We start from the raw sequence: 128,873 nt of genomic DNA, 5'->3' as shown, positions 1-128,873 counted from the left end.
GTAAATAGCCTTTTATGCGCCCGGTGCGAGCTTCTACAACTGCGCCCTTGAAAAAAAAATTGTTTAAGACGGTGTTTATACATACGTAGCGTCGAACCATTCGAAGTCGCACCATTACTAATCCTTTGGCTCGACGCGTTTTCGAAACGGGTTTAAAAGGTCGAACTTTAACCGACGGGAAATCGGGGCGATCTTTTTTTAGGGTTTTAGATTATCTTTGGTTTTTGGTATTTTTAGGAGGACTTTCCAGAGTGGAAATGGACGCGAATCAAATTGGTCAAAGCTTATTTCAGTTGTTTAATATTTTTTGGTTTGTGACATATATACAACGAAACTATTTGAGAAAAATTATTTTACACTCGCGTCTGGTGTTAATAGAAATACTTCAAAATCAATTGCAAACTAGAAGTCGTATCTTTTACAACAAGTTAATCGTTGAAAATTGTAACATCGCATACCAACCCAGTAAGTGACAGAAATAATAACTCACGAATAGACCCATGTTGAAAGTTGGGGGCCCGAAAATTAACATTTTTACCTGGCAACTCAGCATTTGGACGGAACATCCGTTTCCTTACTTCCGCCTGTATATTTCAATGGCGGTCACGTGGTTCAAAACGTCACAAACAGGATGTTCCGTCCACAGGTCTCACTTAAGCTTCGTCTGCGGCCCCTCTTTTGTTATGGGTCTATTAAAAGTACCAAACAGTAATTTATTGATCGTTCATGTCTACTTCGAATATTCAACAATACTGCCCATAAATTGAAAGGCCATGATATTTATACAGAAAATCAGAATATAAAAAAAAGTTTAGATAACAATCATCTTACTCTGCGATTAAAAAACCCATTACAAGTAATTAAAACGTGTAGTTGCGAACATCCCGGTGTTCTTAAAATCTCATTTTAATTATTCAGATTACATTATTCCATTGGTAGTAAGCATAATTTATTGATGGGTCACTGCAGCACACGGTCAGCTGTCTTGACGGTGACCACTTTTACACAACCGTCTGCGCCAGGATGTATCTCCGGTATTCTGCCCAGCTTCCATTTGGTCGGAGGAAAATCTTTGTTCTTAAGTAGGACGAGATCGTTGACATGTAAGCTTCGTTTGACTGAAAGCCATTTAGGGCGTTGTTGTAATCGGGTGAGGTATTCATTGTTCCATCTACGCCAAAAGCGCTGAAGGAGTTGTTGTCCCAACTGCCATCGTGTGAGATGGTTTATTTAGGTAGTCGTTAGGTCAGGTTCTGGAATTGCAGTCAAGGCGTCACCAATCAGGAAATGTCCGGGTGTTAAAGCCACAAGGCTATCGGGATCAGTTGATAATGCTACAATTCAGGCACGCTTCGACTTGGCCTAGTAAGGTATTCATCTTTTCGAACGTCAAAGCATTCAGTCCCACGATTCGCCTTAGATCAGACCTCCAAAGGTTGGCGCGCTGGGTGGATTAAAATGCCAGCGAATACCTTCATTCGATGTCAACCGTGAAATTGCACCGCGACTACTCCGTGTTGTCGTGAACTTCAGAAAAACCTTAAGTTAGCGATTTGTGCCGTGGAAGTTGGACCCACAGTCGCTATAAATGTCGGAGCTCTATCCTCTTCGACCTGTGAATCGTCTCAAGGCAGCTAGGAAGGCATCTCTGATCTCCATCTTGAAGTAATTGATCTGGATCAAGAAATGCATTTAATGACAGTAATTTACTTTTTGACGGAATTGGTGAAGATGTCTTTAGACATTTCTTCACTGAAATTTTGTTGTTGAACAGTCTTTACTCAATATTTGAGTTCGGAGTCGATTTCGGTTGCAGATAACGGACCAGTTGTCCTGTTAGGTTTGGACGTTCGAGTGTTTTTCAGGAATCGATGGATGTACGCCGTAACTCGAAGTAACACGGACAATGATGAGTAATTATCAAGTAAGGACGCATCTACCTTACCCAGCGTAGAAAGTGCAAGAATAGGTCGAGCATCGAGTAGGCACTCTTCAGTTTCGTCTGGAATGACTTGATGGTGGGATTCCGTAGCCTGATTGACCATAATGAATAATTGTGGAGTTCAATGGCGGACATACCCCTAGAGGTGCAATCAGCTGGGTTGTGTTCACCTTTGACATGATGCCATTGTACTAATGTTAATCGGAAAATTGGGTAGATCGTTAGTAACAGTTCTCATAACCAATGCGTCAACCTGGATTGGGCCATCTCCATCGTTTAGTTTGATGGTAAACTGGACGCTTCCTCGTGAAGTGCAAACGTCGCCGGCTCCAACTCCTGATATGGCGACCGTGAGACGTTTTCGTTTAAGTTGTAGTTTCTTGCAGCATTGTTCAGAGATAAAACTGGCTTGTGAGCCTGAATGCTCGTATTGATCGTAGTTGCCCGTTTGAGAGTTCAACCTCGATCACTGCCGTGGCTAAGACAACCTGGGATGATGTCCAAAATTATCTTGATACTAAGCAATTGACTCCATTAGAATTCATTGATGACTCTTCAGACTGGCTGGGTTTGTTGCGCTGTTGCGGCTGTTCGCTGAGCAAAAGGATCGTTAAAGAATATGCTAAGTGTCTCTGCCCTTCCGATCAGTTCGTTGAACTCAGTTTCATTTGTGTCGAAATCTATGGCAGTACTGGCTAATATAATAGACGTTTGAAGCATTTCCAACTCATGTACAACTCTCTCCGCTTTGCATTGGTATAGTTTTACTGTGGTGTCCGTGAGTGGTTAAGTTGCATGACTGGTGACGATTCCTTCAAGTCTTGTTAACTATCCCTTGATGTCACATCGTTTGTTGATCAGATTATCCATACTTCGTTGAATTAGATGACTATCACGAACCGAACTGACCCACACGCCAGGATTAGAAGACCAGATCCCTCAGTTTGAGTTGTAGCGGCTCACTGATGTAACGAGGATCCGGCTCGACGGACCATAGCTAGAAGAAAGTGCCACACTTATTTATTAACTCTGACCATACACGGTTTCGATAAGAAAGTGCCACACTTATTTTTTCTTCTGACCATACATGGTTTCGATAAGAAAGTACCACACTTATTTATTACTTCTAACCATACACGGTTTCGATAAGAAAGTGTCACACTTATTTTTTACTTCTGACCATACACGGTTTCGATAAGAAAGCGCCACACTTATTTTTTACTTCTGACCATACACGGTTTCGATAAGAAAGTGCCACACTTATTTTTTACTTCTGACCATACACGGTTTCGATAAGAAAGCGCCACACTTATTTATTTCTTCGTGCCACACTTATTTTTTACTTCTGCCCATACACGGTTTCGATAAGAAAGTGCCACACTTATTTATTACTTCTGACCATACACGGTACCATACACGGTTTCGATAAGAAAGCGCCACACTTATTTTTTACTTCTGACCATACACGGTTTCGATAAAAAAGCGCCACACTTATTTATTACTTCTGACCATACACGGTACCATACACGGTTTCGATAAGAAAGCGCCACACTTATTTTTTACTTCTGACCATACACGGTTTCGATAAAAAAGCGCCACACTTATTTATTACTTCTGACCATACACTGTTTCGAAAAGAAAGTGCCACACTTATTTTTTACTTCTGCCCATACACGGTTTCGATAAGAAAGTGCTAACGAAAACCTTTTTTTACCTTAATTAATTATTATTACTTAATTAGATATTACTAGGGTGTATATAAACCTTGCTATCAACAACACTTAATTCACGAAGTGCGTAGTATGTTATATTCTCAGGTTACGGAATGAAATTAACCATTTTGTTTATTTGAAGAGTGATTTATCTAAACTTTAAAAATCAACTGGTGGCGAAAACCTTTTTTAACCTTAATTAATTATTAATAATTAATTATATATTATTAGGGTGTATATAAACCTCGCTATCAACAACACTTAATTCATGAAGTTCGTAGTATGTTATATTCTCAGGTGACGGAATGAAATTTTTACATAATACTTACGCAAACCTAGAAGAATTCCAATTCATAGTCACAATGATACCCGCTATGTTGTATCAGTGAAAAGAATCACCACAATTGCCAGGCAATCAAAACGCACATAAGACGGACAGAAAAATTTAAAATACAAAACCAGAACAAACACAAAATTAAATAAAAAAAATTATATAGAATATATGAAAACAAATAAAAAAAAGTATATACACGCGAAATTATGTAAGACAAAAAATTAAGAAATACTAAGTAAAACGCAGAGAGCAAACATTTGATAAAAGCTCTCGAAGTCCCGCTAGCGTAACTGGTGACCACCACAACTGAATAGTTTTCTATGGTTATATCTCTACAAGTGACATGTAATTATTATGAAAATTTTGTGAAGGACCAAGTCTTTGCTGGTGAACCAATCTAAATAATAAAACTCTAAGCCCCTTTCGTCGCGTTTCTTTCTGACTGCCTTTCTTTCTGACTGTTAATCGCGACTCTAACGTGGCATCGCCGTGGGTACCCGGAGGTACACGCCGAAGGTATCCCTAAAGCTTCGCCTTAATACTAGGTTATTGAGTATATTTCAGAAATCGGGTCTAACGTGACATCGCCGAAGGTAATTTCTCTGTGTTTCACCCGCGGTCGTTGCGCTTCGCCTTAATACTAGGTCAAATCTATTTTGGTCATTAAGTTTGTTTTTGAATTTTCAGATCGGATTTCGCACTGGCTCAAATTTCGCACTGTAAATCGGGACTCAAGGACGACCGTATTTTTATTTGTTCGTCTTGAGAGTAAATCAGCCATTCGGTACATGGGGTTTAAAGGAGTCGTTTGAGACGCCTGCGAGATTTGGAGTTATTTTAGCGGGGAAAACGGTACCACGAAAATTCTCGCATGGGAAAAGGTATTTTAGCGGGGAAAACGGTACCACGGAAATTCTCGCATGGGAAAAGGGGGGAGGGGGTACCACGGTATTTATAACATGGGGAAAAGGGTGTAGGGGATACCACGGTAGTTATCACATGGGAAAAGGGGGAGAGGGTACCACGGTTATTATCACATGGGAAAAGGGGGAGGGAGTACCAAGGTAATTATCACATGGGACAAGGGGGGAGGGGTCCCACGGTAGTCATCACATGGTAAACGGGGGAGGGGGTACTACGGTAATTATCCCTTGGAAAAAGGGAGAGGAGGCCTTACTGGGGGGTGGTTCTACTATGGGGAAAAGAGTACCATGTAAATTATCCCCTGGGAGGGGAAAGGGTGAAGGGGATACCACGGTAGTTATCACATGGGAAAAGGGGGAGGGAGTACCAAGGTAATTATCACATTTGAACAGGGGGGAGGGGGTACCACGGTAATTATCACATGGGAAAAGGGGGAGGAAGGGCTGTACTGGGGTGGTTCTACTATGGGGATAAGAGTACCATGGAAATTATCCCCTGGGAAAAAGGGGGAGCAGGCTTTACTGGGGGGGGGTTCTACTATGGGGAAAAGAGTACCATGGAAATTATCCCCTGGGGAAAAGGGGGAGGAGGCTTTACTGGGGGGTTCTACTATGGGGGAAAGAGTACCATGGAAATTATCCCCTGGGAAAAAGGGGGAGCAGGCTTTACTGGGGGGTTCTACTATGGGGGAAAGAGTACCATGGAAATTATCCCCTGGGAGGGGAAAGGGTGAAGGCGATACCACGGTAGTTATCACATGGGAAAAGGGGGAGGGAGTACCAAGGTAATTATCACATTTGAACAGGGGGGAGGGAGTACCACGGTAATTATCACATGGGAAAAGGGGGAGGAAGGGCTGTACTGGGGGTTTCTACTATGGGGGAAAGAGTACCATGGAAATTATCCCCTGGGAAAAAGGGGGAGGAGGCCTTACTGGGGGGGTTCGACTATGGGGTAAAGAGTGCCTCGAAACACACCACTAGCTGAGGGCCCGCCTGTAAGGCGGGCTTCTCAGCTATTACATTCATAAAAACTTTATACTCTTCCTAGAAAGAAGGCATAATCGAATAATCTCTAGAAATGTAAGTTACTAAAAAGGCTTAAGTTTAGGAACCAATTTCATTTAATATATCGTAACTAACCAATTTCATATTTATTTGTTCTTATCTAGCTGCCTTTTCCCCCCACTAATTCACGTTTTGATTGGAGTATTATTATACTAGATGGTAAATTTAGCGTTGGAATCCAGTCAGTATCCTAGGCTACCAAAGAGGGAACCCTGACTTAGAGAGCTGCAGAGCAGCGAAAATACCATACCGTTTCCGCTCCGTTTTGTTTCCCGTTATGGTACATATATCCGTTTCCGGTCCGCTTTGTTTCTCGTCCGTTGTTTCCGTCCGTTTCCGGTCCGTTTAGTTTCTCGCCTATTATTTCCGTCCGTTTCTGGTCCGTTTAGTTTCTCGCCTATTATTTCCGTCCGTTTTGTTTCTCGTCCGTTATTTCCCTCCGTTTCCGGTCCGCTTTGTTTCTCGTCCGTTATTTCCGTCCGTTTCAGCTCCGCTTTATTTCTAGCCCATTATTTCCGTCCGTTTCCGCTCCGTTTCATTTATCGTCAATTTTTTCCGTCCGTTTCCGCTCCGTGTGTTTCTCCGATATTATTTCCGTTCGTGTTCCGCTCAGTTTCATTAATCGTCTATATTCCTTAATATTTATGCTCAGTTTCCGCTCCCGTTTTATATTTTGCCTTCCCTCAGTATACACTCTTTTTAGAAACGCAGAAATTTCATCCCCCCAAAACCGGTTTTCTCATCACCCTCCCCGTAGACTGTAAGGTAATGGCGGTCGATTGGGAAGGCGCGTTTAAGAAAAATGAGAAAAAATTATTTAATTTTCCTGAATACAGAAATTTACAGAAACAATTATTATTTCTATTGAATTGAATGTAAAACTAAAACTTTATCGCAAGCCGGGTCACCCCGCCAAATTAATCCCAATTTTCGCTAAACGGCCTTTGTACCTTTTGCGATTCTGCGCATTGATGTACGCAACATAGTCGTAAAGAAAATGGCTTCAGTTGCAGTTATTTTTCCTACGAGCCGGTGAAGAAGGGGGATTATGATCTCACTGTCTGGAAAAGTGGGAGACCCAATCAGCAGCCCAAGAGAGAAATGAAAACAGTGTCCATGCAACGTTTTTTTTCGGAAATTTGCCCAGATTCCGTTCCGTTACAACGATTTTTCGGAAATTTGCTCCGATTCCGTTCCGTTACAACGATTTTTCGGAAATTTGCTCCGATTCCGTTCCGTTACAACGATTTTTCGGAAATTTGCTCCGATTCCGTTCCGTTACAACGATTTTTCGGAAATCTACTCCGAACTCCGATTAGAGAGCTGCAGAGCAGCGAAAATACCTTACCGTTTCCGCTCCGTTTTGTTTCCCGGTATGGTACATATATCCGTTTCCGGTCCGCTTTGTTTCTCGTCCGTGGTTTCCGTCCGTTTCCGGTCCGTTTAGTTTCTCGCCTATTATTTCCGTCCGTTTCCGGTCCGCTTTGTTTCTCGTCCGTTATTTCTGTCCGTTTCCGCTCCGGTTTATTTCTAGCCCATTATTTCCGTCCGTTTCCGCTCTGGTTTATTTCTAGCCCATTATTTTCGTCCGTTTCCGCTCCGTTTCATATATCGTCAATATTTTCCGTCCGTTTCTTTCTCCGATATTATTTCCGTTCGTGTTCCGCTCAGTTTCATTAATTGTCTATATTACTTAATATTTATGCTCAGTTTCCTCTCCCGTTTTATATTTTGCTCTCCCTCAGTATACACTCTTTTTAGAAACGTTTACTGGGCGCCGCCATTATCGTACAAACAACCAACGAGCCAGCCCTTTACCGTAGAAAATTCACCCCCCCAAATCCGGTTTTCTCATCACCCTCCCCGTAGACTGTAAGGTAATGGCGGTCGATTGGGAAGGCGCGTTTAAGAGTCTATAGTCTTGAAAAATGAGGAAAAATTATTTTATTTTCCTGAATACAGAAATTTACAGAACCAATTATTATTTATATTGAATTTAATGTAAAACCAAAGCTTTACCGCAAGCCGGGTCACCCCGCCAATTTATTCGACCTTTTCGCTATACGGCCTTTGTACCTTTTGCGATTCTGCGCATTGATGTATGCAACGTAGTCGTAGAGAAAAAGGCTTCAGTTGCAGTTATGTTTCCCACGAGCCGGTGAAGAAGGGGGATTATGATCTCACTGTCTGGAAAAGTGGGAGACCCAATCAGCAGCCAAGAGAGAAATGAAAACAGTGTCCATGCTTCAATATACGACGTTTTTTTTTTCGGAAATTTGCTACGATCCCGTTCCATTACAAAGGTTTTGGAACATTTTACTCCGATCCCGTTCCATTACAACGATTTTTCGGAAATTTGCTCCGATCCCGTTCCGTTACAACGATGTTTCGGAATTTCGCTCCGATTCCGTTCCGTTACAACAAATTTTCGGAAATTTGCTCCGATTCCATTCCGTTCCTCTACTTTCTTATAAATTAGCTCCGATTCTGATCCAGCGCCGCGGAACGGAACGGAGTCCGCGGAAACGGAATAATTTCCGCTCCGTTGCAGCTCTCTAACTCCGATGCCGTTCCGTTACAGAGATTTTTTTGGAAATTTGCTCCGATCCCGTTCCGTTACAACAAATTTTCGGAAATTTGCTCCGATTCCATTCCGTTCCACTACTTTCTTACAAATTAGCTCCGATTCCGTTCCAGCGCCGCGGAACGGAACGGAGTCCGCGGAAACGGAATAATTTCCGCTCCGTTGCAGCTCTCTACCCTGACTGAAAATGTCTGCTACAAACCCGCAAACTCGGCGTTGGGCTCCAATTTTTTCTGTGATTTATTCTTGCCCAAGGCGAGTATAATTCCTTGAGCTCCATAAATATTTTTACAACTAAAGATGCTGCACCAAACCATATTTAATTTAATAATTTGTGTTTCAAAGATACCTCTGAATTTTTCCCATACAAAATAGCTGGCGCGATTTCAAATATGGCGTCTAAAAGAAACAAGAATGTGTTTGGCGCATGCTCACGTCCCATCCCCTTTCCCGCCAAAAAGGAGTATTCACTGGGTTGGGGGGAGGCGAAGTTTGAGGTTCACTTGACCTTAAACGCCGTAAATATACGTAAAATAAGACGTAACAAGTCGGCCCAGGCCGTAATATTAGTTCCACATCAGTGTATTCGAATGGGCAAAGCCATACACCCTTAGTAGACACAGGTAGGCAAACTAATACAAAGCTTTTGAGGCTTTGTGATTTCTTATCGTTGGATATATAAATTGCCACCCTAAGTGAAAGGGTGGATGCCGCCCACCATCAGGAGACCCGGGTGGGCAAACTAATATAAAAACTGCTGAGCCCATGTGATTTCCTATAGTTAGATATACTATTTACCATCCTATGTTAAAGAGAGGCCACCGCCCACCCTCAGGATACATGGGTGGGCAAACCAATTCATAAGCTGTTGAGGTCATTTATTGACTTAACTTGAAAGGTAATTTGACAAAAAGCTATATTTTAAATTTCGATCTATTTGTGGTAGAGCTATAAACGGGTAGTCTTTACGTGAACTTGTAAGTTAATATACCTAAGTTTTGCGAATGGTATACGGCAAAGATTATCGTAATAAAAATTTACCTTCATAGATATAAAACTACATATGCCCGAATGCCCCTAGTTTTTGGATGAGTATGGGAGTCCAATAATTAATAATGGCGGTACGTAAGTGTGTGAAGGGAAATAGAGTCTTCAATGCTTTAACTTTTTAAGCGTACGCGTGTTCTTAATAATATAATACCTTCTCCCGATAGTGACTTCAATTTATAATTGTTTCTCTATGGTTCTATTGCTTTTATTACCCAAAAGGAAGCTCGTCAGTGTGTATTGAACTCGTAGTTTGTCTTGAACCTTTTGTTTGGTGTAACGAGTGATGAAGTTTTTTAATGTCTCTTGTTGATTTATTTAAATAAGAAAATAAGTATCTCATTGGGGGGCTTTTAGAGCATTTATAAGTGCATATGGGCATTTAAAATTTTCGAGCTCGTTTATTCGAGTACTCACTTTCGAGCGAGGCATCTTAAGCGAGTGTGCCCACCTACCACTGCTCACCACCCGAACATTTAAAATTTTCGAGCTCGTTTATTCGAGTACTCACTTTCGAGCGAGGCATCTTAAGCGAGTGTGCCCACCTACCACTGCTCACCACCCGAACATTTAAAATTTTCGAGCTCGTTTATTCGAGTACTCACTTTCGAGCGAGGCATCTTAAGCGAGTGTGCCCACCACCCACCACCCGACGCGAAGTTTGAGGTTCACTTGACCTTAAATTTCGGAAAATATACGTAAAATAAGGCATAAAAACGGACGAGAATTTCGACAACTTAACTAGCCAACTCCCCCCGCGCCGCTAAAACTGACGAGAATACAGTAGAAGTTCCGAACATATTTTGGGAAGCTTCCAGTGGCCGAGAGCGTCAAGGCGTCATTGTTCGGAGTTTTTGACTGTGAGTTCGAGTACCGGTTTCGCCAAAACTTCAAATTATTTTCGCAGCGCCATCTGCCGTGTCGTTGCTTTCCACACCAAACAAACAAACAAACAAGCAAACACACAAACAAACACACAACACTTTACGACAATCCGTCCATAGCAATAGTCCCACTTCGATATATATATATCTCGATGTGGAACTAAAAAGGAACGACAATTGCGACAACGTAACTAGCCAAATCCCCCCGCGGCGCCAAAAACCACTAGAAGTTCTGAGTGCCATTTAAAGAGACCACCATGGCGCGCTTGTTAAAGGCGTCAGTTTGCAGATTACGCGGCCAGTAGATCTGTGGGTTCGTATCGCAGCCAGGCCGATAATTCCATTTATAAAAATTTATTTTTCGCAACGCCATCTACCATGTTGTTGCTTCTCCACGACAAACCCTTAACGACATTCCGTCCATAGCAATAGTCCCACTTCGATATATATATCGATGTGGAACTAAAAACCCTTACAATTTTAGAAAGAATTGATGAAGTAGCTCCAATATATCTAAACGCATACGAGGAAGCGGGCAATGTTGGAAATGTTGGTGTTCCAAATTCTTGAGGTTCTATTCCCTTTAAAGCGATTTACGACTCGCAATGTTCAGGTAACACAGCAAATACAGCTCGTCATTAGACATAATTAAGCCCTTGATTATTTCCTTCGATTCAATTAAACTTCTCTTGATCGTCGTATTTTTATCGTTTTGTTAACTACCGGTGCCCGGGTATCCAATTGGTTTATTTGTTATGACAGGACCTATAGGCAGTGGTGTAGCGACGGTACAGCAATCCCTTGAAGTTAGGGGGCCCTTATCATTTCACGTGTATTAAAAGTGAGGAGAGAGTGCTCAAAAACTGGAGGACCCGATTTCATAACTAAATCTTCGAAATTCAATTTTCAATCTTAGATTTTTCCGATGCAAAAAATTTCAATGAATTTTAGGCATACTAAATTAACGGAACTCACGGTGGCTATTAAAGTATAACGCTGTCGTTTGATTGTAAGAGGTTTCCCGAGATGCGGGTCACTTTGATGCATGATAATAATCATGATTTAAAATTTAATAATGTATTATTAATTTTCATTTTTTTTGTACAGCTAAAGCTAAAGATTTTTTTAAACTATATTTAATCATGATTTAGTCATGTGAGGGTGTCCTAATAATCATGGAAGTGATCTGCTCCCCGGGTTACCCTTTGGAAAGAGTTCTGAAAAAGTACGAAAATACTCGAGAGGAGTTACTGAATTTTTACTTGAAAATCAATTATGAATATTATTTAACATAATAAACTTCAAATATTTATTAAATTCAGTAAATATCCAAAAAGGGCAATGATATTAGTAAATGGAAATATTATCCTCTATAATTTGAATTTATAGACGCCAAATAATGACCTGGAGCTCGGTTAAAAATTACATAACAATTTAAAATGTGTATGAATAGAACAACCATTATTCTCACCGTCGAACATCACGCCCACAAACTTGTAACGAGAAAAACTAGTTACGGCACTGCTAGCTATAGAGGGGAAAGAGGCTGTTATTGATAGCGGTGGTGGTGATGCAAGTGGTGAATACACCGCAGCGCTGACTCCAAATGGGACGACGTATTACTTCAGCTCGATAGAACTTTAACAGAGAAACACGGAATTTTTTATTCCTGTTATAACACTTGCGGAGCTTTGTACTCCCTCTCGTTAGAATTTCCAACAATTATAAAAAAAGACATATTTACGGCCCCACCAACCTCTCCACATCTAAAAATTGTTTCCCGGGAAAAGTGGCGATGCTAAAATTATGGCCTGGGCTATCTTGTTTTTAAAGTGTCAAACTGTCGTTTAGCCATTGAAAAGGGAACGACTCATAATTTCAAAAATCACAACTCCGAATACAAAATTCCCATAAATTCCCATATCTCCGAATTCCCATTTCTCCGTATTCCCATAGACGGTAAAATAAATGAGGGTGGAATTTTAAACCGTCATTTCCACTTAAAAACTGGACACTAGCCAGGGAGGGAACACCGGATTGGTTGGTATTGGAGTATGCGCAGAGACCAATTTTTAACTGTCGCTGAGTAGGGAACGACTCATAATTTCGAAAATCACAACTCCGAATACAAAATTCCCATAAATTCCCATATCACCGAATTCCCATAACTTCGAATTCCCATTACGTAGAATTCTCATATCTTCGAACCAAAACCCCGACTACAAAATTCCCATAACTTCGCATTCCCATAACTTCGCATTCCCATAACTTCGAATTCCCATAACTTCGAATTCCCATAACTTTGAATTCCCATAACTTCGAATTCCCATAACTTTGAATTCCCATAACATCGGATTCCCATAACTTCGAAATCCCATAACTTCGAAATCCCATAACTTCGAATAGTAGTTTTTTGGGTACGGAAATGCTAATTATTATTCTCAACTCAATGGTGAAGTTTGTTTTCGTTGTAAAGCTCTCTTGCGGAAGTGAATAGGAGAAAGCGTGTTGATTTCAAATAAATGATGAAAAAAGGACTATAATTAACGGAAATAATGGAAAGATTCAATAGGCCATATCATAAGTAACATAATAACAGTAAGTATGACAATTAACGAGATTTACAACGGAACTGATCTTCATAGCTATTGCGCAATCCAGATGTTTTATCAGCACAGAGCCCCCTAGTGTCTAAAACATCCGAGACTTCCGCCTAAGCCAAAATATCTGGTTTCCGATAGATCGGCGGAATATTACACTTGATTGATAAAATAAAAAATAAAATTCGGCGGCACGAGCCCAAATATGTTTTTTAGCACGCGTGATTCGCACGCGGGCTTCAAAACAAAGGCAAAGTTCCTCACGACTCCAGAACGGGCTCTCCGATATTAGGATTATATTCTTAAAGAAAATTATCCACCAAGGACGGTAACTTCAAGAGAGTATCTTTGTCGCAAAAAGGTTCTGTAAGGAAATTAGAATTAAAGCAATAGAAAGTGTCCTACTTATTGTAGTTATGGCACCTATGGCTATATCTAGTTATATATTTGAAACTCAGGTATTATAAATATCATACGTCTATAATATTTTTCAATAAGTATGTCACTTTGGAAAATATTTTACTAACGTCTCGTAAGAGCTAATCACAGAGTGACGTCATCATGGTACGAAAATCGCCCCGCTAGACACGATAACGAGCAGACGCAAAACGTCACCGAAGTCCATTATAAAGTCTCTCGTATCTAGCTCTCAGTAAAAATTTTGCATATAAAACATAGGAAGTGACAGACTTATGTAAAATATTATAAACTTATGTAAATATGTACTGGTGAAATAACATCACCCGAGTTCAACTGATAAATTACCTATACTTGAAAATTATCATTAATGATTATTTGTAATTTAAGATTAAATCTTGTCACATCAGGGCCGTGCCGAGCTTTCGTGGGGCTTCGATTTGCCCCCCCCCCCTTGAACTTTTCCCGTGGGCACCTTCAGCTTACGGGCCCCCTAACAGTCCCTCGTGGGCCCTTTTCAACGGGACAATGCGGATTCCCCCCCTCCCACTTCCCCCCCGTCTGCATGGCCCTGTGTCCCATATCAATTTATTTGTTGAGAATTTGGAAGACGTTTTATGAACGATATTTTCTTTGTGTGGTCAGGCAATAGACTAAATTTAGACGCTTTTAAAATTATATTTTTATTGTAGTATTTATTCCATTTGGTATCTGTTTTGTTTCACGTTCTTTCTTCTTTTTTTTTGAAATCAGAAAAAACACCTCGGGTACTCTCCTTGTTAGTATCCGTACCATGGTTTATGAAAATTAAATCTGGGGATCTAAATGGCGGAACTAACTTTCGTAAGTTATTATATTGTTTTCAAGAAATTGCAGTCCATTTTCACTTGAAATGGGGGTGTTAGTAGTTTAGATTATTATTACCGTGTTAAAGTATTTCAAGCAGAAATACAGAAAATGGGAAATAGAGTAGTATCAGTGTGACGTCTCCCATACTTTTCACACGTTCCTAAAATTCTATAACATTCTGAGATTATGTACGTTAGGTTAGGTAGAATCGGGCTCCTTGAAAATAAGAGCTGGCCTGTAGTCGTTTATTCACTTCATTGCATCGAGTCTTAATTTTTTTAAACATTTCTGCTCATTTTGTTCTTTGAAATCGAATTTGGAATTTTTTGGATACAATTTAGCTTTACCGAAGCACGTCAACAAAAAATAAAATCAGACGAAGAATCGGAACTTTTTGCAGGTAAGCTAGACGGCGAAATTAAATGCGCCCAACGGGGCCAAACCCGAGGCCAAACCGAGGGGCAGTTCACTCCTTCGTAGAGTGCAGAAGTAATCAAGGTTAAAAATTTAATTGGATTAAATTTAATACAGCCAAAGCTACAGACATTAAATTTAATCGGATTAAATTCAATTCAGCCAAAGCTACAGACATCAAATTTAATCAGATTTAATCAATCAAAGAGTGAAGATTTAATCATGGGAGTGAACTGCCCCTCGGGCCAAACCTAAAAGCTACGAATTTTCAACGGAGCCTTTTTTCTAAATTATGACAAATTTTGGGGCTTTCCTAATCGAAGAGCGATGCTATTCATTTTACAGAAAGATAACAATTGTAAAATACGCTAAAATCCCCTGATACTACATAAACACTCTTTGCTTTAAGGGCGTACCAAAATATTTTTATTATTAAAAATAAAATATACCATTTAATATATAATATCATAACTAACATAATAACCATTATTATGAAACTGAAAGACGTCGGTTAATGATATTAATGATGGTCTGTCGTGGGAGGATTACTAACCGGAAATTCGTCTAAAGATTATTTTTACGGCTGTATATACGAGCCAAAGCACGTTTGGGCAAGGTTTGGGTCTCAAATTCGAACAAAACTACCTTCAGAAACAAAAATAAAGTTTAAAATGTGTTCCGATTTAACTCGCAGAGAGTTGTCAGTCCTTAGGATGTAAGTGACCTTCTTGGTTTCTTACACGAGACTCTTCCACCGCACGATGTTTTCTTCTTAATGGGAGATTTTAACCTACATGTTGACTGGTCGAATCCGTCCCTTCGTACAGCCCAGGAGCAAATTTTTTGCGAAACTGTGTTTGGCCTTGGACTTCAACAGACGGTATAACAAATCCCACACGCGGAAATAACTTCCTTGACTTGGTTTTCATAAATGACGAACGTTTCCTCACTGAGATTCACACTAGAGACAGCCTACCAGGTTGTTATCGCTTTGCGGTTGCAGGAAGCCTGAACTTACCTCGGTATTTTGTTCACAGAATTCATCGAACTATTCTCAATTACAAAGATCGGTCTAAAAATGATCTTGCAGGCACTTTGTACTACGCTCCTTGGGACATTGTTTTTTCTTCAAGTGATATTGATGTGACTTGGGAACTTTGGCTTGATCTCTTTTGGGCATGAGTTAGGGACAATGTTCCGAGTATAACCATTCATGGAAAGAAGCGTCCGCCCTGGATTACGGCTGGTCTTGTTCACGCGAGCCACGTGAAGAATTCTCTTTTTAGGAAGGCCAAATGATTGGGAAGAGATTTTGATTGGAAGAAGTATCGGGATTTTAACAACACTTTGAGAACTAAGACTAGAGGTGCATATGATATATTTGTGTCAAATTTGCATGATACCATTGCTACTTATCCTACGCGGTTTTCGAGTTTCGTCCGCTCAAAGTCCCAACTCCCTCCACCGTCTTCTTGTAAAGTAAAGAATGGGCAAATATCATGTCCTTTGGCCATAGCTAAGGCCTTTGGTGAATTCTTCTACCGAAGCTTTAGCACGTCAGACACTGCCTTAACTCTACCATCCGTTTCGACACCAGCAAAAACACCTTGAAACGTTTGAAGAATGGATCGGCCTGTGGGCCGAATGGTATTACATCCTAGGCTTCTTAAATTGATGTCTCCTGCCATAATTGACCCGATGGTGAAAATGTTTAAGTTATAACTATCGATGTCTTCTCTGCCTTCTGGTTGGAAGCTTGATAATGTTGTGTCGGTCTTCAAAGGGTCGGGCAAGCGCAACGATTTTTCAAATTATCGACCTATATCACTCACGTCTGTCGTTGGAAAATTACTGGAATCGATTGATTACGAGAAGCCGAATAAATTCTTGGAAGACAGTTCCTTAATACCTACCTCGCAGTATGGATTTCGAAGGGTCGCTCTTGCACGCACCAGCTTCTGAAGTCTTTCCACGAGTGGTCTTCCTTTCTCGATGAGCGTAACCCAACTGACATTCACGTGGTGTCGTTTGACTGGTCAAAAGCGTTGGTTCCGTTTGCCACAAGCGGCTTATTTTTAAACTTTAAAGAATCGGGATCACTGGTGAGGTATTGCTTTGAACCACTGGTTTTACGCCTGCATCTACCACATTCTTTCGTTCGATGTGCTTGCCAGTGCTGGACTATGCGTCTCCAGTTTGGAATCCTTAACTCAATAAGGATATTGCAGCACTGGAACGCGTACAGCGTAATTTCCCGAGTTACTACCTTAAGTAGCCTCGGTCTTATTTGCCTGGTCATATTCCTTATAGCCAATGCTTACGAAATCTTCACCTTTGGCCACTCTCCGTTCGTAGAAGTGTTTCGGATATGGTCACACTCTTGAAAATTGTCAAGTCACCGACCTTTAATACAGATGACAAAATGACATTATGCACCTGGAAGACCTGCCCTACGTATAATCTCAAGTTTGCTATCGATGCTTGGCTTTAGAAAATTCCTTCTTCTTCAGATTTGGAATCTTTTGCCAGCTGACATCCGGTAGAATGCCACTTCTCTTTCAATTCAACTCGGTCTTTGGTCTTGGAGTTCTTCTTTTCGGATTGGCTTCTTCAAAATTCTTAATTTATTTATTTATAATTTAATTTATATCTGGTATAATTTATATTGTGTATTTGTTTTTAAAGGGAATATAACCTCAGGTATTTGGTGTGGAACACCAACGCTTGCAGCTCTGGCCGCTCTTGGCTTCGGCTTTAAAAATGTTTGGCGCCACTGTACAGGGACATTTGAAAAATTGAAGGGGTCTTCCGTAAAGATTGCTTTGCAGGTTATATTCCCTTTAAATTATTTATTTTAATTGTTTGTACTGTTTTGGTAACCACCCTGTATAGGCTTTGCCTCTGTGGTTACCTGCAAACTTTGTGTTGCGAAATAAATATTATTATTATTATTATTATTAATGATTTATATGGTCATTGCCGAGACAGACTATCATTAAGAAATTTATCATTAGGAGAATAGGAAGTGTCATACTTACAGTATTATGTTACTTATGGTATTACTCAGTATGTAAATATGTAGCTTTTTTATAACTTTGGTCGTCATTTTCCAAAATGGCGAATTTTTTACTCTTCTTTAAACGTGTGATAGAAGAGCGCTTCGTACTATTAGTAATAGATTTATTCACTACATAGAATGTTTATGGTGAACCAAAATAAAATAAAAGAAATTAGCACAAGGTTGCCAGGTAATCGGCAAGCGAAGCACCAGGGGGGAACGAGTTAAGAACTGATGCTGCGTTCCCTCTTTGAACCGCAATAGCAATTCTTTGCGTGAGAAATTCCACTGATCGCGGCTCGCCGGTAACCTCACGAATTCGACGCCCGATTTAAACATCGCAATTTTACAAAATCTTTAATTGTAATATGTGGAAACAATATCGATTTACCCGGTTTCAATGCATGTTTGACAGCTTCCGGTTTGCTGTATTACGCAAAGACGCAAAGGGGTGGACTTAAGAGTTCCTGGATCAGGGGGCCCCGAAATATCCCACGTCAATACGCTAGTTCAAAAAAACATTAAGCTTATTTAAATTGAATAACAGTTTTACCCCATGCTTTTTCAAAATGAAAACCACCAATAACTTTGAAACTATATTGATTCTATTTTTCATATTTTTAGTATAAACGAAATATGAAATACTCTTTCGAAAAACACTAAAAAACGAATTCGAGTAAGTCGAAATACGGTACCGCGTAGCCTCTATTTCGTTTTACGGTGATCTATAGAGGTAAAACCGTACCAAAACGACTACCTTGTAACCTTACATAACCAATCTCTTATCCACTCTGTGACTACGTGTCAGGCCGCTCAGCAGAGAGGTAGTAGCCCCACCCTTTTCCCAGCATTAAACAAATTTGAATAGTGAACTATAATTTGGATAATCATGGTCCAGTTGTGTTTTCCTTTAAGTCGGTGCTATGGCATTTTTTTTTTTTGGTTTTAGCATGAATATATCTAGCTATGAATATACAATAGCAATAGCCTCTCTAACCTCCCACTAAAATTTAGGTGGGGCTTATCTAGTCACGTGATCAATCACATCTGCTCCAACCGAGTGAGGAGCATGCCGTCATTTCCTTCAGTCTCCTGATTGGCTGAAAACGCTTCACTGGTCTCGAAAGTTGCCACCCAAATCAAATCGACATGATAGAAGGGCTATATCGTAGGGTTGGATATTCATAGCTAGATATATTCATGGTTTTAGTTATGTTGCGACTTGTCACGTATGGAAATCAGGAACGTATGTAATTAAGTGCTTCGTCTTAGACGAGGGGTAAGACACTCTGTGAACTCGGTGTACACTGCCAGTAGAAGGAAAGTGAGGGCGAGACGCCACTCCCGGGTTCGGGTTTGGGTTCGGGATCGAAATCCGGGATTTAAGGGGTGAAATGGGGGTAAAATCGTCGAAAAGTCAATGTATTTAGGGTATTTCTCGCGACGATTTGTTTTTTCGTATATCAACATATTGTGTCCAGGCCAACTTGTTCATTTATCTACGCTTATCTCTAAAGATACTTGAACGTATATCTTATCAAGCTTTATCGTACGGAATAAGTTGAAATGATGTAAAAATTGATAACCTAGGCGGCGCGTGCGCAGATTACCCCGGGGGACGCGGTTAATTTGAATTGAAGTGTTTTGACGTCATGGAATATTCGTTGTTAAAGTAGAATGGAAATATTTTTAAACTTCATTTTAATATCATTGTAGTACGCTTGACACTTGAACCAATCTCACGAGTATTTCTTAAAACGAATATCTCGATCGCGTTTTATCGTACGAAATAAGTGGAAATTATGTAAGTTGTATGATTGATAACCTAGGCAGGAAGATAGCGCGCGCGTGCGCGGATTACCTGGGAGGCGCGGATTGCCCGGGCGCGCGGTTAATTTGAATTTAAAACATGGATTCCCTCTCCGAAATAATTCATGTACCCAAAATTGGACCGCAAGTTTTTTTCTTTTTAGGGGAATCTCTATGGGAGTTTAACATTACAATAAAGCAAATAGGTCCAGTTTGGGGTACTTTTGGTCCGAAATGGGGTACATAGGGCCGAAAATGGTGACTTTGGTCGTTTTTAGGGTACTTTTGGTCTAATTTGGTCCATTTTTGGGTACATCAGAAAAGCAGTTGGAAAAACGAAGAGCCTTTTTTTTCTTCCACCCATCTCCAAACCCCAAAAATTTATTGCTTTAATTTATTTATCGCTTCCGTAGGTATAAAATAAGATAAAAACCACTTACCTATATTTTAATTACGGTAAATTAAAAATACTTAATTAGTGTACTAAGTTACGTTTAAAAGAACCTTTTGTAACAATTCCAATATGTAAATATAGGTAAGAGACAAGGCTACCATCTATAGAAGCGTTTTACAGTTCATTTAAAAATCTATTTTTTTTTAAATCATCATCTCGTTCGTAATTGCCTTTCTATCTCTTCAATTTTAAAAGTATCCTAATTAATTCTATATTTTTAACATTAACAAGTCTCCAAATTATACCAACTGTTAACCAATTTTCCCCAATTATACTAATTTTTAACAGAATTTCCTAAATTATTCTAATTTTACCATAAGCCAACTTAATTTCAAAACTATTGTCTATTTATGAAAATTGAGTTTTGTACGTATTTTGAATCGTTTCATTTTTATCCCTAAAATGGGTGATTTGTAGGAAATTTATATTATTTTTATTGGCTTTACGATATTTCAAGTTAATTTATAAAATTTATAAATGAGTTTAATTAAATTAATAATTAAGTTTCGTTCGTATATTGAATCGGTATTTATTTATAATAATTTTTTCACCTAGATTAATTTTTTATCCCCCACACTCTCGATCTAGCTCCCTACTATACGTGTCCATTTATAATATCAAAATTGAACCGTCATGAATAATCCATATAAACGTAAAAGACGCGGGCGTCTTGAAGTCCAAGTTTCGTTTCCACTGAAATAGAAACAACAAGAGGAAAGGGTCTTTCTGGTGACCTAACATTTAACATTGCTGGACGTTTTATATTTATTGTGTTCTGTTACTTATAGTCATATGGATTTCCATTCATTCGAGGAAGTTAGTGAAATAGTGGAAGAGTATAATAGGACGTGGTTAGATATGCAAGAAATAAAAGAACATTTGGACGAAATGGAAAAGCATTTAAAAAAGTGGGAATTGAAGTTAGAAGAAGCTTGTCAAAGGGAAATTGTACTGAGAAATAAAGTTAAAGATATAAAAACAAATACAATTGGATTGAAAATATTGCAAGATAGTTGGAAGGGAGCAGAGAAGTAAAGGGATAATATTGTATGTCATTGATTGGCTTAAGAACTGTTAAATAAAATATAAAATAAAATATGAAATAAAATAAAATATAAAATAAAATATGAAATAAAATAAAATATGAAATAAAATAAAATGTAAGTAGGAATACTCGGTGATAATTCTTAACGAAAAATCAAAAAAATTACTTACTTCAACCTTTCTCCCAGTTATTAGTTTCGTTTTAAACTTGGTTTACGTTTTAGTTTTACTTTGCTATTCTAGAAAATTCCAAAATTCCTTTAGAGTTTATCAGTAAAACCACTTACTTTAAGTATTTTTTTAATTAGTTCGGTCTAATAGTAGATTACGCACCTATAATCCATGATGTTTTCATTTAAATTCAAATTATAACGAATTGAAAGTTTGAAGAAAATATTAATTTAGTTTGTAAATGAAATCCTTTTATAGTACTCTGAAGGGCTCTTAATACGTTTTGAACTTCCAAAATAAATTAATGTACTAAGTTACGTTTAAAAGAACCTTTTGTAACAATTCCAATATATATATATATATATAAAAAACCGTGATAAATAGTAAAACCCACTTATTTTTCAATTAATACATTTCAGATACACAAATTAATTAAATAAAAGTATTTAAATAAGAATTGCTTCACTAAATTATGCATTTGCACTTTAAATAATACCTGATTTTGAAATTATATTAGAATAATTATATTGTTAAACTTCTTTCATTTTTAAAAATGTAGTAGAAAATGAAAGATATTTTAATTAAAACATTTCTTAATTTCTTTATTACCTAAAAATATTTACAATATTTAAAAAATTTTATATTGTTTAACTTCTTTCATTTTTAAAAATGTAATTGCTTGACTTAAATAAAGCGTGAAAATTATTAGTTTCAAATGATATTTACAAATCTTATCAACTCTAAAGTCCATTTTTCAGGTATTAGTAAGTATTTCATACAAACTAACTTCTAAAATATGGATTTAGTTCGTAAACAAAATTCTTTTAAATTACTTTGAAGCACTCTTTATACGTTTTGAACTTGAATAATATTTAAAACAATAATCTAAGATACCCTTTAAAGTTAAATTCCTTTAGTTTATCAGTAAAACCACTTACTTTAAGTATTTTTTTAATCCGTTCGGTCTAATAGTAGATTACGCACCTATAATCCATGATGTTTTCATTTACCTTTTATAGTACTCTGAAGGGCTCTTGATACGTTTTGAACTTCCAAAATAAATTAATGTACTAAGTTACGTTTAAAAGAACCTTTTGTAACAATTCCAATATATATATATATATATATATATATATATATATATATATATATATATATATATATATATATATATATATATATATATATATATATATATAAAACCGTGATAAATAGTAAAACCCACTTATTTTTCAATAAATACATTTCAGATACACAAATTAATTAAATAAATACTTAATTAGTGTACTAAGTTACGTTTAAAAGAACCTTTTGTAACAATTCCAATATGTAACTATAGGTATAAGGATTGAAAAAATACTTAAAGTGGTTTTACTGATAAACTCTAAAGGAATTTAACTTTAAAGGGTATCTTAGATTATTGTTTTTAATTTTATTCAAGTTGAAAACGTATTAAGAGTCCTTCAAAGTACTATAAAAGGATTTTATTTACGAACTTAATTCATATTTTCTTCAAACTTTCAATTCGCTTTTATTACTATTTAAATACGGTAAATATAATTCTTATACACAAATATAGTCAGAAAGATACTATAAAACACTAAAATTAAAATTAAATTAAATTTGTGTGGATAAGATTTGTAAATATCATTTTGAAACTAATAACTTTCACGCTTTATTTAAGTCAAGCCAATAAAAACAATTACCTATATTTTAAATACGGTAAAACATAAATACATTTCCGATATGTAAATAGGTAGAATAACACTATGAAAAGTTCATTTTTCTTCTTTTAATACGACAACACACAACTCTGATACGCAAATATATAAAGAAAATATTAAAAAAATTTTACTCTACGTTCGATACGTTAAAATACATTTCCGATACACAAATATAGATAAAGAAATACTATAAAATGTAAAAAGGTAGAAAAATACTACACATTAACCATTATGAATTTAAGCTTACAACATCCTTCACGTATAGAGCATAACATATATGTTCAGAGTTAACTTGTTTCCTCGTTATCTTTATCGCATGTGTTTTAAATAGCGTATGGAATAAGTTAAGAATGTACTGAAATGGTGTATGTTTAAACCTCGTAGAATAAAGAGTAAAACATATGTTCAGAGTCGGCTTGATTACTAAAGCGAATAACACAGAGACGTTTCCGGTGTAGTCACGTAGGAAGAAAAATACTACAACACTCTCTATACTCTACATTCAACACGTTAAAATATACTTCCGAAATGCCAATATAGGTAGTAAAATACTACAAAATCTCTATACTTTACCTTCAATACGTTAAATTACATTCCAATATGTAAATATAGGAGGAAAAATACTACAAAAGCCTCTTTTCTTGGCGTTCAATATGTTAAAATAGATTTCTGAAATGCAAATATAGGTAGTAAATACTACAAAAGCCTCTTTTCTTGGCGTTCAATATGTTAAAATAGATTTCTGAAATGCAAATATAGGTAGTAATTACTACAAAAGCCTCTTACTCTACGTTCAATACGTTAAATTAATGATATGCCTCCGATCGAATCGTTAATTTTTTCCTATTTAAATATACGCATTTAAATTAGAATTGCTTCTAGTGTTCGGCAGTCGATTAATTTTTATCCACAAATTTTCCGATTTATTTAAAAAACGTTGGTAAAAAGAATATCATTTTAACTTATTTAATTGTGTTTTTTACCCAACCAAGCATTTATTTGAATAAAAGTGGTATTTATTTAAATAACCAATAGTTAAATAAAAATTGTTAAATGTTTAAATAATCGAAAGTGAACAAGCCTATTTTTTAAATAAAACAAACAGACTTTAGAGTTGATAAGATTTGTAAATATCATTTGAAACTAATAATTTTCACGCTTTATTTAAGTCAAGCAATTACATTTTTAAAAATGAAAGAAGTTAAACAATATAAAAATTTGTAAATATTGTAAATATTTTTAGGTAATAAAGAAATTAAGAAATGTTTTAATTAAAATATCTTTCATTTTCGATTATTTAAACATTTAACAATTTTTATTTAACTATTGGTTATTTAAATAAATACCACTTTTATTCAAATAAATGCTTGGTTGGGTAAAAAACACAATTAAATAAGTTAAAATGATATTCTTTTTACCAACGTTTTTTAAATAAATCGGAAAATTTGTGGATAAAAATTAATCGACTGCCGAACACTAGAAGCAATTCTAATTTAAATGCGTATATTTAAATAGGAAAAAATGAACGATTCGATCGGAGGCATATCATTAATTTAACGTATTGAACGTAGAGTAAGAGGCTTTTGTAGTAATTACTACCTATATTTGCATTTCAGAAATCTATTTTAACATATTGAACGCCAAGAAAAGAGGCTTTTGTAGTATTTACTACCTATATTTGCATTTCAGAAATCTATTTTAACATATTGAGCGCCAAGAAAAGAGGCTTTTGTAGTATTTACTACCTATATTTACATATTGGAATGTAATTTAACGTATTGAAGGTAGAGTATAGAGATTTTGTAGTATTTACTACCTATATTTGCATTTCAGAAATCTATTTTAACATATTGAACGCCAAGAAAAGAGGCTTTTGTAGTATTTTTCCTCCTATATTTACATATTGGAATGTAATTTAACGTATTGAAGGTAAAGTATAGAGATTTTGTAGTATTTTACTACCTATATTGGCATTTCGGAAGTATATTTTAACGTGTTGAATGTAGAGTATAGAGAGTGTTGTAGTATTTTTCTTCCTACGTGACTACACCGGAAACGTCTCTGTGTTATTCGCTTTAGTAATCAAGCCGACTCTGAACATATGTTTTACTCTTTATTCTACGAGGTTTAAACATACACCATTTCAGTACATTCTTAACTTATTCCATACGCTATTTAAAACACATGCGATAAAGATAACGAGGAAACAAGTTAACTCTGAACATATATGTTATGCTCTATACGTGAAGGATGTTGTAAGCTTAAATTCATAATGGTTAATGTGTAGTATTTTTCTACCTTTTTACATTTTATAGTATTTCTTTATCTATATTTGTGTATCGGAAATGTATTTTAACGTATCGAACGTAGAGTAAAATTTTTTTTTTATATTTTCTTTATATATTTGCGTATCAGAGTTGTGTGTTGTCGTATTAAAAGAAGAAAAATGAACTTTTCATAGTGTTATTCTACCTATTTACATATCGGAAATGTATTTATGTTTTACCGTATTTAAAATATAGGTAATTGTTTTTATTGGCTTGACTTAAATAAAGCGTGAAAGTTATTAGTTTCAAAATGATATTTACAAATCTTATCCACACAAATTTAATTTAATTTTAATTTTAGTGTTTTATAGTATCTTTCTGACTATATTTGTGTATAAGAATTATATTTACCGTATTTAAATAGTAATAAAAGCGAATTGAAAGTTTGAAGAAAATATGAATTAAGTTCGTAAATAAAATCCTTTTATAGTACTTTGAAGGACTCTTAATACGTTTTCAACTTGAATAAAATTAAAAACAATAATCTAAGATACCCTTTAAAGTTAAATTCCTTTAGAGTTTATCAGTAAAACCACTTTAAGTATTTTTTCAATCCTTATACCTATAGTTACATATTGGAATTGTTACAAAAGGTTCTTTTAAACGTAACTTAGTACACTAATTAAGTATTTATTTAATTAATTTGTGTATCTGAAATGTATTTATTGAAAAATAAGTGGGTTTTACTATTTATCACGGTTTTATTGTTACAAAAGGTTCTTTTAAACGTAACTTAGTACATTAATTTATTTTGGAAGTTCAAAACGTATCAAGAGCCCTTCAGAGTACTATAAAAGGTAAATGAAAACATCATGGATTATAGGTGCGTAATCTACTATTAGACCGAACGGATTAAAAAAATACTTAAAGTAAGTGGTTTTACTGATAAACTAAAGGAATTTAACTTTAAAGGGTATCTTAGATTATTGTTTTTAATATTATTCAAGTTCAAAACGTATAAAGAGTGCTTCAAAGTAATTTAAAAGAATTTTGTTTACGAACTAAATCCATATTTTAGAAGTTAGTTTGAATGAAATACTTACTAATACCTGAAAAATGGACTTTAGAGTTGATAAGATTTGTAAATATCATTTGAAACTAATAATTTTCACGCTTTATTTAAGTCAAGCAATTACATTTTTAAAAATGAAAGAAGTTAAACAATATAAAAATTTGTAAATATTGTAAATATTTTTAGGTAATAAAGAAATTAAGAAATGTTTTAATTAAAATATCTTTCATTTTCTACTACATTTTTAAAAATGAAAGAAGTTTAACAATATAATTATTCTAATATAATTTCAAAATCAGGTATTATTTAAAGTGCAAATGCATAATTTAGTGAAGCAATTCTTATTTAAATACTTTTATTTAATTAATTTGTGTATCTGAAATGTATTAATTGAAAAATAAGTGGGTTTTACTATTTATCACGGTTTTATATATATATATATATATTGGAATTGTTACAAAAGGTTCTTTTAAACGTAACTTAGAACATTAATTTATTTTGGAAGTTCAAAACGTATTAAGAGCCCTTCAGAGTACTATAAAAGGATTTCATTTACAAACTAAATTAATATTTTCTTCAAACTTTCAATTCGTTATAATTTGAATTTAAATGAAAACATCATGGATTATAGGTGCGTAATCTACTATTAGACCGAACTAATTAAAAAAATACCTAAAGTAAGTGGTTTTACTGATAAACTCTAAAGGAATTTTGGAATTTTCTAGAATAGCAAAGTAAAACTAAAACGTAAACCAAGTTTAAAACGAAACTAATAACTGGGAGAAAGGTTGAAGTAAGTAATTTTTTTGATTTTTCGTTAAGAATTATCACCGAGTATTCCTACTTACATTTTATTTTATTTCATATTTTATTTTATTTCATATTTTATTTTATATTTTATTTTATTTCATATTTTATTTTATATTTTATTTAACAGTTCTTAAGCCAATCAATGACATACAATATTATCCCTTTACTTCTCTGCTCCCTTCCAACTATCTTGCAATATTTTCAATCCAATTGTATTTGTTTTTATATCTTTAACTTTATTTCTCAGTACAATTTCCCTTTGACAAGCTTCTTCTAACTTCAATTCCCACTTTTTTAAATGCTTTTCCATTTCGTCCAAATGTTCTTTTATTTCTTGCATATCTAACCACGTCCTATTATACTCTTCCACTATTTCACTAACTTCCTCGAATGAATGGAAATCCATATGACTATAAGTAACAGAACACAATAAATATAAAACGTCCAGCAATGTTAAATGTTAGGTCACCAGAAAGACCCTTTCCTCTTGTTGTTTCTATTTCAGTGGAAACGAAACTTGGACTTCAAGACGCCCGCGTCTTTTACGTTTATATGGATTATTCATGACGGTTCAATTTTGATATTATAAATGGACACGTATAGTAGGGAGCTAGATCGAGAGTGTGGGGGATAAAAAATTAATCTAGGTGAAAAAATTATTATAAATAAATACCGATTCAATATACGAACGAAACTTAATTATTAATTTAATTAAACTCATTTATAAATTTTATAAATTAACTTGAAATATCGTAAAGCCAATAAAAATAATATAAATTTCCTACAAATCACCCATTTTAGGGATAAAAATGAAACGATTCAAAATACGTACAAAACTCAATTTTCATAAATAGACAATAGTTTTGAAATTAAGTTGGCTTATGGTAAAATAAGAATAATTTAGGAAATTCTGTTAAAAATTAGTATAATTTGGGAAAATTGGTTAAAAGTTGGTATAATTTGGAGACTTGTTAATGTTAAAAATATAGAATTAATTAGGATACTTTTAAAATTGAAGAGATAGAAAGGCAATTACGAACGAGATGATGATTTAAAAAAAAATAGATTTTTAAATGAACTGTAAAACGCTTCTATAGATGGTAGCCTTGTCTCTTACCTATATTTACATATTGGAATTGTTACAAAAGGTTCTTTTAAACGTAACTTAGTACACTAATTAAGTATTTTTAATTTACCGTAATTAAAATATAGGTAAGTGGTTTTTATCTTATTTTATACCTACGGAAGCGATAAATAAATTAAAGCAATAAATTTTTGGGGTTTGGAGATGGGTGGAAGAAAAAAAAGGCTCTTCGTTTTTCCAACTGCTTTTCTGATGTACCCAAAAATGGACCAAATTAGACCAAAAGTACCCTAAAAACGACCAAAGTCACCATTTTCGGCCCTATGTACCCCATTTCGGACCAAAAGTACCCCAAACTGGACCTATTAGCTTTATTGTAATGTTAAACTCCCATAGAGATTCCCCTAAAAAGAAAAAAACTTGCGGTCCAATTTTGGGTACATGAATTATTTCGGAGAGGGAATCCATGTTTTAAATTCAAATTAACCGCGCGCCCGGGCAATCCGCGCCTCCCAGGTAATCCGCGCACGCGCGCGCTATCTTCCTGCCTAGGTTATCAATCATACAACTTACATAATTTCCACTTATTTCGTACGATAAAACGCGATCGAGATATTCGTTTTAATAAATACTCGTGAGATTGGTTCAAGTGTCAAGCGTACTACAATGATATTAAAATATTAATATTAAAAATATTTCCATTCTACTTTAACAACGAATATTCCATGACGTCAAAACACTTCAATTCAAATTAACCGCGTCCCCCGGGGTAATCTGCGCACGTGCCGCCTAGGTTATCAATTTTTACATCATTTCAACTTATTCCGTACGATAAAGCTTGATAAGATATACGTTCAAGTATCTTTCGAGATAAGCGTAGATAAATGAACAAGTTGGCCTGGACACAATATGTTGATATACGAAAAAACAAATCGTCGCGAGAAATACCTTAAATACATTGACTTTTCGACGATTTTACCCCCATTTCACCCCTTAAATCCCGGATTTCGATCCCGAACCCAAACCCGAACCCGGGAGTGGCGTCTCGCCCTCACTTTCCTTCTACTACTGCCGTACCTTTGACAGTGCTAAATGGAACTCGCGAACTCTTGAAAATATGTACCTTTAACAGTGCTAAATGCACGAACTCGGTGTACAGATTATATGAGACTGTCTTACCCCTCGGTCTTAGAGGGGTAGGGTGAAAAGTTAGGTTTTTGCCTAGTCAAATAGAACTAGTTGGCAAGCCAAAATATACCTCTCCTCGGAAGAATGGTCCCTAGTGGTATTAATTTCTCGACACGACCCCCAAAGATATCTCCGCAATTCAGAGTTATTTACGAAAAACGTATTCTCGGTTCAAACCCTGCCCGGTATAAAATTTTAATTTACATAATTGAGACGAAACAATCGAGTTTAATTAATCAGAATATTATAAATTAAGTAGTTACAACAGCGAGTTAGACTTACTAAAACAATGCACAATTGAATTTAACCCTTTTTGCAGTACATGTTTGGGTCATTCCATGACAAAACGACCTAGTTTTTTTTAATTTTAACACCCGACCCCTTTCGATTTCGCCAAAATTTTGTATACAAGGTTTTTTGGGCCTAGGAAAACGATTTTGACAGTTTCATAACGATCGGTTCAGCCGTTTACGAGATACAGCATACGCGTTTTTTTAAAAGTTCGCCTTGACCCCCTAAATGTTTTCTAGTATATCTTATGACATAATTATCGCAAAATCACATGTAATACCTCATTTTAAAGACAATGCGCACCCTAATATGAATATTTAATCAGAGTTGTCATTTGACGTAAATGTCATTAAAATCTGGGCCTTTAAATAATTTGACCTTTGACCTTGCCCAGACACCTCAGTCGTAGGTCAACGATTTTAGCATTTTTAAAATTCCCACTATCGAATACATAATAATCACTCAAAATCTCAAAGTAATATTTGTAGTTTTCGAGATATTAATTTTTGAAATTTACCCCACCACACACAAAATGAAATACCAAAACCATTTATTTTTATAGTTTACACACCAATTAATTTTTTATTTACACAAAACAGCTTAAACTTCTTTATACATGGAAAAGGCTTTGGTAATTTTATTTTTATCGTGTTCTTTGATTTGATAGCCTTTCGAATTTGGTAAACCTACAAGAATTTCAATTGCACATAGAACATTTTCACTTGACACCCAACTGCTATCGATCCTTCTGGGCCATGTGTATTTGTCCGAAATACCAGGGGGACGCAAAAAGTTTACAAAGAAGTCTCCAAACTCTTCTGATACTTCCTCAATTAATCCAACGTAAAGTTGGCCTTTGTAGACGCTGGCTACCAAATTTCCCACTTTAAAGTTTTCAGCCTCTTGATTTCGAGTATCTGACAATTCTAAAGTCGAAACCTTAACTGTGGTTAGCGAATCGTCATTAGATAACGGAGAAACCATGATTTCATTTAACGATTTCGGAACGAATTTATGAAACCCTCGAGTTCCTTTTACTGTTATGGCTTTAGAAAACCTTTCTTTTAAAAGTTCCTTTTGTCGCTCAATTTCTTCGTTTTTAACATAGATGAACTTGATATTTTCGAAGTTTGATAGGCAGAAATTAAACATATCTGTTGGAGTCAAATTCTGTCCAGTCACTGGTCGCTGAAGACTGACTCTTGCTGTTTTACGCTTCACTGTTCCGCCAATTCCGTCACAAGGTCCCTTGCCATGAGATGTGGCAAAAAAATGCCATTCAGCGTCCAAACCAAAATCTTGTTTGTGGCAACAGAGATTAGAAAAGTTGTATTTGTTTTTATACTGTCCAGCACATCCATCCGTAAAATAAATTAGCTTTCTAACATTAGGAACATGTGTTTTTATATTTGGAATTAGATAAGTTAAAAAACTGTGAACAGTATTGGTTGTATGTGTTCTGGTATCACTGATAATACAAAAATTTAAGTGGTTAAGTTCTCCGTTTTCGACTACCCTGAAGTAGATTACGAAGGGATGCACTGTCGCTTGAGAATTGTCCCAATGGAACCCTTGTGCTTCGTCTTGAATTACGAAGGAATAGTTCTCCGCAAAATCACCGAGAACAATTACGTCACCAGGTTTTAGAGTTTTTTTGAGGTTTTTAAGATAATTAGATTGCGACTTAGATGTGTAATGATGACGCGTTAGTTCAAGTAGTTTAATGGCCAAAGAGTCGAAAAAGTTTTCAACACTCTCGCTCAAGGTCATGAGCTTTGTGCTGTCAGTTGTCACCCATTGCATGAACTTTATATTTTCAAAATCTTCTAAAAGGTTCGTTAAATATTCATTTTCAAGTAGACCATTTTTCCCAGGACAGTCCTTGCACACCCTCATCATACAATTCCTGTTTTGAGTGTCACACACGGTGAGCGCCATGAAATCGATATCACATTTTAAAGGACAAGGAGACGGTAGAGCTGATATCATTAGCTTGACATTTTGGTGATAGGTGCAGACACACACTGAATGTGTACCTGACGAACCTGCTAATACACACCAAGGTGGTCGTAGATAACAAAATGACGAAAATCCTAACGTCAAATCATGCTCTTCCTTGAATTTGTTATAGAGCTCTCTCAGGTTCAGCAGTACAAGCCTCTTTTGATGATGTTCTTTTTGACCTGTCTCGTGGTTTCTAACTGACACAAACTCCTTTTGTCCAGGTGTCATACGACTGTTATCGTCATTTTCGTAAAATTCAACGACCTTTGATTTAACGTCTTCGGTCAATATTAATCCCTTCGATTGTTTCTCTGGTAGCGAAAGAATTCCTTGACTAGATTTAAGATTCCTGCTTCGTTTGACCATGTATTCTGGTGCTCCAAATTCCTCCATTGTGCGTTGTATTCCAAATGGTGACAAGGTCAGGATCTGAAGCTTTTCGCCGTATGATGTCTTGGAGTTATTGAATTTCTCTCTCAGTTCGTTCAAAATATTCTCATATAATCGATGTTCTTCGAGCTTTCTAAAAACATCGTCCGTAACCATATTATCGTCTGTTTCATCAAGAGAAATTTCCATTGACTCTTCTAATTTGCGTTTCAATGAATTGTTCACAGCGTTTAACTTAGTCCTGCTTAGAATTGTTTTTTGGCGAGATGACAAACCTTCTGTACAAAAGTTAAAAAATATATGTATTTATATATGTATACATATATAAATTCTTTCAAATTGAATATATTTCTTACTTCTTTTAACAGGAGATTCTCCCAAGTTTATTAGAGTTTCGTTAACTGCCACTAAAGCTATAGCTTTGTCGTCTTGCGTCGCATCTCCCGATGAACAAGGTTGACTAAATGAAAAAGAATCGCTTTCTTGTGATTCTTGTGCAGTGTGAACTTCTGAAACGTCCAACTGTATTTGGAGTTCATCCTTTACTTTTTTTCCAGCAGACATAAAACACTGGATGCACAACTTATTTCCAGCGACAACTTCAATTTCTCGTAACTTTAATTTTTTGAACAAATCCAATGAAATAGTTTTTAGTCCACTCTTTCTTTCAGCGTCGTGAGTCCCAAAAGGATTCATACACTTCTTTTGACTCGTTGAATACCTTTTCATAAAAAGTTCTTCATGGTGACGACATATGTTTCTTATTTTGGACATAGGTATAGCTGTTCGGCTGCTAAGAACTAATTTGTCATCCTCGGACAGATGGTTGTTGATACCAACTGTTTTCGAAAGTGTTTGCAAATGACATTTACTACTGTCTCTCCAAAACGAACAATTTCGATCCATTTCAGGGCTTTGTTCGAGAATATACAGTTAAATAAATTCTATTTCGCTACTCAATTATCGCTGTTAATATATTTAACTACTCAATTATAACTATTATATATTAAAAAGATATTAAAACATTTTTACGTTATTAAAAACGTAATCGATATGACTAAGAGCAATATTGGGTTTTCTTGAGATATCTAGCACATTTCCATTTTAGGGTGCAGTAAGATACGCTACAATAATATTGAACGCCAGACTATACTAAGGACAAGCAATTTAGTGATGTCTTCTGTCTACAGATAACATGCAAAACTAAAAATAATATGTAAATAACTCAACTTAATTTAAGAATTAGTGTATTTGATATTCTAAACTCAAAATTACCAAAATAATAATATTTTTAATTTATTTAGTAGGTCAACTAGTTTCGTGTATAAAATAGCATTTTCATTAATTTGAGGGGTAAATTTCAAAAATTAATATCTCGAAAACTACAAATATTACTTTGAGATTTTGAGTGATTATTATGTATTCGATAGTGGGAATTTTAAAAATGCTAAAATCGTTGACCTACGACTGAGGTGTCTGGGCAAGGTCAAAGGTCAAATTATTTAAAGGCCCAGATTTTAATGACATTTACGTCAAATGACAACTCTGATTAAATATTCATATTAGGGTGCGCATTGTCTTTAAAATGAGGTATTACATGTGATTTTGCGATAATTATGTCTTAAGATATAGTAGAAAACATTTAGGGGGTCAAGGCGTACTTTTGAAAAAACGCGTATGCTGTATCTCGTAAACGGCTGAACCGATCGTTATGAAACTGTCAAAATCGTTTTCCTAGGCCCAAAAAACCCTGTATACAAAATTTGGGCAAAATCGAAAGGGGTCGGGTGTTCTGTGGCAGGCGTTTTGTCATGGAATGACCCGTCTATCAGTTGAATATAATACTAAGCAAATTTTAATGAAAGAAATATCTACAGATGGTATTTGTATTTTTCTCGCTTACGAAATACTTGCCGCATCTTTAACGCTCATTTTATTTCAACGCTCGTAGACTTCCAGTTGACGTTATGACACATACCGCATGAAAAAGACCAATGCCGTCCAATTTCCAATATCATATAATGACTCGCACACCCAGGAAATCATTGACTGCGTTAGAAATCGTAGATATCCAAATATCCACACCAAATATATTTACAAGAAGCAAAAACAAAATCAACAAAGCACAGAGAGCCACTTGACTAACCGCCAGCTCTTAAAGCAATTAACGTTAAATTATCTCCTTTGAATTAACACAACTATATATAGGTCGTTAATAATACCCGTAAATAAATAACAAAAAAACTAACAAAGTGGACCACCCACAGGGTCTACCCTTTACCTATTATGCTTACGATGCGTGTCTTAATTTCAGTGAACCTAAGGCGCTATCGGTGGTTCTGTGGTAGAGCGCTCGACTGCCAATCCGAATGGTCTGGGTTCGAAACCTGGGTGGCGCATTTGTTTTTAATCAATAGAGAAACGCTAAATTAGAATTTCTTCGATGCAATAATTTCAATTTCAATTCTATTTCAATTAAACCAAAATTTCGTACTCTATTAAATACGCTTCCGATAAAGCTGAAGGTCTAATTTTCAATAACGCGTAACAAGTGTCGGTGGTTCTGTGGTAGAACGTCCGCCTGTCAAGCAGGAGGTCTCGGGTTCAATTCCCGCCCGATGCGATCGCAAATTGATACTAAGACGAATACCGTGTACAACTGGTGGAAACCCTGCCATTGGTGTTGAGAGGTAGCATTACACTCAGCACTCGGTCCGTCCCAAAGTCATTAAGAAGAAGTTGGAGATAAAACGCCGATATAAACACAACAGACTCAACATGCACATACATCAGAACACAAACACAACAAATTAACACTCACAACCTACGCATAAACATTACAAAAACGTAAAACACCAAACCGTCACGACGGTGAGCGAAAAAACACCATCCAAACCAAACCGCAAATGAATCCGTTAACGCTCACCGTCACACGGTGGTTTTGCCAACCCTTCGAGAAACTGCGAACGCAGAGATCTCGAGAAACTGCGTACGCAGTGATTACACTTTGCACCGAAAATGCGAACGCGTTCGCTGGCCTGACAGACAGACCCACAGACCCACAGACAGACACGGTGGTTATATAACCCCTCCTAGGGGACTTTGTCCCCTCGGAGAGGTAAAAAGGTTGGTTTTTGGGCTCAAACAGAGTTCAAATAGAGAGGAGCATGCATTGGTATAGCCAGATGGGTGGGCCTAGGGGCAAGTCCACCTCCCCCGAAACGTATGGCTTTTTTTTGTTTCCCATTGTGTGCTCCCTCCGAAATCAAATCCTGGTTACGGTGCTGGGCTGGAATCAGGGAGAATGTCACTCAGAATTCAATTCCGCTATTTCGTTCTTGAGTATCGGAATTCTTTTTTGGCATTTGGCTATCCGCAAAATTCTTAATTTCTTATGTTAAATTTAATTTTTTTTATAATTTTGTTTTAACTATTTAAATCTTTTTGGAGAGCTTTCAAATCTTTAATCTAATTTTTAATGGAATCTAACCACCACGAATAGGCCTCTGTGGTTGCCTGCAGAGTTTTTATCTTTGGGGGTCGTGTCGAGAAATTAATACCACTAGGGACCATTCTTCCGAGGAGAGGTATATTTTGGCTTGCCAACTAGTTCTATTTGACTAGGCAAAAACCTAACTTTTCACCCTACCCCTCTAAGACCGAGGGGTAAGACAGTCTCATATAATCTGTACACCGAGTTCGTGCATTTAGCACTGTTAAAGGTACATATTTTCAAGAGTTCGCGAGTTCCATTTAGCACTGTCAAAGGTACGGCAGTGTACACCGAGTTCACAGAGTGTCTTACCCCTCGTCTAAGACGAAGCACTTAATTACATACGTTCCTGATTTCCATACGTGACAAGTCGCAACATAACTAAAACCAAAAAAAAAAAATGTCATAGCACCGACTTAAAGGAAAACACAACTGGACCATGATTATCCAAATTATAGTTCACTATTCAAATTTGTTTAATGCTGGGAAAAGGGTGGGGCTACTACCTCTCTGCTGAGCGGCCTGACACGTAGTCACAGAGTGGATAAGAGATTGGTTATGTAAGGTTACAAGGTAGTCGTTTTGGTACGGTTTTACCTCTATAGATCACCGTAAAACGAAATAGAGGCTACGCGGTACCGTATTTCGACTTACTCGAATTCGTTTTTTAGTGTTTTTCGAAAGAGTATTTCATATTTCGTTTATACTAAAAATATGAAAAATAGAATCAATATAGTTTCAAAGTTATTGGTGGTTTTCATTTTGAAAAAGCATGGGGTAAAACTGTTATTCAATTTAAATAAGCTTAATGTTTTTTTGAACTAGCGTATTGACGTGGGATATTTCGGGGCCCCCTGATCCAGGAACTCTTAAGTCCACCCCTTTGCGTCTTTGCGTAATACAGCAAACCGGAAGCTGTCAAACATGCATTGAAACCGGGTAAATCGATATTGTTTCCACATATTACAATTAAAGATTTTGTAAAATTGCGATGTTTAAATGGGGCGTCGAATTCGTGAGGTTACCGGCGAGCCGCGATCAGTGGAATTTCTCACGCAAAGAATTGCTATTGCGGTTCAAAGAGGGAACGCAGCATCAGTTCTTAACTCGTTCCCCCCTGGTGCTTCGCTTGCCGATTACCTGGCAACCTTGTGCTAATTTCTTTTATTTTATTTTGGTTCACCATAAACATTCTATGTAGTGAATAAATCTATTACTAATAGTACGAAGCGCTCTTCTATCACACGTTTAAAGAAGAGTAAAAAATTCGCCATTTTGGAAAATGACGACCAAAGTTATAAAAAAGCTACATATTTACATACTGAGTAATACCATAAGTAACATAATACTGTAAGTATGACACTTCCTATTCTCCTAATGATAAATTTCTTAATGATAGTCTGTCTCGGCAATGACCATATAAATCATTAATAATAATAATAATAATAATATTTATTTCGCAACACAAAGTTTGCAGGTAACCACAGAGGCAAAGCCTATACAGGGTGGTTACCAAAACAGTACAAACAATTAAAATAAATAATTTAAAGGGAATATAACCTGCAAAGCAATCTTTACGGAAGACCCCTTCAATTTTTCAAATGTCCCTGTACAGTGGCGCCAAACATTTTTAAAGCCGAAGCCAAGAGCGGCCAGAGCTGCAAGCGTTGGTGTTCCACACCAAATACCTGAGGTTATATTCCCTTTAAAAACAAATACACAATATAAATTATACCAGATATAAATTGAATTATAAATAAATAAATTAAGAATTTTGAAGAAGCCAATCCGAAAAGAAGAACTCCAAGACCAAAGACCGAGTTGAATTGAAAGAGAAGTGGCATTCTACCGGATGTCAGCTGGCAAAAGATTCCAAATCTGAAGAAGAAGGAATTTTCTAAAGCCAAGCATCGATAGCAAACTTGAGATTATACGTAGGGCAGGTCTTCCAGGTGCATAATGTCATTTTGTCATCTGTATTAAAGGTCGGTGACTTGACAATTTTCAAGAGTGTGACCATATCCGAAACACTTCTACGAACGGAGAGTGGCCAAAGGTGAAGATTTCGTAAGCATTGGCTATAAGGAATATGACCAGGCAAATAAGACCGAGGCTACTTAAGGTAGTAACTCGGGAAATTACGCTGTACGCGTTCCAGTGCTGCAATATCCTTATTGAGTTAAGGATTCCAAACTGGAGACGCATAGTCCAGCACTGGCAAGCACATCGAACGAAAGAATGTGGTAGATGCAGGCGTAAAACCAGTGGTTCAAAGCAATACCTCACCAGTGATCCCGATTCTTTAAAGTTTAAAAATAAGCCGCTTGTGGCAAACGGAACCAACGCTTTTGACCAGTCAAACGACACCACGTGAATGTCAGTTGGGTTACGCTCATCGAGAAAGGAAGACCACTCGTGGAAAGACTTCAGAAGCTGGTGCGTGCAAGAGCGACCCTTCGAAATCCATACTGCGAGGTAGGTATTAAGGAACTGTCTTCCAAGAATTTATTCGGCTTCTCGTAATCAATCGATTCCAGTAATTTTCCAACGACAGACGTGAGTGATATAGGTCGATAATTTGAAAAATCGTTGCGCTTGCCCGACCCTTTGAAGACCGACACAACATTATCAAGCTTCCAACCAGAAGGCAGAGAAGACATCGATAGTTATAACTTAAACATTTTCACCATCGGGTCAATTATGGCAGGAGACATCAATTTAAGAAGCCTAGGATGTAATACCATTCGGCCCACAGGCCGATCCATTCTTCAAACGTTTCAAGGTGTTTTTGCTGGTGTCGAAACGGATGGTAGAGTTAAGGCAGTGTCTGACGTGCTAAAGCTTCGGTAGAAGAATTCACCAAAGGCCTTAGCTATGGCCAAAGGACATGATATTTGCCCATTCTTTACTTTACAAGAAGACGGTGGAGGGAGTTGGGACTTTGAGCGGACGAAACTCGAAAACCGCGTAGGATAAGTAGCAATGGTATCATGCAAATTTGACACAAATATATCATATGCACCTCTAGTCTTAGTTCTCAAAGTGTTGTTAAAATCCTGATACTTCTTCCAATCAAAATCTCTTCCCAACCATTTGGCCTTCCTAAAAAGAGAATTCTTCACGTGGCTCGCGTGAACAAGACCAGCCGTAATCCAGGGCGGACGCTTCTTTCCATGAATGGTTATACTCGGAACATTGTCCCTAACTCATGCCCAAAAGAGATCAAGCCAAAGTTCCCAAGTCACATCAATATCACTTGAAGAAAAAACAATGTCCCAAGGAGCGTAGTACAAAGTGCCTGCAAGATCATTTTTAGACCGATCTTTGTAATTGAGAATAGTTCGATGAATTCTGTGAACAAAATACCGAGGTAAGTTCAGGCTTCCTGCAACCGCAAAGCGATAACAACCTGGTAGGCTGTCTCTAGTGTGAATCTCAGTGAGGAAACGTTCGTCATTTATGAAAACCAAGTCAAGGAAGTTATTTCCGCGTGTGGGATTTGTTATACCGTCTGTTGAAGTCCAAGGCCAAACACAGTTTCGCAAAAAATTTGCTCCTGGGCTGTACGAAGGGACGGATTCGACCAGTCAACATGTAGGTTAAAATCTCCCATTAAGAAGAAAACATCGTGCGGTGGAAGAGTCTCGTGTAAGAAACCAAGAAGGTCACTTACATCCTAAGGACTGACAACTCTCTGCGAGTTAAATCGGAACACATTTTAAACTTTATTTTTGTTTCTGAAGGTAGTTTTGTTCGAATTTGAGACCCAAACCTTGCCCAAACGTGCTTTGGCTCGTATATACAGCCGTAAAAATAATCTTTAGACGAATTTCCGGTTAGTAATCCTCCCACGACAGACCATCATTAATATCATTAACCGACGTCTTTCAGTTTCATAATAATGGTTATTATGTTAGTTATGATATTATATATTAAATGGTATATTTTATTTTTAATAATAAAAATATTTTGGTACGCCCTTAAAGCAAAGAGTGTTTATGTAGTATCAGGGGATTTTAGCGTATTTTACAATTGTTATCTTTCTGTAAAATGAATAGCATCGCTCTTCGATTAGGAAAGCCCCAAAATTTGTCATAATTTAGAAAAAAGGCTCCGTTGAAAATTCGTAGCTTTTAGGTTTGGCCCGAGGGGCAGTTCACTCCCATGATTAAATCTTCACTCTTTGATTGATTAAATCTGATTAAATTTGATGTCTGTAGCTTTGGCTGAATTGAATTTAATCCGATTAAATTTAATGTCTGTAGCTTTGGCTGTATTAAATTTAATCCAATTAAATTTTTAACCTTGATTACTTCTGCACTCTACGAAGGAGTGAACTGCCCCTCGGTTTGGCCTCGGGTTTGGCCCCGTTGGGCGCATTTAATTTCGCCGTCTAGCTTACCTGCAAAAAGTTCCGATTCTTCGTCTGATTTTATTTTTTGTTGACGTGCTTCGGTAAAGCTAAATTGTATCCAAAAAATTCCAAATTCGATTTCAAAGAACAAAATGAGCAGAAATGTTTAAAAAAATTAAGACTCGATGCAATGAAGTGAATAAACGACTACAGGCCAGCTCTTATTTTCAAGGAGCCCGATTCTACCTAACCTAACGTACATAATCTCAGAATGTTATAGAATTTTAGGAACGTGTGAAAAGTATGGGAGACGTCACACTGATACTACTCTATTTCCCATTTTCTGTATTTCTGCTTGAAATACTTTAACACGGTAATAATAATCTAAACTACTAACACCCCCATTTCAAGTGAAAATGGACTGCAATTTCTTGAAAACAATATAATAACTTACGAAAGTTAGTTCCGCCATTTAGATCCCCAGATTTAATTTTCATAAACCATGGTACGGATACTAACAAGGAGAGTACCCGAGGTGTTTTTTCTGATTTTGTTCAAAGTCAGGCGTAATGTAGACCAATATGAAAATTGAAATTTCCCAAAATGAAACGGTGCACTATCCATTGGTTTTGCCATGGCAACCGAAAATGACCACTTAAAACAGAAATGAGATTTTTTCCTTATTTTACCCAAAAATATTTATAACTTTAACCATGAATATATCTAGCTATGAATATCCAACCCTACGATATAGCCCTTCTATCATGTCGATTTGATTTGGGTGGCAACTTTCGAGACCAGTGAAGCGTTTTCAGCCAATCAGGAGACTGAAGGAAATGACGGCATGCTCCTCACTCGGTTGGAGCAGATGTGATTGATCACGTGACTAGATAAGCCCCACCTAAATTTTAGTGGGAGGTTAGAGAGGCTATTGCTATTGTATATTCATAGCTAGATATATTCATGCTTTAACCCAAAAATGTTCCAATTTAATTTTTTTTTAAATTTTCGTAGGTAAAACCGAAAACATTCCATGCTTTTTAAAATTGAGATTTTTTGTTTAAAGTGGTCAAAACATTTTCAGCTTCCATGGCAAATCGAAAGGGAAGTGCAACGTCTCCTTTTGGGAAATTTCATATCTCAGATAGGTCTACATTATATCAAAGATAATTTAAGCTCGTACCCTAGATTCGAATACTGAGAGCTTTCCCATTGACGGTTTTGTTACGAAGCGTTTCCCCCTTTCCGGCACGTGACCTCAGAAAAATCACTTTTACAATTTCACTATTAATTTATAATAATATTAGGCCTAGGCCCTATGCTATAAGCTTATAAAAGTTCGGGGTTTAATGTCAGCTAATACTGGAAGTTTTAATAATTTAGAGAATATAATACTTACAGAAATTTATATTAAGTGCCAAAAACAAGTGTAAAATTGAAGGGAAAACGACCGCACGTATTTATTTTCTATACCACATTTTTTCTGGTTTCTTTTATTAGGAATTCGACTGATTTCTCTAGTCTCTCCTCTCTTCGCGCTCTACTACCCTCCCCGCGGCTTGTTTCTGGTTTCCTGTCAACCAGCGACGTCACTGAAGGTGGGCCGGTAGTTTCCAAGCCCCCCAACGTACCCGCTGAAGCGCTTCTCTACAGACCCCGTCGAAAGAGCTAACCTTATTATACGCAGTATTTTACCAACTTTGAGGAGCCACGGCAGTCTGCCCGCGCGATTTTAAAAAGTCGTAGGTTTTAGGGTCTTGATCGAGGGGCAGCTCACTCCGCGTAATCGGTGTACGGAGCCGTACCTTTGATTGTACTAATGGGATTACGCGTAATCTTTGAAGTCCCTGCCTTTGGCAGTACTAATCTAAGCGTAATCCGGTGTACAGACTTTCTAAGAGTGGTTAGCCCCTCGGTCTTGATATTGGTGTTTTTTATTTAAAATTATTTATCTACCGCAATTTATATTGTCTTAACATATTCTACTTACAAAACGTTGACATTTTTTGTAAGAATTTTTTTTTGAAAGCTGTTTTATTCAGTAACCGTGGAAGTACTCCATGACTAGCTCCTCCTAGGCTCCTACGACTAAAGCATAAAGAACCCTACATTACCATGCAAAATGGGGGTGCATTTGGCCCTACCTGCCACCCAATTCCGCGGCTCCTGCTTTCATTTAATTGTGTACTGTAGCTGACATGGATATTGAAAGCTTAATATGTGTTTTTATATTAAAAATTCATTCTTCTGTCCCATGGACTAATTAATTAGTCCATGTCTGTCCCCTTCTGACAGAGGACGGAAAACACAACGCCATCTACATTATAGAATTTGTATTGTAACAATAAAATATGCTACCAAACAATTTTCTTATACTGTAATAAAACATCATATTTAATTACGACCAAAAATTAAAATAAAGGGAAAACTTTAGTCAAGATTATTTAATTTAAATAATCTTGCTTTAGCCACAAGCGGGCGTGACACCATGGACTAATTAACACAGGGACACCCCGTTCCCGAATATTTGCTTCGGACGATTGTTAAATGTGCGCTCTGGCGGTATAGTTAAGAACTAACGGAAAACTAGGGTGTCCCTGTGTTAATTAGTCCATGGTGACACGTAGGAGGTTTATCTCTGCATAGTGTAACTAAATACATTTCGGAGAAATGGGACTTCGGTGATATGAGCTTTCGGAGTAAAAGCAAGAATATGTCAATTCGGTGAAAAGGGAATTCGGTGATATGGGAATTCGGTGATATGGGAATTCGGTGATATGGGAATTCGGAGATATGGGAATTCGGAGATATGGGAATTCGGAGAAATGGGAATTCGGAGAAACGAGAATTCGGAGATGTCAAGGTTCGTAAAAGAAAAGGCACTATAAGGTTGGCTCTTGTAAAAGTGGCGGGAAGGGAGATATCTGCAGCTGTGCGGAAAGGGGAAAGATAGCGCTGTATTCCCCTTTTAACTGGAGGGAAAATCTAAACAAGACGCCGCGTGAAATTATAGCAACTATAGCAACTGCGCAGGCGTAAAGGTATAAAAAGAAATTCCTTTTGCTGAGCTTCCAGATTATAGTTATATCAGCCCAAGTTGGCTATATTCTAGTAAAACAGTGAATTTTAATTAACATACATTATGTTTTATATTAATGTCGCTATTTGAAGAATTAATTTTATGGTATTAAGATTTTATTAAACATGCTAATCTTGAAAAGTGATATTAAAATATAATGAAACAATGAAGCTACAATTTTTATTTAATTTATTGGGCGGTATTTATTAGTAATGCGGGGCGATTGAGGCCTATAAATCTTTTAAATTAGTTTTCTTTATGATATGTTACTAACCACATGGCCGAGCCGACAATTATATCGGAACAGCAAAGCTGCAGTATAAATGGAAAAATTAAATCTTAATATAAACGACTAAAAATTTAAAATACGGTAAATAACACATAGAATTATTATGTGTAATTTATATAGGAGTAGGGTAAATGGTTAATGCATGTGAGTCTGATCTTCAGTAGCTTTGTATTATAATATTATGTGCATTACATCGATAATAATTTTTATGGCGGTCATATTCCTGAATGAAATGAAATTGGAACTCTGAATGTTTAATTTTTTCAATGTTTAATTCTTTAAACCCTAGATATGGCTCCAAATAAATGTGCTGTATTTGGTTGCACAAACTATTTCGATTCCAAATCAGACATATCATCACATAGATTTCCTGCTGATACCAATATAAGAGCTTTATGGATAGAGAGATGTCAAAATGGTGATCAAAAGAAAAAGTTAAACCCAAAATATGCTAGAGTATGCTCCAACCACTTTATACCTGAAGATTTTGAGAAGAATCTCATGGAAGAATTGATGAGTCAAAAAACTAAGAAGCACCTTAAAGATAACGCTATTCCAAGTTTGAAACTTCCACCAAGTTTTTATTCAGTTAGACAGTCAAGGCCGAATCAAATTTTCCAGGATTCCTCTGAACCCTTAACTAACAACCCAGCCACATATAATGACACCAATTTTGACCAACACCCCGTAAATTTTGACACTACTTTAAATGGTTTGTATCTCCGGGAAACAAATGATTACTTTTATGAAGGCCATGACTGTCATAGGTAAAAAAAACATGCAACAATTCCAAAAAGGAATTATTTTAACATCGGAATCTATGATAGGACTATATTTTCATCTTAGGGATAACTTTAAAGTCAATTATATACTAACCCACAGGGTAAACCAAGATTGCTTGGAAAACTTTTTTTCCCAATTAAGAACGCGGGGGGGCCTAGATAATCGCCCAACCCCCTTAAATGCAATTTACAGAATCCGAATGATTATTCTTGGAAAGAACCCTGGGGTTATAACATCAAATACGAATACTGTGTCGCAATCAGATGACGAATACTTTATAACGAATGTTTTAAAGCAATCTGATATTTCTATTGACGTAGCTGATATTGAAAATCCAAATCAAGTTGATTCTAGCTTTAATTATAGAAGCCCAACACAATCTCCAATGAAAAAAGTTCCTAGAGTAATTCGTAGAACACCCCTCGTAATTATTCGGAAAACAACTGCTCCTCAACTTTCTATTTTAAACCAAGTACCTTTAAGTTTGCCCCCTACGAGTACGAGCTCTACTGCCCCCACACCTGATAAAGAAAACGAGCTTATTTTAAATAATTTTGAAGAAGGTGGAATGGAATATCTAGCGGGATGGGTAGCTAAAAGATTCCACGAAAAATACCACGATTTACATTTGAAATCAAATCGCAACGACCATGATTATATTGTACCTACATGGGTTGAACACCTCAGTTATCATGGTATAATAGTTCCTTCCGAGACATTTTTAAAGGATACGAAATTTATAGAATTAGAGTTTTCAAAATACCATAAAGGAAAAACTTCTAAAGATATTGCTCTAAGCAAAGACAGGGGAGTTACAAATATTTTAACAAATGTAATTTCTGACCAACTTTTAAATTACCCGCGAGACATTATTTATACTTACGTCAAAATGAGAACTATTATAAGAATGAATTATTTAAATTCCAAATTTACTACCGACGCTCAAAACAGAAGGCAAGCGAAAAAAATAACAAAATACATCCAAAACAAAAATCAAAAAGTTCCTCAAATTTAATATTTTACATTATATATACTAAATGTTTTTAAAATTTAGCTTTAGCTTTTGTTTTTTGTTAAAATCTGACATTAAAATCGAAAGTTTTGCCACATTTTGGTATTTGTTTACTATTTTAATATTTAAAAATATAAATAAAATTTCTTAATTCACAATCGCATTTATGGAAATAAAAATACTTCATAAATAATAAAGTTATGTTATTTGATTATTAATAAATATTTATACTATTATTATTAAACCTATCTTGATGAAAACGGCAAAAATAATTGTGCCATTTGCCATTTAGTGCTTTACCTATAAGAACTTCGGGCAGGGCTAAGATTAGTATAAAAGCAAAAAACCGCTTATATTGAAGGACAGACTCTTATAAGAACAGACGTAGCCACCCCGAAAATAGCTCTTTTGAAATCTGACCAGTGACGTCACTGGTCAGAGAGAAATATACCTCTCTCTATTCCTTTCGACTTTCTCTCAAAAAACGAGTTCCAGAGATGCGCCCCCCTTGGGAGATGTGAGGTCACTTAATACATTTCGGAGAAATGGGACTTTGGAGATATGAACTTTCGGAGTAAAAGCAATACGGGGTTATAAAGAATCCTTGATTATATCAATTCGGAGAAAAGAGAATTCGGTGATATGGGAATTCGGAGAAAGGAGAATCCGGCGTTGTGAGGTCGACCCATTGAAAAATATAGGAAAAACAAAATTAAAATTTTATTTGAACGTTTGATACAAGATAATGGGGAAAATGAGCTTCACTGTCTAAAAAATACTCCATTCCCACAAAATCTATTTGGCTTTTCTATGTAATAAATTATTAAATCTAAGAAAAGAGGGTGCTGACGCCACTCCGAAAATGGTTGCAATTCTGGAAAATTCTCCATTTTTTCAAATGTTTCAGTGACAATTTCATACGAATATAAAATCACAGTGAGGCTGTTCCACAGTTGTTGTTTGGTTATCCCAGATTCTAACAAATAATTGATGACCTTATCCGCATTAACTAGATTGAATCTTCCTCGGCATTTGGGATGAGAGAAAATCTGCTTTTTAGCCACTTCAAATGAAGTGTTGAAAAAACCAGTTAAATAATAAATTAGGTCTCTTCCCCAAGATTTCTCAAAGCCATAAACTATCTTCTGACTATAAATTCTATTAGCACACGTTAAAGTATTTAAGGATATTACATAGTAGCCATGCGATTTTAACTCATTCAATCGCAATTGGGAAATGCGGAAATTTGTTACAAGTTTGAGGAACTTAGGGTTATTTTTCTGAAGCCTGAATTCCGTGGTTTTGTTTATCTCTTCTAATCGCTCTGCAATAAGTTGCGGAGAAAGGTTATGAATTCTGACATCTCCCAGAATTTGGATTTTGCTAACGTTGCTCTGTTCCAATATTTTTTCAACTGCTAGCATATTTTTAGGTTTTACTAGGAGCAGAGTAGGATTTTTATTTATTAACTCAATTATAGGAATTCCGTTAAGTTCTTTCAGCTTCAAACAAGCCTTAAAATTGTAAAAATTTCGAGTTGCCACAATTATGTTGGAAATAATCTGTAAAATATTGATTCAATCATAAATCATGTGACAAATATAATAATCAAAATAAAATGATATACCTTTTTCTTTGAAAATCCAACGTCTTGAAGTTTGTCTAAAGCGAATGATAGGGTAGACAGACTTTTGTTTTTTATTCCTTTGTTTTTTTCCACTAATGTGTAAACACCTTCCAGTGATAATTCAAGTTTTTCTGATAGAAAGGAGCAGAGTACTACGAGCCTTAACCTTTTAAGGGTTATACAACTGTGATCTTTACTAAGATACTTAAGGTTTTCTTTTATATTTTCAATTAGTTTTGTATCCGCATTAATCATGCCCAACATATTCTCTAATGGGTCAACAGTTGAAGGAAGCAGCTCATAATTGTGCAGTTCTATTGTACTTTTCTCTAGTAAACCATGAAACCTAATAAATAAAGGCAATATTAGAATGTTTATCATAATATTACAACAAGTACTACTGACCCTGTTAAATTTGACAGTGTAATGTTATTAGTGGTAAATCCTAGTTCTTGTAAAATAATGTAATATTGTTCAATTTCATTATATTTAAGATTAAGCACTTTGGGATTTCCAAGAATATCCTTCACTTTGAACTTATCAAGTATGAAATGTAACACTGCTTTCATATGTTCAATGTCTTCGCGTAATAACGTTTTGTTATTTCCAACGATTTGTAATGCATTTGTTACAGAAATTCCCAGTACTTCTGTGAGTACATTTATTTTATCAAATGCTACATTTTGATGGGACCTCTCAATAATATTCTGATTATCAGTATAAGCATTATTTTTAATGATGTGTAGAGGTCTTATAAACTCGGGAATTAATTTTGCGTTGCACGTTTTCGAAATTCGTATTATAATCATACCCAAACTTCGTAACGCAAAACTTGGTGCCATTCTCTAAGGAATACATTCTTTTCAAATTTCGTGAAATAGTGAACCATCCGATCTGCTTTGACTGACTTAGCAGCTGCGACTATGTCTGACCGCTGAATAAAATTCAATGTTTGTATTGGTAAAATCGTGCATAAAATTCACCGTCCATGCTGCGACCATGGACGCTGCGATCATGATAAAAACAAGAAACAAAGTAAAGATACAGCGTTGCCAGATCGAAAATCTGAAATTATCGATTTTCCTGGAAAATTATCGCACATTTCTTTTTGGCGCTAAATTGGAATTCATACATAAATGCGTTGAATTTAGATAATTTTTTTGAAAGCACTAAAGGAGTTTTATTTCTGGGAAATAAAAAAAATGCCTATTATCATTATTAACTGAACTTAATATGTTAAAAAATTTATAAAAAAAAATGCGGTAACAGCTAGGAGTAATAAACTCACACTCAGGACTACGCAGCACGTTCGGCAGAAAATGTATATCATTCAATTTTAAGTAAAAGTTTTATGAAATAATTAAAAAATTAAAGCGTTCGAATGATTTAAATTTCGTAGGTTTTTAAAAAAATCTAAAAATTATCGTACGTTGAGGCAGAATTATCGAAATAATGGTACGATATCGTACGCCATGAAAATTGTAGTACACCCTAAAAAATTCGATGAAATTATCGCACTGTACGATAATATCGTACGTCTGGCAACTCTGCAAAGATAATTTTGGACTAGTCTAAAACAATTTCTTCGGACCTTGGACTAGGCTGGACTCCAAAATTATTTTTTAATACGATCAAGTGGTGTTAGAGAAAGACCTTAGACACCAAAACAGAACAAAAGTAGAGTTAAAAGTGAAGAAGGAATCATGTACAGGCCTTGATTCCCATATTCCAAATCCTAAACTTTTCCGGAATTAAAGAATTATTTTCGGATCCGGAATCATAACCGTATCATGGAATCTTACAGGGTATCAAATTCGAATCATCATCTCTGAAATCTGGAATCATACCAAAATCGCGGTATCACCTGGGGAATAAAACTCTAGTGCAGATGGAATTTTTTCCGATTAATCGTGCCCGCTCGATCGCGCCACTGAATCTTTGCTTCTTCGTCTATTTTGCTTTGTTTGCTACGTTGTTTACAAATCCATTGCGAGCAATGCGAAGTCGGTGCGGGGATGGAGCGTTAGCCTTCCAATCAGGGCCGTTGTAACCTTTCCGTGGGCCTTAGGCAAAAATATATCACGTTTTATTTTAGGTAGTGTCATTTTAAAGGGATGCGTAACCTAATTTGCAGAAAAATGGTAAAAGTTGGGTGTAGTAGGAATACGTAGTGAAAGCTGATGCCGCGCAATCCAGACTTCTTAGTGGCTGTATTTTGAGAATGCTGATATCCCTAGCTTCATTAACCAGAGAGAGGAATAGGTTAACCATATCATCCAGAGAATCATCCAACTGAACACTGCACCAGTCCTTAGTCAATAGTGCAGCACGAAAGAGATCATAATCACCACGGTGATATGAATGCCGAGCTGGTGGAGCAGGCGGGTCCGGAATAGTGTTCTGCAGTTTAAGAGAAAAAGAGAGGACATCAAGGCCACCCTTCCCAAGAGGGGGCATATGAGATAGATCATGCACGGTATCCGCAGTCATATGTGAGGACAAGGTCCAGGAGGGAGGGTTGGTTGTCGCCCCGTCGTCAAGTGGGAGACAGGACATCCTGTTCCAGTTTAAAACCGAGACAGTATCTAAAAATTTCTTCTCAATAGAACGCACCCCTTTCCTCGTAGTGAAAGAGGACCAATTTATGGCTGGCACATTCAAGTCACCTAACATCATAGAAATCTCATAGGTAACTAGAATGCTGCCGCCTACGGCCGAGCTTGACGCCAGTTCGCCTTGAACCTTCAGCCAATGAGAGGCCGTAGAGTGGTTCCGCCAAGGAGGATAATAATCCACCTTGGTTCCGTTACTATAGCGGGAGATAGGTGACGTCATTCTCTCCGGTGACATTAAATTCTTGGCAGAACCACTCTTTGAGCTCTGATTGGCTGAGATCTGGCGTCGTCTGCCACGGCGTTTGGGCCATTTGCCAGTTACACGGCAGCATTCTAGTTACCTATGAGATTTCTATGCCTAACACAATAATCCGGGCTGCCAACTTGCTAGCTCTCTCAATTGTGCCCAGCAGCCTCTTCAGAAAATCAAGTGAGGTGAACGGGCTACGATAACAACAATCAATTTTCAGCTGACAAACCAAAATATTTGGTGAGGTTGGAGAGCGATTCAGGGTGGCAGCAAGGGCAGAACGACAGTACAAAACACAACCCCCACATTTGGTAATATCACAGTCGGCCCGGAAGGAATCATAACCCTCAATTAGAAAGAGGTCGGAAACAATGTCTTTGTTCAACCAGGTTTCAGTGATTGTCATACAATCAGGAACGAGTCGCCACGCAAGAGAGCGTAGTTCTAGTAATTTACTGATTAAAGACCCCGCATTCGTTGATAGGAAGCAGAGTAGGGCGCTGCCGGAAGGAATAAAAACTGTTATACATTGGTTAAGTAAAGATTGTGCCACAGGAGCGCCTGTGCAAGGAAGTGAGTCATCAATTGTTTGCAGTGCGGGAGGAGCATGTGTTGTGATTGGTTTGAAGAAACATGAGACCAGTTGAGGGGTCGTGACTGACGTACCGGCTGGATACGAGGATGTTGATGGTAGTTAGGCGGCGTACGTTAGGGCATTGGATATCGCGAGTAGGTTGCTCAGGCGTATTTAAGGGGGGGTTTTGGATGTTCAACCCCCCCCCAAAATGGTGATGACCGGGGGGGGGCGGTGCCTAATAGAAATCAGTGTAAAACTTCCGTCAGCACCCCCCCCTTGAAATTTTCCCTAAAACCCCCCCTGAAAAAAATCCTGGATACGCCCTTGGGTTGCTGCACCTGGGGCGGATTATATTTCGGGAATCCTGGGAGGAATGAATCGACCCCGGTGGTCGCAGGCGGAATAGGGTTTATCGGAGCAGCAGCAGCAACAGAAACGACTTTACAGTTCCTGATGCAGAGATTACTCTCACCACCTGACGCCACCTTAAGCCTGGTTTTCACTTGGCGGAAAATCACCGACAGAAAGTTTGACGTCGGCGATATGGTTTTCGACGTTTCGCTCACTGTCGGCGTTTTAGCATTTTCACTTGGCGTTTTTTTAGGGCGGAAATAAAGCGATTTCTTTCTGGCAGCGAGTTCGTCGGTTTTCGTCTGATAGTGGAGATTTAAGCCTAGGCCTAAAAATGGATGATTTATCTGATCATAATAGTGAACTATTGATTAAAGCTCATGTAAGCATTTTAAATTTAATGTTATTTTACATGATCTATCGTGTTCAAAGAAATATGAGTTATGAAAGATCGGTTTGTGTGAAAGAAACATACTGGAAAAGAAGGCAACAAGGGTATAAAAAAAAACACGTTCCAAAATTCACAGAAAAGCACGTGGCCGAGTTCCGGATGCAAGAAGCAGGAAATTAACCATCCCCCTGACGTCACAGTCACCTTTCGAAAATGGTTTTTGATTGGTTGAAAAAGAGTGAAATCGCCCAACTGAGCGAAAAAAATAGAAATGAAAATCGCCACACAAAACCGAAAACCGACGGAATTTCCGCCCGGCGTCGACGGAAATTTTCGCCCATTTTCCGTCGACGCCGGGCTTTTTCGCCCAAGAACCGCCAAGTGAAAACCAGGCTTTAGAGCAAGAATCAAGCAAGTCGGAAAACCCCTATATGAGAAAAACCAGTTTTAAGTACGAAATCTTGCATAATAACAATGATAATCTAATAATGAAAATTGATAAAAATAGTGTGAAAATTTATATTGAAAATTTTGTACTGAGTCACCTTAATTTAAAAACACTTAAGGATTCTTATTTTGAATTTCTTTCAATAGTCACGTATATCGACTTACTCGACTTTTGCTCTCAGGTAGCATGTAGTTAGTCGGGTTTCTAGTTCAACCACTGCTTTTTGGTAACGAGCTTGTTGGTTTTTAGTACGGTCTGGGCGCGTTACTTGGGAAAAATGTGGGTCCTGCCGCCTGTCGGAGAAATGGTTTAAAAATTTTCTTTTCTGTTTGTCATTATGGGAGAGGACTTTAATTGGCCAGGGAAAACGCCCAGGAAACGTGGAGGCCGAAAGAAACTGATGATCGTAGGGAGGTTACTACATTTCAGCAGATCAGAATTGGTAAGACCTTCCAGTACGTTGAGCAGAAGAACATTATTCCGTCGTAGGCTCTCTTGTCAACCTTAGAGTGAACCATCTCCAAGTGAGCCATATCCCTTTGCTGAAGCATCGGTTCCATCCTTTCAAAAACGGTATCAGCAATTTGGGATGCATCAACCTTGTTATTTAATAACTCTAAGCATATGTAACATAATTACTCATAAGTATGCCTCTGTATAACATTTCCATTGAAAAAAATTCAATGAGACTTTGTTTCACACGGAACATACATTAAGCGGACCCAAAAATGCAAAAACTCTTATAATCCTTGCGCTATAGAAAAGGTTACCATGGAAATGAAATCATGTGATCGCGAGGCACGAGCTAATCTTGACAAAGGCAAAGCCAGAAACGCGCGCGGAATTCTCACTAACTTCCGTTTCCCATCAGTAAAGTTGATGACGCGTATTTCGTCACGGAGTTATAAGTGACGTAATCTACAAGGTTTCATTTAAGAAAATGCTTTTATGGCATACTTATGAGTGATTATGTTACATATGCTCGAAGTAATGGCTTTCCAGCTAATTTAGTATCGGGTCAAGTTGTGTCAAAACATCAGTCGCAATAGATTGAGCATGATTATCAAAACTCTCATGAAAGATTGTTTGGCTTGTAGATAAATCAGCTCTAACAGCAGAGAGTTCAGATCATAGAAATCTCATAGGTAACTAGAATGCTGCCGTGTAACTGGCAAATGGACCAAACGCCGTGGCAGACGACGCCAGATCTCAGCCAATCAGAGCTCAAAGACTGGTTCTGCCAAGAATTTAATGTCACCAGAGAGAATGACGTCACCCATCTCCCACTATAGTAGCAGAATCAAGAAGGATTATTATCCTCCTTGGCGGAACCACTCTACGGCCTCTCATTGGCTGAAGGTTCAAAATGAACTGGCGTCAAGCTCGGCCATAGGCGGAAGCATTCTAGTTACCTATGAGATTTCTATGGTTCAGATGTCAACAATTTCGTCAAGCCATCCAGTTGAGCCGTATTTGACATTTCAATCTTATCAAATTTCAGTTCCAGTTTTAAAACACTGGCGGTAAAAGAAGAAATTTCAGTCCTAATCCGTTGAAGAGTAGCATTAATGTTATCAATTCTAGTAGTAACCACACCGTCTCGAATTCGCAGGGAATCAGTTTCACCACGGATAAGTGCAAGTTCAGCAATAAGTGTAGATTGCGCTTTGTTATATCACAGAGTTTACACGTGAAAGAAGTACTAACATCTACGTCGGTAAAAGAGAGCTGGCCGTGTAATGTTTTCAAATAATTCCCAGCGAAGGCAAAGTCCATGTATTGTATCTAATCAACATTGTAATTTATAAAGTCCCGCCGTTTGCGGGTAGCGTGGGCCTTGGCAGAAACTCGCGATTCCTACCCGCCCTTATCCTTATCCATTGTGACAATACTCGTGTCACCAAGTATAGGAAGCGGGGCACCCCCCTTTCCAAGCCCCAAGTTTTCGCCGAAATGGCTCGCAGTAGATTGAGTCTTTTGATAGAAGAAGAGACTAGCGCCTCGATGTGTAGTTTCCAGGAAAGACTGGAGTCAATGATCGCGCTCAAGTAACGGTAAGTGGGCACCCGAGACCGGACTGTACTGTCCAGTTTGAGTATTAGAGTACCCGGTGTTTTTTTACCTTAATATATCACCACGTTTTGGCATTTAAGGCAATAATGCTGAGATGTTATTAAGGGCAAGCTGCATATCACCAAAAGTAAATAGTGGGAGAAAGTCTGGCACTTGGGTCCAACCGCACGACGTCTTATTTGAGGGGTAAAATTTTTGGGCTTCGGAAATGACTTCCCCTCTTTACAGGGACAAAAAGGTATCGGTTGTACTCCGCAACGATGAAAAATAGTTCTCTATAAAATACGTGAATATTGAACTTTTGAATTCGATAATTTGGTTAATTTAGTTCCTAAATAAAGTAGATATGTGATAGAAACTAAAATGCGACATCTTAAAAATAATAACACGACTTTTGAAAAGAAATAAACCGTAACTAGAAAAACGATCACTTAAATCGTGGAGAGCGTGGCGCCATCTAAGAGCAGAGATCGGGACTAATTGGTATATCTACGATGTTAAGGCCTAACAATTTGCAAGTTTAACCAAAGATAATATAACTACGTACCCTAGATTCGAAATCAAGCTCCTTGCACGTAACGCAGGCAATAACTGAGTTCCCGGCAGAAGTCGGAAAAACTGCCTCCATAGAGCCGCTGCTGGCAGGGCTACCGACATCTAGTTAAAAAGTTTTAGTGAAAATTGCGCTGTGGTTTTTGACTTGCGGTTTTCAAGATACCAGATATTTTTGCGTTATATTGTTTTAAAACAATAATGGATCATGCCTGTAGCTCTAAAAATGTTTCTAAACGAAAGAAAACTAAAGGTGAGTAATATAATCTATTGAAATTCCTTATTTCTCACCCTGCTATGGAGCCCGATTTTTCCGACTTCCGGCGCGAACTCAGTAAAAGCCTCACGAGAAAACGCGCTATCGAGAAACGCCGTGATTTAGAATCTAGGGTACGTAGTTATATTATCTTTGGTTTAACTGAAATAATAGATATAGCTCGAGCTTTTTTTTTGTTTATTTTACAATTGATATAGCAATTATTAATTAAAATCAACCGTTATCGAAGGAAATAATGGTCAGGATTTGACAGAGAGACTATTTGAAATTGCGAGGCGGTGACATGGTCGCCAGGGAATAAAATTCAAAATTTTCATCTTGAGCGCGGACCGGAATACCACAAATGCACTACTTCGCGCGTAATGTGCTATTCTTATTGGTTAGAAATATCACGTGATCACTAGCTCTTTAAAAAGGGTGTCAAGCATGGTGGAAGGTAAAATCTGAAGGCAGTGATAGACTTTCTCCCCCTATTTACTTTTGATATCACCACATATGGTAGACAGGGAGATGCCAACCGTCCAGGGTTCAATGTCATCCTTATTCTATCCACCTGGGGCACAGCATAACACTAAATAAGATAGGATCGGGAAAGGTGCATTAGAAGCACCATTTGCCCTGACATGAACTTTGTGATCCCTGAGAAAGTGCTCCACCCAGCGAAGGAGATTGCCCTCTAATACGCACTGTGGGAGTTGGTACAACAGTGCGCCATGGTGAATGATACCAAAGGCGTCCTTGAGGTCTAGAAAGATCGAAGATTGGTCGCCTGAGCACATTGGTGTGCCATAGTCAGCCTTAAAGCACTTTCCGTCGCGTGACGGCCCTTGAGAAAACCGAAGTGCTTCAGTGGAAGAATATTGTTTATCTCCAGAAACCAAACTCGCCGTCTGAACATAAGTTTTTCATAAACCTTTCCTAAATTTGGAAGCAGAGAGATATCTTTGTAAGATGAGGCATCCGTAGAGGACTTTCCTGGTTTGAGAAGCGGGTGGAGAACAGCGACCTTCCATCTCCGCGGCATGATGCCTTCCTCCCAGATGAAAAGCCGGAGAGTAGAGTTTTTTATTATTAAACTAACCGAGAAGCCCACCCTACGGGCGGGCCCTCAGCTAGTTGTGTGTTTCGAGGCACTCCACCCCAGTAAGGCCCCTCTGTCCCTTTTCCCCATGCCAGAATTACCGGGTACCCTTTCCCCCCCGCAAAAATAACATAAAAACTCGTCTTTCTCTCCCGTCCCAACCCCCCCAGTGAGGCACCCATCCCCCTTTTCCCCATGCCAGAATTAGACCGAGAGACCGCCTCGCCTCGCAAAACGGCGGAAAGGTCGGGAGTGTCGAAAAGCTTGCCTCCCAGCTTTGACAATGTTACCTACTGCTTCCCCGATGGTATAAAGACTCCGAGAGACCGAGCTTAACCGCCTCGCCTCGCCTTGCAAAACGGCGGAAAGGCCGGGAGTGTCGAAAAGCTTGCCGCATTCCCCCTCCCAGGTTTGACAATGTTACCTACTGCTGCCCCGACTGAGTATAAAGACTCCGAGAGACCGAGCTAATAGGTTTTCTCGACCACAGAATAGCGTGGAAAAAGTGGGGCCACTACCCATACGCGCAAACTTTACCACTCGGCCGGCTTAACAGGCTTTTCGATTACCGCCTTTTAATAGCCCTAAGAACCGACTCTGAAACGACGTCATCCCGACTTAGAATGTACTGTATAATTACGTCGAAACGACTTACTTTTCGATATTTTAAGTGACTGAAAATGACCAAATAAATCGTAAATATAGCTATATAAATAGCTATATACATGTATGTCAAGTCCCATGAAAGGGAGTGAAAGAACGAGTTTATTTCCGTCAATCGGAAAGCTCTTGAATCTAGAGTACAGAGTTCTAGAGTAACGAGCAAATCTTCATTAATAATATCTTAGCCTAACATATTTAGCTATACGAATGTAACCTACTTGAGATGAGATATTTTTATTAAGGAAACATTGCCAGATTGAATATATAATCTTTTTTGAAAAAATATAATACAGAAAGGAAGTTATTTTAAAAATATTTATATTTGTTTTATTAAATCGCCAAAGTTTCACAGTTTTGAGCGATTAATTGGCAAAGCGCGACCTTAAATCGACCCTTTGTGCTACAGGGGTAATAATTAAATGTAAGGTCTATTTTAAGTCTTATAATGGACCATAAATAGTCCCAAAAAAGGATTTACGGTTTTAGTGTCGAAAAACGTTCGGACGTTTTTAGGTCGGCATTTGGTCGTCGACTATAAAGTAACTTTTCATGTGCTACAGGGGTAACTATTACCGTTAACCTCAACAAGTTTTTATGGAAGGGGAAACCTAAGAACTCGGGGGAAAACCCCTTAAACCAGTGGGGAGAAAACTTGCAAACTCAACGCAGGAGGAGTGGTTCCGAGTTTTCACCCAGTGAAACAAATCGGGGAGAAACGCCTCGGGATGTCTCCTTGTTAGTGTAAGGAGCTGTTGGCTGGCGTGGCATGAAGGGCTTGCCACCACCCTCCTGCGCATTGTAGCCCAGCCACCTGTTTAAGGCATTAAAAGACGCTGGCTGACTTGGGCCTAAGGTGGTGCCTTGGGTATTAGCCTAGCTGATTATTATTATCAATATTAATATTATTCTTACAAGTAGCCCCTACAAGTTTTTAAGCGGTGGCTTAACCTCTCTATTGTAATATTTATTTATTTATTTATTTATTTGAATACATAATAGACTGCTAAGCTACAGTAAGCTTTTGCGCAATCTTACAGGTTGTGGCTTATGGAGATATGACAATAATATGATATAGAAGAAGAATTTTTTTTTTTAAAATACGTTAAACATGAGAAGAAAAAAGAAAAAAAATTGAAGGCAATAGTACAAACAGGGGATAAATGGGAACATGACGGGGTTACTGAGAGTCTATGAGATGGTTTCTAATGTTGCGTCGGGCCATCGGGGGTGAGGTGCAGTGGAGTACATCGCTGGGTAATTTATTCGACAAGGTAATTGTACGGACGGAAAAGTGCCATTGACGGGTGGTACTACGGACATATGTGGTTGACTATCTTGGCATTATGAGCTCTCGTTTTTCGAAGAGTAGCGAAGTCGAAGAAAGTATCTGCATTTAAGGCAGAGTTACCAGTCCAGATATTCCAGAGTTGGAGTTGACCTTGCTTTTGCGCATCTTCGCCAATCGAGTGGAGGAAGATTGCTTCTTGGATATCCAGGGTTTTGGTATGTAATTCAGAGGCAGTAGCATATATTTTGAAGGCTTTGCAGTAGGCTGACCACGCCGCCGCAGGATTGGTTGTCCCTGGATCAAAGTGCGGAGGGCCACGGAGAGTCGAAGTCATGACGGCAAGGCTTGAGAGGACACCGATCACATCTCATTAAATTATTCGACTACGAATCAAAAACAGAGAAAATAATTCTTCAATCCCGCTAGTAACCATTATATGCTAGTAACTGAGACTTTATCCGTAAAACCATAATGTAAAACGAATGCTAAGTAATTGCAATAAATTATTTTGTCAACTCAGTTGACTTTTATAAAAGCAGTGAAATTTTAAATTTTATCGAATAACATAAAAGCTGTTAACTCTCTTAAGGGGTTACATCAGCCTCGTAAGGGGATGACAGTGGGGGGCGAAATAGCACTATTTTTTTTAAAGCGGAAGTAGACTAATATTTGGTAATACGAAACTTTACAAAACACGTGGTCATTTCGCGGAAATTCGGAATTCGATATCGGTCGCAACCAACGTTGCCATATCAAAAATCTGAAATTATCGTATCTAGGCCAAAAAATTATCGATTTTCCTGGAAAATTATCGTATATTTCTTTTTGGCGATAAATTTTAATTCATACATAAAGTCATAAATACGTTGAATTTAGATGATTTTTTAAAGCACTACAGGAATTTTAATTCAGGGAAATAAACAAAATGTCTATTATCATTATTAACTGAACTTAATATGTTTAAAAATGTTTTAAAAAATGCGGTAATAGCTAGGAGTAATAAACTCACACTCTGGACTACGCGTACAGAAAATGTATATCATTCATTTTAAATAGAAAAGTTATATAAATTTATAATAAAATATAAATCGTTCGTAGGTTTTTAAAAAAATCTAAAGATTATCGTACATTATAGTACGTTGAGGCAGAATTATCGAAATAATGGTACGATATCGTACGCCATGAAAATTATAGTACGCCCTAAAAATGTTGATTAAATTATCGCACTGTGCGATAATTATCGTACGTCTGGCAACGCTGGTCGCAACGGACGAAAGTTTCTCCCTTTACGAGGCTGATGGAACAATGCATAATTTATATCCATTTTGTAATAAACCATTTCCATTTGAAAATATTTTATTATTATTTATTTATTTTATTTATTATTATTATAAATATTTTATTTATAAGTCAGAAGTGTAGGTCTATCTTTTATGACACTCAAAATAAAATAAAAAGACTAGATACTTCACTTCATGGCTAATCGAATGAAGTATCTAGTCTTTTTATTACGGATTTTTTTTTTTTAGAAACTCGTTATGAGCGATTGTAACGGGTGGGACAATTAAGTCCGCTCGTCCATTTGATTAATCAGGTGCGAGATATGTGTTACGGCCACGCCAACGGGGGGATAGGGTTGGGACACCCGTGGCGGAAGTATGACAACCACCCGTTGTGGGATTAGTGGTCGTCCTCACACGGCCATCCACAAACTCTGCCTCCCGGACGCCTGGGATTACAGGAGTGAGCCACTACTCCCGGCGGAATTTTATTTTATTTTTAAATTCTAATGCCATGGCATATGATATAAAACTTTTCAAATTAAAGATTTACTGGTACTATTTCCCGAAAGAAGTTAACTTCCGGTGTTGCGTTATTCCTTTACTTATTGGACAAACCATGGAAGTTTTTGTACTTTCTTTGGTAGTTTTAGTATTAGTCCAAGCGGTTCAAGTCCTTGAGTTGTGTTGACTAAATAAATGGCGACTATATATCGTTTTTCATTGCTAAACACAGTTTGTAGTATTTTCACCTGAAGAGTCTTATTTATCATTAAAAATTACTTCGCAATATTTGTAACAAAATGGCCGCAATTTTATCTCAATACAGTACAACTGGATTTTGTAAGTTTTAAAATGTGGTATTTTAATTTTAAATTTAATGTTTCTAAGCCTTGCAAATGAATAAGGTAAAATTTGTTACAGATAAAGCACCTGTATCCAAAGGCATTTTAGGTTGCATGTTTCTAACGTCTTGTGCCTTAAATGTACCATTGTGGGCACACGCTAAACATTGTGTTGTATATAACATACCCGACATATACAACAAATTGGAAGTAATACGCTTATTTGACATTGGTAATTCGGTTTTCTTTAACGTACCTTTTATACGCTGTATTTAGATTTGGCGGGTCGTTACATCCAAAGCAACTTTCCTTGACACGAAAGATTTAGTTTGTGGATGTTTACTTATCTATTACTTCCGTATATTTGAACGACGATTTGGTTCATTAAAATTTGCTGTAAGTTCAACAAAAGAACTTAAAGAACATTTATTAATTTTTTTTTCTAGTCCTACTTGTTAGCGGCTTGTACAGTCAGTACTTTATTTGAACTAACAGCAGTTTACTTCCTAAGACAAATTGACATCAATATTGTAAATCTTCCTACAGGACCGTAAGACCTTCTGTAATATTTTTTCTCGGTTTTTTTTTAAACTAATATTGTTTCCTTTTATTTAAAGATTTGGAATAGTCTTTCCATTATTTATAAATTATTTTTTGGACATTCCGAGAGTCGCCCAAACTTATATTATGGGAGTTCCAGTTACTGGAAAAACTCTAACATACCTTTTGGGTCTACAGATGATCAGCGCTAGTCGAGAATCCATGTTAACAGGAGCGTGTTGTTTACTTTCTGGAGTAATTTGCAGGTGGAATTTCTGCCATGTTAGAGATTTTATTCGCTTCCCGTCTTTCTTCGCTGATTTTGCCAATGCCACTCTCGGGTGGATAATGCAGTCTTCCCCTCCTCAAGAAGGAATTGTACCAATGGGAGCTACTTTAGAGTTGCAAAGACAACAGCAAATGGAAATTTTAGAACAACAAGTTTGGCTTTCAAGAGCTAGAGAAGCGAGAGACAGAGCTAGTCAGCAGGTTAGCCCTAATTACTTATCCATTTGATCTTTGAATTAGTTCTTTGAAATTGAAGTATTTTATTTTAGCGTATGCATATGGCTCAAGGCTACGCTGAACGACTTGTTCCTGCTGCTGGTATCAGGGGGAACAGTTTTATCGGAGATCTTCGAAGTAGAGAAGCGTGGGAAAATGCTTTTAACTTTCGAAGACGAAATACTCAGAATAATAGAGAAGAACCTGGTATTTTAAATCATTTTTAATATTGTAATATAAAGAATAAAAATTTTTTGTTTATAGTTGAAAATATCAATGGTAATAATGTAGAGACTGATTCTGCAGTAATTCCAGAAGAACAGGTAAAATGTTTTCTTACTCAGATTTGATATTGTGTTATTAAATTTGATTGACTTTAGGTTCAAACATTGGTGGAGATGGGCTTTGACAGACAAAATGTAGTTCGCGCATTAAGAAATTCAAATAACGATATAAATATTGCCACAAGTATTTTACTCAATGAAAGTTGAATTTTTTAAGTGGTTCTGCGTAAATTTCATATAAAATTTTCTTGACATTTCGAGAATAATGAGTTTTTAGAAAATGTTTCTGTTGAAAATTATTGTAGTCGTTTAAATTATTGAAAATATAGATATCTGAAGGCTGCAGTGTAAATGTTTTGGTTCTCTTTTAGTAATTTTAATTAGAGTGTAAGAGACAGCATAGCTTTATTGAAATAATTATAACTTTTTTTGCTTTGGTAATCTCGAATTTTTCAAGCCACTTTGCTATACTATTTTGAGATTTTATAGTATGAAACGTCTTGAAAATGGAGTTTGGTTGTATATATTTTAAATTTAAAATAAATTGTAATTCAAAAATTTTACTTCAATTAATATACATTTTTAGAGTTTTTTTTTATCATGTTTGACTAGGCTGTACTTTGAACCAACAAAAAACCTACAGAATTTTTCTTTTACGTGTACCTTCTATAAGTTTATATAAATTAACCTTTGTTTTATATTTCATTAAAGCGTCTATAATATTATGTTAGCTCTTGATTATAATTTCAGAAAATATTTCATTTCTTCGCGAGTCTTGTTGTATTTCGAAATTTGTCATCGTAAAAATAGTAGGGAATGTTCCATGGAAACTACTATTACCCCTGCATACTTTCACTTCAGTGAAGCAAAGAGTGAAATTCAGTCGGCTTCTTGCTGCATAGGGCGAGGGTGGTGCATGAGAAGTTGTTTGACAACTTTACATCTACTAAATTATCTTTCAAAATGATTAATTTTACTCTAGTTAACTGTTTATTGTTATTATTCGTAAGCTCAACGTTTTCTTTTTATTTACCTGGATTGGCACCTGTAAATTACTGCGACGAAACCAAAGCGAATCAAGCGTGCAAGGTGAGTTGGCATTCATTGATCATTGATGACGATTCCTTAATTTAGGCCTTTGCCGGTCTTAAACTAAAAAAAAAAACCGCAATAAATGCGATGTGGGGAGGGCGCTTCATAGGGATTGTAATAAGTGTTAACAATATTAGCCGACAAGTACATCAACACAAAATTTATCGCCATCTTCGATTTCATTGTGTTATGTAAAAGTTATTTAACAACATGGAGTTAATTAAGCAGTTCAAATTATTTTTTTCAGCATGATGTGTTATTATATGTCAACAAATTAGACTCTGAAGAATCAGTTTTGCCTTTTGAATATCACCAGTAAGCGTTTTTTTCTAACCGGAATATGTTGGTCTAATTCATTACACCAAACCTAGTGGACTTTGGACCTGCCAACACTTACATTAGATTGTGTAAACATTTGTTATGGCCTACATGTCATAATTCCATGTATTTTCAGTTTTGACTTTTGCCTACCCCAAAATGAGGATGATTCTCCTGTGGAAAATTTGGGACAAGTGGTGTTTGGTGAAAGAATCAGGCCATCTGCTTACAAAGTAACTGTTTACTATATTATTACTTGTTAAACGTAATTTTGTTATTTACACCACTTTTATTAATTAGATTAGCTTCTTAAAACAAGAATCGTGCAAACTACTATGTAATAAAGAGTACGATTTGAGTAAGAAATCGGATGTGGCTAAGCTTGACACCCTTAAAACAGGAATGTTGAGGAATTACCAACACCACTGGTACATTTTACGCTTTAATTTATATTTTCACATTCAGCTATAAATTGTTCTTGTTAATTATTTCAGGATAATTGATAACATGCCCGTCACATGGTGTTATCCTGTGGATGGGAACATAAAATATTGTTCACCAGGTTTTCCTATGGGTTGTTACGTCAATTCTGGAGGAATTCAAAAAGACGCCTGTGTTATAAATGTATATTTAACAAAATATTTTCTTGTCACGCATGTCATTAATTAAAATGTGTTTATTTCATAGACATCGTATAAAAAGCCCGAGACTTATTACATCTTCAATCATGTTGATATCCATGTAATATACCACAGTGGAAAAGATGAATCTTGGGGCCAATATTTTGGTGAATCAGGTGGAAGAATTGTCGCTGTTAAAGTCACTCCTTACAGGTAGGGAGACAGTAAAATTTTCTTTCTTTTTTGTTAACATGGAATTTTGAATGTAAAGTACCTTTATTATAGCGTTAAGCAAGTTCCAAATGACCCTAAATCGTGCTCGTTTGATGGACAACCGCTGGAAATACCTCAAAATCCCCCCAAATCTGGGAAAATAAATATTCCTTTTTCTTATTCAGTCACTTTTGAAGTAAATTTGATCATTATATTTTTATCGTAAGCTTCGACTGATTACATCCCCCTCTGTGATTTCAGGAAGATAACCACGTAAAATGGTCTTCAAGATGGGATTACATCTTAGATTCAATGCCGCACACAAATATTCAATGGTTTAGCATCCTGAACGCTCTAGTTATAGTGTTATTCTTAACTGGAATGGTTGCCATGATTCTTTTGAGAACATTACATAAGGACCTCGCAAGATATAACCAAATTGATACTGGGGTACATTGAGAATTCATTTTTATTTATAAGTCAAATTATTATTGTATATAAATATTCAACAAACCATTTAAGGATGATGCCCAAGAAGAATTTGGCTGGAAATTAGTACACGGAGATGTTTTTAGACCACCTCGTAAAGGGATGGTACTTTCGGTCCTTTTGGGAAGTGGTTCCCAAGTATTGTTTATGACTATAATTACTTTGTGTAAGTTAAATATTGAAATCTTAGATTTCTTTATTTTGATAAACCAATTACGCAAATTATTTTATTTTTCTCTCAGTTTTTGCTTGTTTAGGATTCTTGTCACCAGCCAATCGAGGAGCTCTTATGACCTGTTCAATGGTTCTTTATGTTTGTCTCGGAACCCCGGCAGGCTACATTTCAGCTCGTGTTTACAAAAGCTTTGGTGGAGAAAAATGGAAGTCGAACGTATTACTAACATCACTACTTTGTCCTGGGTAATTAACTGTTAATTTAATTCAATTATTAATTTCTAATGTGTGTTTTTAATTTTACAGTGTGGTATTCAGCATATTTTTCATTTTGAACATTTTGCTTTGGGCTAAAGACAGCTCCGCAGCCATTCCTTTCACGACGTTGCTGGCGTTATTGGCTCTCTGGTTTGGCATCTCTCTTCCTCTAACGTTTGTCGGAGCTTATTTTGGTTTTAAAAAAAGGGTATGTGTGAAAAGTTCGTTTAGATAAGAGTGTTTCATTAGTATTAACTTTCATAAGGTTTCTTTTGTGTTCGATAGATGATTGAACATCCTGTGAAAACAAATCAAATTCCTCGACAAATTCCTGATCAGTCAATCTACACCCAACCCATTCCTGGAATTATCATGGGTGGAATTCTACCTTTTGGATGCATATTCATTCAGCTTTTCTTCATTTTAAATAGCATTTGGTAAGTAATTGTTAAAATAATCATATTTGTTAAGTTTTCAAACTAAGGCCACATATCATTTAATAAGCAAGTTTGTCTGCATTATCTCGCCACGATAACCACCAACCCCTGAACAGTACTAAAGCAATAAGAGTTTTTCCCCTTGATGTATTAGACAGACAATGCTTATTGAATATTGAAACGCTTTTGAAAGCAAAAATTATAATTAATTAGTAATTATTGCATCTAAAGGGGACTCAAGCCAGTAGAAGAAATCCCGACGAGTCCCTTATTTCTTTTGCCGATGAGTCCCTTATTTCTTTTGCCGACGAGTCCCTTATTTCTTTTGCCGACGAGTCCCTTATTTCTTTTGCCGACGAGTCCCTTATTTCTTTTGCCGACGAGTCCCTTATTTCTTTTGCCGACGAGTCCCTTATTTCTTTTGCCGACGAGTCCCTTATTTCTTTTGCCGACGAGTCCCTTATTTCTTTTGCCGACGAGTCCCTTATTTCTTTTGCCGACGAGTCCCTTATTTTTTGTCCCGACGAGTCCCTTATTTTTTGTCCCGACGAGTCCCTTATTTTTTGTCCCGACGAGTCCCTTATTTTTTGTCCCGACGAGTCCCTTATTTTTTGTCCCGACGAGTCCCTTATTTTTTGTCCCGACGAGTCCCTTATTTTTTGTCCCGACGAGTCCCTTATTTTTTGTCCCGACGAGTCCCTTATTTTTTGTCCCGACGAGTCCCTTATTTTTTGTCCCGACGAGTCCCTTATTTTTTGTCCCGACGAGTCCCTTATTTTTTGTCCCGACGAGTCCCTTATTTTTTGTCCCGACGAGTCCCTTATTTTTTGTCCCGACGAGTCTCTTATTTTTTGTCCCGACGAGTCTCTTATTTTTTGTCCCGACGAGTCTCTTATTTTTTGTCCCGACGAGTCTCTTATTTTTTGTCCCGACGAGTCCCTTATTTTTTGTCCCGACGAGTCCCTTATTTTTTGTCCCGACGAGTCCCTTATTTTTTGTCCCGACGAGTCCCTTATTTTTTGTCCCGACGAGTCCCTTATTTTTTGTCCCGACGAGTCCCTTATTTTTTGTCCCGACGAGTCCCTTATTTTTTGTCCCGACTAGTACGTTATTCTCATAGTGTGATAAATTTCAATTCCGGGAATGGCGCTACTGTAGCTATTTTAGTGCACAAAGTTTGTTTGATGGAGTTAACGGGTCTGATCTTTTAGTTTCACTTTCTCGCACTCTATTCCAGGTTTTTAGACTAATTTGAGTAACTTCAAGCTGAAAATGAGTAAACGAACAAAAATTTTTGATACAAAGACTTGAGACTCGTTCAAGTCCAATTTTCCAGGACTTTGGATAAGACTCGAAACCCAAAACCATGACTCGCACAGTATTAGTTTTAACAGTAAAAGGGCTCCCACCAGGTCCCTAGAATACTCAAAAGCTCTCTATTGTTCTTTACAATCCCTAAATAATAATAAAAAATTATTTAAGCAGAGTAGCTTAAAATTATCTAATTTATTTATAATTATTGTTACTTTCGATTATGGAAAATTAATGATGAATTATTGAATCAAACTAAATTTTGCCATCCGAAAATTTAGTTCAAATGAATACTTCATTTTGTTTAATATTGGTCCTTATTTTCAGAAATTGGCCTTTTCACCCCCCAAAATTATTTGCACCATGGGTAATAATTTTGGAAATTCAAAGTTTTTGTCCTTGTGGGTCGTGTATATCAACATGAAATTAACCTGTTAGTAATTTTGCCGAATAGTTATTAGCTTGTGAAAAGTTTGTTATTTCAAAATATCATATTTGAATTTGCTGTGCGAAAATACTCTTATCACAAACGTCATAATGAAAATATTGCACCTGATGAGTGGTATCATCAGCAGGTCATTGACTTTTGCTTTTCCACCACGTTTATTTGGTACTGTTCTTGTGGCCATCTGTAGCTTGTAAGGGTGCCATATTCGTTTGAAGACAAAAGAAATTACATTTTTCACCTAGGCTTAGCTATGGAAGCTGTACTGTAAAACACGAGTGCCTGCAGATGGGCAAATGCTCCTCTTTCAATAATAAAGGCATACAATTTCCCAGAAAATGTCCTCCATGTGGTATAGTAAAATTTAAATATTTAATGAAAATTACTTCTTTATCAGGTCAAATCAAACATACTATATGTTTGGTTTCCTCTTCCTGGTGTTCACAATTTTGGTTATAACTTGTTCGGAGACTACCATTCTTCTGTGTTACTTCCACTTATGTGCGGAGGATTATCATTGGTGGTGGCGATCATTCTTGACGAGTGGATTCACCGCATTCTATTTGTTCGTTTACTGTGTCCATTATTTTGTTACAAAACTTAATATCACAGGAGCAGCGTCAACGTTTCTCTACTTTGGATATACGTTTATCATGGTGTTCCTCTTCTTTCTCCTAACGGGTGAGTTTTCACCCTTTTTTAATAGGTTTAGTGACCTTTTGATTTGGCTTTAATAAGTTTGAAATCAGAGGCTGGATTTAGTAGAAAAATCCTATAATGGACGTTCGTGTCACAGTCAGCTAGGTTATGTTTATTAAGTATTTGACAGGAATGTTTGTTATAGGATTTATCACTATTAGTGGTGTTGTATTTTAATAGTGCACTTGATTTTCAAAGGCTTAGATAATGCGCTTTGTAAAAATTAGTTGGGTTTTATTATAAAGTTCGGTGTATTTTCATTGGTATATTGGTTTCATTCACAAGTCAGGGAATTTTGAAAATGTCAGGGAATTTTAAGAATTTGTAAAACGTCAGGTAATTCAATGGACTCTTCAATAAAACAACTTCAAGAATATCCTCATGAAGTAATATAACAGAGAGCCCGGAGCCCAGGACCTGCAAGTTACAGTTTATATAGTGTTTGTTGAAATAATGGAAACTTTCTACCTGGACAGTATGCAATTTTAACCAGGTAGCTTTTTTTGACATATTAAGGCTTAGCAAAAACACAATGTTCTGTTTACAGGTGAAAAGTTTCCATTATTTCCCTAAGCATTATATAAACAGGACCTTGCAGGTCCTGGCTCTCGGATATATATTACTTCTGGGCGATTTTCTTGAAGATGTTTTATTTTAAGCGCCTATTTTATTTTGACACTTTTTGAAGGTCATTTTACTCTAGTTCTATGGCAAATTCTTTGATTATTTAGTTCCTTTAAAGTTGGCAGTTTTTCCCGTAAAACATTACATTTATACAGAAATATAAGTTTTAAATTTTTTAACTTATAAAAGTAAGGTATATAGTTAAAAATAGCCTAATTTTGGCCTTAAAATGGTCAGGGTAAATAGGGAATTTGAATAAGAAAATATTGCCTGGCTATATCAGGGTTTCCATGGTACCTGAAATTCCTGGGAAAGTTAGGGAATTTGAATATGGGTATATTTTATTTAAAAATTGGTCTAAAAATCAGGGAATTTAAGTTCAGTTGGAATTAGGAAACTTACTAAAATATAGGGTAAAATCTCCCAGAGATGGTCATTGAAAACCTGGAAAAGTCAGGGAATTTGATCATGAAAAAACTGTGGCAACCTGTATATGTTTTTTTGTTTGTTCATCAGAAATGAATAAACTTAACCTTGTTTTATTACTTTAAAGGAACCGTTGGCTTCTTCGCCTGCTTTTGGTTCGTGCGAAAGATTTACAGCGTTGTTAAAGTTGATTGAGGATGATCCATCAAATTATTTTACAGAAAAAAAAAGTAATTCTGAGACTTTAGTGGGAGGCATAGTGGTTTCTGCAACACTATTTGAGTGAGAGACTGTTGAACTTTTACTTTCAAAAGGAAACAAAAAAAGTACTTCAATTATTTTGGGGTGGTTTATTTAAATTTTGCAAACAACGCATGTGTTCTAAAAATGAAACAGCCAAGTTATTTTTCCTGTATTGACAAATACCCTTTCAATCCACCCCACCCCCCTTTGCAACAGCAAATTTAAAAGAGAAACTAATTTTTTTTAAATATTTAAACTTGTCTCCATGTATTTGTTTCAAAACTGCCTTCTGACACGGCATAGTCTAAATCTCCATGAACTATTAAACAAAAAACCACTGTACCGGTATTATAAATAACCTTGAAGCTATGAGTTATGAAATTTTTAAACCGCATTAATTTTGTTAATCAGCGAGTCATTCGTTTCTTTTTTTGACTGCCTGATTAAAGAATTTTTATTTAAACTAGTAACTGTTTAGGTTTTCTCTCTTGCAAAGCCTATATTATTTAATCGTCGTTTTTTTCTAACGCACCACATAAGCCATTCGCGGTTAAAACACTATTTAAAAATGATCTAGTCCACATAATCATTAGCAATGGCTACGACGGAATGATATAATTAATATAAGTAATCGAAATTTATTAACCTGGAAAAAGATGGATAATTACCCTAGTTTTGCGTTGGACAAAAAAGTTATCTTTATTAAACATTTTCTCCACCTGTTATATAGCTTAATAATTTTTTACTGTAAATAATCTTTGCAATAAATACAACCTTTTTCAACTGACATAAAATTATATATAGAATTTATTTTTTTAATATATATATAATTCAAATATTACAAAAATTAATTTTGTTCAACCTGGGGGTACGAAAAACACAGTTAACAATATAGTTTTATTTGGCATAGTCACTTTTGGGTATTTTGCGTAGCTTTTTATATTAGTTGATTTAGAGTTCTTGGTAAATTGCTTGGTTTTCTTTAAGATATATACCTGCCCTAATACAAAATTTTGGATTGTTCACATACATTGAGCTGGTTTTGTAGTATTTTGAATTTAACAAATTATTTTAATCATAAACTTTGCTATGTAATTTTTAAATAATTTCTTTGCATAGAACTTTCGTTGTTTTTAATTTCTATTTATAATTTATGGATGGTAATGTTTACAGACCAATTATGCACAACAATTGAAAATAATACTGGCCTTGGATTCGAAATATTAGATTCCGTAACTATAGACATTGGGTAAGCAACCATCATTAACTCTGGGAAATTGCATTATCATAAGTTAATGAGAAAAAGTTAGCAAGTTAAATAGCCTTATACCTTTATGTAACATCTGGCAATAACTTTGTAGTTTTACAGTACGAAAAGTAAGTAACTAGAGTGTGTTAGCTACGCCACTGCTATGGTGATTAGATTATATTTAAGTGTAACCAATGCTATAGTTTATACAAGTATTTAAGTATATTTAAATTTGGACCAGGGCGGTCTAATTAACAAAAATAGGCGATCGCTTATTATAACGCCTTTACTGGCGAAATAACGCGTCTCCTGCTTTTCGAACAACTGCTCCAGCAAGGCATTGCGAGTACTGTTGCGACCCCTTCGCGCACGCGTAGAGATAGATAATGCAATTTTTTGTTACTGGTAAACGCGAGGGGTAGGTCACTCCGCGAACTCGGTGTACACTGTCGTACCTCGATCTGACTGTGCTAATAAGAGTTCGTGAACTCTTAAAAATCCGTATCTTTAACGGTACTAAGTACTCGAACTCGGTGTACAAGTCATCCGGGAGTGTCTTACCCCCCGGGTAAACGCGTAGAAGCATGAAAATCATGGAAATAAGCTTTTGCGCACACTCTAGAAGTGGCGCTATCGTACACTCTGTTTAAAAAGTCTTCGACAGGTGAAATTTTTGCCCTCTTTTTAATTCTGCTAGAAAACTATAATAGATAGATCGATGAAACCAATTGCCACTATTATTTATTTTCCAATATCTTTAGTTATTTATCGGTTTCGTCCACCAAAAATTAATAGTTTTGGCAGCTACCGTCAAAACTAATTTTTGACAACTTTTTAAATATTGGTTCTACGGCACTGACTCGCGCGTTTTTGAATTCACAATGGTCGATTCATTAGAAAGTGTAACAATTTTCCCTCTACAATCAACGGTTGAGAAGTTATCGCGTTTACAAACTTTCGTCGAAATTGGGAAACACCTAAAATGCACCAAGCGATTATTAATAACGTAACTTCGACAGCGATCCAACAACATGTTTAATTACAGGCTGGTTTAAAATTGTGGTAACCATTATTATAAACAATTTCTAACACAAATAGCTTTTTAAAAGCTTTAGCGTATAAAAAAGGATATTCCTTAAACCACTTGCCAAGTTGTTCTTGGGATTTGTTTTTTTTTTAAACCGGCCTTTAATTAAATATATTTTCAATGTTATTGAATCGCTGTCGAAGTTGTGTTATTAATAATCGCTTGATGCATTTTAGGTGTTTCCCAATTCGACGAAAGTTTGTAAACGCGATAACTTCTCAACCGTTGGTTGTAGAGGGAAATTTTTTCCACTTTCTAAATATGAATCGACCATTGTGAATTCAAAAACGCGCGAGTCAGTGCCGTAGAACCAATATTTAAAAAGTTAGCTGCCAAAACTATTAATTTTTGGTGGACGAAACCGATAAATAACGAAAGATATTAGAAAATAAATAATAGTTGCAATTGGTTTCATCGATCTATCTATTATAGTTTTCTAGCAGAATTAAAAAGAGGGCAAAAATTTCCCCTGTCGAAGACTTTTTAAACAGAGTGAACGTGGAGGGTGCGTAACTAGACCATTACATACATAATTTTGATTTAATTTTTTTAATGAGAAACAGATTTTAGATTTCCATGTTCAACTGAAATATGGTAGCTTATGTAAGCAAATCTGAAATAGCGCGAAACTACCAGAGTTCCAACGGTAAAAGACATGCTAATACTAAAACCACTTAATTATCGCTCGAAAATGTCTCTCCCCTCGCCGGTAAGCGGTATCAACACTTTTAACGGCTGGTGATGAAATTTTTTTAATTGAAGTTTTTCGCGGTGGTTTTAAATATAACGAAGTCAAATTAGATGTTTACATGATGGTGGTTTCTTCTTTACTCCATAGCTCGATCGAATGTAAGTACCTACACTCGCCACCAGATGACACTCTCAGATAAATAGAAGTTTCAGTCTTTTCTCTCCTTTTTATATTAACCTTGATGTCGTTTAATCACCTGCCGCAAGGTCGGTACCGCAATAGTGTTCGATACGGGGGGGGGGGGGGCTTCTTTTATTGCACGATGTCTGGAAACTACTATATTTTGAAGTATAAAATTATTTTCTGTTTCCAAAAATGCTTTTACTATTTTATATTTTGATTATCTTTCCACTGGTAAGTCAACATAATTGGTGCCTCCCAAATATACCAAAATCTCCCAATTAGCTGTCATACACTGCAAACCAAAACCAAACTATTCAAAGTTTCCCAGTATAAAATTGCGTAGTGACGCAAGGTCACCCATGCTTTTCCCTCATAAAGAAAAAGTCGTATCTAAAACGGCGGCCATGCTATTATGCTACATTGGATGAATAACGAAGCTACGCTTCCTGGATATGTCACTTATCGGAATACACGACCGTCAAAACGCACCAAAAAAATTGGGAGTCGCGCTACCAAACGGTGAACTTTGCGTTGGTGGTACAAAAAGAATAGCATTTTCCATTTGACTGCTCTCGAGCGCTCTAGATCGCTCTGATCAACAACTTTATGTTCCATTTGCGTGCTCGGATCTGCTCCGATCAAGTTTTACGTGTTCCATTTCCCGCTCTCGGGTGCTCCGAAATCGCACAAAACCGATCTGTCGATTTAGACAGATCAACGGATCGAGATCGAGATCGGAACAAATTGTTGATTTTTTTGGCAAAATGGCAGACCAAGACGCGAAATTCAAATTACTAGCAGACGCAAATCAACAAATATGTTAATGGTATGTTCGATTGGGACAAGATCTATGACGTCAGAAACAGATTTGGAGAGAATCTCGAGCAATGAAATGCGATCAAATGGAAAACGCTTTAGAAAACAGTTGCGATTTTGATTACGTCATAGCCAAAGGTCATATTCTGTATTCGCCGCGCATGCGCAATAAATTTGCACCATATTTTTTTCTCGCTTACGGAATAGCGTTGGGGAAGCTAGGAGTGACATATCCAGGAAGCGTAGCTTGGTTATTCCTCCAAGATGCTACTCGATAGATTAAAATCTTGTTTTCAGAGTAGTAAAAGTGCTCGAGTGTTTTTCAGTATTTTGATTCAATTAAATATGGTTTTAACTAGAGCCAATACGCTGCTATTGCGGGAGTTGACGCAAAATAATTGTATTAGGCCTAAAGCCTTACATACGTAAAACAAGAAATTATTATTATTTTACTTTTATATGTTTACGTTTTATGTTTTGACACATCCCGAAAAGTAAATGTTTTCTGCGATTTGAAATTCTACCGTGGCGCCATATCAAAGTCTGACTTCAAACGAGAGAAAATTAATAGATAAAAATAAAAAAAGATGTCTAAAACATTTGGCTGCGGTATCACTACAATGCGTACGGCCGATGGAGAACGTAGGACATTTTACGACGTTAAAGTTAACATTTTATTCAACTTTTGCGTCGTATTTACGCTGAATTTTTACGAAAATATTTTTACGTTTACTTTTCAGTTTCCTTTTCCGTGACATTTTTACGAATGCCTATTCAAGGCTTTAAAGGCTGGTTTTCACTCGGACCAGAACGCCTGACGTTTTGCGACGACGCAAAAAAAATGTATTAGCCTTTAGTCACTCAACAAAAGTGCGCATAAAAATACATTATGACGGTAGTGAAAACCAGCCTTGACAGATATTTTAAAGCTTGTTCTCGCCGTAGCGGCTGCTTTGTCCTAGTGAAAACTAGCCTTAACGGAGATATTAAAGCTGGTCCTCGCCGCGGCGCCTGCTTTGCTCTAGTGAAAACCAGCCTTAACGGAGATTTTAAAGCTGGTCCCCGCCGTGGCAGCTGCTTTGCCCTAGTGAAAACCAGCCTTAAAGGTTGGATTTCACTAGAAAAAAACCGCAAAAAATGTACTAGGCTATAACGTATTTTATTTTCCGTCGACCCTAATTGCCTTAGCAAAAACCAACCTTAAAAGAGCGCAACGCTTTTTGAATTGTGCTCGCCAGGATAAAACGCGAGGAACGAATCGAAATCGATCTAAAACTTTCAAACCTTTATTAATACGTATAGGGGGTATTTGAGGAACTATGTAATGTAACGAGAGCTCTGTTCACACCAGCTTTTCGTCGCGTAAGTACCTTGTAGTTTGTTAACAACTCGGCTAGTCTCGTTTTGGCGCACCCTACGTCGAGTGCTTCCAGACTAAGGTAATAATTATGACGGGAAAAGAAATGGCGACTAGCAGCATGAAGATACTCGTCCAATCCCACGTCGATCTTCCGCATTGAGAGAGTAAGACCACCTGCGGGAAAAATAGACGAATTAAAATCAATCATTTTGTGAGAATTCCACGTAAATTTTTGGTAATCAAAGCGTATAGGTAATCTACCTTACGAAACACCCACAAACTATTTTTCTACGTTAACACAAATTTTAATGACATCTTCACGAATTGATGGCTTATACCGTTAATCTACCTTTGCGATTTCTGACATGCCCCTTTCTTAACAATGATAAATTGTGGGCATCCCTGAGAATCCGCTTTCTGGGCGACGAACGATTGTGTACCTCACTGACACGCCCTTTCTTTACAAAGATAAACTGTGGGCCTCACTGACACGCCCCATCGTGGCGACGATCGATTGTGTTCCTCATTGACACGCCCCTTTCTTTACAATGATTAATTGTTGGCCCTCTCTGACACGCCCCATCTTGGCGACGATCAATTGTGTTCCTCATTGACACGCCCCTTTCTTTACAACGATAAATTGTTGGCCCTCTCTGACACGCCCCATCTTGGCGACGATTGATCGTGTTCCTCATTGGCACGCCCCTTTCTTTACAACGATAAATTGTGGGCCTCTCAGACACGCCCCATCTTGGCGACGATCGATTGTGTTCCTCATTGACACGCTCCTTTTTTTACAGCGATAAATTGTGGGCCTCTCTGACACGCCCCTTTCTTTACAACGGTATATTGTGGGCCTCATTGACACGCCCCTATCGTGACAACCGGCAAGTTTACCAAATTAAGAAATAATTCGCAAATTTAAGACACTAATGTCGTTTTCCATTAACTTTAAGTTTGGAAGTGTGGACAAATAAATAGCGCGTTTTGTTTACTTTGTAAATTGAGATAGATTTTGTGGAAAATTTGGGCGCTCTAAGGCAAAAGGTGTGGACGCCTATAGCCAGCCAGGCAGACAAACAAATTCTCGATAATCTACATGTATTTTTGAAGATAACTAATTAATTATTGAAATTTTATCTAGAATTTGAGGAGGCCTAGGTACACTTTGCACTTAAAATCTTGTACTTAAATATAGGGAATGTTACGTTGACATCGCGTGTTTTTACGAAACATGATAAACAATCAGACTGCAATAAAATTCGGTTAATTAAAATGTCGCGTTTTTTGAAGGACCTAATAAAACGTATAATTATGTACATGACCTTTTTTATATTATACGTCTGTTATATAAGTCACAAATTTTCCTCGTAGTCCGATTTTTGCAAAGGTATAATAACCTTGAAAACTTTCGCGTTTGTAACGAAAAAATAGCCTAGCAAATGAAGCCCAACTGAAGTTTAATATTTTAAAATAGAGAACACTTTAAAATTTAATTTGGAAATAAAATTAATAGCATTGGAAATAACATTCGATTTAGTTACCTTTATATTGTTTTCTAGAAAAATAAAATTATACGAAAAAGTAATATTGATAAAATAAACAAGTAAATTTTAAAGCTACTTTTCGATTCTAAATTTCGTTCATTTTCAAACTTTAAAAATAAAAATTGTTTTCCAGATAAAAAATATTATACAAAAACATAATATTGAGAAAATAAACATATAAAAAGATAAATTTTAAAGCTACTTTAGATTCTAAATTTCGTACATTTTCAAACTTTAACTTTCGAAAATTATGAATAACTGTGCCATTGCGTGGTAAATATAAACTCTAGAACAAGAAAAACGTTTCGTAAAAATAAATTTCCCAATTACGTAGTTTTGATTGGACATTGTCCCGTAATAATGGCCACCCCGTTGTGTTCTAACCCCCCTTTTTACCGCGCCTTTTGGCATAATTGGTTTTCCATGCTCTAAGCGTGAATAATCACTGCTTCTTAAGCGTCGTTTCATTTTATTATTGAATAAATTAAAACTGGTTAAGACTGAGAAATGTGTACGTTTAAATAGCGGCTCGATACATTTTTCCTGGAAAGGGTTTTTTTTCTAATGTTCTAATCGCGGGCTACAAATTAAAATTGGAATAATAATTACCGTGTTGCCAAATGGCCCAGAACCAAGCTTTCCTTTTCAACAAGGTTGCATTTTTTTCTTTAATAGGTGATGTCGGAAGGGTTTTAACATTAACGTTATTTTTTGTTAGGAATTAATATGACCATAAGTAGCGTAAGAAAAAATTAAGTGTGGCAATTAAGAGAAATTATCACCGAACTAATTTACATATTTATTGCACAATCAATCACAGAGCCCCCAAATGTTAAAATTTTCTAAAGGCGAAATATACTCCTGCTAGTCCTAGTCGGAGCTGGGAGAGAGGTTTTGGTAAAAAAAATTGCATTAAAACAATAAGGAGTGTCACACTTTTTCTTATTATTGTTACTTATGATATTAATAGTTTTTCACTGTAGATTCTAGATAACTCGATCCTTCCTGTACGAAGCTTTTATATGGACGAAGACTCTAATGGGACTTAAAGTTTCTGTGGTTTTGACACGGTAAAATACATTTTCCATGCAAGCGTTATTCAATTATGGCTGGGTACCCTAGTAGGTTCCTTAACTGGTCCCCGAGACCAGTGACCACAGAAATATCCAACTATCAAACAGGTCCCCTGGACCAGCGACTCCCACTTATAGGGAAGTTCTACTTTTAAGTATGCTATGAGACCAGTTTGAAACGGAAATAGAAAAGTTTCAATTGTCTGAATACTGTTGTAAATGTTCAAAATACATTTGTTCAAATGATGATATGTCCAAAATACATTTGTTCCAATGATGAAATGTCCGAAATACATTTGTCGAAATGGTGAAATGTTCGAAATACATTAGTCCAAATGGTGAAATGTTCGAAATACATTAGTCTAAATGGTGAAATGTTCGAAATACATTAGTCCAAATGGTGAAATAACCAAAATACAATTTTCCGAATGGTGAAATGTCCAAAATACATCTGTACCAATGGTGAAGTACCCGAAATACATTTGTCGAAATGGTGAAATGTTCGAAATACATTAGTCCAAATGGTGAAATAACCAAAATACAATTTTCCGAATGGTGAAATGTCCAAAATACATCTGTATCAATGGTGAAATACCCGAAATACATTGGTCGAAATGGTGAAATGTTCGAAATAAATTTGTCCAAATGGTGAAATAACCAAAATACAATTTCCCGAGTGGTGAAGAGTCCAAAATACATTGGTCCCAATGGTGAAATGTAAAAAAAATACAATTTCCTGAGTGGTGAAATGTCCAAAATACATTGGTCTCAATGGTGAAATGTAAAAAAATTACAATTTCCCGAGTGGTGAAATGTCCAAAATACATTGGTCCCAATGGTGAAATGTAAAAAAAATACAATTTCCCGAGTGGTGAAATGTCCAAAATACATTGGTCTCAATGGTGAAATGTCCAAAATACATTGGTCCCAATGGTGAAATGTAAAAAAATACAATTTCCCGAGTGGTGAAATGTCCAAAATACATTGGTCCCGAGTGGTGAAATGTCCAAAATACATTGGTCCCAATGGTGAAATGTAAAAAAAATACAATTTCCCGAGTGGTGAAATGTAAAAAAAAATACAATTTCCCGAGTGGTGAAAGGTAAAAAAAATACAATTTCCCGAGTGGTGAAATGTCCAAAATACATTGGTCTCAATGGTGAAATGTCCAAAATACATTGGTCCCAATGGTGAAATGTCCAAAATACATTGGTCCCAATGGTGAAATGTAAAAAAATACAATTTCCCGAGTGGTGAAATGTAAAAAAATACAATTTCCCGAGTGGTGAAATGTCCAAAATACATTGGTCCCGAGTGGTGAAATGTCCAAAATACATTGGTCCCGAGTGGTGAAATGTCCAAAATACATTGGTCCCGAGTGGTGAAATGTCCAAAATACATTGGTCCCAATGGTGAAATGTAAAAAAATACATTTTCCCGAATATTTATTGTTTAAATTCATTAATAAACTGTTACAAATCATTTACGCTTAGGTTAATTTTCAAAATAATTACGTTATTCTAATGAAAATTGTAAATATATTTCAGACATTTGAACCACAATTTTATTTAGAGTTTGGACAAATGATCCTTTTTAAATTTGCCTCCATTCGCTTCATATCTTTTATGTCCCCTAATTCTGCTATCCGAATAATAATTTTTTATCTTGAAATCGTTGAAATCTTACAGTAAGTATTCTGGGAAGGTTAGGAGAGGGCCAAGGTTAGGAGAGGGCCCCTATTTTATTTTGGGGCCCTTAGAATAATTTTCGGGTCCCTTATTATATCCTAAATATGGTTATTCATACTCAAAATATCAATTTCTATGTAATAATTTTCTGTACAATTTTAAATAATTTAAAAGTTAACCCGCAAAGGTTTTGGGCTTATTTTAAATTTTTGGCTACCTTGGCTAGTATTTTTGCCTAACTCCTGGCGGCTGGCGCATACTCTGACTATATTGTCAAAGGAACGCAGTTGAAATTTCATTTGACGTTTAAGCGAGCGTGTAGAAAAATCAAAATGTCTAGATTTTTTCTATAACATATGTCCTTTTTTCAGAATGATAGTTTTATTGGCAGCCTTGATTACAGTAAGCGCAGTCTAAAAAGTATATTGTAAAAAAACACTTTGTTTAACTTTTTCTTAGGGTGCCAGATTTCGTATCCTATAATTTTCCTTGTACCATAAGTCTATAATATTATTGTCTCTTTTGGCGAATATTTTGCTGAGAGCTAGTAACGGATTGACGTCATCACACGAAGATAATCTCCCCCTACAGGGCCGGATTAAGACTTTATGGGGCCCTAGGCCCAAGTTAATTTTGGTGCCCCCTTTCAATAGCGAGCTAGGCGCTTCCTCAATTTATAATTGAGAAATGGAAGGAAAATTCATTTTGCTGCCAGATTTAGTATGTCATCAGGGGCTAGACGGCAGTCTGTCAGAGAATGTGACAATCAAACGTTTTTGGTTCATAGGGGTGGACGCATTTACTAAAATTACTCCGGAAAATATTTTGTGAAAAGCAAATAATTAAAGTTTTGTACTTTTATTTTTTTTCGATCCCTCTTGGTGCCCCTTGTAGGCTTGGTGCCCCAGGCCCAGGCCTATTCGGAATATTGGTTAATCCGGCCCTGTCCCCCTAGCGAGGCGCTTTCAAAGGCTACGTGTGACGCGTTAGCAAGCGGACGCAAAACGGAGACGAAGCCCGTAATGCAGTCGGTCTTGTGAATAGCTCTCAGTAAAACGTTTGCATATGAAGAATAGGAAGTGTCACACTTATGTAACAATATTATACACTTACGCTTGTACTAATTAAAACTGTTAATTTGGCGCCTTTTAAAAGATAATGGAGTCCCAAATTAATCTCGCGTGTCGGTTTAAAGAAAGTGAAAGAAGCGACCCCCATCGGCGAGAAAACTCAATAAAAAAGTCCGATAGACAAAGACCTCCCAGCTACGAAAGTGTTTTTATGGAAAAATCGATGGTATTTTCGTTGGTATTTCGACTTCCAACGGGGAACTTCTAGTTTCGGTACGGAATCTCGCCGGGAGGGCAAAGGGTAACTAAGAATGGGGACGTGACCCCCTGAGACGCGTGCTCCGTATACTATAATGAGAAAATAAGCCTTAGGCTGGCCTATCCGGTTCGCCACTTTTCACACACAATCCGCCCGGGAACTTCTGGGCCCACGTACTGCGTAGCCGATGCCGCCGCTGCCGTATTCCACATCCCTCTTCAACAATTAGGTCTAGAAGGGTCGCTGATATGTCAATTGAAAGCATATGGCATGCTCTCGGTAGCCCGTTTGGAATCGGAGAACAAGTTAATCATTTCCCCATTTTAGTGGTTTTTGCCTTAAAATCTACATACTTTTTAATTAAGAGCGACTTGGTTGAATTTTATATTTTTAGTTAGTACTGATCATTTCTGATCTACGTTTTCGGTTACATTAAGAAATTTTAATTTTAAGGGACATTTCTGGCGTACTCCTTATTGTGATATTTGAATTTCGTGCCAATTGATACAGGCGCCATCTAACTCGTTTGCGTTTCGCTACCGTATTTCCAAAACCAGGTAACTCAAAAAATTAATTTTCGATAAAATTCCTCTTGGGTTAACGCAGGAATCCATATCTCAACTTGGAATTCTTATCGAGGCAGATTTACGTCTCGATGTGGCTGACGGTTTTTTTGACGTCACTATGTTAACTTAACAAACAACTGCGTGAGAGGGGATTTTTTCACTTGTAGGCGGGGTCAAAGCCGTCAGAGTGATATTATCATACGCGATACGACAGGATAAGCATTCCAAGTAGAGGTATGGATTCTTGTTTAACGTCAATAGTTAGTGTAGAGAGCTGTTGGCTCGCGTGACATGAAGGGCTTGCCACCACTCTCCTACGTATTGTAACCCGGCCACCTGTTTAAAGGCATTAAAAGTGCCATGGGTATTAGCCTAGCTGATTATTATTGAAATTAAATTATTGAAAATTTGTTCAAATTCAAATTTAATATTAAAAATATAACATCGAGGGGATTGTGTGTACTTAAATGTCCGTGACATCTTGTTATTATATATTCTAGTTAGGGCTATAAAAAATATCAAAAGATCCTCGGATCGCCCCCTGCATTGCCACTTTACTTCGGGGCTTCATCAAACCTTGTTAGATAGGGCGGAGTTTAGCCCCAACCCCAGCGCCTTCCGCACCCCTCCCCCTGGTGGACAAAAAGGAAAGCGACCGTAGGGGCCGAAAACACTTTTTCTACTTCAGTGGAACGGAAGCTCTTTACTTCTTGTGTGGCAATCAATGAGAGAGCGAAGAATATCAATCCAATTGGACGCCACGATAATATGGATTATCCCTTTTCTCGGTGTAGCGTTGTTTGGAAAATGGGAGGCTAAATTTACATATTTATGCAAATATTTTATAAAGTTTGGGACCTTAATGATTTTAGCCCTTTTGTCCGTAAGGACGAGATATATTTAGCAATCGATTATAAGCCTACGCTCTATAACTGTTTGCCTCGGAGCAACAAACACAAGGATAGAGCAGGCAGCCTTTAAACACGGTAAGGCAGTGTTGTGTACAAATTTCATTGGACGAGCCTTTACGCTGAGCATTTTACGGAAAGGGGGAAGACAATTTCCGAATTTTCCCCTTCCGACGGCAGCAGGCGCTAAAGGGTCTAATCAATTAAAACTGTACGCAAGAAAATCCACGACTTTTGACGGGTTGCGTTCTCTTTGTGTTGGGTGCTGCTCCTAGGTTTGCGAAGCTTTCCGCATTGAAACTTCGCGAATATACCGCGTTTTATAGCCATTCAATTTCACCTCATTAAAGGACCAAAATCGCGTTTAATTTTATAATGGGATTTAATCGTAGTTAAATCATTACGATGATGTCCTAATAATCAAGAGAGTGACTTTCACTAGTTTGCCTCGCGGGTTACCGGAAATAGGCCTGGAAAAAGTACCCAATGTGATTGGTCGAATTTTCTATCATCAAGATTTTTCAAAGGCCGGGGTTTTAGAGGTTTGTTGCTTTCGACAACTACACAGACACATACCCACCAGTCTTTAATGCAATCTCAATAAGAAATGGAACACTAAATGTGCTCCGACAGTGCTCTGATAGCGTAAAAATGAATTCGTACTACGATGGACTATAATACGACGATACTACGAATACCCACCAGTCTTTAATGCAATCTCAATAAGAAATGGAACACTAAATGTGCTCCGACAGTGCTCTGATAGCGTAAAAATGAATTCGTACTACGATGGACTATAATACGACGATACTACGAATACCCACCAGTCTTTAATGCAATCTCAATAAGAAATGGAACACTAAATGTGCTCCGACAGTGCTCTGATAGCGTAAAAATGAATTCGTACTACGATGGACTATAATACGACGATACTACGAATACCCACCAGTCTTTAATGCAATCTCAATAAGAAATGGAACACTAAATGTGCTCCGACAGTGCTCTGATAGCGTAAAAATGAATTCGTACTACGATGGACTATAATACGACGATACTACGAATACCCACCAGTCTTTAATGCAATCTCAATAAGAAATGGAACACTAAATGTGCTCCGACAGTGCTCTGATAGCGTAAAAATGAATTCGTACTACGATGGACTATAATACGACGATACTACGAATACCCACCAGTCTTTAATGCAATCTCAATAAGAAATGGAACACTAAATGTGCTCCGACAGTGCTCTGATAGCGTAAAAATGAATTCGTACTACGATGGACTATAATACGACGATACTACGAATACCCACCAGTCTTTAATGCAATCTCAATAAGAAATGGAACACTAAATGTGCTCCGACAGTGCTCTGATAGCGTAAAAATGAATTCGTACTACGATGGACTATAATACGACGATACTACGAATACCCACCAGTCTTTAATGCAATCTCAATAAGAAATGGAACACTAAATGTGCTCCGACAGTGCTCTGATAGCGTAAAAATGAATTCGTACTACGATGGACTATAATACGACGATACTACGAATACCCACCAGTCTTTAATGCAATCTCAATAAGAAATGGAACACTAAATGTGATCCGAGAGTGCTCTGATAGCGTAAAAATGAATTCGTACTACGATGGACTATAATACGACGATACTACGAATACCCACCAGTCTTTAATGCAATCTCAATAAGAAATGGAACACTAAATGTGCTCCGACAGTGCTCTGATAGCGTAAAAATGAATTCGTACTACGATGGACTATAATACGACGATACTACGAATACCCACCAGTCTTTAATGCAATCTCAATAAGAAATGGAACACTAAATGTGCTCCGACAGTGCTCTGATAGCGTAAAAATGAATTCGTACTACGATGGACTATAATACGACGATACTACGAATACCCACCAGTCTTTAATGCAATCTCAATAAGAAATGGAACACTAAATGTGCTCCGACAGTGCTCTGATAGCGTAAAAATGAATTCGTACTACGATGGACTATAATACGACGATACTACGAATACCCACCAGTCTTTAATGCAATCTCAATAAGAAATGGAACACTAAATGTGCTCCGACAGTGCTCTGATAGCGTAAAAATGAATTCGTACTACGATGGACTATAATACGACGATACTACGAATACCCACCAGTCTTTAATGCAATCTCAATAAGAAATGGAACACTAAATGTGCTCCGACAGTGCTCTGATAGCGTAAAAATGAATTCGTACTACGATGGACTATAATACGACGATACTACGAATACCCACCAGTCTTTAATGCAATCTCAATAAGAAATGGAACACTAAATGTGCTCCGACAGTGCTCTGATAGCGTAAAAATGAATTCGTACTACGATGGACTATAATACGACGATACTACGAATACCCACCAGTCTTTAATGCAATCTCAATAAGAAATGGAACACTAAATGTGCTCCGACAGTGCTCTGATAGCGTAAAAATGAATTCGTACTACGATGGACTATAATACGACGATACTACGAATACCCACCAGTCTTTAATGCAATCTCAATAAGAAATGGAACACTAAATGTGCTCCGACAGTGCTCTGATAGCGTAAAAATGAATTCGTACTACGATGGACTATAATACGACGATACTACGAATACCCACCAGTCTTTAATGCAATCTCAATAAGAAATGGAACACTAAATGTGATCCGAGAGTGCTCTGATAGCGTAAAAATGAATTCGTACTACGATGGACTATAATACGACGATACTACGAATACCCACCAGTCTTTAATGCAATCTCAATAAGAAATGGAACACTAAATGTGCTCCGACAGTGCTCTGATAGCGTAAAAATGAATTCGTACTACGATGGACTATAATACGACGATACTACGAATACCCACCAGTCTTTAATGCAATCTCAATAAGAAATGGAACACTAAATGTGCTCCGACAGTGCTCTGATAGCGTAAAAATGAATTCGTACTACGATGGACTATAATACGACGATACTACGAATACCCACCAGTCTTTAATGCAATCTCAATAAGAAATGGAACACTAAATGTGCTCCGACAGTGCTCTGATAGCGTAAAAATGAATTCGTACTACGATGGACTATAATACGACGATACTACGAATACCCACCAGTCTTTAATGCAATCTCAATAAGAAATGGAACACTAAATGTGCTCCGACAGTGCTCTGATAGCGTAAAAATGAATTCGTACTACGATGGACTATAATACGACGATACTACGAATACCCACCAGTCTTTAATGCAATCTCAATAAGAAATGGAACACTAAATGTGCTCCGACAGTGCTCTGATAGCGTAAAAATGAATTCGTACTACGATGGACTATAATACGACGATACTACGAATACCCACCAGTCTTTAATGCAATCTCAATAAGAAATGGAACACTAAATGTGATCCGAGAGTGCTCTGATAGCGTAAAAATGAATTCGTACTACGATGGACTATAATACGACGATACTACGAATACCCACCAGTCTTTAATGCAATCTCAATAAGAAATGGAACACTAAATGTGCTCCGACAGTGCTCTGATAGCGTAAAAATGAATTCGTACTACGATGGACTATAATACGACGATACTACGAATACCCACCAGTCTTTAATGCAATCTCAATAAGAAATGGAACACTAAATGTGCTCCGACAGTGCTCTGATAGCGTAAAAATGAATTCGTACTACGATGGACTATAATACGACGATACTACGAATACCCACCAGTCTTTAATGCAATCTCAATAAGAAATGGAACACTAAATGTGCTCCGACAGTGCTCTGATAGCGTAAAAATGAATTCGTACTACGATGGACTATAATACGACGATACTACGAATACCCACCAGTCTTTAATGCAATCTCAATAAGAAATGGAACACTAAATGTGCTCCGACAGTGCTCTGATAGCGTAAAAATGAATTCGTACTACGATGGACTATAATACGACGATACTACGAATACCCACCAGTCTTTAATGCAATCTCAATAAGAAATGGAACACTAAATGTGATCCGAGAGTGCTCTGATAGCGTAAAAATGAATTCGTACTACGATGGACTATAATACGACGATACTACGAATACCCACCAGTCTTTAATGCAATCTCAATAAGAAATGGAACACTAAATGTGCTCCGACAGTGCTCTGATAGCGTAAAAATGAATTCGTACTACGATGGACTATAATACGACGATACTACGAATACCCACCAGTCTTTAATGCAATCTCAATAAGAAATGGAACACTAAATGTGCTCCGACAGTGCTCTGATAGCGTAAAAATGAATTCGTACTACGATGGACTATAATACGACGATACTACGAATACCCACCAGTCTTTAATGCAATCTCAATAAGAAATGGAACACTAAATGTGCTCCGACAGTGCTCTGATAGCGTAAAAATGAATTCGTACTACGATGGACTATAATACGACGATACTACGAATACCCACCAGTCTTTAATGCAATCTCAATAAGAAATGGAACACTAAATGTGCTCCGACAGTGCTCTGATAGCGTAAAAATGAATTCGTACTACGATGGACTATAATACGACGATACTACGAATACCCACCAGTCTTTAATGCAATCTCAATAAGAAATGGAACACTAAATGTGCTCCGACAGTGCTCTGATAGCGTAAAAATGAATTCGTACTACGATGGACTATAATACGACGATACTACGAATACCCACCAGTCTTTAATGCAATCTCAATAAGAAATGGAACACTAAATGTGCTCCGACAGTGCTCTGATAGCGTAAAAATGAATTCGTACTACGATGGACTATAATACGACGATACTACGAATACCCACCAGTCTTTAATGCAATCTCAATAAGAAATGGAACACTAAATGTGATCCGAGAGTGCTCTGATAGCGTAAAAATGAATTCGTACTACGATGGACTATAATACGACGATACTACGAATACCCACCAGTCTTTAATGCAATCTCAATAAGAAATGGAACACTAAATGTGCTCCGACAGTGCTCTGATAGCGTAAAAATGAATTCGTACTACGATGGACTATAATACGACGATACTACGAATACCCACCAGTCTTTAATGCAATCTCAATAAGAAATGGAACACTAAATGTGCTCCGACAGTGCTCTGATAGCGTAAAAATGAATTCGTACTACGATGGACTATAATACGACGATACTACGAATACCCACCAGTCTTTAATGCAATCTCAATAAGAAATGGAACACTAAATGTGCTCCGACAGTGCTCTGATAGCGTAAAAATGAATTCGTACTACGATGGACTATAATACGACGATACTACGAATACCCACCAGTCTTTAATGCAATCTCAATAAGAAATGGAACACTAAATGTGCTCCGACAGTGCTCTGATAGCGTAAAAATGAATTCGTACTACGATGGACTATAATACGACGATACTACGAATACCCACCAGTCTTTAATGCAATCTCAATAAGAAATGGAACACTAAATGTGATCCGAGAGTGCTCTGATAGCGTAAAAATGAATTCGTACTACGATGGACTATAATACGACGATACTACGAATACCCACCAGTCTTTAATGCAATCTCAATAAGAAATGGAACACTAAATGTGCTCCGACAGTGCTCTGATAGCGTAAAAATGAATTCGTACTACGATGGACTATAATACGACGATACTACGAATACCCACCAGTCTTTAATGCAATCTCAATAAGAAATGGAACACTAAATGTGATCCGAGAGTGCTCTGATAGCGTAAAAATGAATTCGTACTACGATGGACTATAATACGACGATACTACGAATACCCACCAGTCTTTAATGCAATCTCAATAAGAAATGGAACACTAAATGTGCTCCGACAGTGCTCTGATAGCGTAAAAATGAATTCGTACTACGATGGACTATAATACGACGATACTACGAATACCCACCAGTCTTTAATGCAATCTCAATAAGAAATGGAACACTAAATGTGCTCCGACAGTGCTCTGATAGCGTAAAAATGAATTCGTACTACGATGGACTATAATACGACGATACTACGAATACCCACCAGTCTTTAATGCAATCTCAATAAGAAATGGAACACTAAATGTGCTCCGACAGTGCTCTGATAGCGTAAAAATGAATTCGTACTACGATGGACTATAATACGACGATACTACGAATACCCACCAGTCTTTAATGCAATCTCAATAAGAAATGGAACACTAAATGTGCTCCGACAGTGCTCTGATAGCGTAAAAATGAATTCGTACTACGATGGACTATAATACGACGATACTACGAATACCCACCAGTCTTTAATGCAATCTCAATAAGAAATGGAACACTAAATGTGCTCCGACAGTGCTCTGATAGCGTAAAAATGAATTCGTACTACGATGGACTATAATACGACGATACTACGAATACCCACCAGTCTTTAATGCAATCTCAATAAGAAATGGAACACTAAATGTGCTCCGACAGTGCTCTGATAGCGTAAAAATGAATTCGTACTACGATGGACTATAATACGACGATACTACGAATACCCACCAGTCTTTAATGCAATCTCAATAAGAAATGGAACACTAAATGTGCTCCGACAGTGCTCTGATAGCGTAAAAATGAATTCGTACTACGATGGACTATAATACGACGATACTACGAATACCCACCAGTCTTTAATGCAATCTCAATAAGAAATGGAACACTAAATGTGCTCCGACAGTGCTCTGATAGCGTAAAAATGAATTCGTACTACGATGGACTATAATACGACGATACTACGAATACCCACCAGTCTTTAATGCAATCTCAATAAGAAATGGAACACTAAATGTGCTCCGACAGTGCTCTGATAGCGTAAAAATGAATTCGTACTACGATGGACTATAATACGACGATACTACGAATACCCACCAGTCTTTAATGCAATCTCAATAAGAAATGGAACACTAAATGTGCTCCGACAGTGCTCTGATAGCGTAAAAATGAATTCGTACTACGATGGACTATAATACGACGATACTACGAATACCCACCAGTCTTTAATGCAATCTCAATAAGAAATGGAACACTAAATGTGCTCCGACAGTGCTCTGATAGCGTAAAAATGAATTCGTACTACGATGGACTATAATACGACGATACTACGAATACCCACCAGTCTTTAATGCAATCTCAATAAGAAATGGAACACTAAATGTGCTCCGACAGTGCTCTGATAGCGTAAAAATGAATTCGTACTACGATGGACTATAATACGACGATACTACGAATACCCACCAGTCTTTAATGCAATCTCAATAAGAAATGGAACACTAAATGTGCTCCGACAGTGCTCTGATAGCGTAAAAATGAATTCGTACTACGATGGACTATAATACGACGATACTACGAATACCCACCAGTCTTTAATGCAATCTCAATAAGAAATGGAACACTAAATGTGCTCCGACAGTGCTCTGATAGCGTAAAAATGAATTCGTACTACGATGGACTATAATACGACGATACTACGAATACCCACCAGTCTTTAATGCAATCTCAATAAGAAATGGAACACTAAATGTGCTCCGACAGTGCTCTGATAGCGTAAAAATGAATTCGTACTACGATGGACTATAATACGACGATACTACGAATACCCACCAGTCTTTAATGCAATCTCAATAAGAAATGGAACACTAAATGTGCTCCGACAGTGCTCTGATAGCGTAAAAATGAATTCGTACTACGATGGACTATAATACGACGATACTACGAATACCCACCAGTCTTTAATGCAATCTCAATAAGAAATGGAACACTAAATGTGCTCCGACAGTGCTCTGATAGCGTAAAAATGAATTCGTACTACGATGGACTATAATACGACGATACTACGAATACCCACCAGTCTTTAATGCAATCTCAATAAGAAATGGAACACTAAATGTGCTCCGACAGTGCTCTGATAGCGTAAAAATGAATTCGTACTACGATGGACTATAATACGACGATACTACGAATACCCACCAGTCTTTAATGCAATCTCAATAAGAAATGGAACACTAAATGTGCTCCGACAGTGCTCTGATAGCGTAAAAATGAATTCGTACTACGATGGACTATAATACGACGATACTACGAATACCCACCAGTCTTTAATGCAATCTCAATAAGAAATGGAACACTAAATGTGCTCCGACAGTGCTCTGATAGCGTAAAAATGAATTCGTACTACGATGGACTATAATACGACGATACTACGAATACCCACCAGTCTTTAATGCAATCTCAATAAGAAATGGAACACTAAATGTGCTCCGACAGTGCTCTGATAGCGTAAAAATGAATTCGTACTACGATGGACTATAATACGACGATACTACGAATACCCACCAGTCTTTAATGCAATCTCAATAAGAAATGGAACACTAAATGTGCTCCGACAGTGCTCTGATAGCGTAAAAATGAATTCGTACTACGATGGACTATAATACGACGATACTACGAATACCCACCAGTCTTTAATGCAATCTCAATAAGAAATGGAACACTAAATGTGCTCCGACAGTGCTCTGATAGCGTAAAAATGAATTCGTACTACGATGGACTATAATACGACGATACTACGAATACCCACCAGTCTTTAATGCAATCTCAATAAGAAATGGAACACTAAATGTGCTCCGACAGTGCTCTGATAGCGTAAAAATGAATTCGTACTACGATGGACTATAATACGACGATACTACGAATACCCACCAGTCTTTAATGCAATCTCAATAAGAAATGGAACACTAAATGTGCTCCGACAGTGCTCTGATAGCGTAAAAATGAATTCGTACTACGATGGACTATAATACGACGATACTACGAATACCCACCAGTCTTTAATGCAATCTCAATAAGAAATGGAACACTAAATGTGCTCCGACAGTGCTCTGATAGCGTAAAAATGAATTCGTACTACGATGGACTATAATACGACGATACTACGAATACCCACCAGTCTTTAATGCAATCTCAATAAGAAATGGAACACTAAATGTGCTCCGACAGTGCTCTGATAGCGTAAAAATGAATTCGTACTACGATGGACTATAATACGACGATACTACGAATACCCACCAGTCTTTAATGCAATCTCAATAAGAAATGGAACACTAAATGTGCTCCGACAGTGCTCTGATAGCGTAAAAATGAATTCGTACTACGATGGACTATAATACGACGATACTACGAATACCCACCAGTCTTTAATGCAATCTCAATAAGAAATGGAACACTAAATGTGCTCCGACAGTGCTCTGATAGCGTAAAAATGAATTCGTACTACGATGGACTATAATACGACGATACTACGAATACCCACCAGTCTTTAATGCAATCTCAATAAGAAATGGAACACTAAATGTGCTCCGACAGTGCTCTGATAGCGTAAAAATGAATTCGTACTACGATGGACTATAATACGACGATACTACGAATACCCACCAGTCTTTAATGCAATCTCAATAAGAAATGGAACACTAAATGTGCTCCGACAGTGCTCTGATAGCGTAAAAATGAATTCGTACTACGATGGACTATAATACGACGATACTACGAATACCCACCAGTCTTTAATGCAATCTCAATAAGAAATGGAACACTAAATGTGCTCCGACAGTGCTCTGATAGCGTAAAAATGAATTCGTACTACGATGGACTATAATACGACGATACTACGAATACCCACCAGTCTTTAATGCAATCTCAATAAGAAATGGAACACTAAATGTGCTCCGACAGTGCTCTGATAGCGTAAAAATGAATTCGTACTACGATGGACTATAATACGACGATACTACGAATACCCACCAGTCTTTAATGCAATCTCAATAAGAAATGGAACACTAAATGTGCTCCGACAGTGCTCTGATAGCGTAAAAATGAATTCGTACTACGATGGACTATAATACGACGATACTACGAATACCCACCAGTCTTTAATGCAATCTCAATAAGAAATGGAACACTAAATGTGCTCCGACAGTGCTCTGATAGCGTAAAAATGAATTCGTACTACGATGGACTATAATACGACGATACTACGAATACCCACCAGTCTTTAATGCAATCTCAATAAGAAATGGAACACTAAATGTGCTCCGACAGTGCTCTGATAGCGTAAAAATGAATTCGTACTACGATGGACTATAATACGACGATACTACGAATACCCACCAGTCTTTAATGCAATCTCAATAAGAAATGGAACACTAAATGTGCTCCGACAGTGCTCTGATAGCGTAAAAATGAATTCGTACTACGATGGACTATAATACGACGATACTACGAATACCCACCAGTCTTTAATGCAATCTCAATAAGAAATGGAACACTAAATGTGCTCCGACAGTGCTCTGATAGCGTAAAAATGAATTCGTACTACGATGGACTATAATACGACGATACTACGAATACCCACCAGTCTTTAATGCAATCTCAATAAGAAATGGAACACTAAATGTGCTCCGACAGTGCTCTGATAGCGTAAAAATGAATTCGTACTACGATGGACTATAATACGACGATACTACGAATACCCACCAGTCTTTAATGCAATCTCAATAAGAAATGGAACACTAAATGTGCTCCGACAGTGCTCTGATAGCGTAAAAATGAATTCGTACTACGATGGACTATAATACGACGATACTACGAATACCCACCAGTCTTTAATGCAATCTCAATAAGAAATGGAACACTAAATGTGCTCCGACAGTGCTCTGATAGCGTAAAAATGAATTCGTACTACGATGGACTATAATACGACGATACTACGAATACCCACCAGTCTTTAATGCAATCTCAATAAGAAATGGAACACTAAATGTGCTCCGACAGTGCTCTGATAGCGTAAAAATGAATTCGTACTACGATGGACTATAATACGACGATACTACGAATACCCACCAGTCTTTAATGCAATCTCAATAAGAAATGGAACACTAAATGTGCTCCGACAGTGCTCTGATAGCGTAAAAATGAATTCGTACTACGATGGACTATAATACGACGATACTACGAATACCCACCAGTCTTTAATGCAATCTCAATAAGAAATGGAACACTAAATGTGCTCCGACAGTGCTCTGATAGCGTAAAAATGAATTCGTACTACGATGGACTATAATACGACGATACTACGAATACCCACCAGTCTTTAATGCAATCTCAATAAGAAATGGAACACTAAATGTGCTCCGACAGTGCTCTGATAGCGTAAAAATGAATTCGTACTACGATGGACTATAATACGACGATACTACGAATACCCACCAGTCTTTAATGCAATCTCAATAAGAAATGGAACACTAAATGTGCTCCGACAGTGCTCTGATAGCGTAAAAATGAATTCGTACTACGATGGACTATAATACGACGATACTACGAATACCCACCAGTCTTTAATGCAATCTCAATAAGAAATGGAACACTAAATGTGCTCCGACAGTGCTCTGATAGCGTAAAAATGAATTCGTACTACGATGGACTATAATACGACGATACTACGAATACCCACCAGTCTTTAATGCAATCTCAATAAGAAATGGAACACTAAATGTGCTCCGACAGTGCTCTGATAGCGTAAAAATGAATTCGTACTACGATGGACTATAATACGACGATACTACGAATACCCACCAGTCTTTAATGCAATCTCAATAAGAAATGGAACACTAAATGTGCTCCGACAGTGCTCTGATAGCGTAAAAATGAATTCGTACTACGATGGACTATAATACGACGATACTACGAATACCCACCAGTCTTTAATGCAATCTCAATAAGAAATGGAACACTAAATGTGCTCCGACAGTGCTCTGATAGCGTAAAAATGAATTCGTACTACGATGGACTATAATACGACGATACTACGAATACCCACCAGTCTTTAATGCAATCTCAATAAGAAATGGAACACTAAATGTGCTCCGACAGTGCTCTGATAGCGTAAAAATGAATTCGTACTACGATGGACTATAATACGACGATACTACGAATACCCACCAGTCTTTAATGCAATCTCAATAAGAAATGGAACACTAAATGTGCTCCGACAGTGCTCTGATAGCGTAAAAATGAATTCGTACTACGATGGACTATAATACGACGATACTACGAATACCCACCAGTCTTTAATGCAATCTCAATAAGAAATGGAACACTAAATGTGCTCCGACAGTGCTCTGATAGCGTAAAAATGAATTCGTACTACGATGGACTATAATACGACGATACTACGAATACCCACCAGTCTTTAATGCAATCTCAATAAGAAATGGAACACTAAATGTGCTCCGACAGTGCTCTGATAGCGTAAAAATGAATTCGTACTACGATGGACTATAATACGACGATACTACGAATACCCACCAGTCTTTAATGCAATCTCAATAAGAAATGGAACACTAAATGTGCTCCGACAGTGCTCTGATAGCGTAAAAATGAATTCGTACTACGATGGACTATAATACGACGATACTACGAATACCCACCAGTCTTTAATGCAATCTCAATAAGAAATGGAACACTAAATGTGCTCCGACAGTGCTCTGATAGCGTAAAAATGAATTCGTACTACGATGGACTATAATACGACGATACTACGAATACCCACCAGTCTTTAATGCAATCTCAATAAGAAATGGAACACTAAATGTGCTCCGACAGTGCTCTGATAGCGTAAAAATGAATTCGTACTACGATGGACTATAATACGACGATACTACGAATACCCACCAGTCTTTAATGCAATCTCAATAAGAAATGGAACACTAAATGTGCTCCGACAGTGCTCTGATAGCGTAAAAATGAATTCGTACTACGATGGACTATAATACGACGATACTACGAATACCCACCAGTCTTTAATGCAATCTCAATAAGAAATGGAACACTAAATGTGCTCCGACAGTGCTCTGATAGCGTAAAAATGAATTCGTACTACGATGGACTATAATACGACGATACTACGAATACCCACCAGTCTTTAATGCAATCTCAATAAGAAATGGAACACTAAATGTGCTCCGACAGTGCTCTGATAGCGTAAAAATGAATTCGTACTACGATGGACTATAATACGACGATACTACGAATACCCACCAGTCTTTAATGCAATCTCAATAAGAAATGGAACACTAAATGTGCTCCGACAGTGCTCTGATAGCGTAAAAATGAATTCGTACTACGATGGACTATAATACGACGATACTACGAATACCCACCAGTCTTTAATGCAATCTCAATAAGAAATGGAACACTAAATGTGCTCCGACAGTGCTCTGATAGCGTAAAAATGAATTCGTACTACGATGGACTATAATACGACGATACTACGAATACCCACCAGTCTTTAATGCAATCTCAATAAGAAATGGAACACTAAATGTGCTCCGACAGTGCTCTGATAGCGTAAAAATGAATTCGTACTACGATGGACTATAATACGACGATACTACGAATACCCACCAGTCTTTAATGCAATCTCAATAAGAAATGGAACACTAAATGTGCTCCGACAGTGCTCTGATAGCGTAAAAATGAATTCGTACTACGATGGACTATAATACGACGATACTACGAATACCCACCAGTCTTTAATGCAATCTCAATAAGAAATGGAACACTAAATGTGCTCCGACAGTGCTCTGATAGCGTAAAAATGAATTCGTACTACGATGGACTATAATACGACGATACTACGAATACCCACCAGTCTTTAATGCAATCTCAATAAGAAATGGAACACTAAATGTGCTCCGACAGTGCTCTGATAGCGTAAAAATGAATTCGTACTACGATGGACTATAATACGACGATACTACGAATACCCACCAGTCTTTAATGCAATCTCAATAAGAAATGGAACACTAAATGTGCTCCGACAGTGCTCTGATAGCGTAAAAATGAATTCGTACTACGATGGACTATAATACGACGATACTACGAATACCCACCAGTCTTTAATGCAATCTCAATAAGAAATGGAACACTAAATGTGCTCCGACAGTGCTCTGATAGCGTAAAAATGAATTCGTACTACGATGGACTATAATACGACGATACTACGAATACCCACCAGTCTTTAATGCAATCTCAATAAGAAATGGAACACTAAATGTGCTCCGACAGTGCTCTGATAGCGTAAAAATGAATTCGTACTACGATGGACTATAATACGACGATACTACGAATACCCACCAGTCTTTAATGCAATCTCAATAAGAAATGGAACACTAAATGTGCTCCGACAGTGCTCTGATAGCGTAAAAATGAATTCGTACTACGATGGACTATAATACGACGATACTACGAATACCCACCAGTCTTTAATGCAATCTCAATAAGAAATGGAACACTAAATGTGCTCCGACAGTGCTCTGATAGCGTAAAAATGAATTCGTACTACGATGGACTATAATACGACGATACTACGAATACCCACCAGTCTTTAATGCAATCTCAATAAGAAATGGAACACTAAATGTGCTCCGACAGTGCTCTGATAGCGTAAAAATGAATTCGTACTACGATGGACTATAATACGACGATACTACGAATACCCACCAGTCTTTAATGCAATCTCAATAAGAAATGGAACACTAAATGTGCTCCGACAGTGCTCTGATAGCGTAAAAATGAATTCGTACTACGATGGACTATAATACGACGATACTACGAATACCCACCAGTCTTTAATGCAATCTCAATAAGAAATGGAACACTAAATGTGCTCCGACAGTGCTCTGATAGCGTAAAAATGAATTCGTACTACGATGGACTATAATACGACGATACTACGAATACCCACCAGTCTTTAATGCAATCTCAATAAGAAATGGAACACTAAATGTGCTCCGACAGTGCTCTGATAGCGTAAAAATGAATTCGTACTACGATGGACTATAATACGACGATACTACGAATACCCACCAGTCTTTAATGCAATCTCAATAAGAAATGGAACACTAAATGTGCTCCGACAGTGCTCTGATAGCGTAAAAATGAATTCGTACTACGATGGACTATAATACGACGATACTACGAATACCCACCAGTCTTTAATGCAATCTCAATAAGAAATGGAACACTAAATGTGCTCCGACAGTGCTCTGATAGCGTAAAAATGAATTCGTACTACGATGGACTATAATACGACGATACTACGAATACCCACCAGTCTTTAATGCAATCTCAATAAGAAATGGAACACTAAATGTGCTCCGACAGTGCTCTGATAGCGTAAAAATGAATTCGTACTACGATGGACTATAATACGACGATACTACGAATACCCACCAGTCTTTAATGCAATCTCAATAAGAAATGGAACACTAAATGTGCTCCGACAGTGCTCTGATAGCGTAAAAATGAATTCGTACTACGATGGACTATAATACGACGATACTACGAATACCCACCAGTCTTTAATGCAATCTCAATAAGAAATGGAACACTAAATGTGCTCCGACAGTGCTCTGATAGCGTAAAAATGAATTCGTACTACGATGGACTATAATACGACGATACTACGAATACCCACCAGTCTTTAATGCAATCTCAATAAGAAATGGAACACTAAATGTGCTCCGACAGTGCTCTGATAGCGTAAAAATGAATTCGTACTACGATGGACTATAATACGACGATACTACGAATACCCACCAGTCTTTAATGCAATCTCAATAAGAAATGGAACACTAAATGTGCTCCGACAGTGCTCTGATAGCGTAAAAATGAATTCGTACTACGATGGACTATAATACGACGATACTACGAATACCCACCAGTCTTTAATGCAATCTCAATAAGAAATGGAACACTAAATGTGCTCCGACAGTGCTCTGATAGCGTAAAAATGAATTCGTACTACGATGGACTATAATACGACGATACTACGAATACCCACCAGTCTTTAATGCAATCTCAATAAGAAATGGAACACTAAATGTGCTCCGACAGTGCTCTGATAGCGTAAAAATGAATTCGTACTACGATGGACTATAATACGACGATACTACGAATACCCACCAGTCTTTAATGCAATCTCAATAAGAAATGGAACACTAAATGTGCTCCGACAGTGCTCTGATAGCGTAAAAATGAATTCGTACTACGATGGACTATAATACGACGATACTACGAATACCCACCAGTCTTTAATGCAATCTCAATAAGAAATGGAACACTAAATGTGCTCCGACAGTGCTCTGATAGCGTAAAAATGAATTCGTACTACGATGGACTATAATACGACGATACTACGAATACCCACCAGTCTTTAATGCAATCTCAATAAGAAATGGAACACTAAATGTGCTCCGACAGTGCTCTGATAGCGTAAAAATGAATTCGTACTACGATGGACTATAATACGACGATACTACGAATACCCACCAGTCTTTAATGCAATCTCAATAAGAAATGGAACACTAAATGTGCTCCGACAGTGCTCTGATAGCGTAAAAATGAATTCGTACTACGATGGACTATAATACGACGATACTACGAATACCCACCAGTCTTTAATGCAATCTCAATAAGAAATGGAACACTAAATGTGCTCCGACAGTGCTCTGATAGCGTAAAAATGAATTCGTACTACGATGGACTATAATACGACGATACTACGAATACCCACCAGTCTTTAATGCAATCTCAATAAGAAATGGAACACTAAATGTGCTCCGACAGTGCTCTGATAGCGTAAAAATGAATTCGTACTACGATGGACTATAATACGACGATACTACGAATACCCACCAGTCTTTAATGCAATCTCAATAAGAAATGGAACACTAAATGTGCTCCGACAGTGCTCTGATAGCGTAAAAATGAATTCGTACTACGATGGACTATAATACGACGATACTACGAATACCCACCAGTCTTTAATGCAATCTCAATAAGAAATGGAACACTAAATGTGCTCCGACAGTGCTCTGATAGCGTAAAAATGAATTCGTACTACGATGGACTATAATACGACGATACTACGAATACCCACCAGTCTTTAATGCAATCTCAATAAGAAATGGAACACTAAATGTGCTCCGACAGTGCTCTGATAGCGTAAAAATGAATTCGTACTACGATGGACTATAATACGACGATACTACGAATACCCACCAGTCTTTAATGCAATCTCAATAAGAAATGGAACACTAAATGTGCTCCGACAGTGCTCTGATAGCGTAAAAATGAATTCGTACTACGATGGACTATAATACGACGATACTACGAATACCCACCAGTCTTTAATGCAATCTCAATAAGAAATGGAACACTAAATGTGCTCCGACAGTGCTCTGATAGCGTAAAAATGAATTCGTACTACGATGGACTATAATACGACGATACTACGAATACCCACCAGTCTTTAATGCAATCTCAATAAGAAATGGAACACTAAATGTGCTCCGACAGTGCTCTGATAGCGTAAAAATGAATTCGTACTACGATGGACTATAATACGACGATACTACGAATACCCACCAGTCTTTAATGCAATCTCAATAAGAAATGGAACACTAAATGTGCTCCGACAGTGCTCTGATAGCGTAAAAATGAATTCGTACTACGATGGACTATAATACGACGATACTACGAATACCCACCAGTCTTTAATGCAATCTCAATAAGAAATGGAACACTAAATGTGCTCCGACAGTGCTCTGATAGCGTAAAAATGAATTCGTACTACGATGGACTATAATACGACGATACTACGAATACCCACCAGTCTTTAATGCAATCTCAATAAGAAATGGAACACTAAATGTGCTCCGACAGTGCTCTGATAGCGTAAAAATGAATTCGTACTACGATGGACTATAATACGACGATACTACGAATACCCACCAGTCTTTAATGCAATCTCAATAAGAAATGGAACACTAAATGTGCTCCGACAGTGCTCTGATAGCGTAAAAATGAATTCGTACTACGATGGACTATAATACGACGATACTACGAATACCCACCAGTCTTTAATGCAATCTCAATAAGAAATGGAACACTAAATGTGCTCCGACAGTGCTCTGATAGCGTAAAAATGAATTCGTACTACGATGGACTATAATACGACGATACTACGAATACCCACCAGTCTTTAATGCAATCTCAATAAGAAATGGAACACTAAATGTGCTCCGACAGTGCTCTGATAGCGTAAAAATGAATTCGTACTACGATGGACTATAATACGACGATACTACGAATACCCACCAGTCTTTAATGCAATCTCAATAAGAAATGGAACACTAAATGTGATCCGACAGTGCTCTGATAGCGTAAAAATGAATTCGTACTACGATGGACTATAATACGACGATACTACGAATACCCACCAGTCTTTAATACAATCTCAATAAGAAATGGAACACTAAATGTGCTCCGACAGTGCTCTGATAGCGTAAAAATGAATTCGTACTACGATGGACTATAATACGACGATACTACGAATACCCACCAGTCTTTAATGCAATCTCAATAAGAAATGGAACACTAAATGTGATCCGACAGTGCTCTGATAGCGTAAAAATGAATTCGTACTACGATGGACTATAATACGACGATACTACGAATACCCACCAGTCTTTAATGCAATCTCAATAAGAAATGGAACACTAAATGTGATCCGACAGTGCTCTGATAGCGTAAAAATGAATTCGTACTACGATGGACTATAATACGACGATACTACGAATACCCACCAGTCTTTAATACAATCTCAATAAGAAATGGAACACTAAATGTGCTCCGACAGTGCTCTGATAGCGTAAAAATGAATTCGTACTACGATTGACTATAATACGACGATACTACGAATACCCACCAGTCTTTAATGCAATCTCAATAAGAAATGGAACACTAAATGTGATCCGACAGTGCTCTGATAGCGTAAAAATGAATTCGTACTACGATGGACTATAATACGACGATACTACGAATACCCACCAGTCTTTAATGCAATCTCAATAAGAAATGGAACACTAAATGTGATCCGACAGTGCTCTGATAGCGTAAAAATGAATTCGTACTACGATGGACTATAATACGACGATACTACGAATACCCACCAGTCTTTAATACAATCTCAATAAGAAATGGAACACTAAATGTGCTCCGACAGTGCTCTGATAGCGTAAAAATGAATTCGTACTACGATTGACTATAATACGACGATACTACGAATACCCACCAGTCTTTAATGCAATCTCAATAAGAAATGGAACACTAAATGTGATCCGACAGTGCTCTGATAGCGTAAAAATGAATTCGTACTACGATGGACTATAATACGACGATACTACGAATACCCACCAGTCTTTAATGCAATCTCAATAAGAAATGGAACACTAAATGTGATCCGACAGTGCTCTGATAGCGTAAAAATGAATTCGTACTACGATGGACTATAATACGACGATACTACGAATACCCACCAGTCTTTAATGCATTCTCAATAAGAAATGGAACACTAAATGTGATCCGACAGTGCTCTGATAGCGTAAAAATGAATTCGTACTACGATGGACTATAATACGACGATACTACGAATACCCACCAGTCTTTAATGCATTCTCAATAAGAAATGGAACACTAAATGAGCTCCGAGAGTGCTCTGAGAGCGTAAAAATTAATTCACCCTCAGACTGAAAACCCTTAAATAAAATTGTTTCACGGATAACAAGACTGTTCCTTTCAAAGAAATTGCTCATTCAATGTCAGAATCGGACGTAAATATCGAATAGTTTTGGACTGCCCCGAGCGGTTATGGACCAATTTCGAGCGACACTGTTACCGGAACTGAATATAAAAAAGTGGTGTTGGTGTAGCTCCGGACAGAAAAGGGCTGACGAATAGTTTCTGGAGTGTGCTGAAGTTCTTTAAAACACGTTAAGCCCACACTTGACAATTTTTTCGATTAAGTTTTTCTTGGAGAGTATTTTTTATTTCTTTTAATATTTATCGAACCCTTTGGCAAGGGCAGCCCTTTGAAATGGTGAGATAGCGGTAGAAGGGCTGGGCTGGGCGGGGGGTCAAAAGTCATTTCACGCCACTACGATTTATCAACTTTAGGAAAAAGTCGTCACAGCTAAGCATCGGATATATATTGTCAGGACGAGGAACCTTTTTATTGATGCGACTCGGAAATCGAAACCGTCCATTTTCCATTTCTTTGCCTTTTAACGGATTTTTTTACGCCTTTCCTCATTTTTTGCCGATCACAAAATGTATAAAAATTTCCTACGCTACTCTTTCAGAAGGAGGGAATCATTTTTTCTCGCCACCCCAACTTCTGGTCGTATTTGAGGTGAAACATAAAGATTTTCCAACAAAAATCATTGATCCACCGGTGTGGAGTTTTCTCTGAGGAGCGAGGACAAGATAATACCAGGATCATTTGATGGAAAGGTCAGCGTATCTCCGATCACGAATTACAACCCGTTCGTCACAAGCGTGGTTCACTTCTGGTGGGGATAGGAAATATAAAGGGGGGAAAATATCGCTGTCCCTCGGCGCGCCATCTAACGGTCGCTAGGGGATTTAGCACTTAAATTATTTTATATTTAATAAATTGCTGCACACACCGCCATTTATTGACTCTTAGCATTTCATTATATTATACAATTTCTGATTAAATATTTAATCAAGAACTTAATAATTTCTACTTAAGGATAATGTCTATTTTAAGACGATTTTGGGCCTTGCTAATAATTAGGACAAAATAATTATATTGATACCATAAATTTTGATCTTATAATTTACTATATGTAGTTTAGAGAACTAGTATAGATGGCGCCAAACAGCGCACGGAGATTTTGTTCCCGGCCTAAAACTGACGATCGAGATGCAAGGAAAAATCAGGATTGCGCTAACCTCGTCATAAGAAGATCCTAGCAATAGAGAGCGTACGTTTCGATCGCGTACTGGCGCTACAAGAGACGTGCTTCGACTAGTTATTTATTGGCTGATGCAGTGGTGAAAACGACCTGCACGTAATGTTTATTACTTTCTTGATTCGCTGACCCGGAAATAAGAGTTACCGTAATTTAGTCACTCGGTGGAGAACGTTTCTAAAAAGTGCCCCAAAGTGAAAGTAAGGTGCTTCAAATTGTTCAAAAACAAACAACCAATCGAAATCAGGCAGGCTATTCTGTAAAAATCAAAAATCTCTATCCGCCAAAAATGGTAATGCGCATGTGGAGAATGAGCGGATTTCGAAATATCAAACTATCGATTGTGTAAGTTCAATTTTAAAGCAACTGTCGGCTCTATCATTGCCACCTGTATTATGATAAGGCGTTTGTTATTAGAGATGGCTATGAATCTATCCGATTCTTCGAAAAAATTACTTTAGTGGAGAGTGTGGTGCCATCTATTAATGGCAAAGGAAGCTAAAATTCAAAATAGCGAAACAATAAAGAACCATTTATAATTATTATAATTAGACAACTTATACTCCACTTACGAGGAGACTACCCGAGGTGATAATCACCGATTTTGTTGAAACTAGCTGGGTATGTAGACCTTATGGTAACATAAAATTTCACCAAGGGAAAAGTTTTTTTTTTTTTTTAAATAGAGCTAATACCCAAGGCACCACCTTCGACCACATAAGCAATGTTGCTTGTGCGTGATCAAGTAACAGGTGGCCGGGTTACAATGCGTAGGAGGGTGGCGGCAAGCCCTTCATGCCACGCGAGCCAACAGCTCCCTACACTAACTATTACCGTTAACCTCAGCAAGTTTTTATGGGCATTAGTTTTGCCATGGCAACCGAAAATGTTTTTGACAACACAGTCTGTATATTGTCCCATTGAAAATAACAATTGACCAATGTTTACATATTTTGATCAAATTGACCAAAATTCATCAAAATATCATAAAATTCATTTCATTTGTCAATTTTGATCTATTTTTTTTTGGGTTTTGAAATTTGAATTTTTTTCAAATTTTTTCACAGGGGGGTACCCTTAGAAGTGCTCAGATTCCCATGTTATTTTCAATGAAAAATATGTCGAAGCATTTCATTGAAATTATTAACGTCGGCATTACAGACCGCCACGGTTTTTAATTTGACCAATACTATCGATAGTTTAATACTTCGATAGCAGCCTCTTCTGCACACGCGCATTGTCATTTTTTAAGGATCATGATTTTTTTGTCATATTTGATTTTTGCAGAATAGATGCGTAAAGAAAACCGCTTATCATTTAAAATATTTTTAACGAACTTCCGAGGGAATTGTGGGTAGGAAATCAGAACCGGATTGGCTATTACGGGAGTCTGCGCAGAACCTATATTATCCTACTTGTACACTTTTACAAGTAGCGGCGGTTCAGTGTTCCACATCTTAAACTAATTTATTTTATATTTGTAATTTATTTAATTATTAAGTTTTAATGATTTAAACGGTTTTGGAATAAGAAAAACGTAGTTCCTGAAGATGAACTTTACAACTAGAAAAAAAAGGTATGAAAATATTCAAATCTAACTTGAAAAATGCTTTCGGATAAGGCTTAATGCCTTGAAAGTGATTTTAAATGAAGATTTAAGTTTACCAAAAGGAAAGCTTTTACAACCTTCAACGCAACACTTTGAACCACCATGTACACTCATTTAACAAAATTTATTTAAACTAATTATTTTTAATAATAGTAAAACTATAAGAGGTCTTTTATGTATATCGTAAACAAAAAATGACAACATCAGCAGCCGACGTTCATAGACCAATCAAAAAGGGTTGATAGTTGTAAAACTCAGCCGTAAGATGTCGCTACCATCACAAATACCACGTGACTAGGCCGGATAAACCCTATTTTCTTCCCCCTTTTTCAAAATCCTTCAACGTGAAAATTAAAGAAAAACTGGCAACCAATTTCTTTACTCGTCTATAGCCTACCAGGGCTTTTTTTTCTCTATTGTATTTATATACCCCGTGCACCGCCTAAGCATTACAGGGGTGGCCACTGAAAAACCCCAAAACATTTATAGGAATAAAGGAAATTCAACAGTCGATTTATAGGAGGATATAGGAGTATTTTATTTGATAATATAGGAAAATATAGGAGTTTTATCCTTGATAATATAGGAACATATAATAGTTTTATCCTTGATAATATAGGAACATATAGGAGTTTTATCCTTGATAATATAGGAAAATATAGGAGTTTTATCCTTGATAATATAGGAACATATAGGAGTTTTATCCTTGATAATATAGGAACATATAGGAGTTTTATCCTTGATAATATAGGAACATATTGGGGTTTTATCCTTGATAATATTGGAACATATAGGAGTTTTATCCTTGATAATATTGGAACATATAGGAGTTTTATCCTTGATAATATAGGAACATATAGGAGTTTTATCCTTGATAATATAGGAACATATAGGAGTTTTATCCTTGATAATATAGGAACATATAGGAGTTTTATCCTTGATAATATAGGAACATATAGGAGTTTTATCCTTGATAATATAGGAACATATAGGAGTTTTATCCTTGATAATATAGGAACATATAGGAGTTTTATCCTTGATAATATAGGAACAAATAGGAGTTTTATCCTTGATAATATAGGAACATATAGGAAAATTTGCATAAAATTTGCATTTGTTTTAATATAAAAGCCTCAGTGAAATCATAATTTTCGCGAAGTTAGCGTTAGCATACTCTTACTTGAAGAGCTCTAGTCTCAAAATACTAACGTCGTTCGGTAAAAATATAATATGAAAAATGCCGACATTTTTTTTATAAAATTTTAAATTTTAATTTGACCTTTCACTCTTCGAAATATACCCCGAAAATTTCATAAACTCTATTTTTTATATTTTTTTAAAGATTTTGAAAATAAATTACGCCCTTGTATGTCGTTCAAAATTGAAACTTTTAATATTTGATGCTAAAAATTTTTAGCCGGCTGTTAAATTTGAGGGTGGAAAACCTAATTTCCTTTGACAGTCTTTTATATTGGAACAAACACAGGGCGGGTTTATTTTTCTTCCGGAAAATCTGTCATCGTTCATTTTAGAAGCAGAAAGACCAAGAGAAACTAACGTGAGGTCCGAGTGAGTTTCGCCAAAAATCTCCCCAACAATGAAATGTCTTTTCTCTCGTAGCGAACGAAATACCGCTTTCATTAATTTAACCCCTTCCACGTGAACGGAATATTTTAGGTTTGCTTCGAAATCGGAGTCGACGAAAATTTCGGACTGCCTCATTTTGGAGTACGGACAGAACTTAGAATTAACGAGAAATTGTTTTGGGAATAGGTGTTTTCGTAAATCCGGCGCTTCACTTTTTACTGTTGGGAGTACTGCCAACCGAGGCATTTTTTAGTTGGCCGTAATAGCCGTTTTTTTTTCGGTTTCGTCTAAAGTGTCGCCTGCTAAAGTTTATGTTTTTTTTACTTAGACCGTTTCGATCGTTTCACCATCATTTAGGTTAAATTGTTATTTAATAAACTAGAAAATTATTAGTTAAACATTTGATAAGATAAATTGCTTTTCTTGTATATCTAAAGGTATGCAAACTTTTGATAGTGCCATTATTCGCGATAGGCCTTGTCCTACGTAAAGAAAACCTTAAAACTACACGACAAAAAGTATAAAATATATTAAAACATACCTAGGAATATTTTCATTTATGGAGTCCATAACCCACCCAACACATAAAATAAATAATAAAATACTAAATAGGAAAATTGTGCTGTTTCAGTTTCACTATCACCTAGTGTACCTGAAGCAGACGCCAAATTCGAACAAAAAAACGCATAACTCGTTTCTATGACGTTTCTGTGACGTCGACCCCAACAGTAAAACAAGTTCGACGGTGGGGTAAACAATTTGCTTATTCAGCTATTATTCGCTGTGATTTATTTTATCTGTGTGGCGATAAATTCGCGAGAATGTATTAATCTACACCAAGAACGTATTTAGGTGATCGGAGAATATAATAATAATAATAATAATCAGCTATAGTTAATACCATATCATACCTATCATAGGGTCCCCATAAGCAAAGGTCTAGGCCAAATTTTTGACGATCACATACCGGTTATTGAGAATTAGGTATTCAAAATCCGCACCTCCTAGTGGTTACGTCCTCAACTACGCATTTCTGAAATAAATTTCGCGAAATGCATCATGAATGCGCGCAAGCCGTGCGCGAACGTTTTTAAACTTAGAACCACGCGGGAGAAATCAATGAATTGGGAATAATACTGCTAGAATTACAATTACGATTTCGGTTGCCATGGTTACGCGGGACCTGTTCTGATAAGACTGTACGAAATTTATCTTTATAATTAGGCGGTAGCGCCATCTATATTTTGTAAAGTGATATGGCTAACAATAAATAATTATTAGCTAACTCACCGTAAGTTGAGTTAAAAAGGATCGTGTTGACAGAATAAAATTATTTTTAAACAACTTCAAAAGTTTGTTTGTTACGAGTAATCATACATTTCAATTTCGCATCAGATTCGCGAAAAAATTCAATTGCAATATAGTTGCCACCACTAGAGACAGATGCCGCCACGGTAGGACGATATAGTTGATAAAGTCTCCTTATTGAACGAAATTGGTCCTCTATTTATTCCCAACTAAATGGGAGAAATCTCCCCCGTGAGCCCTTAGCACCGTAGCCAAGGCTTATTCACCATTTTATAGCTTTAAAACTTAAAATTAACACTTATCTTTACTAAATTATTCATTAGGAGTAGGACCTAAAACTGGCTATTAGAATTTAGAAATAAGAGTTGCGTTTCTGAAGGTATTTATTTTTCAAATTTGAGATTTAGACGCGTTTTGTGTGGCGTTTTGTGTGGCTGCTCCACCAAGTAAGAGAATATTTTAGATGTAGAAATTTTGAAAAAGAAGATGTCGCTTCTGCCCTATCGTCGTACGTTCATTTTCTTCGTGCATGGACAATGCCGTAAACATAGGGCTCTATGGTAGACCTTTACTTATTGGGACCTTTTGATAGTCTTACGTTAATACCCAAGGCACCACCTTAGGCCGAAGTAGAACCTTGTTCACTTCGCGATGACCGTAAGAAAAACCTGTCCCATTTTTATCAGCTAGATCAAGAGTCATAAAAACCGAGGGTACGTTCTCCGTTAACCCGTTTATGCTTAGGGAAAATTACTAATGAGGCGATCTATCTAGTTTAGTCACCAGTTTGTGTTTCAATCTCTTCGAAAAACGTAGGTTTTAGGACATCAATGAAATACAGGGCCTATTTGATTGATTCTTATATATAGAGAGAATGTTTATATTCCGTCAGTCGCGACGCATCATGAACCAGGGGAAATATGGAAAATTAGGCGTTCTTATTTAACGCGTCACTCACGCGAATGTCAATGGCGTCAAGAGGACGTCATATTTAGGGAGCCAATAATGCACCGTCTGGAATTGATTGAATTTGAAGGGGAGGGGCCAGGTTCGGATCGTAGAGCTGCAACGGGAGCGAATTTAAAATCAACGAAATATAAACATTCTCTATATATGTAATAGAGGTCGGGGACGGTTAATCATTATCCATGTTTAAATTGATTTTTTGGGAAAAAAATGTAAACAAAGAAATTTACCGGTTAATATTTCGGAAAATGATTAAAAAACATGTCTTATTCGTCAAATTTGAGCTTTTTATCGAAAAAAACGTCATTTTTCCGATTAATTTTACAAATTTATCAAAAAATTAATCGGATAATACAGAAATATAAATTACTTGATCAAAACGTTTTACGAATAATTTTGAGAGCTTTATCTATTGAATAAAAGTTAACCATCTCCGACCTCTAATATATAAATAGATCAATTCTTGATAAATTCTATAAAAATTACAGGAAAATATACGCTTTACGTACTTAAGACGTGAAAATCCATAGTTTTTAAATGGAAATTGGAAAATTGGGTTATTTCTAAATTTTTAAAATTATTTTTAACTTTGCCGATTTTCATATCAAAAGACCGAAAAATTATCAAAAATAGGAAAATAGTGTAATTACAGGAAGTTATAGCAACACATTGAAAATATCGGAAAAAATATAAAATATAGGAGGTGTGGTTACCCTGGAAACGGTGAAAATTGTTTCAACATAGTTTTATCCCTAAACATGAAATAAATTCTTTCGTGAGATTGGCGAGCGGTCGCGTTTTGAAAATAATTGAGAAATAATATCAGAATAGTGTACCTATCTCCCAATGTTAAGATAATGTTATTCGTATGAAACAAATATCTGATTTTTCAAAATTCGTTTCGGAATAAACAATAGCCCAATACGTCATAAAATGTTTTTCTTAAGGGAAAAATATGATAAATATAATAATTAAATATCCAAAGACAATGTAATTTGTACATTTAATATCGGTTGACGGTGGGCCCATCGCGAAAGTTTCGACCATTGAAAACTTCCTCGTGTACGTGTTTCATTTGTATGGCCTAAAATTGATTAAGAGATCTACCTCTACCTGAACCACGTTAGAAAAAATTGAAATAATTTCTAAGGATATAATAGCTATTCTTGGACAAAAATCAACGGTGGTTGTTTTAAGAGTTCATTGTATGCGAATTAAGGTCTAACACTTAATGCGAAATGCTAAGTGAGGCGAAATTGGAGAAGAGTTACTCCAAAATATGGCTCGAAAAATAGTCTGAATATGATTCTAGTCTAAAAGTATGCGGGGTTAAATCAAGTGATTTTTTAAAAACATTCTTGATTTAAAACACGTATTATACTTCATGCAAATTAGGTTATCCAGAAATGTTAATTCGAAACAATCTAAATTAAAGAAAGCTTTTAAATAATTAATTTGTTTTAGTTTACCGTTGCACCCATATTATTCATAAATTGGTCAAGAAAAAGATGCATAAAACGTTAAACAAATCAATAAAATCCAAGAAAAATTAGAAAATCAATTGAAATCAATAAAAATCCGATTTAAATCAGATAAATCGATTTAAAAAAACAATCTTAAAAATCAACAACCCTGAAAATGTCTTACATTTCTTATATACAAATCTTCGTGTTCTAGAGGACTTAGAAAGAGTAATTTAAACAGCACGCGTGACAGCTATCTCCAGGTGGATTTCCGTCAGCAAACCAGGGGTACCTAGGAGACATAAATCCACCTGGGAAAAGATTCCATTTCCTTTTGGCCCAAAGATGGCTCTGATAAATTGAACATACAATGTTCTTACGCTGATGCGAATAACGATTCAAGTTTCCATATAAAACGGTACATCCCCTTTAACGTTTGTTTCCCCCGCTGAAAAGGTACCGTTGTACCCGTACAAAGAGCGTAAAGTATAATGGCGAGCGCAAGAGCGCAAGAGATGGAGCCGCTAGAAACAGTAAAAATATCCCCGCTTACATTCTTTCCAACAATAAACCCATAAAGAGATCCATAAATCATCTCTTGCCTTCAACAATAAAACCGCACTGGCCACTTTCATCACGAGCGCGAGGAGGAATAGTAGACAAACATAGTTTCTATCAGTGATGGGCGCGCTCCTCTCATTTTGAGCGGTTTTGCTCATTTTTAGTTAAATTGAAAGGCAAAATTTATTTCTAAAAGAGCGAAAAACGAAAATGGGAGTGAAAATTTATCCGCTCAAAAAAGAAAACAAAAAAAGAGGAACGAAAATTTTGCCACTCAAAAAGAAAGTGAAAAGAGAGAAGCGAAAATGTCGCCGCTCAAAAAAAAGCGAATAAAGAGGAGCGTAAATGTCACCGCTCAAAAAGGAAGCGAAAAGAGAGGAGCGTAAATGTCACCGCTCAAAAAGAAAGCGAAAAGAGAGAAGCGAAAATGTCGCCGCTCAAAAAGGAAGCGAAAAGAGAGGAGCGAAAATGTCGCCGCTCAAAAAGGAAGCGAAAAGAGAGGAGCGAAAATGTCGCCGCTCAAAAAGGAAGCGAAAAGAGAGGAGCGAAAATGTCGCCGCTCAAAAAGGAAGCGAAAAGAGAGGAGAGAAAATGTCACCGCTCAAAAAGGAAGCGAAAAGAGAGGAGAGAAAATGTCACCGCTCAAAAAGGAAGCGAAAAGAGAGGAGCGAAAATGTCGCCGCTCAAAAAGGAAGCGAAAAGAGAGGAGAGAAAATGTCACCGCTCAAAAAGGAAGCGAAAAGAGAGGAGCGAAAATGTCACCACTCAAAAGGAAGCGAAAAGAGAGGAGCGAAAATGTCACCGCTCAAAAAGGAAGCGAAAAGAGAGGAGCGAAAATGTCACCGCTCAAAAAGGAAGCGAAAAGAGAGGAGCGAAAATGTCACCGCTCAAAAAGGAAGCGAAAAGAGAGGAGCGAAAATGTCACCGCTCAAAAAGGAAGCGAAAAGAGAGGAGCGAAAATGTCGCCGCTCAAAAAGGAAGCGAAAAGAGAGGAGCGAAAATATCACCGCTCAAAAAGGAATCGAAAAGAGAGGAGCGAAAATGTCACCGCTCAAAAAGGAAGCGAAAAGAGAGGAGCGAAAATGTCACCGCTCAAAAAGGAAGCGAAAAGAGAGGAGCGAAAATGTCGCCGCTCAAAAAGGAAGCGAAAAGAGAGGAGCGAAAATGTCACCGCTCAAAAAGGAAGCGAAAAGAGAGGAGCGAAAATGTCACCGCTCAAAAAGGAAGCGAAAAGAGAGGAGCGAAAATGTCGCCGCTCAAAAAGGAAGCGAAAAGAGAGGAGCGAAAATGTCGCCGCTCAAAAAGGAAGCGAAAAGAGAGGAGCGAAAATGTCACCGCTCAAAAAGGAAGCGAAAAGAGAGGAGCGAAAATGTCGCCGCTCAAAAAGGAAGCGAAAAGAGAGGAGCGAAAATGTCACCGCTCAAAAAGGAAGCGAAAAGAGAGGAGCGAAAATGTCACCGCTCAAAAAGGAAGCGAAAAGAGAGGAGCGAAAATGTCGCCGCTCAAAAAGGAAGCGAAAAGAGAGGAGCGAAAATGTCGCCGCTCAAAAAGGAAGCGAAAAGAGAGGAGCGAAAATGTCACCGCTCAAAAAGGAAGCGAAAAGAGAGGAGCGAAAATGTCGCCGCTCAAAAAGGAAGCGAAAAGAGAGGAGCGAAAATGTCACCGCTCAAAAAGGAAGCGAAAAGAGAGGAGCGAAAATGTCACCGCTCAAAAAGGAAGCGAAAAGAGAGGAGAGAAAATGTCACCGCTCAAAAAGGAAGCGAAAAGAGAGGAGCGAAAATGTCACCACTCAAAAGGAAGCGAAAAGAGAGGAGCGAAAATGTCGCCGCTCAAAAAGGAAGCGAAAAGAGAGGAGCGAAAATGTCGCCGCTCAAAAAGGAAGCGAAAAGAGAGGAGCGAAAATGTCACCGCTCAAAAAGGAAGCGAAAAGAGAGGAGCGAAAATGTCGCCGCTCAAAAAGGAAGCGAAAAGAGAGGAGCGAAAATGTCACCGCTCAAAAAGGAAGCGAAAAGAGAGGAGCGAAAATGTCGCCGCTCAAAAAGGAAGCGAAAAGAGAGGAGCGAAAATGTCGCCGCTCAAAAAGGAAGCGAAAAGAGAGGAGCGAAAATGTCGCCGCTCAAAAAGGAAGCGAAAAGAGAGGAGCGAAAATGTCGCCGCTCAAAAAGGAAGCGAAAAGAGAGGAGCGAAAATGTCGCCGCTCAAAAAGGAAGCGAAAAGAGAGGAGCGAAAATGTCGCCGCTCAAAAAGGAAGCGAAAAGAGAGGAGCGAAAATGTCACCACTCAAAAGGAAGCGAAAAGAGAGGAGCGAAAATGTCGCCGCTCAAAAAGGAAGCGAAAAGAGAGGAGCGAAAATGTCGCCGCTCAAAAAGAAAGCGAAAAGAGAGGAGCGAAAATGTCACCGCTCAAAAAGGAAGCGAAAAGAGAGGAGCGAAAATGTCGCCGCTCAAAAAGGAAGCGAAAAGAGAGGAGCGAAAATGTCACCGCTCAAAAAGGAAGCGAAAAGAGAGGAGCGAAAATGTCGCCGCTCAAAAAGGAAGCGAAAAGAGAGGAGCGAAAATGTCGCCGCTCAAAAAGGAAGCGAAAAGAGAGGAGCGAAAATGTCGCCGCTCAAAAAGGAAGCGAAAAGAGAGGAGCGAAAATGTCGCCGCTCAAAAAGGAAGCGAAAAGAGAGGAGCGAAAATGTCGCCGCTCAAAAAGGAAGCGAAAAGAGAGGAGCGAAAATGTCGCCGCTCAAAAAGGAAGCGAAAAGAGAGGAGCGAAAATGTCACCGCTCAAAAAGGAAGCGAAAAGAGAGGAGCGAAAATGTCACCGCTCAAAAAGGAAGCGAAAAGAGAGGAGCGAAAATGTCACCGCTCAAAAAGGAAGCGAAAAGAGAGGAGCGAAAATGTCGCCGCTCAAAAAGAAAGCGAATAAAGAGGAGCGCAAATGTCACCGCTCAAAAAGGAAGCGAAAAGAGAGGAGCGAAAATGTCGCCGCTCAAAAAGAAAGCGAATAAAGAGGAGCGCAAATGTCACCGCTCAAAAAGGAAGCGAAAAGAGAGGAGCGAAAATGTCACCGCTCAAAAAGGAAGCGAAAAGAGAGGAGCGAAAATGTCGCCGCTCAAAAAGGAAGCGAAAAGAGAGGAGCGAAAATGTCACCGCTCAAAAAGGAAGCGAAAAGAGAGGAGCGAAAATGTCACCGCTCAAAAAGGAAGCGAAAAGAGAGGAGCGAAAATGTCACCGCTCAAAAAGGAAGCGAAAAGAGAGGAGCGAAAATGTCGCCGCTCAAAAAGAAAGCGAATAAAGAGGAGCGCAAATGTCACCGCTCAAAAAGGAAGCGAAAAGAGAGGAGCGAAAATGTCACCGCTCAAAAAGGAAGCGAAAAGAGAGGAGCGAAAATGTCACCGCTCAAAAAGGAAGCGAAAAGAGAGGAGCGAAAATGTCGCCGCTCAAAAAGGAAGCGAAAAGAGAGGAGCGAAAATGTCACCGCTCAAAAAGGAAGCGAAAAGAGAGGAGCGAAAATGTCACCGCTCAAAAAGGAAGCGAAAAGAGAGGAGCGAAAATGTCACCGCTCAAAAAGGAAGCGAAAAGAGAGGAGCGAAAATGTCGCCGCTCAAAAAGAAAGCGAATAAAGAGGAGCGCAAATGTCACCGCTCAAAAAGGAAGCGAAAAGAGAGGAGCGAAAATGTCACCGCTCAAAAAGGAAGCGAAAAGAGAGGAGCGAAAATGTCACCGCTCAAAAAGGAAGCGAAAAGAGAGGAGCGAAAATGTCGCCGCTCAAAAAGGAAGCGAAAAGAGAGGAGCGAAAATGTCACCGCTCAAAAAGGAAGCGAAAAGAGAGGAGCGAAAATGTCACCGCTCAAAAAGGAAGCGAAAAGAGAGGAGCGAAAATGTCACCGCTCAAAAAGGAAGCGAAAAGAGAGGAGCGAAAATGTCACCGCTCAAAAAGGAAGCGAAAAGAGAGGAGCGAAAATGTCGCCGCTCAAAAAGAAAGCGAATAAAGAGGAGCGCAAATTTCGTGCTTAAAAAGAAAGCGGAAAGAGAGGAGCGAAAATTTGGGCACTCAAAAAGGCGCGAGAGCGAGCGAGCTATTTACCAAAAATGCCCATCACTACTTTCTTCATTCCCTTTCTACTGGTACGTAGTCGGCTCCTGTTGAATAGTCCAGCACATTTTCGATATTAAAGAGTGCTAGCCATCCGAGAGAAGCGATTTGATCCATTCTTTGGCTCTGGCCATTTTTATCCTTATATCTCGCTCCATCAACGTTCTGATCTATATTTGCCCCCCCCCCCCGGTCCGATAAGAGATCCGATCTTTGGAATAATTCGACGTAGTATCGCCTCCCTAGAAGCGTAACGCGTTCTTTCCCGATATGAAATTCAAATCCACTTGTCTCTATTCTTTCCATTTTCGTTTGTTGTTTACGAAAGAAGCTTCGAAAAGTATAACGTCACGAACGAATTTCACCCGCGAATAGACCAATTCATAACGAACATTTACGGCGAAGAAGCCATGACCGGGAAACTAAGATTAAGCCATGAGAGATTCGATTTTAATGATCTTATTTATACTAGATGGCGCTAATTTGAATTTTTTCGCGCGAATTAATACTTATTTTCAAAATACCGCTTCTAATTATTATTTCAAACAATTTTTTATTTAATTTAAATTTTACATTTCATATTGTTGGCGCCATCTGGTGCGGCTTCGGGTATTTGAAGAACCGACCTCTAATGGCGTTACCCCTGTGAAATTATCTCCTCTGTCAATCACCTGTCGAACAATTATCAACAGGACGCTTCTCCCAAGGACATGGATTAATGGATTTATATACCCCCGTACCCAAGGACAGTAGATACAGGGACGAGAAAGCAGGGAAAAAATTCGATTTTAAACGTCTTCATAATCCCGGGGAGTTAGATGTAAACAAACCGCGGCCATTGTTAAGACGTGGTTCACCATGGACCGTATTATTGTAGTTAGTTTTTTCCATTTTGATGATAAAACTACGAGCGTAAATAATGAAATGCCCATTTGTTTTGAACACTTAAGCCTCGTCAAGAACCGCTAAAATTAGGTGACCGCCATTTTTTTTGTTTACAATTAACTCTCCTTGCGTTTAGGTCGTTTTAGGTAATATATTCCAACAGAGGCCGCCAATACACTTTCTCGTCCCTGTATCTACTGTACTTGCTTCTCCCAAGGCTATTGGCTGAACCAATTAATAACGTAAAACTCTGTGACGTCGAATTTCTTTTTTTTGATTGGCTGTTAACTACCGTCTGGAAAATCTTCGCTTGAGGCAAGGCTTAAATCTATTAACGTGCCGTCGACAAAGATCGTAAGTTGGTGGTCGTATTCTTATGGGCTTAAGAAAAACACGTCACACGTGTGACGTACCTATGACGTAAAAATAGTTTCCGCCTTTGTCTTCCAAAGAGAGAATCAAAGAGTAATGATAGAGTTAAATATTCATGGGTTAAATAAATTTAAGGTATTATATTGCTTTGTGTTTCTTTTATGTTAATTCTGAAATTATCGTGATATTTGATATAATGCTCGACAAGTTTGAATTAATTTAAACCAACGTCACGCCATAGTTTAAAATTTCCAGTTTCAAAGAACCCCATTGTGCCACAAGCATTTTTACGTATTTTAAGTATATTCTAGATTAAATAAAGACTACTTCAGTTATCTTCGGTGAAATAGTAAAAAGTATTGGTTAAGCTTAGTTAAAGTAGTTGAAAACTTGAAACAAGTAACTACACTATAATAAAAATAAATTATTTACGACAAAATTCTCATGACTTTAATTGCTTGTAAAAGGAGCAAAATACAATAAACACCTTTTTGCTCCTTTTACAAGCAATTAAAGTCATGATAATTTTGTCGTAAATAATTTATTTTTATTATATTATGTATACCATGACCAAGAAAAATCCCATTGTTGAAGTAACTACACTATTTTGATCTATTATTTGAAATGGTAGCAAAATATTTAGTTTAAATAGTAGATAACGCTTTTCTAATCCCAGTACGAACTAGTCTAATAATAAAATAGTAATAATTAAATAGTAGAGCTTTCTACCATAAGCGTATAACTACATTTCACACAAGTGTGACAGTTTACATTCTTCGGCGTGTTAAATTTTTTCGGAGAATAATGTCTAGAATGACCACAAATTGAGACTTATAGGAAGTAAGCTCGTTCCCTAAAAATATTCAGACGCGATTGAAGTGTACTCTGGTGACGTTTTTCCTTCCCCCCTCTCGCGCCGGTGGTAAATTAGACCACGATGTCCGCGAATTATCTCAAAATAGTCATTCATCCTAAGTATAAATAAATACATTTTAGATTAAGCTCTAATACCAGAAGTGTATAATATTGTTACATAAGTGTGACACCTTCAATTCTTCAGCAAACGTTTTACTGAGAGCTATTCACAAGACAGACTGCATTACGGGCTTCGTCGCCGTTTCGCGTCCGCTTGCTCCCACGCCACACGTAGCCTTTGACAACGCCTCGATAGGGGAGATTTTCTTCTTGTGATGGCGCCACTCCATAACATAAGTGACAAACTTATGGAATAATATCATAGACTTATGCCAATACGTATTATTTGTCAGGCAGTCATATAGTGAGTGCGTGCAGAAAGAAGTGCTGAACTGCTGATGAGTTATAATTTATTTTAAATTAAAAAGTGGTCTTGTCCATCTTGTTAAAATGTTGCTCTTACGTCACAAGACACCACCTCGATAGGGGAGATTTTCTTCTTGTGATGGCGCCACTCCATAACATAAGTGACAAACTTATGGAATAATATCATAGACTTATGCCAATACGTATTATTTGTCAGGCAGTCATATAGTGAGTGCGTGCAGAAAGAAGTGCTGAACTGCTGATGAGTTATAATTTATTTTAAATTAAAAAGTGGTCTTGTCCATCTTGTTAAAATGTTGCTCTTACGTCACAAGACACCACTTTATTAGTATATTCTTCGCACGGGCTTTTTGCACGCGCACTAGAACAAGCTATATATCTCTGGCGACTATAGCGCCCGCTCGTAGACTTGTCAAAGTAAGAGACTGTGACGTATGAGCAACATTTAAACAAGAAGGCCACGTTAGTTTATAACAAGCGTTTATTTTTTGAATGACGTCAACAGAAGTAAATGAACCGAAGTTATCAGACTGCTATACCAGGGTTCATACAATATTTCAAAAACCATTTTCCTTGATATTTCCAGGTTTTCCAGAGTTGTTTTGAATATTTTCCAGGTGGACTTTTTAAAACAATAGGGGTCTCTAAAATGTTAAAAGCATTACTGTTAAGCTTGTTTTCCAGTGGCGCTTTGAAACGTTCAAACGTTTTTACGCGCGTAAAGGAAATAACATTAAGTGGAAAACAAGCTTAACACTTTCTAATATAATATAGTCAAGATTGAACGTAGGAGTTCAATACTAAGTAATAATTTCAGTAATACTAAAACAAATTGCACATAATTTGGAGTTCTCATAATTATTTTCCCTGATTTTTCTGGAAAATTTTCATTTTCCCTGAACTTTCCCTGACGTTTTGCTTTAAATCATTTTCACTGATATTTCCAGGTTTTCACTGATTTCCATGTTTGTATGAACCCTGAAGTTACATTTTAACCTCGAATTGGAAATTTTGCACTCTCCTAGACCGAAAAACAAAACGTTTTTATTTTTATGAAAGCATTTTTTATACATAGAAATATATATACCCACAATTCCCAAGTGCAATTTATCGCGTCAAAAAACGGGGATTTGACTCGATTTTCTCATCATTTTAACAAGGAAAACGCCCTCCGATTCTGAGCGCTATTTCGATAACTTTGGTTCATTTACTTCTGACGTCAATCAATGTATTATTTGGATGAACTGATACACTCAACGGACATTATCATCGACTTATGTCACTACGTAATAGGTTTGAAATGAGCAAACCAATCTGAATTATTTTTACGAGACCATCATATTTCCCAACAAAACCTTTACGTGGCCATCTCATAAAATAGTACTTGTACTAACTTCTTGAAAGCTTTCGTCCATTTCTTTAATGTTCAGTGTGTCTACTTGTTGGGTTTATTTGGTCTGTATAAAGGGGGGGGGGGGGGGGCTGAAAGTGAATTGTGTATTCCTGAGTGCTTTGTTATTCCGTGTCCCCCATAAAAGGGCTATTTCATTTATTTCTTCCTCGATGGAGAGGTGTCGAAAGCGTTAATAGTTTTTCGCATCATTTCCAGTTGGCCGGACTCGCTTATGGGTCGTTTGGCAACGTTTTTATTTGCTTGACCGAATTTCGGGGATTTTTTGAGACCGACGTTGAGATATACTATACTTTACTATAATCCTTTCTATTTCTCGGTTTGGAGCTTTCCTTTGGGACTTGGGAGGGCTTGTATTCAATTCGTGTTTATTCAGCGACGTCCTGCACCGCGTGTTGATCCAGCTTTAAATTTTTGTGGATTTAGCGGCCTTCTCTCCCCCCCCCCTTCCATCCGTTTTTCATCGCTTTATTTGAAGCGACCCCTTTTGTGACAGAATCGAATCACACTCAACTTGAATCGCGTTAAGTTGAATACGCGAATGATTTTATAAGGTGAGGACGTCTTTTATTGACAGCTTGGTCGTTCTAAGTCGCTAAAAGAAACAAAGCCATTGCTATCGGAGATAATGAGATTTTTATAAACAAAAATAACTCGTCTAACTGTTCCGTTATTTTAACTTTGTAAATTATTTGTATTCCAGTTTTCGAGAAAGCATTATTTTCTCGAAATAACACAATTTTCCCCCAAATATTTTTTTATCTTTTCCCGAAAGATTTCGATTTTCTCGAAATACCTCCATTTTTTCGAAATATCGAAATTTTCTCGAAAAACTTTTTTCCCCCAAATAACACGGTTTTCTCAGAAAACCACCATTGTCTCGAAATATCGAAATTTTCTCGAAAAACAGTTTTCCCGAAATAACACAGTTTTCTGAAAAGCACACGATTTTCTCGAAAAACATTTTTCCCGAAATAACACAGTTTTCGAAAAATTTATTTTTCCCGAAAGATTACGATTTACTACCGCCATTTTCTCAAAAAAATATTTTCCCCGAAATATCACGATTTTCTCAAAATAACGCACTTTTCTCGAAATACCGAAATATTCTCGAAATACCGTCATTTTCTGGAAAAAAATATTTTTCCCGAAATAACACTGTTTTCTCAGAATACCGCAATTTTCTCGAAAAAACACAATTGTCCGACAAACAAACTCATTTAAAAACGCAACAAAAATAGCTAGTTTCCCCCGTTCTTATTGACCACGAAAACAGGCTGATCTCTTTCGACCTATACAAGCGAACTTTTAGTCGAGTCTAGTTACGATAATTCTTAATGAAGTCCTTAATGATAATAGCGGGAACCGGTATGCGTGAAGTTCCGCTTGTCTGGGCCGCCTTAATCTGTTTGGCCCGTCTCCTTCACTTTCCGAACCAGAAAATGAATGAATCACGCGAATAAACCGTGCTATTTAGTATAGTTTACGCTCTCGACAGTCTTATAGCCAAGGGCCTCGCTAAGCCGCTGGATTTTCTAATCTCTCGTCTCAATCTTCGCGTCGGTCGCTCGTGAATAAACCTGTTAGAGATTAAGCTACCATAGAAGAAAAAATCTATAAAAAATAGCTGGAATTTTGGGTGAAATTACGAAGAGAGAACGAGATATCTACCTCTCCCCCAACCATCAAACGTCAATAACCTAAGCCAAGCGAAAATTTGTAATTTATTCCTTTTTTTTCCACTGTTTTATATCAAAATTCCGGAGAGTGTATTAACAGTATCGGTTGGTCGTCATCGATTTTGGCTTCGACGCTGAGTGGTTCTCATTCGGGCAGACTGACGCTTGGACTTGCGTAATACCCAGTGTCTTATACGAAAGTATGTTAATTAAATAGTAAATTGGAATTTTGATATTAAATTTATTAATTTGGTATTTTAACTTGCAAGTTTATATTTGGATAATAACTGTTAAAATTAAACGTAATGTGTATTAAATTTGTTAATTTGGTATTTTAACTTGCAAGTTTATATTTGGATAATAACTGTTAAAATTAACCGTACCGTGTATTAAATTTGTTAATTTGGTAGTTTAACTTGCAAGTTTATATTTGGATAATAACTGTTAAAATTAAACGTACCGTGTATTAAATTTGTTAATTTGGTATTTTAACTTGCAAGTTTATATTTGGATAATAACTGTTAAAATTAAACGTACCGTGTATTAAATTTGTTAATTTGGTAGTTTAACTTGGAAGTTTATATTTGGATAATAACTGTTAAAATTAACCGTAATGTGTATTAAATTTGTTAATTTGGTATTTTAACTTGGAAGTTTAATTTTTAATATTAAATCTTTTCTACAGCTATACATTAAAGTTAAACGCGCTATATATTAAACTTATTAATTTACTGTTTCCAGATATTAAGTTAACTTTAAAGCTACCTTAAAAATAAAGTACTAGACATATATTAAGTTTATTCTTAAGCTGCATTAAAATCAAACGAACTACATTTTAAAGTTATTAATTTGATATTTAAATTTTGATGTTTAAATTTTGTAATTATTGGAAATTTTTCTAAAGACAGAGTTCCAAATCATTAACATATTTTTAAAATTATGTTTTGAGACGATAGATTCTATAAAATTATATTTTTCATCGAAAAATATAGAAACATATAATTACAGTTCAGAAAATATACAAATGTCCTTAAACGTAATTATACACATTCAATTGTAAAAACCGTTAAATTTCCCAGCACGACAAAAGTAATTTTTATGCCTGTTAAACGTCACATCTGCCGTCGGTGTGACATATAACTAAGTAAAAAAAAACCGCTAGTTGATATACATTTCCCTTTCAAAAATTGACACATGCGCGTGACAAAAATTTAACGTGTATCGACACAGGTACATAATTTTTTTCCGTGGTGTTATTTTGAAGATTTATTTGCTGGTGGAATTAAGAGGTGTACAGGTAACCCAATTATCCCCTCAAAACGACTCAGTTCTGGAAGAGCGATTAGCCAAAAATTCTCTTCGAAATGAAGTACATCCGTTATAAGGCCAAGGCTTAATATCGGAAATGTTTCGGGATTTTCTGGCTTGATATCTCTGCTAGGAAATTTCTCGATTAGAATGGCTCTAGAGCCTTATCCCTTTTCACCTAATTAGTCAATTTAATTTCTAGATATAAATGCGTGTTATCTGCAGATTTGACTTTTGCGAGAGAGGAAAATGATTTATTTTGATTAAGGAAGTTTGATTGGCCTTATCGGCGGGTATAATTGATGGGAAGGCGTTTTGCGTCTACCCTGTTATTTAGCTAATTGTTTTCTTGTTTAGCGTTTGTTTTAAACAATGGTTTTTGGCACGGGCCATTTGCGTAATGGAATTTTCACCCAATTACCGTTATCTGTAAGAGACTGTGTGGCGTTAAAACTCTAATATCAATAACACGCTATTCTTGTATTTTTGATAAAAATATTAATCATCTTTTCAATTATTATTATCCAACTCTTCTTAGCAACTGAAAAATATTTATATGGCATTTCGAATAACGGTACTAAATATAATTAATTTTGACATTTGCTACCGTATGTCGAAATTAAAATGTAATTTACCATTATGTTTAAGGATATGTATTTAAAATTAGTAATCTAGTTTTAACCTTACCATAAATTTATATTTATAAATATGTACCTTTTATGGCGTATTATTAATTTCTTTTTAAATACATCTGTAATATTTAAATGTAATAAACTTTGCAGGATAGGTAGATATTTACTTATTTCGTACGATATATTTCATTTACTAACAAGGAGACATCCCGAGGTGTTTATCCCCGATTTGTTTAAAACTCGGGGGTTAAGTAGACCTTCATGTACCTTGAAAGCTCCTAAAGGGAAAATTTTCAACGGCCATTCGTTTTGCCATGACAACCAAAAATGTTTTTCACAACTCAAATTTAAAGGTTCCCTACGTAAAATAGCATGGGAAAAATCACGGATTTTCTAAAAATTAAAAAGTTAAAATTTTGACAAAACAATTGGGTAAAATTGGGTGAAATCGATAAAAATGGGTAAAATCAATAAATTTCGGTAAAATCGAAAGGGTTTATAATCCGTGATTTTCCCACGCTATTTTACGCAGATAAAGTTTACATTTGAGTTGTGAATGGCAGGGTGACCACAGTTCCTACATTTCCTATTTTTCCCTATAATTTAACGTCCTTCCTTTTTTCTCCTATAATTTCATTAAATTTCCTATAATACCCTATATTTGAACTCAATAGTCAGAATAAATTAAAATAGTTGATTTTTTAACCTTAGAAGTCTTTAAAACGTCCTAGTTCTTAAAGATGCTTATTTACAACCCTGTTCGCCGATAGTTTTCGACTATTTCTATCGGTTATCAACGTTATTTTCAATGTTATACCCCCTTTAATCAATTTTGACAACCGTTTTACCTTATTGTATAATGAATTTTCCCCTATATTTTCCTTTTTCCCCCTCAGTTTTCCTCCTATATTTCTCTGATAAATTTCCTATAATTCCTTTAAAGGATTTTAAAATATTCTGTGGTCACCCTGGAATGGCCGTTGAAACTTTTCCCTTTAGGAGCTTTCAAGGTACACGAAGGTCTACTTAACCCCCGAAGCGAGGGGTCGGACATTTACCAAAATCCCGTACACTTTGTCTAAAATCGCAAAATCTTTTAACTCTCTCTATGGTAAATTAACATTGAAATCCCAAAATCACTTCAAAAAGTAATGATAAAATCGCCAAAATCTCTGCGAAATCCCGAAATCCCGTAAAAAATAATGGCAAGTGTCCGACCCCTCGCCCCGAAGTTTGAAAAAAATCGGGGATAAACATATCGGGATGTCTCCTTGTAAGTTCAGCTCGATATTGTATGACGCGTAACTAGAAATTGAAGACGCAAAAAAACGAAGCCAATTACCCATCCTCCTTGCTGGTTAATCCAAGAAGCCAAATCCCGATCGACGAAGGTTCCCAAACTCTCGACCAAGGTCAGAACGTACTCGGGATGTCCGACTCGGACACAGTCGGAAGCCAGAGCGCCGGTGACCGCGAACAGGGCGACGATCCTGCCCCAGGTGATGTCATTTCGGAACAGCTCCCGCGCGATCGTCTGCAAGAGGTTATCCACCGAACACGGATTGGCCAAACTACACAAGCCCACGTTGCCCAAGACGCTGTGGTATAATTTGGGATGGGCTCGTTCCAGTTGCTGGCACAGTAGTTTCAGTTGCACCCCGACCGCGCACACCGTCGTCTGCTGGGTCGTCGAACTCAAACGACTGACGCTCCTCAACCGCTGCAACCCCAATTTCTTATTAGCCACCGCGCAGGACCTAAGTTTGGTGCGCAAGTAGCGGCCGCACAAGTTCTTGGCCTGGTCCACGACTTGCTGGTGCATAAAGCTGTTGTCCCCGACACTGCCGCCAACGCGCCACGTGCGGGGGATTCTCTCCACGACCAGTTGGCTGAACTTGCGAGTCTGTTGGAGGAACAATTGCGGCGAAGAAGAGCCGCTGTGCGAGCCGTTGGGGCTGTGTTGACTCAGGGTGCTCTCGGCGTAACTGGACAAGGACAGCCTGGGCCGGGACAACGGCGGCAAACTCAACTTTCGGGAATGGACGATCAGCGTCTCCGAGGACGACCGTCCGTTGAAGTTCGGAATCGGCAAAGTCGTCATTTTATCAAATTATTTTTTAAAACTCGGCTGCAACTCGGCCGACGCGCTTGAAAATACTTCAAATTGAAAGCAATTGGTAGGAATTGGCCGCCGGGGTATTTAAGTGCCGCGTCTTTTGAAAAAAACTAGTTTAAAAGAATTTGATGCGGCGCATTTACCCCCCTCTTCAGCCGGGGACGAGTGGGGCTCAAATAAAAGCGAAACGCGAAAAAAGATCGGCCCAGCCAAGGCTTATCAAACGCGCGGTCTAACGAAGCGGTTTCGTGACGACAACAAAAGCGGCGTCTGCTCTCCGGTCAGCACGCGCCTCGATCTAACTAAAAGACGCGTTTCTGTTTGCCTCTTCGGCACGTGGTCGATAGACCACGCCCCCTCCCCACCTTACCCCCCCCACATTATCTCCCCCCCCCCTGAAATTGAACGGCATCGGGAGAGGAGGAAAGCATAGCGGCGTTACCAGCTGGTGAGAAAACGAAGGGGGACGGCAACGGTTCCGTCCCCCTTAAGGAAAAGCACCTTGCGTCTGGCGTCGAGTCATTATCGCTATCATGTGGTAGGCGGTAGTAGAAGGTACGCTCGATAACCGTACCAGTTTCCCCACATTCGGCAGCTGTGTAAGGTGAGAGGACTTCCCGATTGTATCATCGGTGGGTGCCCCCATTCTCCCGATTTTCCAAAGATCTATTGCCCCCCCCCCCATTTCGTTTTCTCTTTCTTTTCTTTTATCTCGGTGAATTCTAAATTTACCTCGAGCGAGACCAAACGTATAGAGATTCAACATTGTCTTCGTTCATTGAACAAGATTTGGGAAGGTCCGGAGAGTCGAGAATTGTATTAAGTTCGATAATACCCAGTCCATCGCTATTTTGCCGAGATAGAACGTCAAACGTAGGTCAATTCGGACTGCGCGAATATTCCCATTGACGATTTAAATTCAAATAAATGTCATGTGTTTATTTATATTGTCTTTGTTGGGACGATGCGCGGCCACCTTGGTCTTGTACAATCATTCTAAGCTCATTTCTGGGCTGCGTTCAGTAATAGGCCTTTCCATAAAATATTTCTGCGTGCTTTCACTGTTTTTTTCTACGTCACCCACCACCAATTTCGCTAAAACTAAACAAAAAGTTGGCGTTACTTTAGGCATTTTCCGGTAAGATTTCCCCTAACATTTTACACGGAGCTCGGGGTGACTTACAGGAGAGTACCCGAGGTGTTTATTGCCGATTTTGTTCAAAGTCAGTCGTAATGTAGACCTATATATGAGGTATGAAATTTCCCAAAAGGAGACGTTGCACAACCCATTCGATTTGCCATGGCAATCAAAAATGTATTGACCACTTAAAACAATCTCCATTTAAAAAAGCATGGGATTTTCTCGGTTTTACTACCTACGAATTTTTTTTTAAAATTGAAAATCACGAAATGGGTAATTTGGACCACATTTAGGTAAATTTCATCAAGTTTGGGTAAATTAGAACATTTTGGGGTAAAATAAGGAAAAATTAATATTTTTGTTTTAAGTGGTCAAAAACATTTTCGGTTTCCATGGCAAACCGAATGGGTAGTGCAACGACTCCTTTTGGGAAATTTGATTTCTCATATTGGTCTACATTACGCCCGACTTGGAACAAAATCGGCAATAAACACCACTGGTACTCCCCTTGTTAGTGACGGCGGAGTTCAAACTGATTTTTATTTATTTTCGATATTAATTAAATAAATTATTATTGCAATACTCATATCAACTCTGTGAAAGTATTGTTAATAATATTTATTAACTAGTATTTTATGATAAACAACAATCTTTAACTAATACACTGCTGTGGCTGTCAATGAAATATTAAGCCGTAGTTCACAAGGATATTTAAACATCATTGAAACCTGGCTAAATTTTTCGTTATCTTAAATATTTAAATACTAACTAGTTGAGTGAACAATGGATTAATTTCAATCCGCCGGGTTTTGCAAATACTTACACTCGGTAGCAGACGACATACCGATCTCAAGAGTCGAGCGAGGGTAAAAACAAGAAGTAATATCATATGTAACATAATCACTCATAAGTATGCCATAAAAGCATTTTCTTAAATGAAACCTTGTTCACGGGATATGACGTAAATTACGTCACTTACAATTCCGTGACGAAATACGCGTCATCAACTTTACTGATGGGAAACGGAAGCTAGTGAGAATTCCTCGCGCGTTTCTGGCTTTGCCCTTGTCAAGATTAGCTCGTGCCTCGCGATCACATGATTTCATTTCCATGGTAATATTTTCAATAGCGCAAGGATTATAAGAGTTTTTGCATTTTTGGGTCCGCTTAATGTATGTTTCGTGTGAAACAAAGACTCATTGAAGTTTTTTATACGGAAATATTATACAGAGGCATACTTATGAGTAATAATGTTACATATGGTAATATATATAACGTGGATCTAAATCATCCTTGCAAAAATAGTTTTCCTTCCCCCTCTTAACGTAACGAACATTTTATGGAAAGGTCTATTCTCAACGAAGTGTCTAAAAAATTATTTTGGTTGCGACTGTTGCTAATGTGACGTAGGATCTTGTTGAACGCTTTTTACGCTTGCTATAAATTTTGTAAAATGCAAGGGATAAACCTTCTCTTACAGCCGATGATTTCGTTGCTCAACGGACGGGCAACGTGACGTCAAAACCGGAAGTCAAAAAACCGCTGACCTTTGAGCTTTTTTAGAGTTACTGAATGTACTGGATGTAGAAAAACTAGAAAAAAAAGTTTACTTCTGAACCTCTGTTGGGATTGAGGGAAAATCCACTTCGAGGGGCAAAGCTGGCATTTTTCAATATGTTTTCGGTTAGCGTACATAAAATTATTATTATTAATCCTAGTTTCTTCGAATATTATTTAAGGTTCACCAATTCTGAAGATCTACTAGATCTAAGTGTAATTTTTGGCAGTAGTTTCATTTCGATTTTATTTATGTAACTTCGAATACGTAGATTTTAGAGTCTAGGATTATCGAGAATTACCTAAAGTTATCAAATATTTTCAGTTACAATTATAAGTTAGTACTTAATTACCTCATTTATAATATAATTATAAGTATTCTATAGTTAAAGCAATAAATAAGAAGGTTTAATCTAAAAATATTTTAAGGTTTATAATTGAGGGGGAGGGGTTTGAGTTTTTGTGACCTAATTTAGGGATGGGGTTTTTCTAATTGTAAATCTTTGTTACGAAGAGAATGGGTGTCGAAAAAGACTATTTTTGCGTGACGTAATTTGTGAACAGCGCCTTATAAGTAATTAGAAAACAGAATAGTTTACCTTAGTACTTCCAAAAAAATCTCCATTTAAAAAAGCATGGGATTTTCTCGGTTTCACACGGATAATTTTATTTAAAATCACGGAATATGTAATTTGGACCACAGTTAGGTAAATTTCATCAAGTTTGGGTAAATTGGAACATTTTTGGGGTCAAATTGTAAAATGTTTTGGGAAAAATAGGGAAATGGAGATTTTTTTGTTTTAAGTCAAAAACATTTGCGGTTGCCATGGCAAATCGAATGGGTAGTGCAACGTCTCCTTTTGGGAAATTTCATAGGTCTACATTACGCCCGACTTTGAACAAAATCGGCAATAAATTAATGCATTCTTGATATTAATAAATACATTCTTCGTATAAAAATAAATACATTCTTGATATTAATAAATACATTCTTGATATTAATAAATACATACTTGGTATAAAAATAAATACATTCTTGGTATAAAAATAAATACATTCTTGGTGTAAAAATAAATACATTCTTGGAATAAAATAAATACATTCTTGGTATAAAAATAAATACATTCTTGGTATAAAAATAAATACATTCTTGGTATAAAAATAAATACATTCTTGGTATAAAAATAAATACATTCTTGGTGTAAAAATAAATACATTCTTGGAATAAAATAAATACATTCTTGGTATAAAAATAAATACATTCTTGGTATAAAAATAAATACATTCTTGGTATAAAAATAAATACATTCTTGGTATAAAAATAAATACATTCTTGGTGAAAAGAAATGTTTTCTTGGTGTAAGTAAATACATTCTTGATGTCAATAAATACATTCTTGGTGTAAATAAATACATTCTTGGTGTAAATAAATACATTATTGGTGAAAAGAAATGTTTTCTTGGTGTAAGTAAATACATTCTTGATGTAAATAAATACATTCTTGGTGTAAATAAATACATTATTGGTGTAAATAAATACATTCTTGGTGAAAAGAAATGTTTTCTTGGTGTAAGTAATTACATTCTTGATGTAAATAAATACATTCTTGGTGTAAATAAATAAATTCTTGGTGTAAATAAATACATTCTTGGTGAAACGAAATGTTTTCTTGGTGTAAGTAAATACATTCTTGATGTAAATAAATACATTCTTGGTGAAAAGAAATGTTTTCTTGGTGTAAGTAAATACATTCTTGATGTAAATAAATACATTCTTGGTGTAAATAAATACATTCTTGGTGTAAATAAATACATTCTTGGTGTAAATAAATACATTCTTGGTGTAAATAAATACATTCTTGGTGTAAATAAATAAATTCTTGGTGTAAATAAATAAATTCTTAGTAAATATAAATACATATTTGGTACAAACGCGTTTGACGATCGACTACAACGTTTTCATAAGCCTCCCACGCCTACATAAATTCGAGATAAATGTGGTTCGACGAAAAATATACCTAAGGCACGATTTACCCATTCTAATTTTTTTCACCGATGGATAATTCCAGTACATTTTCTCAGTTATTTCCTTGCAAATACTTAAACGGAAGAAACTAACGAATATTATTAAAATATATAGTAGCCTAAGTTGAAACGAAGACTTTTAATATTCGAAAAACCGCGTCTAACTGGTTATTTAATTCTTACCACGCGTCCAAGTTTATTACATTTATGGCTCACTTTGTTTCCTTAAAATATTATCTCAATACATTTCTCAATTATACCTTATTGACAATTCGAACGAAATTTAAAATTTAATATCGGTAATAAATACGTCGATACGAGGAACTTGGAAAATATCGTCGACCTTGTTCTGAAATCGTTCTCTATTTTTGAAACTTCTTACGAATACGTCGTAACGGAAACGCGTACGTCAAAGTATAGCAATTTCTACGTAACCCTGGATTCGGGCTCACCTCATACTTTTATGGGCTCGTCTCAGACACACTTAAAACTGTGAAATATTAATGGGCTCGTCTCGGGATCGCGGAAACATTTTCACACTCGTCTCAGATTCACTTAAAACTGTGAAATATTAATGGGCTCGTCTCGGGATCGCGGAAACATTTTCACACTCGTCTCAGATTCACTTAAAACTGTGAAATATTAATGGGCTCGTCTCGGGATCGCGGAAACATTTTCACACTCGTCTCAGATTCACTTAAAACTGTGAAATATTAATGGGCTCGTCTCGGGATCGCGGAAACATTTTCACACTCGTCTCAGATTCACTTAAAACTGTGAAATATTAATGGGCTCATCTAGGGCTCGCGGAAACATTTTCACACTCGTCTCAGATTCACTTAAAACTGTGAAATATTAATGGGCTCATCTAGGGCTCGCGGAAACATTTTCACACTCGTCTCAGATTCACTTAAAACTGTGAAATATTAATGGGCTCGTCTCGGGATCGCGGAAACATTTTCACACTCGTCTCAGATTCACTTAAAACTGTAAAATATAAATGGGCTCGTCTCGGGATCGCGGAAACATTTTCACACTCGTCTCAGATTCACTTAAAACTGTGAAATATTAATGGGCTCGTCTCGGGATCGCGGAAACATTTTCACACTCGTCTCAGATTCACTTAAAACTGTGAAATATTAATGGGCTCGTCTAGGGCTCGCGGAAACATTTTCACACTCGTCTCAGATTCACTTAAAACTGTGAAATATTAATGGGCTCGTCTCGGGATCGCGGAAACATTTTCACACTCGTCTCAGATTCACTTAAAACTGTGAAA

General features: G+C 37.1%; 4 protein-coding genes across 4 annotated transcripts; 2 read left to right on the top strand and 2 right to left on the bottom strand.

The window, feature by feature from the left end:
* Positions 1 to 45,855: 45,855 nt before the first annotated feature.
* On the bottom strand, positions 45,856 to 47,763 carry mTerf5 (mitochondrial transcription termination factor 5). The gene is made up of 3 exons (XM_090169216.1): positions 47,183 to 47,763; positions 46,778 to 47,123; positions 45,856 to 46,712 (listed from the first exon to the last, which is right to left on the bottom strand). Exons 1-3 carry the CDS (start codon positions 47,617 to 47,619, stop codon positions 45,912 to 45,914), a joined length of 1,584 nt encoding a protein of 527 aa, XP_090025342.1. The 5' UTR covers positions 47,620 to 47,763; the 3' UTR covers positions 45,856 to 45,911.
* Positions 47,764 to 59,282: 11,519 nt separating this feature from the next.
* On the top strand, positions 59,283 to 61,281 carry LOC149949423 (ubiquitin-associated domain-containing protein 2-like). The gene is made up of 8 exons (XM_090169215.1): positions 59,283 to 59,466; positions 59,548 to 59,678; positions 59,745 to 59,864; positions 59,915 to 60,018; positions 60,086 to 60,497; positions 60,566 to 60,719; positions 60,777 to 60,835; positions 60,893 to 61,281. The coding sequence occupies exons 1-8, from the start codon at positions 59,427 to 59,429 to the stop codon at positions 61,001 to 61,003; spliced, it is 1,131 nt and encodes a 376-aa protein (XP_090025341.1). The 5' UTR covers positions 59,283 to 59,426; the 3' UTR covers positions 61,004 to 61,281.
* A 381-nt stretch (positions 61,282 to 61,662) lies between these two features.
* TM9SF2 (transmembrane 9 superfamily protein member 2) lies at positions 61,663 to 68,926 on the top strand. The gene is made up of 14 exons (XM_090167758.1): positions 61,663 to 61,885; positions 62,136 to 62,203; positions 62,343 to 62,439; positions 62,507 to 62,634; positions 62,701 to 62,830; positions 62,894 to 63,039; positions 63,112 to 63,235; positions 63,301 to 63,489; positions 63,562 to 63,694; positions 63,771 to 63,948; positions 64,009 to 64,168; positions 64,246 to 64,397; positions 66,551 to 66,834; positions 68,030 to 68,926. The coding sequence occupies exons 1-14, from the start codon at positions 61,760 to 61,762 to the stop codon at positions 68,095 to 68,097; spliced, it is 1,983 nt and encodes a 660-aa protein (XP_090023884.1). The 5' UTR covers positions 61,663 to 61,759; the 3' UTR covers positions 68,098 to 68,926.
* A 4,143-nt stretch (positions 68,927 to 73,069) lies between these two features.
* Positions 73,070 to 123,157, bottom strand: LOC149949421 (bcl-2-related ovarian killer protein homolog B-like). The gene is made up of 2 exons (XM_090167759.1): positions 122,099 to 123,157; positions 73,070 to 73,705 (listed from the first exon to the last, which is right to left on the bottom strand). The coding sequence occupies exons 1-2, from the start codon at positions 122,855 to 122,857 to the stop codon at positions 73,586 to 73,588; spliced, it is 879 nt and encodes a 292-aa protein (XP_090023885.1). The 5' UTR covers positions 122,858 to 123,157; the 3' UTR covers positions 73,070 to 73,585.
* Positions 123,158 to 128,873: the final 5,716 nt, after the last annotated feature.

The sequence above is a fragment of the Leiobunum rupestre genome, chromosome 3, assembly GCF_980474605.1.
Source record: "Leiobunum rupestre chromosome 3, qqLeiRupe1.1.hap1, whole genome shotgun sequence".
Taxonomy (NCBI): Eukaryota; Metazoa; Arthropoda; class Arachnida; order Opiliones; family Sclerosomatidae; genus Leiobunum; species Leiobunum rupestre.
The sequence above is the reverse complement of the archived record's forward strand: the minus strand, read 5'-3'. Positions and strand labels throughout refer to the sequence as shown.

What these genes read in the sequence shown, in the direction of transcription:
- TM9SF2 (XM_090167758.1), top strand. Translation starts at nt 61,760, where the DNA reads ATGATTAATTTTACTCTAGTTAACTGTTTATTGTTATTATTCGTAAGC. An exon ending in AAGACGCCTGTGTTATAAAT is followed by an intron (nt 62,831 to 62,893) that starts GTATATTTAACA and finishes TTTATTTCATAG; the next exon opens with ACATCGTATAAAAAGCCCGA. An exon ending in GTTAAAGTCACTCCTTACAG is followed by an intron (nt 63,040 to 63,111) that starts GTAGGGAGACAG and finishes CCTTTATTATAG; the next exon opens with CGTTAAGCAAGTTCCAAATG.
- LOC149949421 (XM_090167759.1), bottom strand. Translation starts at nt 122,857, where the DNA reads ATGACGACTTTGCCGATTCCGAACTTCAACGGACGGTCGTCCTCGGAG. An exon ending in TTAACCAGCAAGGAGGATGG is followed by an intron (nt 73,706 to 122,098) that starts GTAATTGGCTTC and finishes TTTTTCCCGCAG; the next exon opens with GTGGTCTTACTCTCTCAATG.
- mTerf5 (XM_090169216.1), bottom strand. Translation starts at nt 47,619, where the DNA reads ATGGCACCAAGTTTTGCGTTACGAAGTTTGGGTATGATTATAATACGA. An exon ending in ACACTGTCAAATTTAACAGG is followed by an intron (nt 47,124 to 47,182) that starts GTCAGTAGTACT and finishes TTTATTTATTAG; the next exon opens with GTTTCATGGTTTACTAGAGA. An exon ending in TTGGATTTTCAAAGAAAAAG is followed by an intron (nt 46,713 to 46,777) that starts GTATATCATTTT and finishes AATATTTTACAG; the next exon opens with ATTATTTCCAACATAATTGT.
- LOC149949423 (XM_090169215.1), top strand. Translation starts at nt 59,427, where the DNA reads ATGGCCGCAATTTTATCTCAATACAGTACAACTGGATTTT. An exon ending in GTAAATCTTCCTACAGGACC is followed by an intron (nt 60,019 to 60,085) that starts GTAAGACCTTCT and finishes TTTTATTTAAAG; the next exon opens with ATTTGGAATAGTCTTTCCAT. An exon ending in GAGACAGAGCTAGTCAGCAG is followed by an intron (nt 60,498 to 60,565) that starts GTTAGCCCTAAT and finishes ATTTTATTTTAG; the next exon opens with CGTATGCATATGGCTCAAGG.